We start from the raw sequence: 144,179 nt of genomic DNA on the forward strand, positions 1-144,179 counted from the left end.
TGCCGGATCAGGTTTTGAACTCTGGCCCTAGGCAGTGAAAATGCTGATTCTTAATCACTGGACTGCCAGGGAAATCCCATAATACTTTAAACTTTTAATCAAAGCATATACCTGTTTCTACAAAACAGTACAGAATGACTTAAAATGAAAAGCCACAAGTTTCCTGCCCTAACTTACTCTACTTCCATTATAGTCCCCCATCAAGAGTCTCTTTAAATGTTTTAAACTGTTCCCGGTTGTTCTTTTTCTGATGATTACCACCATACTGTTAAACAATATGTTTCTATATCTATCATGGGAAATGCAGATATGAGTTACCTATACCACTTCCCATACCTTTCCCCATTTGTTTTTACATTGCCTTTTAAATTCTAAATTTTCACATATATTTCTTGATACAAGCACCTCAGATAATATTCTTTGTTTTCACACTTTAGCTCTCCTCCTGTCTTTTACTACCCAAAGAGAATTCTTTGTATTTTGCATTTCTCTTGCCAAAATGGATGACATTACCTTCTGCTTTTTTGTTGTTTACAAACCTTTTATAAGTTAAATATAAAATTCAAAATCAATAAAGTTTTTAAATCGTTGTGACAGTGTAAACATTAATTGTACAACCATAAGGATATTTCATCTTATTTTTATCTTGGAAGTTCTATTGTCTTTTTTTCTTCAATTATCTACTGCCTCCAAAATTTTTGCTGTATCTAAGATGGTATATCTTTAGAATCTACTCTGTCTAAAACCTCCCTCCCTAAGCCTCTCCTTTTCTACTCCAATCTTGACAAAATTCTCTCCAAGTTTTCTGCACAATTGCCAGGCTAAGGCTAAGCAATTCTTTCATTACTTTGTGGGCTGTAGCCAATGTTTTCCACATAGGATGTCAAGTCATTCTTTTTGTATCACTCCTTCTTTTTGCTCAAAGTAACCTCCTCATTTTACCCCTCATTTTGCTCAAGTAGCCTCCTAACCTCCTAAGAATGCAGGAGACAATTTTTCTGAGTCCTTTCCTGTCTGAAACTGTTTATTATTAATGTATCAAATATGAGTTTGCATTTATTCATTGTTCTCAACATGGAGTAGATACTTTCATGGCCTTCTCATACTGTTCATGGGGTTCTCAAGGCAAGAATACTGAAGTAGTTTGTCATTCCCTTCTCCAGTGGACCACATTTTGTCAGAACTCTCCACCATGACCCATCCATCTTGGGTGGCTCTACACAGCCTGGCTCACAGTTTCAGTGAGTTAGACAAGGCTGTGGTCCATGTAATTAGACTGAGACATTGCTTTGCCAACAAAGGTCTAGTCAAGGCTATGGTTTTTCCAGTAGTTGTGTGTGGATGTGAGAATTGGACTATAAAGAAAGCTGAGAGCCAAAGAACTGATGCTTTTGAACTGTGGTGTTGGAGAAGACTCTTTAGAGTCCCTTGGACTGCAAGGAGATCCAACCAGTCCATTCTAAAGGAAACCAGTCCTGAATATTCATTGGAAGGACTGATGTTGAAGCTGAGACTCCAATACTTTGGCCACCTGATGGGAAGAGCTGACTCATTGGAAAAGATCCTGATGCTGGGAAAGATTGAAGGCAGGTGGAGAAGGGGACAACAGAGGATGAGATGGCTGGATGGCATCATCGACTCAATGGACACGAGTTTGGGTCAACTGTGGGAGCTGGTGATGGACAGGGAGGCCTGGAGTGCTGCGTTCATGGGGTCACAAAGAGTCGAACACGACTGAGCGACTGAACTGAACTGACTCATGCCTTCAATTCTAGCTCCTGTCTTTTGTCTTTTTTCCTTTGTTTCTGAAATTCCTATCTTGGGGGAGTTGGTTTTTGAGATTAATTCTTTCTTCCTTGCATGTCCATTGTATTTTCCTACTTGCTTTACTTTCCTTTAAATTCACTTAATCTTGGGACTTCCCTGGTGGTCCAATGGTTAAGACTGCAAGCTTTCACTGCAGAGGTCATGGGTTTGATCCTGGTCAGGGAACTAAGATCCTATATACTGTGCAGCCAAAAAAGAAAAAAAAAAAAATTCACTAATTATAATTTTCAACCAATTGATTTTTTTAGTCTGAAAATCACATTTTTAAATAATGAGAGCGTTCAGTTGATGCATAATTTCTTTTTCATAGCATCCTATTCTCTCTTATAGCATCTTGTTCTTATTTTATGGATTTTTATGTTTTCTAATCTTTCTGTGGTATGAATTAGAATGTAAGTTTTTGTGGCTGTTCTTCCAAGTTACCTGTTTCCTTCATAACATTGCCATTTCCCTGCCCGTTTCCCTTTTTTTAAATGACTGGTTCTCTTGGCTTTTTTCACTCATATTGCTGGCTTTTCTCAAGCAATTAGAGATACTTGTTTCTGTTTATAAGTAGGAAACACTAAAATGGCTCACTGGTAGCTCTCTGAACACTTGTAGGATCCTGTTCACTAAGAGTTCAATAAGTGAAATGTGATTGGAAAGCTGCTACTCTGTGGAAACAGTCACACCTGCCACAATTGACAGGCCTTGTTCTGGGGTGTCACTGCCTTGGTCTGAGGTGTCACAAGCTTCCCTAGAGCCATTCTGGCAATTGCTCTTGAGAATGTTCTTCATCGTACGGCCTGAAAAATGGGATAATTTCCTGTACTCTGTGCCCTGGGAATGGGGGCTTTGATTGTATCCTATGTAATCAGTCAGATGCCTGTTTTTAGTTATACATCTTACTCGCACCCTCCCTCACACCTGCAGGTTCTGAGTTCTGAGCCTGTCAGGGTTCCGCAGGGCAGACTGGCCCATCTTTGGCTGCATCAATTCGGCATATATTCTAGGTAATGGAGGTTTCCTCCCTGGTGCCTCAGGCCACTCCTGCATCTGTTTTTCAACTTCTAGAACATTTCAAAATCTCTCTTTTGCAGTTAAAACTCTTAAGTTCTTTACTTTATACCTTTAAAGATGGTTTTCTATAATCTACTAATGGTTTAGGAAGGTCAGACTGCCATATTGAGTTGGATGTTTATGTTTAAACATTTTGAAGCCTTTTCATATTGTTTATACTTCTTACTACACCTGATTTATTGCTTTTTATTGGCAGATTCCAATTAATCATGAACCTGAGTCTAATTTACAGTATAAATTGGAAAGAAAGTTCTAAGAAACAAGCTTTGATGATTTAAATGGCCAAATGTAACTCTTTTTCAAATTTATGCTTTGTAATACAAAATGGATATGAATATTTATTTCTAGGGGGTCCTATGTCAAGAGCCTAGAAAAGATAATGTTGGATTTATTGAAATCTATTTATACCACACATATTTTCAAAAGCTACTTAAAGAAGCTAAAAATCCTACTTGTAGCAAAAGCATATACACCAACAACTGGCATACCATTACTAGACAGATGTAAATTTGCTTAGCAACACAAAATATTACAATTCTTCCTCCAAAGTATCTAGGACCTTGACAATGACCACAGCGTTTTACTTGATAATGCAAATGATACACATTCTTTGGCCCTCATTCATTTGTTCACTTTATAGACGAGCTCCGTAGAGGCTATGGTCACATCTGGTTTTCGCCACTGCTTCTCCTGTGCCTAGCACAGCTCTTGCACACTGTGGTCAGTTGATAAACATGCATCAAGTAAATGCTGAATGAACTATGTGTCCAGACTATGTGTCCAGAGGTTCTAAAACTGACAGGTTTGGGAAATTAGATGTATTAAGATGTATTAGGAGTAAAAGTCTGCAGTGTGTGATAAATATCATAGGGGTCACCTGAGCAAGTGCAATAATAGGCATTCAAAGGAAGGAAAGATTGCTCTAAGCCAGGATGATTGCAATATCAAGCAGAAAATGAGGGATGAGATTTTGATAGGAGAAAGAAGAAAGGAAGAGCTTTACATGGAATAAAGGGTTTAAGTCAAAATAATAATCGAGCTTATAAAATGTTTGTACTCATTCAATATATTTAACTTAAAAAACAAAACCCTGACTTACAGACTTCAGAAGTAATAGTTTCATAAAGAAGCACTGAATTCAGGCAGATCAGATTTTCCTCCTTAGATCAAAGTTACTGACTAGACATTTATACATAATCATTTTGGTATATAAAACCACATTCTCGAGGCAAGGGGAAAGAGCTTCACACCACATCTGTTTGGCTTTGGAGCTGAATTAAAATATACTGCTAATTCAATATTCAAATGTCCCTTACTTAGGCTTTTTTGTCTGCTTTTTGGAAATAAGAATATCTCTAAGTATTCATTATTTTACTAAGTTTTGGCAGTTTCAATTTACAACTCTTAAATTTTCTGAATAAAAACAGAATGCCAGGATGTTTTAATATTTGTTTACAAATATCTGGGTGCTTGCATTTTAATCAAATAAAACACAAACAGGGATCAGGCAGAGCTAAATGAAACTGGATGAAAATCCGCAGTAAAGCACTGCCAGCAACAAACTGGCATTCAGAGCGGGTGGGTACACACACCTGCCATGGTATGTAGTATCTGCTGCCCCCACTGCAGTAGAGTTGAGAGTTGTCATCAATTCAATTTTTCTGATAAGAGAAAGTTGCATGTCAAAAAGACAGGGATACACATGGCTGTTTGGGGGAAAAAAAATGTAAAGAAGGAGAGAAGAGGAGGAAATAAGAAAACAAATAATAGAATGGTAACAAGAGTCAAGCATTCTAAGTTCTTTACATGTATAAATTCATTTAAGGAAAGGAGGCAAGCAGGAGGAGGCAGAAAATAAACTTATTTTCCTAGAAAGCAAACTTATTTTCCTAGTTATAAGCTATATTCTAACATGTTAAATCCTTTTCTGAAAGAGCTACCTCATGCTCTTAAATAGAATGAAGGATCAAGAGCATGATGGTAAAAAGCAGACTGGTGAGAGAAGAGTTGAAAATGTGGACTCTACCCTTAGCTTTGGTTAAGAATCACCTGTGTGAAGTTACCACGTGGACAAAGGTTTTTTCAGACACTTAGTGTTGCCAAATAGTTGCATACTAAAGACCTATTTAAAGGCCACCCTCCCCCGACTCCACTGTTGAATTGGGTACGCTTTTAAACTGACTTCTCTGCATTTAGCTTTGTTCTGATGTAAGATTATGCTCTTACTGAACTAGTTGAATTCTACAACTCTAGTTCTAAAGAAATTAAATGTTGTGCCGTTTATAGCCATCACATGAAGAAAATGTACTAGGCAGGACATCTCAGCTGCCTAAACCCATGTTAAAGGGCAGAATTATCCGTGTGCTTTACTGGAACCCCACACTACAAGTCAATATCCAAACCACTTGGTCATTTTAAATTTCAAAGATGATGCCTTATCTTTCCTACGTTCACATAAACAGGGCTTACTGACACTCTAAACATGCAAATTAAAGTCCAGAAAAATAATGCAAGTTAATGGCAAAGCAGAAAAATATGGTTCAAAGCTGCTATTACAAAGTTACCAACTCTCTCAAAAGTATTAGCTGTTTAAACATGAGTCTCTATGTGTCTCAAAGGACTAAAAGGTTATCTTCTCGTTTTTCAGTGTCTCAGCCACCTTGTCCACTCTTATCCCACTTGTTTTTCCACTCCTCATACACCTACACTCATTCAGACACCAGTATCCCAGTAGTTTTTTACACCACCATTTTATAATTCTGGCAAAGCCAAACAACAGAAGGCTGGTTTGCAGCATTGCCAAAAGGACACCCATGTGTGAGCGCTTCTTTTGTGGTGTGCAAGTCTCCAGAACAGAAGCTGTTAGCAATACACTATCTCTGGGCGGAACACTCAGAACCCCTGCGTGTAAAGGAGCTACACCTGGGAAGATTATGAGTGCATTTGGAGGCTGTGCATAGGACTAAAAGCTCTGCCGAATCGTTCCACTGCAGCTGTAGTCAGTAACAAATTGAAGCACTTTATAAAATTTGTCGCTCTTCAATAATTTTGAATCGCTTTAAAGTGCTCATGCTCCAAAACCATAAAGTCTTTCTTAACCATTGCAAACTTATAAAAGGCACATCATCAAAATGACAGTAATCAACTCCTTCAATTTTAGGTGTGAAACTGTTCTGTGTTTTTTTCTCCTTGTTTTTGTTGTTCACCAAGTTGGGGGGAAAAAAAGAGGTCATAAGGACACGATGTAAAAAATTCTCAGTTTTTCAAGAGCATCAAGTAATCAAAATTCTAAGATATTCTCAGATTAAGAAAGACTTGATTTTTAGGTAAGATTCCCCTAAAGGGAGAGAGAGAGTGTGTGGGTGTGTGTGTTTCGTCTGTCCAAGAACCTAAATGAACAGAAAGAGGCCATTCACAGGTACAAAGAAGACCGTTGATGCAAGTTTTGGGGCATGATCCTGCAATAACATGCTCTGTGTTAGAGAAAGTAAGAGGTAAGATAGCTAAGGAAATGGGTTATGTACTTTACAGGGTATGAGTTTCTTTTTGAGGTAAAATTAATTCCCTATGGCTTAAACCACTAACTGAAGAGCATTAAAAGTGTCATGTCAACACAATTTTCTAGTTTACTTTTGTCTTTATATTCTGGAATGGATCCCATTCAGATTACATCCTTCAAGAATTACATCAGCCCCAGTTCAAAGTTGTTCACCTCCAAACCATATAAATCCACACATTACTTTCTAAGTGAGGGCATTCACCAGACTAGTGTAATACTGTCTTCCATGTCCTGGGACGGCTGGAAATTATCTTAGTTCCCTGACCAGGGATTGAACTGGTACCCTCTGTGATCAGACCGTGGAATCTTGAGCACTGGACTGCCAGGGAAGTCCCCATCACTAATTTTCTAAATCACACCAAGTGTTCATATGGAACTTACTCTCGAGTCTAATATGATTTTTTTTCAAACATAACATGTGTTAAACCTTATTTTTCCTTCCTCTGCTTATGCAGTTGGTGGAACTAGAATTTTTTTCCCATCTAAACAAGAGCTCAAATTCATAAGGGCAAGACACAAGCAAGCTTTTACTCTTTTGAATCCCAATGTGCAATGGACTAAATATGTCCCCCAATTTATGCAGAAATCCTAACCACCAATGTGATAGGAAGTGGGAACTTTGGGAGGTGGTAATTAGGTCCTGAGAGTGGAACCCTCATGAACGGGATTAATGCCCTTATAAAAAAGATCCCCATGAGCTCTCTCGTCCCTTTTCCCGCAAGCCAGTGATAGGACACAGCTCTAGATGGCTGTTTGAAATTCTGTGGGAGGGCCCTCATCAGAACCCGACCACGTAGGTATCTGATCTCAAGCTACCAACCTCCAGAACCATAAGAAATAAATCAGTTGTTTATACATTGCCACCCACTCTGTGGCATTCTGTATAGCAGCCCAAACGAACTAAGACACAGCAGGAAAGATGGCTAGCTGAAGGGCCTAGCTTCTTTCTACTGCAGGTTGGCTACCGTTTACACCAGTGGTGAGGAAGGGGGATGAACCTGTTCCAGCCTGTGGAGCCTGAGAAAAACATGACCCTTCCGTGTCCAGTCAGAGATGGAGTACGGCCTTTAGCACCTCAGTAGGTATGACAGACTTGGGCCACCCAGGAAAGAACTTTCTCTACGGATAAGTCTGTTAAGTGTAGCTCTGGCTCTTAACCAGAATTTGACTTGCCCAAACCCAAGTACTCTACCACTGCTCTGAAAACTATATAGCTAACAAGCCAATTGCTATTGCTAAGTCACTTCAGTCGTGTCCGACTCTGTGCGACCCCACAGACGGCAGCTCAACAGGCTTCCCCATCCCTGGGATTCTCCAGGCAAGAACACGAGTGGGTTGCCATTTCCTTCTCCAGTGCATGAAAGTGAAAAGTGAAAGTGAAGTCGCTCAGTCATGTTCGACCTTCAGTGACCCCATGGACTGCAGCCTTCCAGGCTCCTCCATCCATGGGATTTTCCAGGCAAGAGTACTGGAGTGGGGCGCCATTGCCTTCTCTGAACAAGCCAATAATACACATTTTATATATGGTGTCGTGCTGTGGGCTACTCAGGTGGTGCTAATGTTAAAGACATGAAAGTCACTCAGTCGTATCCGACTCTTTGAGAACCCACCTCCAATGCAGGAGACATAAGAGACACAAGTTCGAAACGTGGGTTGGGAAGATCCCCTGGAGGAGGGCATGACCACCAACTCCATTATTCTTGCCTGGAGAATCCCATGGACAGAGGAGCCTGGCAGACTACAGTCCATGGGGTTGCAAAGAGTCGGACATGACTGACTTAGGAGCAGCTGTGCTATGCTCAGTCCTGTCTCATTCTCTGAGTCCATGGACTGTAGCCTAGCAGGCTCCTCTGTCCACGGGATTCTCCAGGCAAGAATACTGGAGTGGGTGGCCATGCCCTCCTCCAGGGGATCTTCCTGACTTGGGGACTGAACCCATGTCTCTTGCATCTCCTGCATTAGCAGGTGGATTCTTTACCACTGCAACACCTGGGAAGCCCCCTATATATGGTATTGCGGCCTTAATTTAAACATTGATAACCCAGGTGCTTCAGGCAGCTTTGTGTTTATGGCTTGGTATACTTCTTAAGAGACATTTCGATAACAGAAGAAAACCTCTTTTCAAAGCAGCATTTAGATTTGGGCCTCTGAAGCCCCCTCCAAAAATCAACAGGGGACATTTACCAACCCAAAAGCATGTAATTTTTCTTGATCAAAAAAGAACATTCATTTGGCAAGGCTAACACACTCAATGTAAACCGACTGATGTAGTGGAACTGTTCCACGTTGAGTTTCCATGTAAGTTAGTTGAGCTCTTTCAAATCCTGAAAAAGAAAGAATATAGCAGAAAACAGCTATTACACAAGTTGCAAAGAGCTCCAGGGGTTCTCAAATGTGGGAAGGGTGCCTTCCTAGGAGGAAGCTGGAAATGTGTAGGAGTTCTTTGTTTTTGCTCTTTAATTACCCCAAGTTTTTTAGCAGGGGACCTTCAGTGGCAATAGTGAGTAGGGAGTCAGGGATACCAAATGTCTTGCAGTGTGTGGGACAGTCCTACAGTAAAGCATTTCCTGCCAAAAATACTGAACTAAACACACGCGACAACTTAGGATAAAATAAATCAAGCAAGGACTCTATTATATTCTTCTTCCAATGAAGCAGAACTCTCCCTATCACATATCCGGAGAAATGCAGATTTGTCTGGAAAGAGATAAAACACATCAAGAGACTGGAGAAACTTGAGATAAAAGTTAATAACATCTTACGTTAGTTTTTAATTCAGACATTTAAAAAGTAACCTTTGATCCCTTCCTCTTCTCAAATGAAGGCACCAGGTGGGCAGAGCAAGGTAGGCATCCATGCTGGTAAGAGGGGGAGCCCTGCCATTGTCAGTATATATTGATATATATTGATGGATATGAAAATAAATGACTCCATATTGTGTATGTATGTATGATTTCAAGTGTTAATGTCCTTATACTCCTATATTCATAGCTCTATCCCTTGTCCACTGAGAGCTTGGGAACGATGACAATCCAAAAGCTAATGGTTTCCAAATACCATTCTCCACTAAAAGAAACCAGGAAGATCCCATATGCCGGGGGACAACCAAGCCCACGAGCCACAACTGTTGAGCGTGTGCTCTAGAGGCTGGGGGTCACAACTACTGAAGCCCAAGCCTTCGAGCGGGGTCTCCGCAACAAGAGAAGCCACTGCCCTGAGAAGCCCATGCGGCAACACCCAGCACAGGCGGGAAAAAACTAACTTTTTTTTTAAAGGTTTGTTATAAACCAGGCTATTTGCAAAGTCCTAGGGAGATGCCAATGGCACCCCACTCCAGTACTCTTGCCTGGAAAATCCCATGGATGGAGGAGCCTGGTAGGCTGCAGTCCACGGGGTCGGGAAGTGTCAGACACGACTGAGCGACTTCACTTGCACTTCTCACTTTCATGTATTGGAGAAGGAAATGGCAACCCACTCCAGAGTTCTTGCCTGGAGAATCCTAGGGACAGGGGAGCCGAGTAGGCTGCCATCTACAGAGTCGGACACAACTGAAGTGACTTAGCAGCAGCAGTAGGGATGCAGTAATAGGAAAAAAATCTGTTTCCTGCCATTTAATGTTTCTAGGCTGGCAGGGAAAATAAGAGTTGAACAAGTAATTATAAGTGCAAGAGAGGAAGCTGTTCAGCTGCAGAGGTTGAAGGAAGGTCCCCCAAGAAGGTGATCTTTATGCTAAGGATATAATGATGAGCAGGATTAGCCAGATGATGGGTGAATGACTGTGTGTGTGTGCTGTGGGGCATGGAGATTTTTGGACTTTGCTGATATGATAAAGCTGTGTAAAAATCACCAGACATGCAGCAAACCTGATTTTTTATGATATCTACCACTAATATCACAGGACTTTAAAGTGTAGATACCAATAGTTTAAGCTTTTCAATAAATGATTAAAATGAATTTGAGATATTATTATTGTTTAACAATAATGTAAGTAAAGTGAAGAAGTGAAGTGGCTCAGTCTTGTCTGACACTGCGACCCCATGGACTGTAGCCCACCAGGCTCTTCTGTCCATGGGATTTTCCAGGCAAGAATACTGGAGTGGGTTGCCATTTCCTTCTCCAGGGAATCTTTCCAACCCAGGGATCGAACCAGGGTCTCCAACACTGCAGACAGTCTCCTTACCATCTGAGCCACCAGGGATTTAACACATGTGTAAAGAGTAAATTAAATTTTAAAAGAAAAGTGTTATGACATCTTGATCTTACATAGCTCCTGCTGTCAAAGGAATTCAACATATTTTCAAGAATTAGTCAAATTTTAAGCATTATTGTTAGGGAGTGGTTTATGTCTACTATTTTGCACTTGGGAACACTGAGGCAAATGACTTGCTCAATTTTCACATCATTTTTCAGTTGCAGGGCCAAGACTGTCCTTAATTTTTAACCTCCCACTCCAATGCTTTTTAAAATTACTCGTGTTGAAAATATATCAGCCATGTTATCACGGCAGGAAAAAGAGGAAATTATTTTCTACTCTTTTCATCATAGAACTAAATATATTTACAAATTAAGAGCAGTATTAAATACTCAGTACAAATATAGAATTACTTTAATCAATGTCCACTTGATTTCCCCCCCACTGTAAGCCTCACTCTCTTCTGTTCCAGTTCTTTTTGATGACTATTCTAGAGAATTTCAGACTTTTCCCTTTGCAACTCATTCTCAAACAGAAATGAGCTCCTACTTCAAGGATTCTTAACCTATTTGTAGTCACAGATCGGAGAATTTGATAAAAAGTTACAAACTACTTTCTCCTCAAAATGTTCACACCCAGAAACATTGGCATGAAATTTTAAGGAGTTTGCTGAGCACTCTCCCTTCTCAAGGTCATTCATGTACCTCACACTATGAAGCCCTGATCTCCTAGGTGTCAATCACCGATAATTTCATCTTTATTTTCCTAACAACCCTGCATGGAAGGTATTGTTTTCTTCATAAAACAGATGAGGAAACTGGGCCATGTGAACTGGTACTGCTGGGACAGGAATCAATGTGTCTTTCTTTCCCTAGGTCCTTTCACCTACATATTCTTACCTCCAAAGAGGCTTCAAAGCTCACTCAACTAAATCTAAAGGCTTACATTCAGCCTCCATCCATCCAATCAGTGTCAACATGCCAAGTCATTTAACCATTTTCTCACTCATCTGAGAAAAATCAAGTTGAGGAAAGCTGCCAGGCCTCGCGGGGGCTACAGAATTATTATTCTAAGTTATCCTTGCGCTCTGTGGTCTCCTGCAGCAGCTTCCTAAAAACTAGTCCAACTTCTAGGTTTCTGGGAAACTATTTTTAAAAGTTCCTCAGTGAGGAATGGTTCCTTTGTCCACAGTTCCCGTTCATAACTACCACACTGATGATACCTAGGGCAGTGGTCGGGCTTGGCTTTCTCAGCACTCAGCCTCCTCCTCCTGCCCTGTTAACCCCCTGGGTAACAAAGCGCCCTCTTCTCTAGAACCATTCCTGCACCCTTCATCCTCTCTCAGTACTAAACAAAGAAGGAACTATATGGCAGTCAGGAAGAATTTTGGAGTAACTGGCTACACATAACTGAAAGTCAATCAGGTGAAAACATTACTTCAACCAGGCATTTCCTTTTTAAAGATTTGTATGTCTAAATGTGGAATAAAAATTTTTGCCTTGTATGTCTATGCTTTAGCAGGCAGATGGACAAATGATTGTTGTTTGATTGGTTGACTACTGGAGCAGAAGAGTGAATGGTTTGCAGTCCCATAGATAAATTTAACATGGGCAGATTCAAGTTTTGTGGATTCTGAAGCATAAACAATTTCAGGGACTCTCTTTAAGAAACATATAAAACTATGTATAGAAAATTAGGTTAAAAAGTGAAGTAATTGAGAATGAAAAATCACATCAAATCACTATTACAAGCTTGAAAATAATACAAATGCCCCCAAATCCAGAAAAATCATATTTCCATCAGATGACATACCTCTGGCTGACATCTCATCCTGGATGAGTCAGCACAGTAGGAATTAGGAATATTCTAGAAGCCAGACCTAGAGATGGCCAGCAATAGCTGTGCATGGGAACAGACAGAAAGCCACGTAAACACCCCCCACTAAAGCTGAAGGGTGTGTATCTATAATTCTGCTTCCCCTTAACTGGATGTCCCAGCCACTCCAACACCATTCAACCTCAGGTACAGTACAACCAAGGGAAGTCTGAGTCTGAGCCAGCTATCTTAAACAACTGCACATTTTGCAGAGAATGTTAACATTAAAGAGATACAGGAAAACAAGCTGCTACAACTCTTTTGTCTAGTAGCAAATAATTGTTTTTATCTCAGACTATCGCATGATTTTTGCCTTGGCAATGAATGCAGAAAGAGGCTCTGCTGTTTGATTGCCCCTCTCTTCTGTTCAGGGCTCTGCCTAGAGCCCACCTCTAGGCTCCACTAGCTTTGTCTCTGGACAAATGTATGCCCTGTACATTTAGTGTTTTTTGCTCTGTTTCCTTAGCAACTACAAAGAGATTTATTGACTGTTTTTCATGGAAATAAAATTTAAAAATCTAAATTTATATGGGACCACAATAGACTCCTTTTCGTTCTTTTTGCCATGCCACAGCACATGGGAATTTTAGTTCCCTGACCAAGGATGGAACTCTCATCCCCTGCAGTAGAAGCTGGGAGCCTTAGCCACTGCACTGCCAGTCCCCAAAAGACCCCTTTTCTGAGAAGAAAAAAAAATTATAAAATAAAGCTGGAGGTATCATAGTCATTGATTTCAAATTATATTACCAAGTTATAGTACTAAAAACTGGTTTCCCTGGTGGCTCAGCAGTAAAGAATCCATCTGCATGGCAGGAGACTTGGAGACACAGTTTCAATCCTGGATCAGGAAAATCCCAAGGAAATGGCAACCCACTCCAGTAATCTTGCCCAGAAAATCCTATGGACAGAGGAGCCTGGAAGGCTGTAGTCCATGGGGTTGCAAAGAGTTGGACACAACTGAGCGACTCAACAACAACAGTACTCAATACAGAATGGTACTGGCAGGAGGATGGACACACACATGAACAGAACAGACTCAAGAGCCCAGACATAAACCCACACATACAGTCCATTAATTTAGGACAAAGGAACAAAGAAGATACAATGGAGAAAGGATACCCTCTTCATACATGGTTAGGGGAAAACTGGACAGCTGCCTGCAAAAGAATGAAACTACACCACTGCTTATATCATACACAGAAATTAATGCAAAATAGTCTGAGACCTGAAAGCATAAAATTATTAGAAGAAAACATAGGTAGTACTCTCACTGACATTGGCCTCAGGCAAGGGAAACAAAAGCAAAAATAAATAGGACTCTATCAGATTAAAAAGGTTCTGCACAGCAAAGGAAACCATGAACAAAGTGAAAAACAACCTCCTGATGAGAAGATACTTGTGAATCACATATCTAATAAGAGCTTACTATCCAAAATATATAAAGAACTGATATAACTCAACAACAAAAAAGCCAAACAATCTGATTAAAAGATGGGCAGAGGATCTGAAGAGACATTTTTCCAGAGAAGATACACAGATGCCCAAACACATACATGAAAAGATGTTCAATATCATCAGAGAAATGAAAATCAAAACCACAATGAGATACCACCTCATGTCTTTTAGAATGACTATTATCAAAAAGGCAAGAAATAACAAGCGTTGGAGAGGATGTGGAGAAAAGGAAACCAACACATACTGTTGGTGAGAAGGTAAACTGGTGTAGCCATTATGGAAAACAATATGGAGAGTCCTCAAAAAATTAAGAACAGAACCACCATATGATCCAGGTATTCCATTTCTGGCTTTTTACACAGAGATACAAAAACATTAATTTGAAAGATATATGCATGCTTATGTTCAACACAGTATTATTTACAACAGCCAAGATATAGAACAGCATAAGTGCCCAATGAAGGGTGAATAAAAGAGAGGTGGTATTTAAGTATGCAATGGGACACTACTCAGCAATTAGAAAAGATGAAAACTTGCCATTTGTGACTTGAAGGTATTATTTTATGCTACCTATAACAGGTCAGACAGATTAAGACAAACATTATGAATTCATTCATATGTGGACTAACACCAAAATCAAAAAACCAAATAAAACACACACACAGATACAGAGAACAAAGTAGTGATTACCAATGAGGAAGGGGTGTTGGGGGAGGGTGAAATGCTTACAGGGGGTCCACTGTATGGTGCCAGATGGAAACTGAACTTCCAGGGGTGAGCATGCTGCACTAAATAAGTACAGAAGTTGAAATAAAATGTCATCACACACGAAACTTACATAATAGTATAAACCAACTTTACCTCAATTGAAAAATAAAACAAAATAAACAAAACTGATAAATTATATAAAAAAGTAAGTTTCAGGAGAGGGATTCTGAGATATATCATCTACTTTTCCCCCCTTCATCTTATAAGCACTCCTGCTCAAAGCAGGAATTAATTCAGATTCCCAGACTTCTCTAAGAGTGGTTTAAATAGTATTGCATATTGCTATCCCTATCTCTGATTCTAGAATATATCTTTTCCTTTCAATATTATGCCAACTACTAAGTTCAGCCTTGATTGCTCTTAACATTAAGAGAATTGATAACTCTTAAGATTTTGATTTGCTTAACATTCAGCAATTTAGCCACACAAACTCTTTCAAGGCAGATTTTTGTCCTTCATGAAGTTTTCCCTAAAAATCAAACTTACACCAATCCTTAACAAAGCACTTACCATCCTGTATGGCAATCATGTCTTCCAACTAGATTAGGAGCCACTTCAAGGCAAAGACTAGACTGTACTGTTCATTTAAATGCACATCACACATTCCAGTGGAAAACAGTAACCACTAAATGTTTGCTGTGTAAACTAATACACAACTGAATGAAAGACACACATCACAAAAAACATGCACTCAGTTTATAGAGGCGTGACTATTAATGAGAACACTTGAAACCCTGCCTTGTTTAACTTGCTATTGACACATAAGGAGGTTTAAATTATTTTCAGATAAACTCAAAAGATTAGTCAGTGGAACTTTCAATTCATGTAATCTAGGAGGAAAAAAAAAAGAAAAAAAAAAAAAAAAAAACCAGCTCATTCCACCCTAAAACCCAGACTAAAAACCCACAATTAATGCTTCTGGGGTTTCATTATGGGGAGATTTCTACCACTCACCTTCTGAATCCATTGCCTCCAGATGCTGTACTCTCCAGAGTCTTCATTTCCTACCTCACTGAGAGGGAGTTGATAATGCTCTTTTCTTGGATTCTGAACTTTGGAAGATTCTGGTATTTCCTTTTACTGCTAGAGAAGAGCTGAGACTGTGGGAACTCGGCTTTTATTTGGTTCTTCTGCTTTTAAATATCTCCTTTGCTCAAGAGTGCTAGAAAATGTCAGAAACCTATCTAGACTCTTACAAGTATGTAGAGATAGATGTAAGAGAACCACCATAAAATGAGAGTATTTTGGCTCTATCCAGGAGGAGGAGCAAACTTCTGGAACAGTTTTCAGGAAATGAATTGGTGAAGTTTATGACTCTCAGACTTGGGGACTAATAAACTTTTTATTGTGGTAGTATAGTAAGTAGACCAAATCCACTATCAGCATCATTTCACAGCAAAAGATATTTTAACATCACAAACTCAAGAAACAATCTTAAAATGAATAAAAGTTCTTTAAATTTTACCAATTCTGCTTCATAAAAAACATACTGTATCGTCAGTTACATTCTGAAACCCAACTGGGAGCTCTGATCTTACTCACTTGGCATTTCTGGAGTTTAATATTAATGTTATTTTTAAACAAACATTTAAATTTTAGAGCAATTTTAGATTACAGAAAAATTTCAAAGATGATACAGAGAGCTCTATATACACTAACCCCAGTTGCTCCTATTATTACCATCTTACATTAGTGTAATACACAGAGAGCTCTGTATACACTAACCACAGTTGCTCCTATTATTACGATCTTACATTAGTATGGGACATTTATCACAACTAATGAACCAATACTGTACACTGTGATTACCTAGTAAAGTCTAGCCTTTGTTCAGATTCTATTAGTTTTTACCAATTGCCATTTTTCTTTTCCAGGATCCCAGCTAGGATACCACATTTCATTTGTTATGTCTCTTTAGTTTTTGCTTGGTTCTAAGTTTCTCTAGATTTCCCTGGTTTTGGTATTCTTGACAGTTCTGAGACATACTAGCTAGGTATTTTGTAGAACTCTCACTTGGGATTTCTATGATGTTCTTCTCAGGATTAGACTAGTGTTCGACATTTTAGAGAGGAAGACCACAACGGTGAGGAAGCAGCTAGAAATTGTAGAAGAGTATCAGAGTATCAGAGAGGAGAGCTGCAAAGAGAGTGAGCTCTAGAGACTGGCAGAGTTTTCTCATCTTCATCTGAGTTCTGATCCATAGATGTTTCTGAGGAAATCACGCAATGCTGGCAGCATAATCAGCAGAAAGGAACAGGCAGAAAAATCCTTAGGACTCAGAGAGAGGTAGGAGTAGTTCCTGTTTCCATCAGACCAAAGTGAAAAAGCTTTGTAACATGTGGGGCATTGGTAGAGTACTCAACAGAGTACTTCCTCAGTAACGGGTAAAAATTATCACTAACTTAAAGGGTGCTCTCATTTTAAAAGTAAGTCTCAAAAGAATCAAACTATCTCGTAGGTTTCCAAGATTTTGGCTACATTCCAGAACAAAGCTCAGAAATATTTAAAGGAATATAAAAATATCCAGCACCCAACAAGACAAAATTCATTGTCTGGCTTCCAGTCCAAGATTTTCAGGATGCAAATAAGCAAGAATATATGAACCCCAATGACAAGAAAAACCAATCAATAGACACAAGTTCCAGAGTGACACAGAAGATAACATTAGTAGACATAGACACTAAATCAGCTGTTATAAATATATTTTATATGTTCAAGAAAGTAAATATGAACATGTTAAAGAGAGACATGGAGAAAATAAAGATCCAAATTGAATCTCTAGAGATTAAAAAAAAAAAATCTGAACCTGAGATAAAAAATACACTGGGTGAGTTAAATACCAGATTAGACACTGCAGGGGAAAAAAAAATAAAAGTGAACTTCAAGACATAGCAATAAAAACTATCCAAAATGGAACAGAGAGGGAAAAACAAAACTAGAAAAAAAAAATGAACAGGGTATCAATGAGCTGTGGGACAAATTCAATTTTTTAAAATAACAGATAAAAAATTTTTGTTTTGCAAGCCAGTTGAGTAAGTACAAAAATGATACTTCCAAATTCTCAAATGAAGTGACAAGATCAGAGCCGTCTTCCATTAAAATGCTAAAACAGAAATCTCCTACTTCTGCCAAGAACTTTAATATTCTCAAGCAGAAACAATACTTTAAAAGGCAAAGGAAACTATTATAAAATTTACTGCATATGTTTGACCATGTAACTGAAAAGCCTTTTGTGGCTGACCCAGGTAACTTGTAAAGATCTACCATACTTTTCTTTCAACACTTTTTTCTGCAGAAAGAGCTATCAAAAAAATTATTGTAAAATCCAACAATGCAATGCAACTGCATTTCTACTTCTTTCCTCAGGATGGGAAAATTAAGTCAGTTTTTAACTTGGCCTGAGATAAAAACCTAGTGATCTAAGAACTCAGTGCAATAAATGTGAGAAACTATAACAAGGGATGATATTAAAATTTCTACAGATTAAGTACTTTTTCATGTGCTTTTTGTTTAAATGTGAAGTTATCTATATTTCTTGCCCATTCTTTTTTTTAGTAGTTCTTCATTTATCTTGAACATGAGTCCTTTGTCTAACGTTTTGCAAATATTTTACCAAACTATGACATGCCTATTTTCTTAACACATTTTTTATTGAGCAGAAACTTAATCTCTATGAAATTTTACCATTAAACTTTCTGGTTAAAACAGTGTCCTAAGAAACCTCTACTTCTAAAATGATCAAATATTCTATTTCCTTTAAAAACTTTATGATTATATCTTTTACAGTGAAAACTACGGTCCCTCTTAATTTTTGTGTGTAGTATGACATATGGGTTCATTTTAAAAATGAATAAACTGTTTTATTCACTATTTTAATGTGGATACCCAGTTACTCTAGTGACAACAGTTAAAGTTGCATTGTTGCTCTTCGAAAATTTTACTATTAAATTAAAAATTGTTATTAAATTTTTTAAATAAATTTTTTATTACTAGACTTCAGTTCTTTCTTTGATGGGATACTCAGTTTCAACAGACTATTAAGTTGACAGGTTATCAACTTTAGACATCAGTCACTTACCCAAAACAAGTACACAGACCATGGACTAGAATGACAGAAATTTAAATATGTGGGGAAAAACTGCATTTCATGTTTTAAGTAATTGTTAAAAATAGAAAAGAAACAAGTATACACATATAAACAAACACAATTACAGTAATTCCTAATCTTATCATTGCCACTTATTTAAAGTAAGCCAACTAACATAGCTTCATTTGTTCTGCCTTTTGGAATTTCTATTAAGTACAAATTGTTTCACTGTAGAATTTCAGAAAGAGAATACATTTCAAATAAACCAAATAGATGTTAAAGCCAGGTTTTGTATAGAGTACTATTTTAAAAAACATATCTCCCTCACATTTAATTCTTTAGCAATAGGTACTTAATATACTCAAACTGCGCTCTCTATTTAAATTGTTGATACTATTAATCCAAATTCATCATCAGCTATGTTACCTTTGTGTAACAGTATCTGACACTATGAACTATGGGTAAAATCTGTCATGTGCACATCATATTGTCTACCAAACAGACACATCTTCAACTCTTTAGAAACCCTTTGAGTCTTTTAAAAAGTTCTACTGAAATAAAATGTTTAAATGTCCAAATTAAGTTAAAAAGTATTTGACAGAAAAAGTAGACTCAGATTATACTTATTGCATATTTTAGTTCATTAGCAAACAAGAGGCATTTGATTAAATGGTTATAATCCTTCCTGTACTATGCACCAATTGAAAAGGGGAATACACAATATTGTTCATTTCTTAAAATACTTCTTGAGTGACCTCACCCTTAGAAAAATCCAAGTAATCAGGATGTTTTGTTGACCAATGAACCACAGCAATATAAGAAAAACACTATGATGGTGCTCATTTCCTTCAAGGCATTATTTAGAAATTTCCTTCTCAGTGAGGCTTTCCCTCAAGACTCTAAAGTTTTAACCCCAACCCTCCAACTTCATATTCTCCTTTCCCTGATGCCCTACCCACTGCCCTCCACCAAACTCCTGCTCAGTAGCTCAGTGAGCTATCACTCACTGTCTAACCTATCCCACATGTGATTCATATTCTTCTTTGTTTATAATCTCCTAGAGGGCAGAATTTTGATGTGCTATTTACCGATGTATGTAGGGCAATTTCTGGAATACTACCCACTCAAGCTTTTCACTGTGTGGATCACAATAAACTGTGGAAAATTCTGAAAGAGATGGGAATACCAGACCACTTGACCTGCCTCTTGAGAAATCTGTATGCAGGTCAGGAAGCAACAGTTAGAACTGGACATGGAACAACAGACTGGTTCCAAATAGGAAAAGGAGTACATCAAGGCTGTATATTGTCACCCTGCTTATTCAACTTATATGCAGAGTACATCATGAGAAATGCTGGGCTGGAGGAAGCACAAGCTGGAATCAAGATTGCCAGGAGAAGTATCAATAACCTCAGATATGCAGATGACACCACCCTTATGGCACAAAGTGAAGAGGAACTAAAGAGCCTCTTGATGAAAGTGAAAGAGGAGAGTGAAAAAGTTGGCTTAAAGCTCAACATTCAGAAAACTAAGATCATGGCATCTGGTCCCATCACTTCATGCCAAATAGATGGGGAAACAGTGGCTGACTTTATTTTTTGGGGCTTCAAAATCACTGCAGATGGTGACTGCAGCCATGAAATTAAAAGACGCTTACTCCTTGAAGGAAAGTTATGACCAACCTAGACAGCGTAAAAAGCAGAGACATTACTTTGTCAACGAAGGTCCGTCTAGTCAAGGCTATGGTTTTTCCTGCGGTCATGTATGGATGTGAGAGTTGGACTATAAAGAAAGCTGAGCGCCAAAGAATTGATGCTTTTGAACTGTGGTGTTGGAGAAAACTCTTGAGAGTCCCTTGGACTGCAAGGAGATCCTACTAGTCCATCCTAAAGGAAATCAGTCCTGGGTGTTCACTGGACGGACTACTGTTGAAGCTGAAACTCCAATACTTTGGCCACCTGATGCAAAGAGCTGACTCACTGGAAAAGACCCTGATGTTGGGAAAGATTGAAGGCAGGAGGAGAAGGGGATGACAGAGGATGAGATGGTTAGATGGTATCACCGACTCAATGGACATGAGTCTGGGTAGACTCCAGGAGTTGGTGATGGACAAGGAGGCCTGGTGTGCTGCAGTTCATGGGGTCGCAAAGAGTTGGACACGACTGAGCAACTGAACTGAACTGAATTCATATTAATTGAACAAAGAATTAAATGAGTACAAACCAAAATACTCCTGGAGAAAATATTCTCTGTAAAGTCATTCTCAACTAACAATAAATGAATGTCTTCTAACTAATATGATATGTAACCATTCCTGAAGCCAAAAGTAGTTATTCATTTTTCTCATGCTAACATAAACAGAAGTTAATATCAGATTTGGAAATACATAGTTATATATTTAATGTAAACTATTTACTTTATTTAACATATGATTAACCTGAGGTTCTCCCTGGTGGCTCAGACAATAAAGAATCTGTCTGCAATGCAGGAGACCCGAGTTTTATCCCCTGGAGAAGGACATGGCAATCCACTCCAGAATTCTTGCCTGGAGGATTCCATCGACTGAGAAGCCTGGCAGGCTACAGTCCACAGGGTTGTAAAAAGTAGGACAAGACTGAGACTAACACACACACACACACATACACACACACACACCCCTGAGGTCAACAGTGATGACAATTCAGTTTTATTTAATTAGTATGGATTGAATGTCTAGTAAGTGTAAAAAAAAAAAAAAAAAAAAAAACTAATTGCAGGTAGAAATGGGATGCAAAGAAATGCTTCCTGATTCTAAGATCAACATTCTTGCTACAAAATCATGCTACTTCATTTAATAAAATGGGTAGCTTTCTGCCAAATGGGAGAAAGGGGAGGAATAACTACATACAAGGAGTTTTAAAAGAAATAAAACACAGAACAACAGAACAGAAAAAATGCCAACTCTCTGAATCATTAAAGATTTAAAAAAAAAAGAAGGGAAAGGTTGACATCAGCTCTTTGATCATCCTTAATGCTTAATGTCCATGTTGGAGTTTTCATGGCATATAATCAGCTCAGCTATAAACTCAAGAGTACAGACATAATGAGACAAATGGGAATTAGATGATGAGAATGTAGGACTATTTGAGACACTGGGTTCAAGCTCTAGGACAGTGTGTTTAAATCTGATTCTTTAAGCCACCTAAAGCTCTATGAAGACACAGGATGATCGACATTCAAAAATCACTTAGTTTTATTTTGCTGAATAGCCATATACGATGATAGACCATTTTCAATTATAAGATAGCTCAGAAAGTGTGTATGAATTCAGAGAATGTTGAGACCCCAAGCTTTGCAATACTGAGAATTTAATCTTTCACTTGAAAGAATAAAATCTACCCAGTTAAGTTCCCATTACAGACTTTATAATGAATTCTACTTATTGCTTCCTGGACCTATCAATTCCACTAATAGATGAATATCTCTTCTGAATCATAACTTAAGAAGAAATGTCACTATTTTACCAATGATATTTATATCAGAAACAATAAGACAGTGAGTCCACACTGCAAGGATGCATTGGCCATTTATGCGTAACAACTGAAATTCTGGGGAAAAACCAAAGATTATCAAAATAAATACAATATTAAGATAGAACTATATGCTTTTCATGGAGAAGGCGATGACACCCCAATCCAGTACTCTTGCCTGGAAAATCCCATGGACGGAGGAGCCTGGTCAGCTGCGGTCCATGGGGTCGCTAAGAGTCCGACACGACTGAGCGATTTCACTTTCCCTTTTCACTTTCATTCATTGGAGAAGGAAATGGCAACCCACTCCAGTGTTCTTGCTTGGAGAATCCCAGGGATGGGGGAGCCTGGTGGTTGCTGTCTATGGGGTTGCAGAAAGTCGGACTCGATTGAAGTGACTTAGCAGCAGCAGAATATGCTTTTCATTTTGGACAAATCAATGGGAGTAGAACAGAGCTCTAATTTTTTTTTTTTTTTTCAGAGCTCTAATTTTTACAGTGCAATGGCCAGGGGATGGGGGCAGTAACCAACAAATTGTCAAGTAATATTCTACAGACCATAGGAAGCAAGATTTTATGGGTTCCCAGTTAATCTGGCAAAAATATAAAATAAAAATAACTGATTTCTGAAGCATTTATACTGATTAGAGTCTAATGTAAAAAATAGTTCTATTGACCTAATTTGAGATATTCAAAAATATTACTTGCAGTCACTTTGCAACATATACATATATCAAAAAAACCACTGTTACACTACAACTTTATATGAATTATATCTCGACTTCAAAATATTACTTGGTTTACATAAAGTACAAACCCTTTTGCATTTAATATAATCCTTGATACAAAGACATGTTTAAATTAACCAGTTAGTAGTTACAATCATCTTTCTCTCAAAATTTGCTTTAAAAGGCTAAAAAAATTAAGGCCACCACTTCAATTAACCAGTGGCTTCTATAAATTCATAGTATACTTAGGGAGAATTCAAGTTTAAAAAGAGTGAAATCAATAGTATTTCAGAAATACATGCCAGTCCATCTAATAATGAATTCTATTCCTTTCCTCCATGTAACTCCACTATACAATCTTTGAAAATCAAAATAACTTTAATTGTAACTTTCATAATATAACTTTTAAAATTAGAATGGTTATAAACAACAGGAGAGATTTTTTCCAAGTCCAACATGTGAGAACTTTCATATACAAAATGAATGTCATACTTCACTGTAATCTTGTTATAAGATACTTATTTCAGTAATGCTGATATCTCAAGATATATTTGGCATGCTTCTTTTGGAAACACACATGAACTATCATTAGGCTATATTCACAATTCTTCAAAGACCTTTATCCAACTTAAGCACTTATTTTATTACTTAGTCTTATTCAAAATATCAGCTATTTTCAAAATATTTAATCTACACCAAAAGATAGGAATTTGCTATACTGAGATTATTCAAATGAATATGAACCACAAGCCTTGAAAACAATGCCAAAAGAAGGAAGAGCCTCAAAACTGCTTTCAACAGTGACAATCGCACTGAAACATAATACATAGCCTCACAAGACAGTTAAACGCAAGAATATTTACCAATAAATTCTATTCATTTGAGGGGGGCCGGAATCTGTTTATCTCTTATATTCATTCCCCGTGTAAAAAAGCATTCAAAAAAATTTACTTTTCCCCCCCATTTTTTGAATTTCTCAAATTACTTCAATTTCTGTCCTATAAAGGAAAAACAGTGCAAATGAAATCTCTACAAAATTACAACAAGTCCTATATAACATAGGCTTAAATGATACCAGATTTTTCTAGAGTGGGAAAGGTTCTAATTTTTTTTTTAATGATAGAAAAAGAACTTGAGTTGGGGAGCAATCACCTAAGTATTTATAAAATCGGAAGTACTCTCACACGTGTGTGTGCTAAGTTGCTTCAGTTGTGTCTGACTCTTTGCGACCCTACGGACGTTCTCCAGGCAAGACCATTTCCTTCTCTAGACTCTTACACATAGGCAATGCAAATAAACTGCTTACTCGGATGAATTTTCAAAATGTATTTTAATCTCATTCAAGGAAGAAAGAAAATTTCTAGATACAAACGCATCTCATTCAATCACATTTTAACATACATTCAGCAACTTAAAATATTATAAGAATCCAATATTTTCATCTTTTATAATCTCAATATATTATATATTTAATATATAATATATATATGTACAATACATACAGGTAGTCAGCAGGATTACAAAGTAATTTTTTAAAAGTCTGATCAACATTGATAAATACTTTTAGACTATTACAAGGAACTATACTTAGGATCATAGAATAAAATAAAATATGGGAGGTCCAAACCTAATGGCAAGACCTCAAACGTTCATGTAGCCAATCATGTAAAAGATCTCTCAAGTTGGATAGAATGCATTTTAAAGCAATACTCTCACTACTCTCAAGCAGCAGTACTTGTAAATATTAAGCATGTACATCTCCATTTAATTTAAAATTTCTATGCAGCTTTCTTTACTGTAATATACAGTAGCTATTTCTTCCTTTCTGTTGGATTTTGTCATTGTTGCTGTTTGAAGAGTGGTATATTACCAACAGAAGTGACTTTAACTCCCTTCCCTCCCCTAAAGCATGGCTCAGTTTGAAGACTGTTCTATAGGCAGCTACTATGAATATCAACAGTACCTTAATACCATTAACAGAACCAATCAATAACTGGAGTCATATGAGAAGTTCCAAAGACTGATGGAGGTTTCTGTAAACCAAGGTCATTGGAAGTATTACACCTGCAGATAGCCCTCTCACATCCCTTAATGCAAGGAGTTAAAATTTCAATACCATAGTATAGCAGTTAACAACCTATTCTATAATTTAAAATATTAATACCATTAATCCACCCTGAGAATACAGAGGAAGTATTTAAAACAAGATATTCTGATATGGTTTCTTTCCTTTGTATTTGCTTTCTTCTGGTTTTCGTTGGCCCTTCAAGGGTACGATATTTGAATTCAAAGTGTGACTTTGATATCCGTTTTTGTTAACTGAGATTCATGCCACAGTGAGATACTGGTGATAGAAAAGCCCAAAAAGGCTTGTAGAAAAGAGACAAGCAGCAATCCACCAGGTCAGAAAAGACAGAAGTCCTCGAAAAAGCAGAGGAGTGAAAATGTTTTTTAAGCTGCTCAGTGCCACTGTTATTTGGGTAACAGTTACCTTCACCTTCCCATCAGCAGATGGTAATTCAGAGTAAACAGAATTGGAGGGTAGACTATTATCCACTGGCAAGGCAGACACAGATTCTGGATAAATCCCCCAGGAGTGATTACCTAGAAAATTAAAGATGCAAATAAAATTTGAAGAGTAAGTAACTCCAAAGCTTCTTATTAAAAAAAAAATTCCTTAACTTATATTTCAAATTAAGAATAAGAAGTGGCACAACAAATTATTTTATGTTGAAAATAAAGTATTGAAAATAAAGTAAAATAATAAGCTTTCTACATATTTAGGGAAAATTCACTTAACTTGACCAGACTATAATCTAACCTTCTCAGTAGAACTACACATAAAAGCCAAAAACTAATTTACTTTCAATTAACTGCATTAAAATCTGGTAAAATAACAAAAACATTCTCTTCCCTATATAACCCATGAATCAACTACCTCTACTGGAGTGACAGAATAGATTCTGTAACTTCTTAGAATCTTTTCTACCTCTAGAATATCAGAGTAATTTCTTTCTCAGAAACTATCTGTGATCCCAATGTGAGAGACTATTAATAGCTCCAGAAGTGTTTTCGTCATATACTTTCCTATGTTGATAGGATATGAGTCACATAATTCACCACTGAGCTACTCTTTTATGTTCCATAGATTCCTGAAAGATTATTTACATCTATCATCAGCTCTATAGTATCTGTAAGTCCACCCAACAATGCTTTTAATTCTTTTGGGCTTCTAAAACCCCTACATTGGCAGACTGCCAGATCTAAGCAAAGAAATAATCAACTCGGGTAATAGATAATTCTTGAGTAACACCACAGAGGGGCTTGATTGCTTAGTGAACAGACTTAATAGAAGAACTTTGTTCTGCCACCAAGAAATCTTTATTCTATCCACGTTAAATTATCTGAAGTAGAACCCACCAAAAGATCCTACAATTCATAAATTTAAAAGTACCTCATAATAATTTAAACGCTATGCACTAACACAATCTTAAAATACAAAATATTAAGATTAAAAAGTGTTCACTCAAGTTACTCAGAATTAAACTTTAGCAAACAATTCTTTTAACATTATAAAACCATATGGGTCTGAGTTTTCAAAATCAAGAAGATAAATCAATGAATCAACTTCTAGAGCTTAAAGGCTCCCATGTTTCCTCATAAAACTTCTAAAGAGAGAATCAATTTTAAGAGGCATATTTCTTTGTAGGTAACAGAAAACACTATTAATTACAGGTAGAAAGTAGAGCAGTGAGCGTCCCAGCTGCCAGGATATGCTTACCTAGAGTTTTCAAAAGCAGGGTTGTGTGAAGCAGCATGACCAGAGGAGCCACATACTGCAGCGCAATGACACAAAGGTAATAAAAGACTCGAGCGACCTGAAACAACATGTTAGGTTCTAACACAGCTGACATGTTATGAGTGAGTTAAACTTTTGTATCAAACTGAATCATCAAACTGAATTGCTTAAAAGATAAATAATCCTTCCATGGGAAGAAAGCTAACTGGAAATAAATTTGTACTTCATTATAAATGCCCCCAGACTGACTTCAGAAAGGCTAAGTTTGAAGGTTCTTTAAGATGTGAAAAAAACATTAAATCCCTTAAAAATAGTTAAGTGATTAATACAAATTGGAGAAACAAAATCACTGAAATTCAAACGGCATATATTCACTTATTTCAAATATAAAACAAAATGCTAAAATTTCTGAAGACACCTAAAATATCAAAGTAAATAACAATAAGAGTCATATATGAACATAAACCCCTCATAAATAAAAATATTAATCCCTATTTACATTAGACTGAAGTAAAATTCAAAGTATGAAAATACATGAAAGGTAAAACATAAAAAGTTATTTGAATCTTGATAGAGTCAAGATGGAATTCCAGAGTAAAAAACAAGAGGATCTGACACCATGTTTCTTTAGAAAGACTTGATCAGGTTGTGGGCCTAGTCCATTACAACAGTGGATGGATTCCTAGCACCTTCCTCTTCTGGGCTCTCCATTAAGTAAACTTATGTTTACTTATGTTCCATGTTCAAGTACTTGGATTAATGTTAAAAGGAATACATTTAGTCACTAAAACTAGTATTTCCTATTCTTTAAGTCACAAAAGCTATACAATATACTGTGATGTCTTTCAGATCAGTTAGGGGAGTCCCATTTAGCAAACGTAGATAAACCACAGCTTTGTAACCCAAACTGTATGATACTTAAAGTACTTAAGGCAGGAAGGGGCACTGAGACCCTTTCCTCACCTAACACTATAATCAGATCAAGGTCTCTGACATCTGTCAGTTTAAGATTATTCTATCTGTTCATAATAAGAATATCATGGAATGAAAGTACTACTGAAGGAAATCAAGCACTTTTATTTTTGTGCATGTGGTGTTCGTTGCTTCAGTCGTGTCTGATCCTTTGCAACCCCATAACTGCAGCCTGCCAGGCTCCTCTGTCCATGGGATTCTCCAGGCAAGAACACTGGAGTGGGTTGCCATGCCCTCCTCCAGGGGATCTTCCCAACCCAGGTTCAAACCTGGGTCTCCTGCATTGGCAGGTGGGTTCTTTACTGCTAGTGCCATCAGTATTTGCTAATTTTCATTTTGACTACAGTGTAAAACTTACCATTTTCTGAAGCTCAACTGTGCTTATTCGGCCTGCTTCTTTCTTCATTTGATCCACACATTTCTGGGCTAAGTTTAAGTAAGCTTGCAGGTGACTACGCATCATGGCCAACCGCAAAGCACAGAGCACGATTATTAACCAGAGTCGCAGAGTATCGAACGTAGCTTCTGTCATTCTACAGATCAAAAAGTTGATATGGTGCTCTCAAAGACCAACAAATGCTAGCATGCTAGTTATATGTGTTAATGTTCATTGGATAAGATATTTAATACAAGTAAATTTAGACTTAGTTACAACTGGAGACATGAAAAGTGTCCCATTCTATCACAGACTTACAGGATACTTTCACTTGCATAACAAATAAATGCATCATGGAACAAAGAAGTACCAGATAAGTCTAAAAGAAAAAAGTAGAGCAATACTTGGGATTCCCTTCTCTATCTATCCTCCAGCATGGGGGTAGGAGAATGACTCTAAGCAAAAAGGGAAGTTGGGAGTTCTTAAACTGGAGACTACAAGAAAGAAGGAAGGAAACCCCAGGAGCTTGCCCGTGAACTATCAAGTTAACAACCCATCTGTTTCTGGCTACAGTTTTGTTTGATCACATAAACACCTGAGTAGGATCTTTCACTCTGCTGAATTTCTGACTGGGATCAAGAATTCTGATATAATACACTAAAATCAGATGTTCTTTAAAGGACTTTAGAAAGAAGAGGTAAATTCTGATGTCCTTAAGGGGTTTAACATTTTAAAAAGACCATGGTTTCTGCTTTGATAAAAGATAACATTGTAATTTGAAGATAATGCTTACACCCGTGCCTGACTCTTCAAATTTCTAGTACACATCAGGTAGTTAAACATATGACTGTTGAAATGTGTCTAGTGATCTGCCAGACAGGATGTGGAACTTACAAGGGTCTCCCCCAAATTCTTAAAGACTAAGAGGGTAGACTGGACGGCTATAAAGAAGAATGAGCGGGAAAAGATATAAAACCAACACTTTGCTCCAAAATAGGCTCTGGTATCATCCCTGTCTTCCATCCAGTGTAAGCACCTACGAAAGGGACTAACACTACAATACAGAAAAAGCTGCCTGTGGAAATACAGTTGAAGAACAGTACAGGAAACAGAAAAGGCAGAGAAGATGGGAAAGGATACAGTCTTGGTTGAACTACTTATGAAACAGAGGTGATGGAGGGATGGAACAAAGGCTTTATTATGCATGCTTTTTTGGGGTTTCCTTTTTACAAGGCCATGAGAAATGCACATTGGTTAGGAAGCATAAAGGCCAACTTTTATCAATACATTTACATTATAATGAACGGTAAGATTAAAGCATCAGTCATGTGAGAATAAGAGTATACAAAGATTTAGGACCGTCCACAGCCTTGAACCTTCCGGGGCTTACAGACAATACTGTGCTCCCTGGTGTGATGCAACCAGGCGGCTTGGCTGGTAGACAGCTAGTATATACACTTTGAGGATGACAGGTAATACAAAGGAAGGGAATGGTACGAGGCAGTGAATCAAAAAATATCTGCCCTGTTTACGAGGAGTTCAGGATTTAGGTAACAGTCCCACTAATAGTTATCTGATTAGTACCTCTAGTTCAGATTGCTTACTTAACTTCATAAGGATTTGGTCAGTTGATACGATAGGGTATCTCAGGAAAGAGTCTGACCTGGGGCAAAATATGCAGGTAAAGAAAAGGCAGAAGAAATTTCTCCAAATTCTTGAAGCCATTCTAGGTACCACTGTACATGTTCTCTTTTGGTTTTCTTAAGAGGTTATAAGCACGCATGGACTCTGCCTGCATTTCATTTCTTGATGCCCAAGCAGAACACATGGATGGATGAGTTTAAATACATTTCTGGGTTGAAACTACATTCTAACCATTTTTGCTTGTCACTACAAATAAAAGCCTTTCACCAACCATTTACTCCATGTGACAGACGAAGGACCTGTGTTAATGGGCAGCCATTCTTTCTCAATCTACCACATGGGCTTTGGATTTTAAACAAAAATTAAAAACCACTGCTGTCTAATCGCTTAATGTAATGATCTAACAAATAAAAAAGGAATAAAATGGAGCACAGATAAGACTATAATTTTGTTTCCTTCATTTACCAAGCAAGAATACTGGAGTGGGTTGCCATTCCTTTCCCCAAGGGATTTTCGTGACCCAGGGATCAAACCTGGGTCACCCACATTGCACTGCAGGCAGATTCTCTACCTTAGTCTAGAACCCTACAATCCTTAGGATTAACTTTTAAATTCTCAGAGCAAACCTGTCAAGCTGAAATTACCATTAAAGCTTACTTATGTGGGGAAAAAATGTAATGACTTCAAAGTATACTTTCTTAGTTCAATAAGGTTAAGTGTTAAAAAAAAACAAATCATGGTCATCACTGATTCTACACTTATTCCAATACAAATCTGTACCAGGATCTATAAGAAATACATAATGTAAAATGCATACTGTGGAATCAATGACTAGTCAAGTTTTTCTATTTTAATTTTGATAAGGCAAAGCAGTGGAAGGAACATTTATTAAGCACTTACTTCTAGCCAGTTGCATTACATGTGTTCATTTAATTCCAATGATAACCTTGCGAGGTAGATACTATTATCTTCATTTCCCAGACAGGGAAACAGAGGCTCAGTGAAGTTAAATAATCTCCCTCAAGTGACAGCTTTAGTGAGGATCAGAACTGGGGTTTGAACCAGCTCTGCCTGTATCTTTTTATTACTCTAATATAGTTCCATTAGGCTAATGAGCTAACATATCAAGTACAGTTACTAATGCCTTTTAACAAACTGTTTGTTTCCTTCTTCTTCTTCTGTTAAAGTACAGTTGTTTAATTGGGGAATAGGACTTACTATTAGATAATAATGTTAAAGCTTTATTTTTAATTTTGATAGGTATGACAATACTGTCATGTAGGAAAATATCTTTATTTTTTAGAGAGGCATACTGAAGTTCTTAAGGGTAAAAATGTTATGCTTCTGATTTACTTGAAAAGATACTTTATCAAAAAATAAAACAAAAAACTGAATATGGAAAATATTAATAACTCTTAAGGGGCTGAATAGATGAACTTTCATTTATAAAATTTGTCCTAATTTTCACAATTAAGAAAAATAACAGAAATGTACAAAGTGTCTTAAAAACAAGTGCTATCAAAAAAAAAAGAAAAATCTCAGATATCAACTGGATATCAAGTGAAAAAGCAGAAAAACTTACAACTGTACAAGATAATAATATTGTTTTAAAAATACAAACTTAATATTATAATTAAAAACATGAACATAGTAAAAAACATTTTAGAGAAGTTTTGATTACATAATAAAACAAAAATTAGCCCCCAAATACCCATACTTACAAAGGGACACTTTCTTTACCCAATGGTGGGTTCATAATGTAGTCTTTGGTGATAGGTTTTACCCAGAGCAGAACCATAAACAGAGGTGCCAAGAAGTTGATATGAAGTAATGTTCTGAAAGTATGTAAGAAATAAACATAAAAACCCAGAAGCAAAATACACTAATCAACTACAGAAACTTGGGACTTAAAAAATGAAGGTAGGAACTTTATTTTCAGTATTCTATATTAAGGTATTGTTGCCACCATTATTTTATATTAATCATTATCACTCAACACTAATTTGAGCCCTTATAAAAACAACTCATTATTTTAATGTTTCAGATGAGAATGTTTAGATTGAGGAAAGTTAAATGATTTGCACATGGTAATATTACAGGTGAGAAAGAGATTAAGCACTAAAATCTAAATCTGTTCACTCCCACTCTAGGGTTCTTTAACAATCTCCTACTGTACCCCTGATTTAATACACCGGAACTTGAACAATTCTCTAAACAATCAATGAATCCAATGGATTTTCAGGACAGGAGTCATCTTTTGATATTTTTCAGTCCAGCAGACACAAAGTGGCTTCTGATTACTTACAAATAAGAGACCTATTACGAGGTCCAAAATACCAGATGGGACATGGCAGGTGGAAGCCACTGCATTTGTAATGATCATGTATAATGTTTTAATTAATTGTTAAAATCCTAAATGATTCACATTTTTATTTCTTCTTGAAGAATTATGAACGTTATCTGAAATGAATTTCCCTATCCTATACAAACCAGGAGAAATTCACATTACTCCTACAAGGCAATATACCCAATACAGCAAAAGGTTTCAGGTGTGAGATGTAACGTCATTGTTAACTCTTGCCCCAAATCTGTACCCTACAGAGACAGGTGACTGATAAAGACTGTCCTTGTTTCAGAAAGACGTTCTTCAGACTATTTTATTACCATGTACTGTTTTCATTACAAACCATGCGAGGAAAAGAGACTAAACTGGAGGGTTTAAAATACACACACACACACACACTTTAAAATACCACTGCAGTGTAAGTGATAGTGATTTCTGTGAGTAAACGGCTGGCTCAGGAAACCATGAAGACCTACCTGACTGGGCAGAGGTGGAACTCTGGTTCTAAGCTCTGGCCCTAAAGCAAGTACTATTGCCTGGCCACGGGGGTGAGGAGAATGCAGCTCTTTGCGCCAGTCTGCTGCTCTCACTACAAAACTAGCTTGCCACACCCTGGATCCGGGCAGAGTGCTACAACACAATGTGTGTGTGTGTGTGAGGGGGCCGTTTGTAATACATGGAAAATAAAACTCCAGATTCCCAAAGGGAAAAATCGTAAGAAGCTACATTTTTCTGAGAAGGAAAAGAAAATGTGCCCCCCACCCCCCCAACCCTCAGTGTCTCCAATCCCAAACTACCACTAAATGCTTTAAATGTTTTTATAAAGTGATTCTTTCATCCCACAGCCTGGGTAAACCATCGGGTGCGGGGGAAGAAAGCAGCAGTATTAGGTATGCAGTGTTGCTAGGGAACACTCTAGTATCAAGGAGCAGCCCACAGCGGTTTCAGTAGCTGGTGAAGGGCTCCCCTCCACCCACCCTTTCAGCTTATTTAAATCATAACACTGGGGTTAGTGGACTGAAGTGTGTGTGTGTAGAGAGGAGGGGGAGAACCAGGTTTTGTTTTAAAAGAAGCCATTAGAGAGACGGATGGTGGGAGAAAAGCAGGATGTAGCCAAGAGCATGCTGAGTAAAAGGAGCGGAAAAGAGAGGAATGAAGGAGTGTGTACTAGGAGGTGAGAATAAGTAAACACACACAAAGCATATGCAGGAAAAAAGGGAGTAGAGGAAAAACACAAAAACATTTTCAAAATTAAAATAAAGGAAAATGACAGAGGTAGGAGAGAGAAGAACGTGAAAAGACAGAGAATTAGCATCATTAAATGTAGGTTTTTAAAGAGCAGAAATGTTAGGAAATATGACTATTAAGAGAAACTTAATAGTCATTAATACATATATATACATATATACATATAATACATATAAATACATATATCAAAATGGAATATTCTCAACTTGGGCTTCTACTGCAAAACAAAAAGAGGACTTGGAAATTTGGATCTGGATATGAAATGATGAAGATAAAAATCTGTTCCTCTGCCTAGGTGTCTACACCAAGAAAAGAATCTCTGACAATCACAAAGAATATAGTAAGTGGGCTCCGACTTATACATAGAGATTCAAATACAATTTCTCTATTTGAAAACTAAAATAGTAAACTGTAATTTAACACTATACAGTATTAGTAATCCCAAAGTAAAATAAGCTTACAAATAGGTCAGTAATATAAGGAAAACAAACATTTCTTATGTACACAGATTTAATTTCAAAACATTTTAAAATAAAATGCTTTAAATACAAAATTAAGTTAAATCAAATCATTTATATGAAATTTAAATAAGTACTTTTAGCTTGAAAATTCTAATTGAAAGAAATTCCCATAAATCCTCACATCAGTGGTAGAGATTACAATATCATAAACATTGAACTCTGAGTTCAAAAGAACACAAATATTGATATTTCCATTTTAACAGGAAGAAAAGAAATTTAATAATTAGTGTTTTTTCTTACACAGGACTTAAAGTTTAGAAAAGAATGGAAGAAATTTGCTTATAGTAGAAAGAGGAAGCAGTGTGACATCAAATGGTTATTAATTTTCAATACAATAATTTATGATTTCATTACAATAATATACCTTCATTAAGATGGAAAACATATATTTATCTGCATGTGCTTATGTACATTTTCCGCTTACTGTGTAATTTTTTCTGTTGCCAAATTCAGGGCATCCAGATGCATTTGAGCCAGCCGTAATCCAGGAAATGTCAAAAAAGCCCCAATGAATGAACAGAAAATAGCCAGGAAAAATTTGAAAGTAAGTTTTGAAACAGGACCCCTAAAATTAAAATTTTTTAAAAAGCTGGTAAGTTTTTGAAGTGAACCTTCTAGAAGTTTCTTTTCTTCTAATTAATTACTTTATAAATCACAATAATACAAATAATACAAAGTAAACTCCCACAGAAAGACAGTTCTTATTCTACCACTATAAGGGATTTTAGTGAATTATGAACTTAATCAGACATCTCTTAAGCAACAGTTTTAACAATCTTACCTACATATTCAACAAAAAAATAACATGTGACTCATGAATTTCGTTTACTGTCTGATGGAAGAGGAATTAAGTTAAATAAGAGCAAATTCAAATCCAAATTCTATAAAAGATACTAAGTTTATACAAATGTAAAAAATATGAGTAAGGATATTGCTAAAAGAGACAGTCCTACTTAAAAAAGAACTCTTTTCACTGATTAAAAACAAAGAACTACTTACAGTAAGTGCTATTTTACTAAAAATGGAAAAATTTAACTTGAATAATACTTAATTAAAAAAAAACTTACTGAGATTCTAAACCTTGCTTTTCAAGAAACTGCATCGCACTGTCTGAAAAATTTGTAAACCCTGTAGGGGGAAGAAAATTTACTCTTATCATAGGAGTAAAATACAGAATCTTTCTTTGGAAATAAAATGCTAGAGTATCTTAAATTCTGAAGTGACAAGCTTAGCTCTTTCATGTGCTAATTAGTATGTCATAATGCAATAAAATTTAGTTATTAGGAGAAATAGCCTTTGAAAACATCCCTTTGATATATATATACATTCCATATAATTTACATTATAATCTGCATCTTTATCTATGTGAGTAAACATTAACATTAGAAACACTTATTTAAGTTTAAGGAAAAAATAAGGACGGGAGAGCATTTTTGGAAAAAGCGAGAAAAAACTTAGCTAAAAAAAAAATCTTAAGAATAATAAAGGTTAATTATTTAGAACATTTCAGAATATAAACCTAATTTTAAGAACTTATATAATTATTACCTGTTTCAAGTCCGAATTCCAGATAGTTTTCTGTTACAATCAAGACAGCCATTGCTTTCACAAAGAAAAAAAATCCAAAGGTAACACAGACTGATCTTTCACCACCATCTTCTACTTTAAAATAGTGTGTAGTTAATGAAAATAGAACTTTGCTGCAAAAGGAAAAGTTCAGGAAAAACAACAAATAACTTTGTGGAAGTTAAACACAACCATCTTTACAGGACCTGAACTCCACTAAAATTTGACTACAACATTCATTTTGATTCTACAATTTTTCTCTACAAGGTGTCTTTTGGAAGGAAGTGAAAAGCTAATGAAAATCTGAATAGTCTTTCAGAAAATAGGACATAAAAACAAAGCAAATCTAAGCGACGTTTGTAACATTTTAAAATAAAACACGCACATATACATACTACACTGTAATTAAGAAAATAATGTATTTCCAGTTTCTCTAACTCAAATTCATTAGGAGGTTATTACAATAATTTTATGAAATAGGGTCTTGGTGACATGAAAAGCATCTTGGGGAACTTATTTTTATTGGGCGTGATTGTCAAGTAGTTTGAATTTAGAACACACATCACAGGAATCATCTGTAAATCATCCACTAATTTAAACTTTGAGAATTACAAAAATTTTTGTAACAGTCATTGGTAAGCTTCGGTACAAAAACTGAGCATCTGGGATCACCATTTCACACTACGATGAAACAAAAAACAGGTTTCTGTTGAGTACTCAAAATCAACCAAAGACTCAACATGCTCACCTATTTTAAAATATTTAAATTTTATATGAAAATACTACATTATTTTATCTGATCAGATCAGATCAGATCAGTCGCTCAGTCGTGTCCGACTCTTTGCAACCCCATGAATCGCAGCACGCCAGGCCTCCCTGTCCATCACCAACTCCCAGAGTTCACTCAGACTCACGTCCATCGAGTCAGTGATGCCATCCAGCTGACCCCCTCTTAAGAATTAATCAAATCAAGATCAATCAGTGGATGATCCATAGCTAGAATCCAGATTTCTGTTATATCAAATTGTTCTCCTGGAAAGCATAAACCCACCCAACAAAATAAGTTGTTTGCCAAAAAATCTAGAAAAGCAACTTTTACGTAAATTATATGTCAAGCATGGAAAATAATAATAGCTGTCATTTAGTACTTGCCAAATGCTAAGCATCAGCAATTATTTCATTTCATCCCTACATTAGCCAACTATTATCACTACTTTTCCAGATTTAAAAAAAACTGTGGCATAGGCAGGTTCAGACTTCTCAGGTGGTGCCAGTGGTAAGGAACCCGCCCGCCAATACAGGAGACATAAGAGACAAGGGTTTGATCCCTGGGTCGGGAAGATTCCCTGGAAGAGGGCGTGGGAATCCACGCTAGCATTCATTTTTATTTTTTAACACCAAAAACATTTTGTATTGGGGTATAGCAGTTAACCCCAATTAATTATAGCATTATCACAAATAAACAATGTTGTGATAGTTTAGGGTGAACAGTGAAGGGATTCAGCCACACACATACATGTATCCATTCACCCTCCCATCCAGGCTGGCATGTAACACTGAGCAGAGTTCCATGAGCTACACAAGAGGTTTTTGCTGGTTATCCATTTTAAATAGAGCAGTGTGTGTTACCTTTCCAAAGTCCTTAACTATGTCCTCCCCCCAGCAACCATGAGTTTGTTTTCTAAGTCCATGAGTCTCTTTCTGTTTTGTAAGTAAGTTCATTTATATAATTTCTTTTTAGATTCCACATATAAAGGATGTCATATGATATTTCTCCTTCTCCATCTTACATCACTCAGTATGACACTCTCTAGGTCCATGCATGTTGCTGCAAATGGTCTTATTTCATTCTTTTTAAGGGCTGAGTAATATTCCATTGTGTGTGTGTGTGTGTGTGTGTGTGTGTGTGTGTGTGTGTACACACACCACATCTTCTTGAGAACTACAACAAAAAAATCTCAAAATCTGTATGGAGACAAAGAAGACCCTGAATAGTCAAAGCAATCTTGAAAAGGAAAACAGAGCTGGAGCAATCAGACTCCCTGACTTCAGACTATACCACAAAGCTACAATCATCAAAACAGTATGGTACTGGCACAAAAATAGAAATACGGGGTCAGTGGAACAGACAGAACACCCAGAAATAAGCCCATGCACCAAAACCACCAACTAATCTATGACAAAGGAGGCAAGACTATACAAATATGGAAAGACAGTCTCTTCAATAAATGGTGCTGGGAAAACTGGACAGCAACATGTAAAAGAATGAAATAAAAACATTCCTTAACTGCATACACAAAAATAAGCTCAAAATGGATTAAAGACCTAAACGTTAGTTGGGCACTATAAAACTACTAGAGGAAAACATAGGCAGAACACTCTCAGACATAAATCACAGCAAAATCTTTTTAAATCCATCTTCCAGAATAATGAAAATAAAAGCAAAAATAAATAGGACCTACTTAAAACTGAAAAGCTTTTGCACAGCAAAGGAAACAATAAACAAAACAAAAAGACAACACACAGATTGGGGGAAAATATTTGCAAATGATGTGACTGATAAGGGATTAGCTGCGTGATCTTGGGCAAGTGCGTGCATGCATGCATGCAAAGTCACATCAGTCAGGTCCGACTCTTTGTGATCCCATGGACTGTGCATGCATGCACACACTTGACCAAGATCATAAAGCTAGATTAGAGGCAGCTGGGATTTAAATCTAAGTTGTCTGGATCCAGAGTACATTAAGCTAACAATTTTGTATACTGTGTCTACGGAAATGCTTAAAGCACCTAGGATACAAGATAGTTTAGCAGTAACACATGAAATCATTTTAAAATAGAGCTGCCTTGGCAGCAGTAAATGGTTTGTTCAAACATTCTCATAGTCAGAAGAATTCTTATTCAGGAACAGATAAGCAAGGATAAGGACCCTTGTCCTTCCACTTTAAAAGGAAGCTGTCCTTTGATTCTATTCAAAATATGCTAATATAGTTACTATGCATTCTCTATTAGGATCCTACCTACGATACTGGATATAAATGTAAATAGAGTCCCAGCTGCTACAGCTATAGGCATCTACCCTAAGTAAGCCAACTTGAAGGTAATAAAGACAGGTGATTTTTTTGATCTTCCAAATGCAAGTTGAAATAAATCTCTGCTAGAATGTAAACTTCCTATCAATAATTCTTGTCTCTTGTTCACTGCTCAGATGGAGCACCAAAAAGTGACTGGCACAGAGTAGGTACTTCAGTTCAGTTCAGTTGCTCAGTCGTGTCTGACTCTTTGTGAACCCATGGACTGCAGCACGCCAGGCCTCCCTGTCCATCACCAACTCCCAGAGTTTATTCAAACTCATGTCCATTGAGTCAGTGATGCCATACAACCATCTCATCCTCTGTCATCCCATTCTCCTCCCGCCTTCAATCTTTCCCAGCATCAGGGTCTTTTCAAATGAGTCAAATGACTCAAATGAGTCTTCGCATGAGGTGGCCAAAGTACTGGAGTTTCAGCTTTAGCATCATTCCTTCCAAAGAAATCCCAGGGTTGATCTCCTTCAGAATGGACTGCTTGGATCTCTTTGCAGTCCAAGGGACTCTCAAGAGTCTTCTCCAACACCACAGTTCAAAAGCATCAATTCTTTGGTGCTCAGCTTTCTTCACAGTCCAACTCTCACATCCATACATGACCACTGGAAAAACCATAGCCTCGACTAGACACACCTCTGTTGGCAAAGTAATGTCTCTGCTTTTTAATAGTCCGTCTAGGTTGGCTATAACTTTTCTTCCAAGAAGTAAGTATCTTTTAATTTCATGGCTGCAGTCACCATCTGCAGTGATTTTGGAGCCCCCCAAAATAAAGTAGGTACCTAAACAATAACAAATTTTGCCATAATGTTTTACATGGTAATCCAGGTAAGCTGAAACAGTATTAATTCTATGCTTTAATAGACCTTTAAATAGACCTTTAATAGACCTTTAAATTGGAGATATCCAGGGTTCAAACACTTGACCATTATACATATATATAACCTGAGTTATGGTGAACATAAGAATATGTATTAGCCCCTCTATAATAACTACCATTATTACAGCTCTTAGAGGGCTTCCCTGATGGCTTACACAGTAAAGAATCCACCTGCAATGCAGGAGACCTGGGTTCAATCCCTGGGGTGGGAAGATCCCCTGGAGGAGGGGATGGTAACCCACTCCAATATTCTTGCTTGGAGAATCCCATGGATAGAGGCACCTGGCGGGCTACAGTCCACAAGGTCACAGAGTCAGACACGACTGAGCAACTAAGCACACAGCACAGGGAACACTTATTTCATCCAAGGATGGACATGATAAAGGACAGAAAAGGTAAGGAGCTAATGGAAGCAGAAGAGATCAAGAAGAGGTGGCAATAATACAAAGAACTGTACTAAAAAGGTCTTAATAACCCGGATAACCACCATGTGGCCACTCATCTAGGACATTCTGGAGTGTGAAGTCAAAGTGGGCCTTAGGAAGCATTACTACGAAAAAAGCTAGTGGAGGTGACAGAATTCCAACTGAGCTATTCAAAATCCTAAAAGATGATAATGTTAACATGCTGCGCTCAGAATGTCAGCATATTTGGAAAACTGAGCAGTGGCCACAGGACTGGGAAAGGTCAGTTTTCATCCCAGTCCCAAAGAAGGGCAATGTCAAAGAATCTTCAAACTACCACACAATTGTGCTCATTACGCATGCTAGCAAGCCAGTCCGAACACTTAATGGCAGATGGAGAAAAAGTGAAAACAGTGACAGATTTTATTTTCTTGGGCTCCAAAATTACTGCAGATTGTGACTGCAGTCACGAAGCAGAGATATCACTTTGCCTACAAAGGTCAGTACAGTGAAACTTATGGTTCTTCTAATAGTCATATGCAGATGTGAGAGTTGGCTGAATGTGAAAGAATTGATGCTTTTGAATTGTGGTACTGTAGAAGACTCGAGAGTTCCTAGCACTGCAAAAAGATCAAAACCTGTCAATCCCAAAGGAAATCCACCCTGAATATTCACTGGAAGGACTGGTGCTGAAGCTGAAGCTCCACTACTCTGGCCACCTGATGCGAAGAGCTGACTCACTGGAAAAGACCCTGTGCTGGGAAAAATTGAGGACAAGAGAAGGGGGTGAAAGAAGATGAGACAGTTGGATGGCATCACTGACTCAATGGACATGAGTTTGAGCAAACACTGGGAGAAAGTGAAGGACAGAAGAGTCTCGTGTGCTATATAGTCCATGGGTCGCCAAGAGTCAGACACGAGTTAGAGATTGAACAATAACAACAATCAAGAGCAGTAACTCTCTGGGATAATATACTCAAAGTGAAAAACAAGAAAGAAGACGTTTTACTCTAAGATCTGTTTTCATCCATGGTAATAACAAAAATATGAATTATTTACCACTCGGGGTTATAAATTTAAAGGATGTTCTAAATTAAAAGGCTTGGGCTTGGTATTCTTAAAGCTTATTTAGAAGACAGCTCCCCCTTTTAAATGTCAAAAAAAAAAAAAAATGAAGTACAAGAATAGCTCATTTTTCTATTCCTGGGGCAATCAGCCCTTCAGAAGTGTGTGATGGGAAGTATCACTAATAACCACCCTAGTCACTTTTCCGGCAGTATTATCCCCTCTCTCAACTTTCACTGTTCACACCTTGGTTAATTCCACTCTAGCTAATCTTCCTTTCACATGAACCTGTTACTTTTTCTCAAATACCATGATTCAAGATAAACACTTGCTCATATTTATTTTCCTAACTACTTATTAGCAAAAGCATTATTTTCTTTGAAAAATAATGTGGCCGTATGTGCTAGTTACAGATCAAATGAACTTTCATGGGCTAATCTGGGAGGAAATGCCTTTTAGCATTATTTTGCTTAAAAGATTATTTTATTTCCAAGCATTTCAGAATACAATCTACATGCAAGTTGGAGGTACCATCTAAAAACTGCTGTCTTAGCAATTTACCTGAACTCGTTTTTGGCCATACCACATGGCATGTGGAACTTTCTGGACCAGAGATTGAACTTGCGCCCTCTGCAGTGGAAGTGCAGAGTCTATGCCACTGGGCAACCAAGAAGTCCTTATTTCAACTTTTTAATATATTTCCTTACAGGCTATTATAAAGATATTAGTTATAGTGCTACATTCTATGAAATACCTGATTTCCTTTCCAGACAAGAGAAAACCAAGCATGAAAAGCTAGATGACAAGCTCTGCACTTTTTGATTAAAAAGATCTCAACTTTGTAATAACAAATACATGTTTTAGGACATATATAATCAGAAATACATATACTGTAGAGCTCCAGCATACACCTTCTGAAGACATTTACCAGGCACATTACTTTCATTCTAAATGTCTTATGTTCACCATAACTCAGGTTATATATATGTATAATGGTCAAGTATTTGAGCCAATTACTTCTTTAAAGTAAAAATTAAAACTAATAAACAAGCAAATGCCACTGGTTTACATTAGTTCCCTAACCAAATACTCAGCACCCTGACACAGTCTTGCTCAATTTAACTCTGCAGGACTCTTGGTTATAAACCAATAAACAGATATCTCAAACTGTACTGAAGAGCTTAAACCTCATAATAACAGATGTCAGTTTTTCTATGATACTGAACATTAGGAGAAAAGGGAAGCCAAATTATTTTCTAATAAGGGAAATAAATTTACAAGTCTTATATATCTGCAAAACTAACAATCTTTGCAAATTACAGTAAGAACTTAAAGAGTGATATTTACACTCTAGTTCTTACTTTGTAATGTAGAATTCTGTGGTACTTCCATGTGCTATTCCTTCAAAATGCTTTCTTAAATCATCTAACATTATTCTCTAAGTTTTCCCTAAACATAGTTGTCAATCCACTTCCTATTTTGGCTAACAGCTACTAAATCATTTATAAGCACTAAGAGTATACTGCATCACTGTAGAAGTTGGCATGATTTTGTTACATTAAGCCTAAGCAAGGTTGTCAAATTGATAGGATGTTAATTTCAATTAAAATGATTAATGGGTATTTAACAAAGCACATTTAGTTTCCATGTCATTTAAAGATTAAGTGAACTTTTAAAACTTCTCTATAACTTAATCATTGCATACACATCCTATTACTATTTTTTCTCCTTTTCAATTAGAATATCATTCATTTCAGAGTTCTTGCAGTTATGCTCTTAAATGAAAGACATTGATAGTCTACAGTTGCTTAAACTGGAAAGACTCTAGAGGGGAAAAAAAAATTAGGAAGATTAGGTATCCAGGAAGAAAATGACAGTAAACGCCAGCTAGAGGAAATAAAGGCAGGGCCTGCCTCACCCTCAGTGCAAACCCATCCCATTAACCTGGGTGAAGATATATTGTATGTAATGAAAGGTGCTTCTGAGAGGAGTTAGCTGCCAGTGCAGACAGAAAAAAAGGTTACAAGGCATAACTCTAAGCCCTCTTGCATAATCTAAGCTCTTGGAATAGTTTCCTACTCCAAATTTTCTAATTAACTAAAGTAATAAACACTGCAGTTTAAATTTACATTATGATTGATTTTTTTTGGTAATTCAATTAATAAAGAAAAACTACAAAGTTAAGACTTCCCTGGTTAATATTCTGAACTCCTTAGAGGAGAGAACAGCATTATAAGAGTCCATACACAATTATTTTTAAAATTATGTAATTTTAAAGCACAACTTAATTTTACTTATGATTAAGAAGTGATATAAATCACTTCAGTAAGAGCTGAAGCCAGGTTAAGTGTAAAAAATATGAATGCAAATGACAAAGGGAAAATATCTGATTTTTGAACAGAGGACTACTGGCTCTATTCCTCATGCAAACTGTAGCTTTTCTTATAACGAAGTAAAGTACCAAGTTTTCTAAGACAGCAAGATAAGAACAATTTCACAAGTCTTTAACTTCATCTAACTTTTAACATGCAAGATGGAGTTTTATGAAACATGAAACACGGTTTAAAAGTGGTGACACGGGACTTCCCTGGTGGTCCAGGGGTTAAGGATCTACCTTGCAATGCCTGGTTGGGGAAGCAAGATCCCACGTGCCAAGAGCAGAGCCTGCCTGCCGCAACTACTGAGCCTAAACATTCTGGAGCCACACTGCATGAAGGATCCTGCGTCAAGAAACTAAGATCCTGTGTGCTGCAACTAAGACCTGACCCAGTCAAATAACTAATTGTAAAAAAAGTGGTAAAGACATCCTAGAAAACAGGTGCTCAAACTTTTCTCTCCAGGATATTCTGAATCCCATGCTCCTTATCTATCTCTTTGCCACAACTTAAAAATAACACAAACAAAGCTAGTGGTTCATTTTATTAGTACCAAACACTATGGGTCCATCTCTTCACTGGCAATCTGAAGAAGGGCTTACATATTAGGAGATAATAAGGAAAAAGGAGCAATATTTAAAAACACAACATAAAAACTCCAAACACCACAAAAGAAATGTTTCTGAGACTTAGCTATGATTTCTCTCATTGCCTGGGGGACCCCAAGTCTAGGTTGGAAAAACACTGCTTCATTTTTACTGAAAATGGATACAAGAGTCTATAGAGAAGACAATTTCAAACTCCTTCACTTACACTAAAAAGCAAAATAACATCTTCAGCCAGAAATGGTATCAAATGACCAAAAGGAAATTTCTCAAAGATTACACCTACTGCCAAATTTTGATACCACAGAATCATTAAATAACTTACAAGGTATATCAACACTAAAGGAAGAAAAAACAAAATTAGATGCAATCAAATTCAGGTGGGAAGTATAATCATATATCATTAATATGTTAATGTAACACTATACCACAAAGACCTAAAATGTTATAATGCCTACACCCAGAATTCATACTAGAAAAATCTTCAAACCAATTACTTATTGAACGCCATACTGGAACAAAACCTTTCCATAACCCATAATGTAAACACTCAAACAAATATTCTGATGTAAAATACCACGCTCTGGCTAGGGCCAAAGGTTCAAGCTTTCATTCAATAGTTCACAAGCCTCCACTTAAATCAGAACAGTATATTTACAATCTCTTAAGTGTAAAGCCTTTGACTGTGTGATCACAATAAATTGCAGAAAGTTCTTAGAGATGGGAGTATCAGTCCAAATTACCTGTTTCCTAAGAAACCTGTCAAAAAGCAACACTTAGAACTGGACATAGAACAGGAGACTGGTTCAAAATTGGGAAAGTAGTATGACAAGGCTGTGTATGGCCATTTTGCTTATTCAACTTATATGCAGAGTACATCATGCAAAATCCCAGGCTGGAAGAAGCACAACCCGGAATCAGATTGCCGAGAAATATCAATAATATCAGATATGCAGATGATACCACTCTAACGGCAGAAAGTGAAGAGGAACTAAGCTGCTGCTGCTGCTGCTAAGTCGCTTCAGTCGTGTCCAACTCTGTGCGACCCCATAGACAGCAGCCCACCAGGCTCCTCCGTCCCTGGGATTCTCCAGGCAAGAACACTGGAGTGGGTTGCCATTTTCTTCTCCAATGCAGGAAAGTGAAAAGTGAAAGTGAAGTCGCTCAGTGGTGTCCAACTCGTTGTGACCCCATGGACTGCAGCCTAACAGGCTCCTGCGCCCATGGGATTTTCCAGGCAAGAGTATTGGAGTGGGGTGCCATTGCCTTCTCTGGAAGAGGAACTAAAAAGCCTCTTAATTAACCCCTCAGTTCTACCTGAATAGAACACCTCCTTTAAATGCTAGCTTATTTTGCTTTATAAGATCTTCATTTCTGAAATAAACAGAGTGTTCAGTTCAGTTCAGTCGCTCAGTCATGTCCAGCTCTTTGCGACCCCATGAATCGCAGCACACCAGGCCTGTCCATCACCAACTCCTGGAGTTCACCCAAACCCACGTCCATTGAGTCTGTGATGCCATCCAACCATCTCATTCTCTGTCATCCCCTTCACCTCCTGCCCTCAATCTTTCCCAGCATCAGGGTCTTTTCAAATGAGTCAGCTCTTCGCATCAGGTGGCCAAAGTACTGGAGTTTCAGCTTCAACATCAGTCCTTCCAATGAATATTCAGGACTGATTTCCCTTAGGATGGACTGGTTGGATCTCTTTGCAGTCCAAGGGACTCTCAAGAGTCTCCTCCAACACCACAGTTCAAAAGCAGCAATTCTTCAGCGCTCAGCTTTCTTCACAGTCCAACTCTCACATCCATACATGACCACTGGAAAAACCACAGCCTTGACTAGACGGACCTTTGTTGACAAAGTAATGGCTCTGCTTCTGAATATGCTGTCTAGGTTGGTCATAACTTTCCTTCCAAGGTGTAAGTATCTTTTAATTTCATGGCTGCAGTCACCATCTGCAGTGATTTTGGAGCCCAGAAAAATAAAGTCAGCCACTGTTTCCACATCTATTTGTCATGAAGAAAAACATCTATTTCTGCTTTATTGACTATGCCAAAGCCTTTGACTGTGCAGATCACAATAAACTGTGGAAAATTCTGAAAGAGATGGGAATACCAGACCTGCCTCTTGAGAAACCTATATGCAGGTCAGGAAGCAACAGTTAGAACTGGACATGGAACAACAGACTGGTTCCAAATAGGAAAAGGAGAACGTCAAGGCTGTATATCGTCACCCTGATTATTTAACTTCTATGCAGAGTACACCATGAGAAATGCTGGGCTGGAAGAAGCACAAGCTGGAATCAAGATTGCTGGGAGAAATATCAATAACCTCAGATATGCAGATGACACCACCCTGATGGCAGAAAGTGAAGAGAAACTAAAAAGCCTCCTGATGAAAGTGAAAGAGGAGAGTGAAAAAGTTGGCTTAGAGCTCAACATTCAGAAAACTAAGATCATGGCATCCGGTCCCAGTCAGCTCAGATCAGTCGCTCACTCGTGTCCGACTCATTGCAACCCCATGAATCGCAGCATGCCAGGCCTCCCTGTCCATCACCAACTCCCAGAGTTCACTCAAACTCACGTCCATCGAGTCGGTGATGCTACCCAGCCATCTCATCCTCTATTGTCCCCTTCTTCTCCTGCCTCCAATCCCTCCCAGCATCAGAGTCTTTTCTAACGAGTCAACTCTTCGCATGAGGTGGCCAAAGTACTGGAGTTTCAGCTTTAGCATCATTCCTTCCAAAGAAATCCCAGGGCTGATCTCCTTCAGAATGGACTGGTTGGATCTCCCTGCAGTCCAAGCGACTCTCAAGAGTCTTCTCCAACGCCACAGCTCAAAAGCAGCAATTCTTCAGCACTCAGCCTTCTTCACAGTCCAACTCTCACATCCATACATGACTACTGGAAAAATCATAGTCTTGACTAGATGGACCTTTGTTGGCAAAGTAATGTCTCTGCTTTTGAATACGCTATCTAGGTTGGTCATAACTTTCCTTCCAAGGAGTAAGCGTCTTTGAACTTCATGGCTGCAATCACCATCTGCAGTGATTTTGGAGCCCAGGAAAATAAAGCCTGACACTGTTTCCACTGTTTCCCCATCTATTTGCCATGAAGTGATGGGACCAGATGCCATGATCTTAGTTTTCTGAATGTTGAGCTTTAAGCCAACTTTTTCACTCTCCACTTTCACTTTCATCAAGAGGCTTTTTAGTTCCTCTTCACTTTCTGCCATAAGGGTGGTGTCATCTGCATATCTGAGGTTATTGATATTTCTCCCAGCAATCTTGATTCCAGCTTGTGCTTCTTCCAGCCCAGCGTTTCTCATGATGTACTCTGCATAGAAGTTAAATAAGCAGAGTGACAGTATACAGCCTTGATGCACTCCTTTTCCTATTTGGAACCAGTCTGTTGTTCCATGTCCAGTTAGGGATGGAATATATTTTTGCTATCATGTGCTTGACATTTTTAAAGTTCTAATTTAATGTCAACACTTTTCATACTGTAATTAGGCCATAATTTATAGTTGCCAATACAAAAATAAGAACAGAATAAGGACAGGTCGGCAGATTTACTTAGTAGGAAGTATTTTAAATATACTTATCTTTGAGCTGGAGATAAGAGCTTTCAAATAGCGAACAGGCTTAATTTTTTGTTTTAAAAATGGCAAATTTCTCTCATCTAGGATAACAGCTTTAATAACATAGATGTGTTAAAGTACTACCATGTTTTAACTTAATTTACACCTTCAAGACCCAATTCTCGGATTAAGAAAATGTATTCTACACCCTAACCTCATATTGTTATTCAACAATATGTTTAGATGCTCTTTTGAGAAGGAAAGAAATACAAAGAAATCATATTCTGATATGAAATGTTGCTAGTTTTTTTGCCAATACACAAATCTATTGCACAGTATCCTAAGGAATAAACAGAGAGGTTTTCACAGATGTTTCTCAAAAGTTCTTCACAAAATGTATGATTACCTTTTCACAAAATGTATGACTACCTTTTAAAAACAGATCACATTTCCACTGTAAACAAGTTGCATGTAAACGGAAAGTTTTCCTAATCTGTGAAAGATTATATTCTTGGGGAACACTAACAATAACCTAATGTTTTTTCCTATTCAAATGATGAAAGTTATCACATCTAGTTTTCCATAAGAAAAGGCAAACAAAATACTCAAAAATCACATCATACTTTGCATTCTTGCTGCAGAGAAATCTAGAAACTCTAAGGTTCTGCTATAGAATAGATACTAAAAACTAAATTAAATAAAGTAATAATCCTTAAGAGCTACCAAATAAAATCCTCTTATAATAATCTGATCCTATCTTCAAATGTTTAAAAAAACCAACAAAATTTGATAAATTTTTAACTAAAACATTTTTTCATATTTTCTTTATTTTAGTTAAAGAGAAAAGAAACAAACCTAAAATTCTCTCAGATAAATAAAAGCCAAAAACTATTATGCAACTTTAAACCCATCCTATAAAATAGTTTACAGCCAGCCTCAACTTAATCAGACTGTGGAAAAATGATGACCAGATTTTTGAAAGCATAAAGATATTGGCTTTATTAAAAAAAAAATAAAAGCAAACAACAAAAACCTATTAACTAATCTTCTGATTAAAATAAAGCAAAACAATGAAAGTTAGCCTTATATTTTTAGATTCATAAGAAAAATTACCATTTCTTAGCTGAAAGAAAAAAAGTCATACTTGACTATAAATTAATAAACAAAAAAACAGTCCTACTTGTCACTTAAGTTCCCTATATAATGCTAGGTTTCTGACCTGAAAGGTGAATAATTTGACAGTATTAATGTCATAGAAGATCTCCAAAAGTTTGTTAAAGAATCAGGTTTTGACATACTATGGATTTTCCAAATTTTCAAGACAAAACAAGTACCTTGGCTCAGATTCAACAGCCCTGAGTCTGTTCCTTTTTCACTGGGAAACATGATATCTTACACAGTTCACTGCAGGGTTTAGCATTTCATTTTTCCTATTAACCTAAAGCAGAACATTTTTGTAAAGAATAATTTAGAATCGTTTAAGGAATTTAGAAGCTGCGACCAAGTCATGCTACTTTGCTATAGTTGTCTATTTCCTATAGCAAACAAGTACAGCATTTAATTTGTAGACCTTTACAAATCTACATACAGAACTGGATATTTAACACGGAAAACCTAAGAATTTACTTCAATTTAAACCATTCACAACTTTTTGATTTGTATAAAATCTGCATGTGTGGCAACCAAGGCAAATTAAATTTTAAAACATAGTCTTAAAAATATATGTCATGGGGTTTTGTACCTTAAACCATCCACACTGTGAAATACAAGCACTGTGGAAATGTGACTAACGATCCAGGTCTTTAACCAAATATAATAGGACGACTGAGCAGCTTTTCCATTCTTTGTAGAACAGCTTTCTTCTCACTTAAATTCAAGTAATTGACTCAGTATTACTCTGCAATACAGCTTATTCATAAGAAAAGGTTAAAAAAAAATCCATCAATTGTACAATATTTTAATTTTTAAAAGTTTTATTTCTACCAAAGGATCTCTGAATTCTGCAAGCACCATGTTTACCTTTATACTTTTATTCTTAAATGAAAATATATGCTTCGTATTATGAAATCAGTGGACACTTCTCCAGCAACTAAAACTTCATGGGTCATCACACAGGAAAGACAATCACTACACCTACTCCATCCTCATTGTAAGGCTTTCTTTACCCCTTACCTTCTACACAACATAAACCTGGCATAAATGGAAGCAGAACATGCAGACTTGGACAAAGTGTGGTTAGAATTACAAACTGGCAAGAGAGTAGAGCTGAGAATTAATATGGGTTTTGGAGTAAGACTGGAAGTAGGTGTGATAGCTTAGATGCGTGTACATCTCAGCTGAAGAAGGAAGCAGAGCTGATGACAAGAGATGAACCAGTTTTAAGTTCCAGGGTTCAAGATTTGAGTGTCACATGTTTTAAAAAAATCATTCTATTGTTTTTCAAAACTTTCAAGATTCTGTAAATACTGTAATTGTTGTTCAACACAAGAATGTCAAATAAAAACTGATGAGAAGGAAAAGGAACACAAAAGTAAGACAGTTTTCTTCCTCACTTTGAAGTGAACCAATTATTTAAGTTATATGTGTCTAATTTGCGGACCATTTTAACAAAGGCTATTTCATCAGTAACAACTGCAGAGAATTTCTGAATCGACTGATGTATGTGTGACTCTGGAATTAAGTGGAGCCATTGTCCTATGTAATCAATGGAGACATGTGTTTGACTAATAAGTAGGCACATACAATAAGAAAATAAAGAGAAGCCAGACAGAGGTCACTGCAGCTAGACTGTTCATAGGGTGTGAAAGGCATACCAGATATGTTATAACTAAGATAAAAGGCTATTAACAGACTCTTCTTTGGAGTTAATCTGGATATCAGGCATTTAATTCTGGTTTCCTGCATGCCATTGAAGGTAGCAGGTCATTTTCTCACATGCTACACGTTCGAAAGAAAATCATGTACCCAAGCATATACACAATTCTACTTTCCTTCTTCTTCCCTACCCGCTTTGAGGAGGGTCAAAGTTGGCAGAAAATAGCTTGGATTATAAAGCCCTTCACCACTTTCTGTCCTCCCTGGGATGGAGAGACGGCCAGCGACCAGATCCCTGCAGGGATGCTATTGTGTGGTGCCTTCTGCAAGTGCACTACTTCACACTGAGGAGAGCCAGTTCAGTGCTGAAGACTGCTTAGGACCTTTGCTCTCACATTATCGGGCATTACTGAGTGAAATGAAAGGTAAAAAATGTATTCACATAAACAATACTTTGAATAGCTATTAAGAAGTACATTTTTCTAATTTCTCTGGTAAGTAGACATTAAAGGCTGTATCACATTAAATAAAACTGGGTATCAAGATACGCATTTTACCATAAATTTGTCATAGCTACAAAACAAAGAGAATGAAACAAAACCAAGAATATATCATAATAAACAATATTTCAGAGAATATAAAAACTCACAGTACGAAAAAAGTAATGACATATTCAGCTAGTGCTAATTATCAAGTTATAATAGTTTTAGTACGTTTAATATGACGATGTCTAAGGATGCTGTTCATTCTGACTAAATGATTTTTCACTTATTTAATACTATAGAGCTAAATATTTAATCTGTTCTTCAATAAGTATACCACTGAATATCTGGGGGTCTTATTCAACTAACACACATGATCAGTATTTATACCCAGTACAATATAAATCTTGTGAAGATGTCAACTCTTAAGGCTTTGTTCTGGCTATTCTACTCTAAATTATACCTAAATCAACCCGAAAGAGTCAACAGAAGGATAGCACAGTGGTGCTAAATATCAAATCGCATCATTTATTTCAAATGGTATCCCCTAACAAGTTTAAAAGACAGTTCAGTGGTCACTGGCTGAAATAAAAAATGGAAAACATCTATTAATTCTCTTACTCCCCAACTCTGACTAAATAAACCACACAAGGAAGAAAGCAGAACTCCCCAAAACAAAGACTAGGAAAAGAAATGACAGTAGAAAAAAATTACAACAAATTTTGGAAGGCATTAAGTAAATGGACAAGTAGTAATTAATTTAGGCTTCAATTTTCTCTGTGTGAGATCTACAAGGCAAGGAACCCAGTGAGAAGAAAGCCAATTCATTTATAAACCATGGTACAAAAGTCAGGAACTAGAGACAGCAGGGACCTCTAAAGGTAGGCTTGCAAAACGTAGGAAAACAAGATGGTTGGTTGAATGACTGTATTAGTATAATTAGACTTTCTAGATCTTCTGTTTTGCCAACTTACAGAGATTAAGGTGATGGCTTTCCCCCAGTTCTGGCAGAACCCAGAAGAATTAAATTTTAAAGATATTAAACCAGAAAAGACTGGGCTTGGGGGTATTAGGTAAAACTTCAGGTGACAACGAAGAGCTGAGAACAGGGGCAGGGGGAGGACCCAGACATGTATTTAAATCAATGCCTGCACACTGAAAATGTTGAGTCTCTGAGCCTTCCCCAATCAGCTCTCATAACACTAGATGTCAGGCTTAGATCCCACATATGGGACATGGCCAGATCTTCACTCAATTAGCCACTAAAAAGCCTACCAATCAACAAGCTCCAGCCATCTGCAAGAAACTTCCAATTTTTAACCCCTCCTTCCAAATATAAACGGATACTCAAAGACCATAAGACATTCCAGAACAATCTTGAACATGACAGTGATTAAAACAAAAAGGGAGGAAGAGGGAGACTCAGAAAATAAATAATGCAAGGTGCAAATTTAAGCATAAAAGCTATTAATGTTCTTAAAAAGATATTACACAACCATGACACACAACTGCTATGAAAATGGAGCTTTCAAAGAAGTCTTAATTTTTTTAAAAAAGTTGATATAAAAATTTAACAAAAGGGTTAAAAGAGAAAAGTAAGAGAAAAATCAAGAAAACTGTATAAAATAAATGGAAAGGGAGAGATAAAAGTTAAAGAATCATTCAAAGAAATCCAACATCTCACTAACTAGAGTTTCTTTTTTACACTGTAGGGAGTCCTGGTCAGGGAACTAAGACCCTGCATGCCATGCGGCATGGCCAAAAAAAAAAAAACCCCACATAGAGAAAACAAAATAGTGGTTATGAAAGGGGAGAAGGGAGAGGGAGAAAATTAGAGGTATGGGATTAGGAGATACAAGCAAACTACTATGAATAAAATAGATATGCAACAAGGATATAGCTGTTAACCAAACGCGGTTCAAGCCCACTCAGGGATGTGTTTCATCCTTTGGGTTTCTTTGGTGGCTCAGAGAGTAAAGAATCTGCTTGCAATGCAAGAGACCTGAGTTCAATCCGTGGGTTGGGAAGATCCACTGGAGAGGGGAATGGCAATCCACTCCAGTATTCTTGCCTGGAGAATTCCATCAACACAGGAGCCTCATGGGCTACAGTCCATGGAGTCGCCAACAGTCAGACAAGACCGAGTGACTAACACTAATCTAACTAACCTAAGGATATATCACATGGCACAGGGAATCATAGCCAGTACCTTATAACAACTTTTAATGGAGTATAATCTGTAAAAATACCAAATCACTATGCTATAAATATGAAACTAGTACTGCATATCAGCTATACTTCAGTTTAAAAAAAAGAAGAGATGTATCTGAACTACTAAGGTTTAGAATTCTACAGAGAGTTTAGCTTCTATACAATAAAAATAGAAAACTGTTTGAGGAGGGTAATAAGAGGTCCAATCACACAAAATATTCTTAGACACTAACTTCAACAATCCCAGAGTCAAGAAATGACCATATTTTCCCTCTATTTTGTTCATTTGACTTCCTAATTTCTTCTTCTATATGAATCTGCCAAGCACAAGCAACAACTTTCCCAAGCACCACTATCAGAATGGTAACTTCTCTGTGTGTGTGTGTGTGTGTGAGTGTGCACATAGGTTCATGCATTTAAAATAATTATTGGGCAAAATTTCAAACTCCAAATAGAGTATATTTTATGATTTCTCAAAAAAAAATTATCTCCATATTTAGAAAGAAAAGAAGGAAAGGGAAGGAGGACAAAGGTGCAATAATATCTAAAATCTAAAAAACACCATTATCATGTATTATTTAAACATGAGTAAGGAATGGCATCCGGTCCCATCACTTCATGGGAAATAGATGGGGAAACAGTGGAAACAGTGTCAGGCTTTATTTTCCTGGGCTCCAAAATCACTGCAGATGGTGACTGCAGCCATGAAATTAAGACGCTTACTCCTTGGAAGGAAAGTTATGACCAACCTAGATAGCATATTCAAAAGCAGAGACATTACTTTGCCAACAAAGGTTCGTCTAGTCAAGGCTATGGTTTTTCCTGTGGTCATGTATGGATGTGAGAGTTGGACTGTGAAGAAGGCTGAGCGCCGAAGAATTAATGCTTTTGAACTGTGGTGTTGGAGAAGACTCTTGAGAGTCCCTTGGACTGCAAGGAGATCCAACCAGTCCATTCTGAAGGAGATCAGCCCTGGGATTTCTCTGGAAGGAATGATGCTAAAGCTGAAACTCCAGTACTCTGGCCGCCTCATGCGAAGGGTTGACTCATTGGAAAAGACTCTGATGCTGGGAGGGATTAGGGGCAGGAGGAGAAGGGGACAACAGAGGATGAGATGGCTGGATGGCATCATTGACTCAATGGATGTGAGCATGAGTGAACTCCGAGAGTTGGTGATGGACAGGGAGGCCTGGCGTGCTGTGATTCATGGGGTCGCGAAGAGTCGGACATGACTGAGCGACTGAACTGAACTGAAGGAAAGCTGCAGAGGGAAGGCGCCAAGATGGCGGAGGAGTAGGATGGGGAAAACACTTTCTCCCCCACAAATTCATCAAAAGAGCATTTAAACGTCGAGTAAATTCCACAAAACAACTTCTGAATGCCGGCAGAGGACATCAGGCACCCAGAAAAGCAACCCAACTCCTCGAAAGGAGGTAGGAAAAAATATTAAAGACAATAAAAGAGACAAAAGAGGGAGGGACGGAGTTCCGTCCCTGGAAGGGAGTCTTAAAAAGAGAGAGGTTTCCAAACACCAGGAAACCTTCTCACTGCCGAATCCGTGCCGAGCTTTGGAAGCACAGAGGACGACATAACAGGGAGAAGAAATAAATAAACAATTAAAACTCGCAGATTGCGAGCCCTACGGTAACTCCTCCAGCGGAGAAGCAGCGCAGACGCCTGCATCCGCCATTAGCAAGCGGGGGCTGGGCAGGGAGGCGCGGCGCGGGCTGCATCGCTGAGAGTAAGAATCTGGCCTGAATACCCTGAGCACTATCTGAGCGAAATAATTTGGGCTAGCAAACCAGACTGTGGGATATCTACCATGCGAAAAGCCAGCCCTAACCTAAGACACCGCCAGCCCGCGCACGGAACAAAGGACTAAACAGAGGTAGCCGGCTGCAAACCTTCCCCCTCCGGTGACAGGCAGCCAGAGCCGGAAGGGGGCAATCGCAGCCCCAGAGAGACATTATCTATAAAACTGGCTTCTTTGCTAACTAAAACTTATTGGGGGTCTGGACGGTCAACATCTGCCTGAGAAGGTGCACCGGTTTTACACCCAGATAACCAAGTGGCGGGGAGGCGATAAGTCGCAGCATTGGCGCTCGCCAAACACCTCATCACCTGAGCTGCTCGGACCTGGGAAGAGCACAAAACGCAGCCCCAACTGAGTCTGCGCCTCTGAGGACTACCTGAGTGCTTGAACCTGAGCGGCTTGGACCTGGGAGGTGCATGCAACCCAGGGCCAGCCTCGGATTGTTCCCGGCGGAACAACCTAGAGCCTGAGCAGTGTGGGCAGGGAGGCTACACGCGCCGTGAGCAGGGGCAGACCCAGTGTGGCTGAGGCACTGCGAGCGCACGCCAGTGTCATTTGTTTGCAGCATCCCTCCCTCCCTCCCCATAGCGCGACTGAACAAAGAGAAGAAATACAGCTCCACCCACCAGAACACCGACACAAACTTCCCTAACCAGGAAACCTTGACAAGCCACCTCTACATACCTACACACAGCGAGGAAACGCCACAATAGAGAGAACTCCACAAACTGCCAGAATACAGAAAGGACTCCCAAACTCAGCAATTTAAACAAGATGAAGAGACAGAGGAATACCCAGCAGATAAAGGAACAGGATAAATGCCCACCAAACCAAACAAAAGAGGAAGAGATAGGGAATCTACCTGATAAAGAATTCCAAATAATGATAGTGAAATTGATCCAAAATCTTGAAATTAAAATGGAATCACAGATAAATAGCCTGGAGACAAGGATTGAGAAGATGCAAGAAAGGTTTAACAAGGACCTAGAAGAAATAAAAAAGAGTCAATATATAATGAATAATGCAATAAATGAAATTAAAAACACTCTGGAGGCAACAAATAGTAGAATAAGAGAGGCAGAAGATAGGATTAGTGAATTTGAAGATAGAATGGTAGAAATAAATGAATCAGAGAGGATAAAAGAAAAACGAATTAAAAGAAATGAGGACAATCTCAGAGACCTCCAGGACAATATTAAACGCTACAACATTCAAATCATAGGGGTTCCAGAAGAAGAAGACAAAAAGAAAGACCATGAGAAAATACTTGAGGAGATAATAGTTGAAAACTTCCCTAAAATGGGGAAGGAAATAATCACCCAAGTCCAAGAAACCCAGAGAGTCCCAAACAGGATAAACCCAAGGAGAAACACCCCAAGACACATATTAATCAAATTAACAAAGATCAAACACAAAGAACAATATTAAAAGCAGCAAGGGAAAAACAACAAATAACACACAAGGGAATTCCCATAAGGATAACAGCTGATCTTTCAATAGAAACTCTTCAAGCCAGGAGGGAATGGCAAGACATACTTAAAATGATGAAAGAAAATAACCTACAGCCCAGATTATTGTACCCAGCAAGGATCTCATTCAAGTATGAAGGAGAAATCAAAAGCTTTTCAGACAAGCAAAAGCTGAGAGAATTCTGCACCACCAAACCAGCTCTTCAACAAATACTAAAGGATATTCTCTAGACAGGAAACACAAAAATGGTGTATAAACTCGAACCCAAAACAATAAAGTAAATGGCAACGGGATCATACTTATTAGTAATTACCTTAAACGTAAATGGGTTGAATGCCCCAACCAAAAGACAAAGACTGGCTGAATGGATACAAAAACAAGACCCCTACATATGTTGTCTACAAGAGACCCACCTCAAAACAGGGGACACATACAGACTGAAAGTGAAGGGCTGGAAAAAGATTTTCCATGCAAATTGGGACCAAAAGAAAGCAGGAGTCACAATACTCGTATCAGATAAATTAGACTTTAAAACAAAGGCTGTGAAAAGAGACAAAGAAGGTCACTACATAATGATCAAAGGATCAATCCAAGAAGAAGATATAACAATTATAAATATATATCCACCCAACATGGGAGCACCGCAGTATGTAAGACAAATCCTAACAAGTATGAAAGGAGAAATTAACAATAACACAATAATAGTGGGAGACTTTAATACCCCACTCACACTTATGGATAGATCAACTAAACAGAAAATTAACAAGGAAAAAAAAAAAAAAAAACATGTATCTATAAAGTTCACTAAAGCAAAGCACAGTAAAATGAGGTATAGCAATAAAAGGCATTAAATTTATCAAATAAAAAAAAATAATAAAGTGCTGAAAAATTAAAAAAAAAAAATAAAATCAGTTTGTCAATATCTACAAAATTATCTTGCTGGGATTTTGATTGGAATTGAATTAAATCTGTAGATCAAGTTTGGAAGATCTGACATCATGACAGTACTGAGTCTTTCTGTTCGTGAACATGGAGTGTCTCTCAATTTATTCAGTTCTTTAATTTTGTTCTTCAGAGTTTTATAATTTCTTCATGTTGACTCATACATACATTGTTAGATTTATACCTAAGTATTTCATTTTTGGATGCTAATGTAAATGACATTGTGTTTTTAATTTCAAATTCTACTCTTTCATTGCTGGCATGTAGAAAAGCAGTTGACTTTTGTATATTAACCTTATACCCTTCTGTCTTGCCATATTTGTTTATTAGCTACAGAAGTTTTTTGTTAATCCTTTAAGATTTTCTATATAGATGATTGCATCATCAGAAAACAATGTTCTATTTCTTTTTTCTCCAAACAATTTCTTTGTTTTCTTGCGTGTGTGTTTAGAAAAAAATAAATAAATAAATAAATAAACAGCAAGAAAAAAAAAAAAAAAGGAAAGCTGCAAAGAACTACCTAAAAGAGGTGAAAGGGGCTCCCTCTGTGACATGAGTCAGACAGGAAAGGAAAGGGAGGGAACTGCTTTCTTTCCTTGTATTTCACCTTTTAAACTATCTACCTCCATTAAAAAATTTTTTTTCCAAGTATATAAAGAGGATTTCAACAAAGAAACATTCTCTAATGATCTAAAATCCTTTCTAAATCAGAGACAAGATCTAATAGTGTTAGCTGTAAAAGGAAAACAAATTCATAAATTAATATTAATGATGTTTTGAAGGATACATTGCAAAAGACAAAACAAGCAGGCACCAGACTAAGCTGATATTCATTTCTTGTGTGGGCTTCACAAAACTGTAGTAGACTTCAGTTACTAGATAGACAACTGTAGCAGCCACTGTGAAATCCACCAGCCACTGGTATTCTGGAAAGTAATGCAATGCTGAAAAATAAAGGTTTAAGAAAGAAAGTTTTACTTAAACTGAAAAACAGCTTTAGGAAGATTTATCTATAATTAACTTCAAATGTGAGATTTTATTGTTTGATGATTTGCCATGTGCAAATATGAGAATCTAAAAATGTGAGAAATAGATTGAGAATACTGCCATCCAAAACTAAACTTTAATACATTGTAAATTAAATAATAAAACTGAAATGATTACCAAAAATTATTTAAATGGTTGTTAAAAATATGATTGCAAAATGAGTTGGTATTTTTTTAAATGATTAGCTTTCACAGAAATTATAAATTATTACTTGAAAAAAAAAAGAATCTGAGCAATAATATTTTAGCTTTAGAATATAACTTGATAGAGTATTATACAGATTTACTTATATTCATTTCTATGAAACAAGAGAGTTGGACTTCATGTCACATTTTACTAACCTTACTAATGGAGGATTAATAATTTTGTGAGTTACTGCAGGCTAAAATAATAAATTAAGTAAATACACTTTTTATTCTCTAGAAGAAAAGTTCAAGAAATGCCTGTCAACTCTCCATAAAACCATACTCCTTCAACAAACTATTCCAACCTTAAGGGTTGACATTAAAATTAACACTGTCTCAAAGTGTAATTCCATTCCCTTTTCTTGGATATTCTGGTTTATTTCTGCCAGAGAATAGTCTCAAAGATCAATATCATTTTGCAAAAGACCTTCTAGAAATGTGGAAATATATCATGTACCAGAACACCATTTCCTATGTTCTCACTGGCACATAATAAAATGATCTACATTACTCCGGGAAAATTTTAGTTGTAATATGTAACACCTGAGGATATTTTAAAATCCGAATTTACAAAAAAAAAAAAAAAAAGACTTTTAAAAACAAAGTACCACTCAAAATAAGAGTTATTTAAAATATAAAAATAAACTAACCAAACTTACATCTTCATGAGGTGACAGCAAAACTTCCAGTTCCTTTCATAATTAGGTATATTCTTTATTCATGTCAATTTAACACACTTACTTTGCCTTCAAGCTATTTTAACTGCTTTAGGTTTTTTGTTGTAATAGACCTAATAACTTCTGAACATCAGTCTGAAAGATTTACCCTAAAGTACTTGAAGAAATCCTACTCTGTAGAACCCTCTCCTCCCCTGTAGTCATTCAGTTGAACTTCTTAAATAACTTTCTGGAAAGACGGCAGAGAAATGGAACAGACAAAGACCTGTTTATCTAAAGATAAAGTTATTTCAGTTTTTACTAACAAAAGTTAAAGTAAATGTTCTAATTCTCCATGCCTGCCCACATTCACACAGGCTTCCCCCAGGGAACTCATTCATAGCAAACAGACAGGTGACATTCAAATGTTCTTATGTCCTTTAAGAGATTTGTCTAACAGATAGCTAACACAAACTGAAAGACTTTTAAGATAGTTATTGGGCTATCAATAATACATACATTCAATAAAAGAACAAATTATATATATTCTTGGTTATGTATATAACTCAAGTATTACATTCTTCTTTCTGTATTCAATAATGTAATTATATACATGTATATACATATATTCTCTCAATAGAATATTGCACTAAAAACCGAGAATTCATCAATTCCAGTGATTTGTATTAGCCTCCTGAGAGCACCTAAAAGGCAGGTAGAAAACCCTCTACTTTTACCTAAACAGAGACACAGAGCATGCATTCACAAATGATTATATAAATATAAACATAAATAACATCTCTATTACTGATTAACTAGAATAATCTTGATGTTACATGATCAGTTATTTAACAAGTACGATTTGCAATTATTGCTCAAAATTGTAAAACAAAATACTGAATAAGCTGAAGGCACATTACCCCTAACTTCAATTTTTTAAGTTCATTAAGTAGCCTAATTCTCGCTAAATGTCTCTACCACATTCAGAGTTATTTAACTCCTCTATCTAACAAGTTGAAAAAAAAGTCAGTAATAGTTACATACCTCATAGAACTGTGAGGGCAACATAATACAAATAAAGCACTTGTAACAATGTCTGATAAGTAGTCAATTTAAACTATTATTAAGGTTGATTAGCTGATAATTATCCATTACACATCAGTTATTAGTAAGAACAGCAAAATTCTGTTTTAGAAATCAGGAAACGTGTATAAGTATTCTTGTCCAAGTACCCACACCTATCAGATTAACAAAACAAATGGGATAACTAATCAAAAAGTTCAAGTGCTTTTACATGTTTTAAATATTGCATGAAAAACAGTTAAAAAGAAAAAAAGGGGGATGAGGTAACCAGTCTCAATAGTCTGAATAACACTAGACAACTAACGTATATTGTTCATCACTGACACTTTGTAGGAAACCCTTTCCATACATATATATACACACATACATACAATCCTGTAAATGAAGCATCAACTTTCAAATGTAATGAAGGCACCTTGTTTCACAAAGTAATTCTTTATGAGATGTGAAGTGACTCTATTAAGATTTTTCTGTGGTGGTGTGATTTAATCCAAGAAGGACCAAATTACATAAAGATATACAGCATTACCAAAATTATGTTTAAATGTCATTTTAATTTCTTATCATATAAAACTGTAGTTCTTAAACCTAGTCAAAAAATCAGAACCATGTGGAATACTTAAAACAACACAAATTCCCAGAGTCCCAGAAACCATTGTAGATTTACTGAATCATCAAGGGTAGGTATAAGAGAATCTTTATCTTTAAAGAGCTGCTTAAGTGGTTCTGATATACAGCCAGGTCTGAAAACTAGTGTTCTAAACATATCACCTTAGATGCTTTTCTCTTATAGGATTTGAATAATTTCATATAAATTTCACTTTAAATTTAAAATCATTATAGTTATTACATAATTTTAAACACTAATATACAGGGGGAAAATTGAGTAACTTATTCAGAGATATCCAATAAAATCTTGAATAAGTAAAGTTTTCTATTTCTAATCCAATTCATCATCCTAAAACCATTTTCCTTTCTACTAAGTGTAACATAAGGTTGAATTGCTTTAAATATAGGTAGTTTAATACAAACATACAGATGCCTTTCTACAAGCAACATTATAAAACATGAAAACTGATACAGATGGCAACTTAGAATTTGAGATAGTAAAAACGGTAACCTCAGCATTTACAAAAACTGTGTAACAAACTTGCATAAGACGGCCTCTTCTGAAAAATGGGGAAAAATAAGGCTTACTATAAGTTAGGTGGATAGAAAAACAAATTCAATTCAGATGAAGTCATTTTGAGCTTCTTAGCTCTGAAAAAGATTTCAGTCTGTATAATGGACTTAATGATTAGGAAAACAAAAGAATCTAACAACAAAAGATAAATTCAAGTACTTTCACTAGCATAATATAAAACTGAGATTTACAGAACACTTTACCCAGATTTCCCTTACCTAAAGTATCCACTTCTGTAACTGACTTTGTTTCTAGATGGAGATCAATATCCTTTGGAATGGTTAGTGGCTTACTTTCAATGTGACCATTATATTTCCTATAAAAATCAGACAAGTGACACAAAAAACAGGTTACCCTCACTGTTATTCAAGTGTTTGTATCAAACTAACTACAAATGAGGTTATATATTTCACAGCGAAAAAGAGGCAGAAGTTCTCATATTTTATCAAAAAGGAGGTAAGGCACTAAAAAGTAGATTTCAAAAGGGGAACTACAAAATATGGATGTAAATTATTAAGAGAACACACAGATTACCAGAAGAGTTACCTATACTAGTGACAGAAACAAAACCTTGACTGCTAGCTTACCATCTCACCCCTTTTTCCTGCTCTCTTCTGGGATTTAAAGACAGCCCTAACATCTCGTTCCTGAGGCACACAAGTAAAAGGAAATGAAGACAAAATGCATTTCACTCTGAAATTATACACATACACACATACATACATATACACAGACCTGTAGCTATAAACAAATCAGAACTGAAAATATATATGAAGATTTATTTGCATGAGAAATTCAGAAACGTACAAGGCCAGTTCAGAGCTGCTCTTACAAAGAATCACGGGTGGAGGAAAACAAGAGAATTCTTCAGGTGCATGTGTTTTATTTCCAAATTTAATTTTTAAACACAATCAAACATAAATCAAAAGCAATAAACTAAGTTTCAGTAACAATAATTATAACACCAAGAAATGACTTTGTATTTATCCTTTAATAAGTATAAACTGAGAAAACCTCAATAAAAATTTTAATTCATGTCAATAAATCAAATAATAACTACTGCTACTAAAACAGGATAGTGCTGTTAATGTATCTTTTTGTAAATGTAAAGCATTTTCAAAATATAAAAATTATTATAAAAATAACAAAATTATTGGATACAAGGCATATAATAAAAATTCAAATGTTTATAAAATAAATACTATACTACCTAAGCTCACAAATGTTGACCATGGTAGTTGTGAGAGGCAAATGCAGAGTAGTTAAAAGGAAATGTAGAAACTAAAAATTGACCTGGATTAAAATTCTGACTCTAATAGCTATGTGAACTCGAGCAATTCATTTAACACCTCTAAGCAACACCTTCCTTACTAGCAAAATATAAATTAATAATGAATATTTAGGGTTATTGCATGGATTAAACAAGACTGCATAAAAGTGCTTTGAAATTTTTAATATTTGACAGAAATATTTTATTAAAGAATGTAACCACTGGAATACAAAGAAGGAGGATTTACACTTAATATTCCAATGACCTTCAAGGTGTATTTGTAATGATAAGTGAAAAAGAAAATCGTGGCCAAATCAGAAAAGACAAGACTTTTCAAACTTCCAATTTCAAATAATCATTAATGTTCAAAAAAACTTTTCAGTCTCTATAAATCTATTCACCCACATTAATATAATTTTTATGATATACACGAGGAATTGGTGATAATGTTGTCACCAACATTTTAAAATATATTAGAATCACAGATTCAGATCCTAAGACGTTCTCCCCAGTTAAGGAAACTAAGGCCCATTTAGAGAGGCTAACTGACATATACTTTCTATGAAGATTCAATATAAATAAGGACATAAAATTTTAAAGCTGGAAGAATCTTTCAAAATTACTGTTTGGTCCTTCTCCTTCACAGATGAGGCTGCTGGAGTCTATTCAGTGAGGTTTATTAATAGGCAATTTTCTTCATAAACTTTAAATATAATATTTAAGAGCCTGTACAGGATCTAAGAAGTTACAGTGTTCACCCCTTTTATTTTAAAAAAAAAAAGAGAGAGAAAAGAGGTAAAAAGCAACTGAATTTGCCCAATTTCTGGGTGGTAGCAAAATCTGGAAAAGAACCCAAACCAACTGGTATCTTTAAATGAGTTGCAAAGACATAGGTTTATGGGTCTCTCAACCCCCCACTAACAATTTCAAGTAAAATTATCATTTTTGTGTTTATATATTAGATTACTACATATTGGGTGCTCTTAAAGGGCAATTCAATATTATTTTAGATCATGGATTTTGATTTCAGATTTTCCAATTGTTTATAGCATAATCAGTATATGTTACTTTAACCAAAGTATCAAAATACATTACCATAAATTCTGTAAAATATTTAACACTTTACAAACTGAACAATATAACTTACCTATCTTTTCTGCTTTTCCCTTTTTGCTGCTTTCCTGCAAGAATTCTTAATTCTTCTTCCGTAGGATGTTGATACCATCTCAAACTAAGAAAAAAATTTAATTCTTTTTAAATAAAGAATTAAAACCTCCAGAATTATTCACTTACTCTACAAACATTTATTGAGTTTCCTAATTGGGAAGACACTGCAGGGAAATATCAGGTGAAAAACTCTAACCTGAACAGATCCGACTGCTTAAGCCTTAAAAGGTTTAGATTCAAATTCAACAAACACCCACCAAGCACTTACTAGATGCCAGACTCTACAATGTTGTTTGTAGGTATTTCTCTTACAACTGATACACTATGAATATATATTAAGATCCAACTGTCTTACTTTAACAATAAAGGGTGTGAACTTTGCAGGCAAGCTTGCAGGAACACATTCAAATTCTCTCTACCCATCCTTCATTTACACAGAAGGAAATGTTCAGTTCAGTTCAGTCGCTCAGTCATGTCCAACTCTTTGCGACCCCATGAATCGCAGCACCCCAGGCCTCCCTGTCCATCACCAACTCCCGGAGTCATGGAGACTCACGTCCATGGAGTCAGTGATGCCATCCAGCCATCTCATCCTCTGTCGTCCCCTTTTCCTCCTGCCCCCAATCCCTCCCAGCATCAGAGTCTTTTCCAATGAGTCAACTCTTCGCATGAGGTGGCCAAAGTACTGGAGTTTCAGCTTTAGCATCATTCCTTCCAAAGAAATCCCAGGGCTGATCTCCTTCAGAATGGACTGGTTGGATCTCCTTGCAGTCCAAGGGACTCTCAAGAGTCTTCTCCAACACCACAGTTCAAAAGCATCAATTCTTCGGTGCTCAGCCTTCTTCACAGGCCAACTCTCACATCCATACATGACCACAGGAAAAACCAAAGCCTTGACTAGACGAACCTTTGTTGGCAAAGTAATGTCTCTGCTTTTGAATATGCTATCTAGGTTGGTCATAACTTTCCTTCCAAGGAGTAAGCGTCTTTTAATTTCTTTTAATTTAATAAGGAATTGTTATTTGTCTTAAAAAGAGTCCTCTGAATGCCCCCAAAACTACAAGTAGTCTTTGCTTTTCTTTCCTTCCTTAATTTAGCTGGAGAATTTTCAAACTTGATGTAAGAATTAGAGTGAATTGCTGTATTAACAAAACCCTTTACTCTTAACCACATCTAACCCTCTTTGGTTCAGTTCAGTTCAGTTCAGTTGCTCAGTCATGTCAGACTCTTTGCAACCCCATGAATCGCAGCACGCCAGGCCTTCCTGTCCATCACCATCTCCTGGAGTTCACTCAAACTCACATCCATTGAGTCGGTGATGCCATCCAGCCATCTCCCTCCTACCCCCAATCCCTCCCAGCATCAGAGTCTTTTCCAATGAGTCAACTCTTCGCATGAGGTGGCCAAAGTACTGGAGTTTCAGCTTTAGCATCAGTCCTTCCAAAGAAATCCCAGGGCTGATCTCCTTTAGAATGGACTGGTTGGATCTCCTTGCGGTCCAAGGGACTCTCAAGAGTCTTCTCCAACACCACAGCTCAAAAGCATCAATTCTTCGGCGCTCAGCTTTCTTCACAGTCCAACTCTCGCATCCATACATGACTTTTTGGTTAGGGCTCCAAAAACATGTGATTGTATTTACCTCCACTACCCAGTCAAAATATCTAGACAAGTCATTTATTCCTTCCCAAGCACCCACCTTCTTATTCACAATTTCCTGTCTCACCTGAACTTCCTGTCAGCCACCTAAGTTTGATATTTGGGTTTTACCTTCAACATGCCCTCTCCATATATTAGCATTAATTCTGTTCTTTAACTCTTAAAAGTTCCAAACTTGCCTACTTCCTGAAAGGACCTCAGTTCAGCATATCTTCCTTTCTATCTGACTATGGCAAAACTCTTCTTTTCCCCTAGACTCTCCTAAACGCATTCTAATCCCACATTTATTTTTTTCCATAATGCAAATCCTATCAAGGCATATATGCCTGCATAAATCCTTTCCAAGACTCCTCACAGAATAAACAAGTGAGTAAGACAGCAAAGCAAAGATACCAACCAATATCCTGTTGTGAAAAAGAAACAAGACACTTCATATTGAAAGATCTTCCAATTTTTCAACCACAAAAATCTAGATTTTTAAAGTGAAATACCTCAATTTTAAAAAAATGCTACTGCTGATTTTCTGTTTTAAAAATATTGCTGAACTGGTAATGTGAGTAATGACCAAATATTTAGTGATATAAAGAAACTGTTAAAAATTTTTTAGCTGTGATAATGGGATTACAGTAACTTTTTAAAAGTTCATATATTTTAGAGATATACACTGAAATATCTATGAATGAAATAATAATATTTGCTACAAAATAATGTTGGGGGAAGAGAGGAAGGGAGTACAGATGAAACAAACTGGCCACCAGCTATTGTAATGACTACACGGGAGCTCATTATATTTGTTATATATTCATGGTATCATTCTGTCTGTTCTTTGTATATGTTTAAACATTTGCATTAAAGCTAAAATACACATTACAATGCCATATATAGATTTGTGACCTCTTATTTTAATAGCCTTTCACAATCTACTGTCTACTTCATCAGACTCAAGAATTCCCTTTTGGGGGATGGGAGGATCCAGAGGGAGGGGACATAAGTACACCTATGGCTGATTAATGTTGATGTAGGCAGAAACTAACATGATATTGTAGAGCAATTATCCTCCAATTACAAAAAGAACCACCCTTTTGAACATGACCTTCTACCTAGACTAAGTGACATTTATTCCACAAATTCTTTCATCCCTTGGCATTTTTGCATATATCCTTCCCTCTGCTTGAAATACCTGTGCTGCTATTGGCAAACTTCTAATTTACTTTGATGCTTTATAAGGCGATCTCTCTGTGGTATAATAAAGAATACATCTGGTTACTGCCCTACTTATAGCTTCAGGATGGAGGTGGGTCACCAGAAATACCACCCAATTAGAACTGGAACTTCCAGCCAGCTGACCTCCAGGAATGGGAAGGGTGTTGAAGATTAAGTTTCAATCATGCGGCCAATGATTAAAATCGCGCCTATGTAATGAAACTCCATAAAATCTCTAGACACCGAAGCTCCGAGGAGCTTCCTAGCTGTTAAACATACTGAAGTACCTGGAGGGTAACATGTCCTGATTCCGCAGGGAGAGGACATGGAAACGCTGTGCTCCTTCCCAAACCTCGTCCAATGTGTAATCTTTATATTAATATAACTGTAACCACTGCACTTTCTTTGGTTCTAATTGTTATACAGAATTACTGAACCTGACGGGGTCATGGAAATGCTGGTTTTCAAAAGTATGGCTCAGGGATTCCAAGAACTTGCAGCTGGCATCCAAAGCCTGTGCATTCTTATGGAGGATTTTGCCTTTAACCAATGGAATCTGAGCTAACTCCAGGTAGCTAGTGTCAAAATTGAACTGCAGTTGGTACCAGACTGATTGGGGTAAAACGGAATATTCCTCTAGCTGATAGATCTGTGGAGTAAAGATTTTGTGACTTACTTGTTCCTGTATACTTCAAAACTAGTACAGTTACTGGCATATAGTAAGTGCTCAAAAAGGATCAATGAATGAATGCAGTTCTCCTCTTAAGGGTTTTAAAATAAAATATATATATCCCAACCCAAAATGCCCTAAACTATACTTAACATGGATAAGGAGGCACTTCCTGAAATTTCACTCAAAGTCCAGAATTTTAACTTACAGTCGATTCTCATTATTCGCGATAGTTATGCTCTATAAAGTCGCCACGAACACTGAACCATTGCTCCTAGGGGAAATACACGGTTAGGTTCCCATGAGCCTCCAAGTCACAACATCTTCAATCAATCAATACAAACCCTTGTTTTATGTGTGTTTCTGTTTAAAGATACCTTAATATATACTATTGATTCACTAATATTAAATTCATGGTCAACAGTAATAAAACTCAGGTGTGAACAAAACTTATCTAATAACTGTAATCTTAAGTATAGTATTTTCCTGGTATCTGTGAATACTAGTGAATTTTCTCCATAGGGCACATCATAACCTTCTTGAGCTTAGGAACACTAGATAGCAAGCACTGCAGCACTATACTTGGGGGCCATTTTGAATAGCAAAGTCACCAAAAAAGCAAAAATGTATAAAGATGGACTAGTTAGACCACAAAAGGACACCTGATTACATTATGAGACGTACAACAAGAAGGCTTCAGCTGGGAACCTAGGCCTCAGCTGGGAACAAGCTACTCAAATTTTGTACCACTCTGTATATATTTCTATAAATGACTTCAAAAGCACCACAAGTACAACTTTTGGGATTACAAATAAATTTTAGCAATTAGGCAAATCACAAGTACAGAATCTACAAATAATGAGGACTGAGTATATAACATTTAGGAGAACACATAAGCAATAACTCATTTATAAAGACTAAAATTAGTTGTTTATTTCTTTGAGGAAATAATTCTCAGTGAAAGAATCTTAGTACTACAGGAAAACTTAAGTTACATTTACAGTCCTACAATAATGAAATATTTTAAGACCCCTACATTTTCTAGGATCTATTTTCTTCTAAAATATTCTCAGATTTAATTGTGTGAATCCATTTTTCTAAATACCTGTAATTTTGGTATTTAAATCCATAGGCATTAATAAGATCACCTAACAGTAACATAAAACATAGTAGAAGGCTAAACAGTTAATAAGGAAGTGGGAAAACTGAGTTTATGAGAACAAGTATGTACAAATTCAGCACTGAAGTAAAAACAGGGAAATAACCCAAACCTAAGGAATGGATATGGGAGGGGCTTTGCCATTTAAAAAGGAAGGGAGGCAGAGTTGTGACTCTTTTATTTGTTTATTTGTTGTTATTATTTTTAATGGGAAACATTTTAAAAATGTGTGTGTGCATTAATAGGAATAGTCCTACAGATATAAAGCAATTAATGGCACAGAGATGGGAAATGGCCAAAGAAGCCAAGTCTGAGTGAAGGTTAGAGGGGATGGGGTACAGCCCACAAATGAAGCTATTGGGTCTTGATAGCAAGAGATATCCTCCATAGGCCAAAATTAAAATATGTAAACAGTAAAAAACAAAAAACATAAGTGGCATGAAGATGAGAGGGAGAACAAAAATAAAAAACAAAGAGAGGATGCACATGCACCTAGGGCTAGGGCTTTGACGGCATGAAGATGAGAGAGAGAGAGGTTCCTGCTTTAAGAGCTTAGAGTGAGGCTGAGGCAGGAATGTGTAAATGAAGAGAGGTCTGGGGCTGAAAAAGCTGGCTGAGAAGTACAACACACAAGACTTCCAGGCTGCATGGAGGAGCCATCGAAGGATGTGAAAACAAAGGAAAACCTATTAATAAAAGTATAGTTACACACTTTTCTTCAATAGCCACTGCTTCATAGAATTTGATTTCATATGATTCCTATCTAGCATACTTAAAGTTTTGACCTAAATTTTTGGTCTTTTCCTTTGCAAAATGACTTGGAACCTGCTTCCCATGATGCAATTTGTCGTCATTCATCAGTCGGGAAGTCGTGTCAGACTCTTTGTGATCCCATGAACTGCAGCATGCCAGGCTTCCCTGTTCCTCATCATCTCCCTGAGTTGGCTCAATATCATGTCCACTGAGTCAGTGACGCCATCCAACCATCTTGTCCTGTTGCCCCCTTCTCCTCTCTCCCTGAATCTTTTCTAGCATTAGGGTCTTTTCCTCTTCGCATCAGGTGGCCAAAGTAGTGGAGCTTCAGCTTCAACACCAGTCCTTCCAATGAATATTCAGGGTTGATTTCCTTTAGGATTGACTGGTTTGATCTCTTTGCAATCCAAGGGACTTGCAGGAGTCTTCTCCAACACCAAGGTTCAAAAGCATCAATTCTTTGGTGCTCAGCTTTCTTTATGGTACAATTCATATCCACACTGGATGTGATTACTGGAAAAACCATAGTTTTGGCTATATGGACCTTTGTTGGCAAAGTAATGTTTTTCCTTTTTAATATATTATCTAGTTTTGTCATAGTTTTTCTTCCAAGGAGCAAGTATCTTTTAATTTCATGGCTGCAGTCTCTATTGTCCGCAGTGATTTTGAAACCCAAGAAAATAAAATGTCACTGCTTCCAATATTTCCCCTTTTATGTGGCATGAGTGATGAGACCAGATGCCATGATCTTAGTTTTTCGAATGTTGACTTTTAAGGCAGCTTTTTCACTCTCCTCTTTCACTTTCATCAAGAGGCTCTTTAGTTCCTCTTCACTTTCTGCCATTAGAGAGGTATCATCTGCATATCTGAGGTTGTTGATATTTCTCTCAGGAATCTTGATTCCAGCTTGTGAGTCATACACCCCAGCATTTCATGTATCACCGACTCAACAGACATGAGTTTGAGTAAACTCCAGGAGTTGGTGATGGACAGGGTGGCCTGGTGTGCTGCAGTCCATGGGATCACAAAGAGTCAACACGACTGAGCAACTGAACTGAACTGAATTCTGCATACAACTTAAATAAGCAGGGTGACAATATACAGCCTTGATGTACTCCTTTCCCAATTTTGAACCAGTCCGTTGTTCCATGTCCAGTTTTTCGTTACTTCTTGTCCTGCATACAGATTTCTCAGGAGTCAGGTAAGGTGGCCTGGCATCCCCATCTTATTAAGAATATTCCACAGTTTGTTGTCATCCACACAGTCAAAGGAGAAGCAGATGCTTTTTTGGAATTCCCTTGCTTTTTCTACGATACGGCATATATTGCCGCTTTGATCTCTGGTTCCTTTGCCTTTTCTAAATCCAGGTTGTGCATCTGGAAGTTCTCAGTTCATGCACTGCTGAAGCCTAGCTTGAAGGATTTTGAGCATAATCTTGCTAGTATGTGAAATGAGTGCAACTGTATGGTAATTTGAACATTCTTTGGCATTGCCTTTCTTTGGGATTGGAATGAAAACAGACCTTTTCCAGTTCTGTGGCCACTGCTGAGTTTTCCAAATTTGCTGGCATATTAAGTACAACATCATCTTTCAGGATTTGGAATAGCTCAGCTGGAATTCCATCACCTCTGCTAGCTTTGTTCATAGTAACACTTCCTAAGGCCCACTTGACTTCGCACTCCAGGATGTCTGGCTCTAGGTGAGCAATCACCCCATCGTGGTTATCTGGGTCACTAAGATCTTTTTTGTATAGTTCTTCTGTGTATTCTTGCCACCTCTCAATCTCTTCTGCTTCTGTTAGGTCCTTGCCGGTTTTTGTCCTTTACTGTGCCTATCTTTGCATGAAATGTCTTCCCTTGGTATCTCCAATTTTCTTAAAGAGATCTCTAGAGTCTTCCCCATTCTATTGTTTACCTCTATTTATCTGCATTATTCACTTAAGATGGCTTTCTGATCTCTTCTTGCTATTCTCTAAAACTTGCATTAAGATGAGTGTATCTTTCCTTTTCTCCTTTGCCTTTCGCTTCTCTTTTCTTAGCTATTTGTAAGCCCTCCAGAGACAACCACTTTGCCTTCTTGCATTTCTTTTTCTTTGGGATGGTTTTGGCCACCACTTCCTGTACAATGTTATGAAACTCCGTCCATAGTTCTGCAGGCACTCTGTCTACCAGATGTAATCCCTTGAATCTATTCCTCACCTCCACTGTATAATCATAGTGTTAGTCACTCAGTCGCGTTCAATTTTTTGCGATCCCATGGACTGGAGCCCACCAGGCCCCTCTGTCCATGGGATTCTCCAGGCAAGAATACTGAAATGGGTGGCCACTTCCTTCTCCAGGGGATCTTCCTGACCCAGGGATCAAACCCATGTCTCATGCATTGCAGTCAGATTCTTTACTGTCTGAGCCACCACGGAAGCCCAGGTATAATGTAAGTGCTATGTAAATAATTGAAGAAGAATGGAAAATTCAAGTTTGTTTTCTGGAACTTCACAGAATTTTTTTTTTTTTTCAAATATTTTCCATCCTTTGGTTGAATTCATGGACATGCAGATACAAAGGGCTGAATGTACTTTCTTCTCTCCAAATATCAAATTCCTGTAAATATATAACACCATATATAGTTCCAAAGTAAATTCACAGGTTTTCTTGTTTGTTTTATTTTGCTTTAACCTGTCACGTAACATATTGCCATGAGTCTTTGGATGTGGCATCCAACTAAAAAAAGCTGCATATAGTCACTCTCTGTATGAGAGGTTAAATGTCGTAAGGCAACAACATTTCTGTGGACTATTTTTAAAACATGATAAATGGCATTATCAACATTATTCAAGATTTATTTTCACATATACATCACAGATCATCTCCATATCAACAATTTGTAAGGGGAACACTAGAAAATAAAAATATAAATCATAAGGGATTTGATTTAGGTCATACCTGAATGACCTAGTGGTTTTCCCTACTTTCTTCAATCTGAGCCTGAATTTTGCAATAATTGGCCTGATGCACTAGGCCTTTCAAATATGGGCTTAGAAGACAGATATAAAAGTTTATTAGTCTTATACGTGATATTAAGAATAATGGTTACAAAAATACAATTAAAGACAAATGCTTCATGTTAATTAAAAGAAGCATGATGTAAAATTACACATAAAATAATCACATCCATGAGGGGGAAATATGAAAAGATTAGAAGGAAATACAACAAAATTTACACAGAGACTGTCTTTAGCTGAAAGGAATACAGTTTGTTATCTCTTATTTTTTCCTTATTAATTTATTGTCTTTTTCTACATCACAAGCACGTATTATGCTAATAATAATAATTTTTTTAAAAAGTAAGTATTAATAGAATTTACAACAAAACTGAACCTTTTGCATTTAAGTTAAACTGTATCTTCTGACATTTACTTTGGCTACTTTCACTTTAATTCAGTAAACAGTGTCTCAGATAACAAAGCCAACTGTGTTAAACTCCACTAAATCACTGAAATAATTTTTCAGTAATTTTCTTACATAAACCTCTTTTATAAAATAATATCAGGCTACAAACAAATCAGGCAGTTTCAAAGACCACTAAAAAAAAAAATACTACAAAATACAGAATGCATTGACCTAGATTCATTAAAAAAAAAAAAATTAAACAGTAATGCTATTTAAAGTGAACTACTTAAAAAAATTTTAGAAGTAAAAATTTCAGAAGTTTAAAATGAAAATCATAACATGAACAAATATGGAAAAGCTGGGTACTGAGAGAAAGCTAAAAACAGCTTTAATACATAAATAATCATACAAAACTCTTTCACAAGATAGGTCATAACACAGTTTTGGTCTCTATTCTAAATCTCAAAGTAATAATTTAGACATGAAAAAAAACTTGAGAGAAAACAAACACCACCTAAAACCTAGGAAATCTTTCAGTACAAGTAACTAAAATATTGTTTATTACATATATATTAATACATTCTCTTGTTACTTATTGGAAACTTTACTAGAATATCATGACATTCTGGAACGGATTAAGACAGCTAAGGCAGGAGAGCAAGGACTCAGGCATTCCGTAAGGGTAGTAGCTGAAGGTTTGAACCTTTCCCTTAGGTCATAGGTCCCACCTACTGTGCATTTGAATAGTAGGTTTCTCTCACCAAAGGGAATTTGCAAATTCTTGGATCAGGCAACATGCGAAAAAGAACAGGCAAAAAGAATTAAAAACAAATGAACAGGGTGTTGTCACATCCTCTTTACCCAATACAGGATGAGACAAAATCAGAATAAATCCAACCATAATATATTTTGAGTCAGGGACATATGAAGGGAAGTATCAGACCAAAGTGAGAGCCTAGGGGGATGAAGGGGGAGAGAAAAATGCATAAGGTTTAAGCTGAACAATCACAGAAAGCAGGTTCAGCAAGGAAGCTATAAAGGACAAAAAGCCAAATCTTGCTCCTCATGCAAAACCCACTATTCAAATGTACAAAGAATGTAACCTACCACTTACCTCTCCATGAAAAGAGGGGCCAAGCAAACTTCAAAACAAAAAGGAACTTTAATTACAACAGAAAGTAGAGAATACTCTGGCTACGAAGCAGTGGTATGCTGGACACGATAAAGAACTAACATCTGTAGGTGATCTGAGCAATGGTTATAACAAATGATCAGAGTAAAGGTACAGAGAAACCAACTTCCCACAATCCTTCTTTCCTTTGGAGAGGAAGAGATGGGAAGGGCAACCTGAGCACTAGACGCCACATCTGAGTTCTTCAAGGTTAGTAATTTGCTCACAGGTAACAGCAAGATCTTGTTTCATAAATTCTTATTAAAGCAGGAATGCCTCAACAGTCTAATAAAAAGGCATGTAAAAAAAGGAGAATAACATTTTCTAGGAGAAAAACATTTTTCTACTATAAAAAAGTAGAAGGATGGAATACAAAATAATTATGACTTAGTAATGTGGAACACATTTAATCTCAAATGGTGAGGAGAGGTATAATTTTAACAGATGATATTTCTTAAACTCTACTTCACACTTAGCATGCTTTTGGTAATTAGAAAAATCCTGATGTGCCTTTAAATTTAGAATAAAAGATGACTATAGTCCTAGAGAAGCCAGAAGAGTAAGTAAAGAGAAACCATACACTTCCTATAATCTGAGGATATCTTCTAGAAGGCTAAGCACACTAGGAAAAAAGGTAGAAAAAAGAAAACCTGAAATAAATTACTCTGTAAACCACCAGCAGAAGTCACAGTGATTGTAGAAAAGTTTACCTCCACCAAATTCAAAATTCGGTTTAAGTACATTCCAGGACAAGGGTCTGGAGTTTGATGAATAACCATACATCAAATAATTACTAGACGATGAGTCAGATTTCCAGGGTAAGAGGCTGGATCTGTTTCACTTTTCAGTACGTGAACATGAGTAAAGCTACAATTTCTCATCTAAAAATGGAGACAATATTACCTACAACATAAGGACTAGGCACTCACCAATCCTGCTTTTACTTCCCAAGCACAAGGAAAAGTATATTTCCCAGCCTGCCATGCACTTTTGGTCTGAACCAGTCACAGGGCTCCAGACTATACAATGTGGGCAGAAATGATGTATCTACTTCTAAGCCTGGACCCTAGAATCTCCTGAAAAAACCAGAGCCCATTCTCTCTTTACTTGCCAACTGGCACAGTTCAGTTCAGTTCAGTTGCTCAGTCGTGTCCGACTCTTTGTGACCCCATGGACTGCAGCATGCCAGGCCTCCCTGTCCATCACCAACTCCTGGAGTTTACTCAAACTCATGTCCATTGAGTCAGTGACGCCATCCAGCCATCTCATGCTCTGTCGTCCCCTTCTCCTCTCGCCTTCAATCTTTCCCATCAGGGTCTTTTCAACTGGCACAGCATCTAACAAAAAGGACTCCAAAGTAGCAGAAGGAACAGAGGAGCCACAAACAGAAGCAGGAGCCTAGAATCCCTAAGTAACACTTGAATCATCATTTTGTGAAGGAGCTACACAGAGAGTTGCCCTACCCCTCTCAGGTACCCTAATTTGACCTTGATTCCTGTCCTGTCTGTGACTGACAAACTTTTATTAAGTTCAGACACTGAGATTTCGGAGGTCATAAAATACCCCAATACATGTCTTCTTCCAAGTTCAGAGTGTACAGATGCAAATGGGGTAACAGAAATAAAAATTCTACCAATACAAAGTTTCTTTAACGTTGTAAAGGTAATATTAACGGAAATGAACCAGGCTAAAGATTATGTACTTAATAAAAAAACACCTAGATATCTACAATATTAATTACAAAATAAAAATGTTATTCAACCAAGAGTCAGAAAACTAGTCAATTTTTTAATATAAAAAAATCAACAGGCTAATATATAAGCAAAAACTGCGAATTTCTTCAAGATGCTGACTTCAGGAAATTAGCAGGCTTACTTGTTAAGTCAACATAATAGAAACAGGTGCCACTTCACACCTTCCATTCTAAAAGAGACAGAAGTTGATGAGAGATATGGACAGAAGCTAATTAACGTGATAAAAAGAGAAGCCATAACTTTTAAGAAAAACATGAATACTTACAATCTGAATATATGATAAAATATTAAGTCAACAGATACCAAAACTAAAGTTTCTTCTGTCATACTTGTGATTAAACTATCGTGGTATCTACACCATCTATTCACTTAAATCTCTTCACTACAGCCACTCCCAAACCATCCTACACTATCTGTAATTTTGAAAGTTCTCTCATAAGCTTCTCCCTTTAAATTTCTTCAAGCATTTTACAAACGACAAAGAACGCCCTCAGATCTTCTTCCCTTTCTCTTTCTTCAACTCAGCAACAACACATGGTTTAAAATATAAACTGTCATTTCTCATCAATATTTTTACATGAGCAATTTAGAAGATATTTTAGATTTTCTTAATATTAAAAAGGTGTCATTTCATGTCACAAAAGGTTTGTAAAACAGTAATTATTTCAAAATGATAAAATCAACATTCTTATTCAACAGAATTAGGCAACAACAGTCAGAATATAGCTTCATGACTTAAAAATTTTAAAGAAAAATATCAATAGATGATCTTAAGAATAAAGAGCAAAACAAACAAAGAGGAAATCAAAGTAGCAGAAAAGAATCGCTAGAAAATCCTGATTGGTATTCCTTGGAACCTGATTTGGAATTAGGGACAGCATTAACACTAAAGTTAATCTATTTACAAAAGCAAATCAAGATCACAAAATTTATCAACTTCATGTTTATTTTTGAAGGTTGAGCTCCTCTTCAAATTAGCAATATGTATACTTACATGACAGATAAATTGTCAAAAGAGAAGCAATTTTAAATATAATATATTGTTTCAAAATTAACAAAGAGAATCAGTTTTCAATCTCTGGAAGTCTTAGTTTTATAGAAACAAATGGGCTGCAGATTACCTATTAGAAAATAGAAACTCCCTAAAAAGGGATAAGACTGCCAAGATCTTTAAAGCCAAAAAGGATAGGAAGGCTCCCTGGAGACTCACTGGAAACAAAACCAGAAATGTGCAATTCTCAATAGAAAATAAGCTACCTTAATATGTATTTTATCTAGTTTATTAATTCAGATTCTATTTATTTAGAATTAATGGTATTTGCCCAGCAGATATTCACCCTTTCATGATCTACAAAAAAGGGTTGTTGCTAAGCAAAACAAGTAAGCAAGACTACACAGAGTATAAACCTACATGGTTAAAAACCAGTCACTGATGATTTACTTTTTTCACTTATAAATATCTTTGATGAAGTTTTAACTTTGCTAAAACTTTAGTCATTATTTACTTTGCTAATAAAAAATATATATTTTTAAACCACTGTTCTCTCACGCTCTCCATACACATGTGTGTGTGCACATATCAGTGTTCAAAAAACCTTTTTGGACAATCTAAATAGTATTTTCCTATATTTAAACACTGATACAGAACAAGCATAAAGCACAAAGAATATACTTAAAACTGAAAAATAAATTAAGCTTTGTGGATAGAATGGCTTATTATTGGTCTTGCAGTATATGAAATCATTAGGAAGATAATAGCTGTCCATTGCTTTCTAACTTAAAGTGAAGGGAAAGTCGCTCAGTCATGTCTGACTTTTTGCGACCCCATGGACTATGCAGTCCATGGAGTTCTCCAGGCCAGAATACTGGAGTGGGTAGCCTTTCCCTTCTCCAGGGTTCTAACTTAAAAGGTCTAAACAATAGAAAACTGATACACAAATCAATAATAAAATCTATTTATTAGAGACAAATAACTGTAGTAAAAAAACTATAGTCATGGTACCAAACCTGTAATCTGCCTTTCATAATTACACAAGATTGTGACATGTATTTCTGTATGCAGGGTTTTACTGCTTTTGCCTCCTGATATCTGTATTTAACTTCTGGACTGTTTATTTTATTCTTTAACTTTCAGCAAGGTAACTTAGTTCTTCTCCATCAGGGGCCAGTAGTAGTAGTAAGCTTATAGTGCACTAAACAAAATTAAAAGCCTACAAAACAACTTCACCCCCTCTTTGCTAAATTAAAGTTTAAAATTATTTATTAACAGTAAAACAAAGAACTCCTAACTCTCATAATACTCTCAACTAAGTCACCAGTAATAGGGCAGGTGCTTTGAGTCATTTTTTCCAACAATGGTGAAAATTTAAGCACTTCAATTTATAGTCACTTCCTCTTATTGACCAACTTTTTTTAAAAAAGGTAACTAGAAAAGTCATGTGCTAATTCCAGTGGCCATGTTCAAAAAGGGATAGAGAAAGAAGAGACTAAATTCATGACAATGATCATCCTATTATCTTTGTACTCAACAAACTACTACTATCTCAAGTAAGAGAAATAAGGAAGCTGGATTTTTCTTGTAATTTTCCTTTTTCATGTTTTTAGAAAACTGGAATTAGCACTTAACTTCTAGGAGGTTAATCAGCCTGGTAAACAGAGAAGAAAGTACTAGTCAGAATCAGCCTGTCCTTGCCTTACCTGCCATTACAGAGTAGCCACCGAGCAAGAGAATAGTGAGGTAGAATCTTCTGCATGGCACTAGCCATCACCATGGTAACAACCAGCTGTATACCTATCACACCCTGTGTAAAGAAACAAACAGATGAGTTTAACAATGAATGAATTTAGATTTAAGGACACCACTGAAAAGCTTTCTATACATTTCGAAAATTATACTTTGTAAGAAAAATGGGTTTACTATCAAAACACCTATTATTCTGCCATATGGGATCTCACCTCATAATCCTCTACAAGTTATCCAAGGGTCACATCCATATTAACAAAAGTTAAATTAGGGAACATACACATTCAAAATCTATTTCCAAGAAATCTTCTCCATTACCTGAGTGTACCAAAATGAAGCGGAAAATAGTGATTTTTTTCCCCCATCCTTTTCCAGATTTACTCTATTCAACACACTTACAACACCAGCTTGGCTAGCTCTAAAAGCAGTATGCCTGTTTTTTAATTCTAGGGTGGCAATGAACAACTCAAGAGCATTAACTACACTAAATGTGATGGTGGAAAGTCACTAGAAAAAAAAATTTAATTCATCTTATCATCACAAACTTTCAATGGGTGGGTTTTAACAAGGTCCAAACATGCCCAGTTTGTTCTCATCAATCCCTCTCTTGTTCTCTGCAATACCTAATTCAAACCTTCTCCCATCTCCCCACACCTCCAACCTCCCTCAAACTTCTTCCTTCTTAAAAAAAAAAAAAATTCAATCCTAGCAAAGTGATTCAGTTTCACACACATACATATACATGTACTTTCCACACATATTCTTTTCCATTACAGGTTATTACAAGATATTGAATACAGTTCCCTCTGCTATACCGTAGGACCTTGTTTTTACCTATTTTACATATAGCAATTTGCATCTGCTAATCCCAAGCTCCTAATTTATCCACTCCCTCCGAACTTCTCTCGATTCAGTAGAGGACAGGTTCCAGTTCACAGAGAACAAAACAACAGCATCAAATGAGAACTCTCATTTGACACCAACAAGCTCACAATCACTGGTATCTGCACCTGTCTTCTTATACACCCTCTAGAAATATAACAACAGAGTATCTTCGGTGTAAAGCAAATCCCTCGGTGCTTCAGAGCCCATCCTCTCACGGATTTTCAGGAACCTCAACCACTGAACAGCTCCTGTTGCTGTTCGGTTGCTAAATCATGATCAACTCTTTGCCACCCCACGGACTGCAGCACACAAGGCTCCTCTCTCCTTCACTATCTCCCGGAGTTTGTTCAGACTCATGTCCATAGAGTCAGTGATGCTATCTAACCATCTCATTCTCTGCCGCCCCCTTCTCCTTTTGTCTTCAATCCTTCCCAGCATCAGGGTCCTTTCCAATGAGTTGGCTCTTCGCATCAGATCTCTTCTCTATTTAAATCCTTCCTATTAGTATTTTAATACCTTTCACCTTCCTAAAAAAATAACAATAATTTCCCCTTATTCTTTATTTTCTCTTCTATAAAATGAAGCTAATAATTCAACCAACCTACTAATCAAGCTGTGGTTAATAATTGTGCCTGTTTCAGAGAATGCAGCCAATACTTGTTATTGTCCTAATTATCATTCCTATTAAGGGATAAGTTTGTTTTTTTTTTTTAATTTCAAGAAAAGAAGGCTTTTCAAAAAATAACCATTACTTCTATAAGAAATAAATTGAGAAAACAAAATAAATGGAATCATACCAAAAAAAATAACATTAATCTCCTAAGTGATAAAAGAACACTAAAAATTTTGAAAAAATTAGATTTCAGTGATTTTAACAAACTGTTCCATCAACCGTCCATCACTGTAACAAATGGACTATCATGATGCGGATGCTGAAAGTGTGGGAGGTCGTGCACGTGCCAGGACAGGAGATATGGAACTCTCTACTCTGATCCATCTTGCTGCAAACCTAAAAGTGCTCTAAAAACATGAGGTTTTAAGAAAAATCAAATCAAATGTATTCATAGAGAAACAGTGTAAGTAATGTCAAAATAACTGGAAAAGACATTTGTAACTCATATCATAAAGGGATAATTTATTGTTGCTTAGACTCTTTCGCAACTCCCTGGACTGTAGTGCACCAGGATCCTCTGTCCATGGGATTTCCCAGGCCAGAATATCAGAGTGGGTTGCCATTTCCTCCCCAGGGGACTTTCCCGACCCAGAGATCAAACTAGTGTGTCCTGCAGTGGCAGGCGGATTCTTTACCACTGAGCTACTTGGGAAGCCCAAAGGTATTATTTACTTGTTAGGTATTATATAGAGTTCTTACAAGTCAATTACTAAAGGAACAAATGCCTTCTTTCGTATGTACACAGAGTTCTTTAAAAAAGGGAGCAAAATGGCTCTTAAACAGGACTGTTTTTAAAATGCCTTTGAAACCTGCCTCAATTCTGGTTTCAATGTGGATATTTTAATGCCTTAAATTCTACCAATTGGGTTAAGGTTCAGACCATTTTTATATTCTCCTAATATCAAAGGTTACATTTTTGTCTTTTTTTCTTTCATATTTCCTATCACTTGCTTTTACTATCTTATTTTCTATATAGTTTGTGATAGAAGTTCTGCAATCTCCATACAGTGAATGCCATTACAAAGAACGCTTTCAGGCAGAACAAGGCCAAGAAATATATTAGCAAGTGTGTCAGAAGGTTAGTCTATTTGAGATTACAGACGTAAAAGCAAAAGATAATTTTTTTAGTCGGAATCAGGGAAAGTTTTGTGGACAAAGTGAACCTCCATCTAGCCTTGAAAGAAATCTGATAGTATCAGAGAATCTTCAAGGTCATCTAGTACAATCTCTCACAAACATATGTAACAATTTATTAGAGTGTAAGCTCCTTAATGGAGAAGGCAATGGCAATCCACTCCAGTACTCTTGCCTGGAGAATCCCAGGGACGGCGGAGCCTGGTGGGCTGCCATCTGTGGGGTCGCACAGAGTCAGACACGACTGAAGCAACTTAGCAGCAGCAGCAGCAAGCTCCTTAATAGCAGAAACCGTATCTTAGTCATATCTAATAAATGTTACAGGTATTAAATGGCATTTCAGAAAGACTGATCTGCAAGATATGTGTGTGTGTGTGTGTGTGTGTGTATATATATGATGGACTGTGATGAACTGGGGAAAAAAGTCATCTTATCAAATTCTCTCCTCTTATTCCAAATCACTGAGCATAATAAAATACTGCTGATAAAACCAGGACTAAAGAATGTAAACCATGTGAAGACCAAAACAAATAAAAATCAGCAAACCGGATTGACTAGCATAATAGCAACTAGGCTTCTGCAATGATCCACACCAAAAAAGGTAATGATTTAAATTACAATGGTATCTCTGGTTGTAAGAAGAAAAATGTATGCTAAAGATATTGTTGAAGAATTCACAGGATGATGGTATACTGAAGCAAATGAGGAACTAAAGAGATCAACCTCATGAAAGGCAAACATCATTCTCAATGTTGTAGCTAATGTTTGACTAAAAAACATTAAAAAATGTAACTTTACTCTATTCACTTATCTTACTATGCCATTTCCATCTTTTTAAAATAAAGTTGAAAGTACTTTCTCAAAACCTCATCTGTTTACTGTGAAATATATAAGTTTTCTTCCAACTTTCTAACAGAAGTCAATAAACCCTTCCAAGAATGAATCAGCTGTTGCTGCTGCTACTGCTGCTAAGTCGCTTCAGTCGTGTCCGACTCTGTGCGACCCCAATAGACAGAAGCCCACCAGGCTCCCCCGTCCCTGGGATTCTCCAGGCAAGAACACTGGAGTGGGTTGCCATTTCCTTCTCCAGTGCATGAAAGTGAAAAGTGAAAGTGAAGTTGCTCAGTCGTATCCGACTCTTAGCGACCCCATGGACTGCAGCCTACCAGGCTCCTCCACCCATGGGATCTTCCAGGCAAGAGTACTGGAGTGGGGTGCCACTGGGTAACTGTATATGTGGATTAAAAGAAAATGTTGTTTTTTCCCAATAGAAGAATCCACCTAATTTTTTTGAGAAATAATTTTTAAATTATGTGGGGAATATGTCCCCAAAGTTAATCCTTTTCATATTTATTTGGAAAAGAGTCCTTGGAATACATTTTCAAAATGACAACCATTTTACAGAATTATATATTATCAACTTAATATGTTGTTAGTACTAAACTTAGATCAACTTTTGAGACATTGCTATACAACTGACAATCACAGTGTACATGTCAGGGATCAACATATTAAAATACATTCAACTCATTAATTGAGACACAATTATGTGAAATTGAAAAACAAATTCTAATAACCTGCCTTCACTGACCAGCTTAAGTGCCCATGTATATCTAAGTTTGTACAAAACAGAATTTTTGAAATGTTTAGTGTAAAAACCAAATTCCCTGAATATCTTTCATTATTTTTAGTTAAAAGCTAATGCTTAAGTAAATTTAACCATAAACAAACATAAACTTCACACAAAAAAACTACTAAACTGAGTAGATACGCACCGATACAATAAAGTCCATCATGGCTGAAGTTTCAAGCGCACGACCTTATGGGTCATTGGCCAAGTGGCCTTAATGGTTTTATTAGGGCCTCAAAACAATAACTTGACCAAAGAGATGGCTTCTGTCCAGATTGGTTGCCCTAGGCTCCAATTCTCTTGATAACTGGAACTGGGAAAAGTCATTTATGAAATAGCTCGTAAGCTCCCAAGAAGGGTGAAACATTGGGGCAACTTAGGTTTCAACCTTTCCACATCTATTAACCTGAGGCCATGAAGAGCAAGAAAAAGTTATTTGCCTTTAGTTTATAGAAGAATGATCATTTCAATTTTTGTTAGTAATCATTTCTGGGTAGGTTAAAAAAATTCTTACCAAGGAAAATTAGCCAATTCTCTGAGAAATAAAATATATCAAATACCAGTATTTTATCTTGCTTGACAATACTGACAATAAAACCCCCAACCTAAAGAAAAACATATTGTAATTTTAAAATTCAAACTTGGAACAATATTATGTCAACCTCAGTGGAGTTGATATTTTGTTTCATTTCACTAAACTTGCTCTCCTGTTGACAAACAGACTGAAAGCAAAGTATACACTGTTTACAATCAGAAGGCATATCAGCAACATACTTGAACTCAAACCACCCCAAATGGTTTTAATTATCACTCACCCTCCAATAAATGAGACAGGGAAAAAAAAAAAAAAAAAGAGGCTATTACCCAATGACCTTCCCATTTTTGGTTTTTTAACTTTTTACATATTTTAGTGATAGCTAGACATATTGAGACAGACTTCTTAGAGACACCCAAATAATTTATACTACAAAAGAAGGTGTGAACTTCATTATTTCAATCTAGATTTACATAAAACTTAGAATTCACACATTGAGCATTTAAGCAAACCATCTCCCAACAATTTACAAATGAGGTTATCAGGGTCCAAATAGCAAACCCCATAGAACTACCCAGTCACAAACTTATCTAGAACCCAGATTCCTAATCCAACCTAATGTTTTTTCCTCTGTTTCAGGGCATTCAATGAACATTTACTGGGCAATAAACTACATGCACTGAACCACTTGCACACAATAGGGAGAAACAGCACAGTCCCTGTCACCAGTGAGAAGTAAGGCCAACAGGAGAGTAAATAGCTGTTGGTCAGTTGCTCAGTCGTGTCTGACTCTGCAATTCCGTGGACTGCAGCACGCCAAGCTTCTCTATCCTTCACTATCTCCTGGAGTTTGCTCAAACTCTTAATACAAAGTGATGAGAGCACAGGCAGAGGATTCTACCAGAATGCAGCGTGCATACTAAGGGACAAGAGCTGTGAAAGGGTGTCATGGAAAGTAAAGGCTAAGTTAAGACTCCGTGGACTCAGCTTGGTGAACCACCAGTGCTATCTGCTTCACACAGGATGACAAGTAGGCCAAAACCAGATACTGAAGGGCAAAACCTACAGACTTAAGTTCAACCTGAAAACAATAAAGAAACCCATGAAAAGTCATATGACCACATCAGAACCTAAGAAAAGTCACTCTGGATTCCTTGTAAACACTAGATGAGGGCTAGGCCAGTGGCACTAAGACAGCTGCTCAGGTATGAAAGAAGGGCCTGCACTAAAGGCAGCAACCACTATTCATCATGTAACAAGTGAGTTAGGGTCTCAATCCAACAATGTTAAAAATCTATAAATTCAAATTACATCACTACAGAAATTATTTATATCTATAAACAGGAAAAGCAAACAAAACTTTAACAAATACAGGCTGTCTGCCTAATCCAATATCTTGCTGGCTAGTATTAGAAACTTGCCAGAGGACTTTTCTGTCCCTCTGACAGAAAAGTATCTCAAATACTCAGAGCAATGACATTTAGAATAATTCTAAGGAACACAGCATGGCTGAATGAATGAAGGACACTACTACAAAGCAAACCGTCTTGACAGAACTTAAAACCCAAGATTATCATATTCAGTTCAGTTCAGTTCAGTTGCTCAGTTGTGTCCGACTCTGCGACCCCATGAATCACAGCACGCCAGGCCTCCCTGTCCATCACCAACTCCCGGAGTTCACCTTAAGTCACATCCATCGAGTTGGTGATGCCATCCAGCCATCTCATCCTCTGTCGTCCCCTTCTCCTGCCCCCAATCCCTCCCAGCATCAGAGTCTTTTCCAATGAGTCAACCCTTTGCCTGAGGTGGCCAAAGTACTGGAGTTTCAGCTTTAGCATCATTCCTTCCAAAGAAATCCCAGGGCTGATCTCCTTCAGAATGGACTGGTTGGATCTCCTTGCAGTCCAAGGGACTCTCAAGAGTCTTCTCCAACACCACAGTTCAAAAGCATCCATTCTTCAGCGCTCAGCTTTCTTCACAGTCCAATTCTCACATCCATACATGACCAGAGGAAAAACCATAGCCTTGACTAGATGGACCTTTGTTGGCAAAGTAATGTCTCTGCTTTTCAATATGCTATCTAGGTTGGTCATAACTTTCCTTCCAAGGAGAAAGCGTCTTTTAATTTCATGGCTGCAATCACCATCTGCAGCGATTTTTGGAGCCCCAAAAAATAAAGTGTGACACTGTTTCCACATCTATTTCCCATGAAGTGATGGGACCGGATGCCATGATCTTCGTTTTCTGAATATTGAGCTTTAAGCCAACTTTTTCACTCTCCACTTTCACTTTCATCAAGAGGCTAATTTAGTTCCTCTTCACTTTCTGCCATTAAAGGTAGTGTAACAACAAATATATTAAAGACAATTTTGGAACATAAAATTGCATAGTACTATGAACAAGGGTTCAGGGTTATATAAATTCAAAAAATTGTACAGAAAAGTTTCAGAGTAGATGATTAAAATGAAACCAAGGAAGGGAATTCCAGGTTAAATGACAAATGGGAAGAGAGTAACCATGGGACCACTAAGAACTTCGTTCAACCAAAGCAGACATCAATATGTTACAAAGAACTGTGAGAAATCAGATGAAGACAGAATTTTAGATTGTTAAAAATCTTTAAAATCAAGAGGATGCATTGATCTGAGGTATTTGCAAATATTGCACTGGAAGGCTTTTAAACAATCAAGGGTAGGAGAATAAAATAATTCAAGTAACATAGGAAAATTAGACATAACAATATATTGAGCAACCCTAAGACTAATAAGGTAGAAACAGTTGAAACTAGGAAGGAAAGAACAAAATTAAAAAGTATGTTAGTAGGAAACCAATCAACTTTGAGTATGACCAAACATGAAAAAGGAAAACAACTACAGAATAAAACAGGAATGTTTCAAAGGGTATTTACAAAAATATTTTAGTTTTGGTGACTGGTAGAACCCTGGACTCACTGACAGGAAAGGTGCAGACTGAAGGAAACTCAAGGAAGTGGATTGACAAGCTTCCCATAGGCCTCCCACTGAGGCTGTGCCCTCAGCCATTCAGAACACACACAAAACATGTTTCTCTGGCACAATCGATCTACATCAGACAGACTGGCAATAATCAGGTTTGTAAGAGTTCTAACAATTAATATACAGTGAAACATAAGTTACCAAGTGGATCAGATGTTCAAGTTCACTAACTGCGCCATTCCATTACTGTCTTAATGATACAATGGAAGTCAAATAACAGGCAGGCTGCTTGGGAAGGAGTGATTGAGAGCAAAAGGCAGCACTGAGGGACACTTCACTCAGGCAGGGATAAAGTCTGACGAACACACAACAGTCGTCTAGAGCATAAGATACTCTCAACCCTAAACAGTTCTGGGTAAGTTATGTTCAATTCTGATTCTTAAAGCATGTTTTTCTAGACTTTCAAATGACAAAACTACTTTCCAATTCTACTTCTTTAGACAAAACCCTATCTAAAAATTTGTCTTTATCTTTTGACATGTGAATATGATTGATTTGGCCACAATCTAGTCTAGCTTAAGTCTTGCAAACAATCCATATTTAAGTTCAAGGTGAGAGGACAACTTCTTCCATCACATGTTGATCTTATCAAACTCTTAAAATGTTAACCACCCTTCACTGCCACCTACAAATAATATGTGATAAGTGATATGGTAGAGGTCAGTGCCCAGTATTATATGGATACATTCCAACGAAGGGGGTGAATAAATCTACATGGGAGGTAGGAAAGACTTGTAGTATCCACTGTCAGAAAGAAAAGAAATACAAGTTCAGATACATCTATCTGTACCAAAGCTAGCGGAGGTGATGGAATTCCAGCTGAGCTATTTCAAATCCTAAAACACGATGCTGTTAAAGTGTTGCACTCAATATGCCAGCAAATTTGAAAAAATTAGCAGTGGCCACAAGCCTGGAAAAGGTCAGTTTTCATTTCAATCTCAAAGAAGGGCAATGCCAAAGAATGTTCAAACGACCACACAATTGCACTCATTTCCCATGCAAGCAAAGTAATACTCAAAATCCTCTAAGCTAGACTTGAACAGTGTGGGAACTGAAAACTTCCAGATGTTCAAGCTGGATTTAGAAAAGACAGAGAAACCAGAGATCAAATTGCCAACATCTGCTGGATCATAGAAAAAGCAAAGAGAATCCCAGAAGAACATCTACTTCTGCTTCATTGACTACGTTAAAGCCTATGATTGTGTGGATCACAACCAACTGTGGAAAATTCTTCCAGAGATGGAATACAAGACTACCTTACCTGCCTCCTGAGAAGCCTGTATGCAGGTCAAGAAACAACAGTTAAAACCAGATATGGAACAACGGACAGGTTCCAAATTGGGAAAGGAGTATGTCAAGGTTGTATATTGTCACTCTGCTTATTTAACTTATATGCAGAGTACATGATGCAAAATGCCAGGCTGGATGAAGCACAAGCTGGAATCAAGATTGCCAGGAGAAAGATCAATAACCTCAGATATGCAGGTGATACCCTTATGGCAGAAAGAGAAAAGGAACTAAAGAGCCTCTTGATGAAAATGAAAGAGGAGAGCGAAAAAGTTGGCTTAAAACTCAACATTCAAAAAACAAAGATCATGGCATCCGGTCCCATCACTCCATGGTAAACAGGTAGGGAAACAATGGAAACAGTGACCGACTTTATTTTTTAGGCTCCAAAATCACTGCAGATGGTGACTGCAGCCATGAAATTAAAAGATGCTTGCTCTTGGAAGAAAAGCAATGACAAACTTAGACAGTGTATTAAAAAGTAGAGACATTACTTGCTGACAAAGGTCCGTCTAGTCAAAGCTATGGTTTTTCCAGTAGTCATGTATGGATATGAGAGTTGGATCATAAAGAAGGCTGAGCGCCGACGAACTGATGCTTTTGAACTGTGGTGCTGGAGGAGACTTTTGAGAGTTCCTTGGACTGCAAGAAGACCAAACCAGTCAATCCTATAGGAAATCAATCCTGAATATTCATTGAAAGGACTGACGCTGAAGCTGAAGTTCCAATACTCTGGCACCTAATGTGAAGAGCCAACTCATTGGAAAAGACCCTGATGCTAAGAAAGATTGAAGGCAGGAGGAGAAGGGGACAACCAAGGACGAGATGTTTGGACGGCATCACAGACTCGATGGACATGAATTTGAGCAAGCTCCGAGAGATAATGAAGGACAGGGGAAGCCTGGTGTGCTGCAGTCTGTGGGGTCTCAAAGAGCTGGACATGACTGAGTGACTAAACAACAACAACAAATTTGTACCAAGAATGTACATGGCATGAGCTGAGCTACACATGGCTAGATTGTGGTATGGGCTGCACACAATGGATTCTCCTATAAGTACTTAGAAGTCCCGGATCCTGAGCCTGGAAGCAATTAAATCTAATATATTTTGGAAGAATAAATCTGCTACTACCATGGAAAAGTAAAGACGTGAGTAAAAGTAACTGGAGGCAAAGAGCTAAATTACAAATCCACTGAAAGAGTCCAACAAACATCATGAAAGCCTAAACTAAAACAACTTCAAAAACAAGAGCAAAATTAACATTTTTAGAGGGGAAAAAAAAGGAAATAGGCATGAGATTAATAATCATCTCTGCAAGCAGGTAAAGATTACACTTAAGTGGTTACATAAGGATAAAATGCAAATAATGGGCATAATTATTCTTTGGAGAAATTAAGCAATAAGAGGAGAATCTGACAGTTACTAGAATGGCTCACATATAAATATATATATATATATATATATATGTAGTGGGGGAAATATACATGCATAAGGCAAGAGGGAAGGAACCAATATAAGGGGACTGCTAAATATTCTAATCAAGAGTTAACTGTGAATACTGTTTAAGAATCAGAAATAGATGAGACCAAAGGCCTAAGCTGAAAGTAAAACTTCATGAGACCTTGTTTTACCTAATAGAAGCACACAAAAAAGTAAAGAGATGTATTAAATTTAAAAACCAAGGTCTTTAGAGTTTACATAACTTGGGGGAGGGGGTGGAAACCAGGTCAAGAATTCCTGATGCCCTGCTTTCCACTGGATATAGTCATTTTGGAAAACTCACTATATATCATTTCAAAGTCCTTAGATCGTTCCCTAAAAACCATGATGGGATGGGGAGCTGATCTATAAAACAAAAGAAGGGAGGGAATTTTGTGAGAAATTCAAAAGTTGTGAGAATTTTGACAGAAATGTAATGGGAGAATTGAATGAATAATTGCCAAACAACTTTGTCTAAAAGATGAAGCTTTAGGTACAACATCAGAGAAATAAAAGATCTGGAGTTAAAGGTTAAATCTGCAGGATAATTAAGTAGCTGGTCAAAAGAGCCAAAGAAAATCACCAAAGTGGACAAAATTTGAGAGATCTTGAAAAATAACCACACCAAGGTCAGGATCTTGGCAATGTGACTGCGGGGAAGGTTCAGAGACTTTAAAAAGTGGCTGAAGAATCTGAATAAAGTCACCTATTGATATTTAATACAGATTTATTGATTGAATCATATGAAATCAGATACTTAACTGTTCTGACCTACAAAACAGCAATTTCATATAGTTCAAACTGTTACTACAAACAGAATTATATATACATAATATATAGGTAAAGGTAAAATGACAGAAAGGGAGTTGAAAACCACAGTTATCAACAACTGTGATTTGGACTCAACACGGGTTTTCAAATTTAAACATTTACAGAGTAAGTTCAGTTTGCAAAACATCAATGTTTTGTGCCACAAAATATCTTTTAAATTTCCTTAAAGTAAAAAAGTAGAAGCAGAAATTTTTGTCTCCCAATTCAGAATAAGATGTCTAATGTACTTTAAAACTAAGGTCAAAACCCACAAACCAATAAAATGCCTAGGTAAATATCACCCTAAATATCTTAGTGAGAACCACATAGTAGAATGCATGAATTTCACATAACTATATTCAACAACAGCAGCTCCAGACTTTCTGCTAAAGGTGATGATATAAAGCCATTTTTCAGAATTTGATTAAACTTAGAAAAAAACTTCAGATATTTCCCCAAGATATAAACTGATAAGGCAAAGTGGAAGATCAACAACAAAGAGAGGGCAAGGATAAAAATACTTTTTCACAAGAACAGAGGACACTCTAATTAAACATAATTTAGAAAACATCTTAATGTATTAGAGTTGAAATTAATAGTTGTTTATCTTAAAAGATCATTTTCCAGTTATAGTAGGTTGAATAAATTATGCAATATTTCATATAAAGTAATGCCATATAGTCATTAAAATGTTGATGAAAAATGAAGTATTTTTAAAGATGTTAACAACTTTATCTCTAGCCAAAGAAGGCATAAATGTTTTATTATAATACTGATAAGTAACAAACAAAAGGTTCAATAGAAGAAGACATCCCTAAATTCTGCTAACTCTTCCATAACCGTAAGAATATTTTCTGACAATATAAACAATATCCCTACAATCTATATTCAAAAGAGCTATTAGTCAAAACTAATAAATTTACATTTGACATTTACAAATCATCTTGCTTATTCAAACTAATTATTTCTCATTCCTCACATTCATTTCCTCCATAAAACCTTCCTTGCTACAAAAAAACATACACGTAATTCCAAAACAGCCTTTATCGTGCTCAGCTGTCCCCTTCTAACAGTCTCTCCCCTTCTAGAACTACATTTATCTCATTTTCACTTCTTCAGCCCCAAACTCCAATCCTAGGAAAGAAAGTAGAATATTTACTTTTTAGATGAAATAAGAGGATAAAGCATAATTTGCCCACAGTTCTTCACTACATTCATATGTTCCTATACGTGCCAAATACTGAACTTTATTTTCAATAAAGAAGAAAATTATTTAAGATTGAAAGATATCATGTTTTCTGCATACCTCAGAGTAAGATTTGTAGCAAGTTTTACAAGATAATCCTCTCAATTTAATGCAATATGTGTTGCAAATACTTCCTTTCAAACTTTTGTAAATACACTAATAAAGCTTTATTAAACAAATTTAAAATAAAAATTTCAGCTTATCTCTAAGTTTTAAGCAGAAAAAAGTCAAGAAAACTTAAAACATCTTTAATGTTAACTGTTAGAAAATGGTTTCATTGTGAATATTTTAATATGTTGAGTAATAAAACATCACAATCAAGATAGTTCTGTCACTAAGTGGTGATAGCACAGCAACAAGACAAACCTTCTCTGGGACTCATTCCTTATCTACAAAAAGACAAGTTGGCAAATGATCTGCAAAATACTGAAAGAGCTTACTGATGATGACTTCAATTAAATAAACAACAGATTGTTTGCAGTTACATACTTACCATTACTAAGTCACCATCAAACCCTGTGATAGGCAGTCATTCCCAATGGGAAAGAATAACTATTCTTTCCTCATTAAGAATTAAATGAGCTACTATTTGTAAGAGCGCTGAAAGGAAATCAGAGCTCCATCCAAGTTAATGTAAAGAAGTACACCTAGCCCACTGCCCAACATTCTTATCTCAACAAGTGGTTTGCAGTATTTCTCTTATGAGACTTGTGAATGTCAAAAGTTCAGTCTCTCTCTCTTTTTTTAAATTTATCTCAGCTATGCGGTCAATTCTCTTTTATTAAATGTTTTCTTTATGACCTGAAAACATTTTTAGGAACTATGATGATCTTAACAACTTCTGATGGGAATGACTGAGAAACTATCAAAATCAAAAATAAGTGTTAGTTCAAATAAAAAAATAGTTTTAAAGAACAAATATCACAGTTAAACTTACTACATATACTACAACAAATTTTAACCAAAGCTTTCTTTTCTGTCCCTCCTGACTGAAAATTTATTTCTTTGACATTTAATTCTAATTGCAGCTATTCTAGATTCCTTTCAACTTCCTTTCTGTCTTAAAAATTGGATTAGGGAAAGATTAGTATATTCAACATGAAACAACTGACCTATCCAAACAACGAAACTGTCTGGGAATAAATGATACAGTGAGGCTTCACTGTCTTAATGTTAATTAAGAAAATAGGGAACAGAGCAGGAAGGCAGCAGGCACGAACTTAAATGGAAGTAAAATTCTACTAATGAATTAGCTATTAATAAAAGCAAAACTTTTGAGGAAAAAAAGGCATGGCTTCTCTTTTAAACAAGCCTGTAACCAGAAGCAAATGATTGTAATCATGGAACACTTACATACATATGCCCATAAACCATAAAGAACTAGAACTGTTTTCTAGTCAGTCATTTATACTAACCATAAAAATAGCCAAAATCTTCCGAAATGAGAAAAATACTTAAAAATACTTAACAAACACTCAAGTTAATGAAGTTCTGGTTGAGCAGAATCCTCACTATGACTTTTCCTTTTAGGAAAAGAAAGCAGGAAACTCCAGCACTGCTTTTTCTAAGCAGATCACCGCATGAAGGCAAACAGAGGCAATCAACAGGTCAAAGATAACAACAATCAGCAAACCACTGTGTAAAGGGCAGACATTAAAAACTATACATAAAAATAAGCAATTCAAGACTGCTATTTCAAAGGGTTGTATTACTTATCAAAAAGATTAAAAGTATTAAGGTTATTTAAAAAGGAAAAACAGCCATAGCCTTTGAAGTGCCTTATCTGTGACATTAACTGATGGCAGTCTATAATCATATATTTATACTATGGAGCTTATTGAACTTTCTTCTTCATAAGTAATTTCTATTGTTGGAGAAAAGTCTCCCAAGGCCCCTAAGTATTTCCATGTCATCCCTTCACAATCCAAACCTCCTTACTCCCAAGAACTTATTGCAAAGATTGATCACTATCACCAAGGACTTCCATTTTTTCCCCTAAAGAATCTTTGTAATAAATAGCTAGCTAGCTAACTAGTTTATGGTTAGTCCGGAGTTACATGGGGAGGTGACTTCTGCAAATTCTACTAGCAATAAAAACGTTTACTAGAGTGTGCTGAACGTCTGGGAAGGAAGGCAAGATACTCTACAAGACTACGTTCTCCTCTGCAACTCCAGGGGGAAACCCAGTTCTAGGTGTAAGCAGCAGGTAATCCAAGTGAAAAGAAAAGGAGCAAGCCAGTCCTGAGAGCCCTCAGGAAAAGTGGGCTGTGACACACGAGATACACCTGGAACACTGCAGGCTTACACTGAAGAAATCCCAATTCACCAAAGGTCCTTATCCCCAGTTCTCTAATTGTTCCTCACTTTATCAGTGTTACTGGAAGTTCATCCCCAGGCCTAAGGGAAATTCATGCTCTAGTGTGAAGGAGTGCCAGTTAAGGTAAAAGGAATATGAAGGAATCCTCATTGTGACTTACTACAGCAGAGTCAGATGTATTTAGCATCTGAGTTAGAAATGCCAATCATTACAGCTTTCATGACAGTAATAATTAATTTCTCTAATACCATGAGATGTGATACTGGATAGTAAATAGGTTAGAAGGATTTTCTAGAAATATAATTACTAATTATAGTATTACTTCTAGAGGAGAATGTTTTTGAAATTCAATCCTTTCATTAAGCTAAAATTTATCAAAGGTAAACAGTAAGATTGGCACAACAGTACAGTGGTCAAATAGCCTGATTTAGAAGTCAAATTTCACCACCGCTGGATATACAATTTTGGGTGAGCTACTCTAATCTCACTGTGCCTCCATTTCTGTATCTGTAAAACAGAGGTTAAAAAAAAAAAAGTACGTAAAATATAGAGATTAAAAAAAATAGTAGGAGCCCAAGAGTGATTACTTCATAAGTGTTTAGTTAAGTAGAGCAGATACATATTAACTCTAAATAAATGTAGCTACTACTGCTATTAAGGAAAAGTACTTAAAATTCACTTTCTTATCCACCCAACATACTTCTGCTGCTGCTAAGTCCCTTTAGTCGTGTCCGATTCTGTGCGACCCCAATAGACAGAAGCCCACCAGGCTCCCCCGTTCCTGGGATTCTCCAGGCAAGAACACTGGAGTGGGTTGCCATTTCCTTCTCCAATGCATAAAAGTGAAAAGTGAAAGTGAAGTCGCTCAGTCCTGTCCGACTCTTAGCAACCCCATGGACTTCGGCCCACCAGGGTCCTCCATCCATGGGATTTTCCAGGAAAGAGTACTGGAGTGGGGTGCCATTGCCTTCTTCAAACATACTTCTACTTACACTTAAAGACCAAGACTAATCAATCCTTTGTTAAATCCTTCTTAAACTCCATACAAATTGAATATTCCCTCCTTGATCCCCTCAATGTACATTCAACTAAAAGTACATCAATAATATTCACAAATCCACATATTGAGAGTCACAGACCTTGAAACAAACTATAGAGGTCATTTAGTTCTGGTTCAAGTAGACTTTCAATGCCATACACTTATTGTACTCTTCCCAAAGTCACTTTTAAAGATATGAATGTTTGAGCAGTTGGTTTTAACACAACTTTTAAAAAATAAATAAAACACTATAATCAGCTATCAAGACTCTGAACTTCAATACTGAAGTATCAAAAGCTGAAATTATTTCAGGTTTTTCTAAATCTTTTGTTTATGGTCAAAACACAAAATATATTTAATCTAACAACAGAATTACTGTCTATTTAATGTAAGTAAAAGATACTCTGTAAGCTCAGAATACTTATGAGTGAACAAGTTGTATTCTCTCAAGATCTGTAATAACGTAAAAGACTAAAAGTATGTGGCATAAAAAACGCAATCTATTAAGTAAAATGTAGTATCACCTACTAACGTAAGATTTTTAAAAACACATTTCTATCATTTTTCTGTTCACTATATGGAAAGGTAATCATACATGACTTTACTGAAAGATTCACACTATAGTTAAAGACACTATGAACTTTGTACCTAATACTACAATACTTCTTTGGTGCAATCATAAACAGATTTTCAAAGACAGCAGGTATATTGAACTCAAAGGTGTCCCAGTGCCACCTTCTCACTGTGCTTTCCCTGCAGGCCCTATCTAAAATCACCACCCCGATCATTCCCTTAACTCTGTTCTATCTTTTCTTATTGTATTTACCATGACTAACAAACATTATATCTCAACTGATTATCATCAGACTCTCAATATAACCTAAGATCCATAAAGATAAGAAAGTCTCTGTTTTATAAAGTTATGTCTCTGTTGCCAGGAACAGCATGTGACATACAGATACTGCTGAACAGACAATGAAGGAATGATTAAACAAATACTTTTGAGGTAAGAGCATGAATTTTAAGTGTTTGGTGAAACAAAAGGGACAATCATTTCAGTTAAAACCAAGAGAATGTTCATTTTACCGGGACTTTAGAAATTTTCTTTTCCTGTAACTCAAGAGTAGGTAGTATACAAAGAGTAGCAGCGAAATTTACAAATCAGGTTTATTTCTTCAAAGTTCCTCTAGCTATAGTTTTTCCAGTAGTCATGCACGGATGTGAGAGTTGGACCACAAAGAAGGCTGAGCACTGAAGAATTGATGCTTTTGAACTGTAGTGCTGGAGAAGACTTTTGAGAGTTCCTTGGACTGCAAGATCAAACCAGTCAATCTTAAAGGAAATCAGTCCTGAATAATCATTGGAAGGACTGATGCTGAAACTGAAACTCCAATACTTTGGCCACCTGAAGCGAAGACCTAACTCATTAGAAGAGACCCTGATGCTGGGAAAGATTGAAGGCAGGAGGAGAAGGGGACGACAGTGGACGAGATGGTTGGATGGCATCACTGACTTGAAGGATATGAGTTTGAGCAAGCTTGGGAGAGGACGAAAGACAGGAAAGCCTGGTGTGCTGCAGTCCATGGGGTTGCAAAGAGTCAGACATGACTGAGTGAGTAAACAAGAACAGGGCAAGTTCGTGTTCAAAAATCATAACAGGAAAATAATAAATTCTCTCTTAAAAAATGAACACTTTAGAATATGTTCTGAGTTTCTAAAATCAACTATATTTGCTTTAAGTTTTTATCCCAGAGCAAACAAATTATCTAAAGAGTGGACAGAGACCAAAGCATAAATCAGTCTCAAGAATCAACCTTCAACCAACTAAATGCTAATCAAGAGAACAGTATCTACTATTATTTGAACTAAGCCTCTTTTGGAAAGGAGTGAAGTGGAGGAAAAGTCGGAGAATTGAGAAGAGACCCAAATCTCTGCCACCATGTGGCAAACTGATGAAACCTGACCAGAAACCACCCTTCAAATTGCACATTCTGAGCCATAAAACATTTAACAAATGTAAAAGGATAGAAATCATACAATGTCTGCTCCAATAAGAGAAAATAACTAGAAAATCTCAAAACACACAGAGCCCCAACAACACATTTCTAGGTAACACATGAATCAAAGAAGAAATCAAGAGAAAATATATGAACTAAATGAAAATGAAAACACAACTTATCAAATTTTATGGGATGCAGCAAAAGCTGTGCTTAAAGGGAAATTTATAGCACTGAATACATGTATTAGAAGGGATTTTAAATCACTTAAGGCATCACCTTATGAAGCAAGAAAAAGGGCAAATTAGATCCAAAGTACGCAAAAGAAAAGAAATAGTATGAATTATCTTCAATGGAACTGAAAAGAAGAAATCAACAGAGAAAAATCAATGAAACCAAAAGTTGGTTCTTTGAAAAGATCTATAAAATCAGTAAATTTCTAGCCCTATCAAGTAAGGAAAAAACAGAGGACATAAATTATTAATATCAGAAATGACAAGGGGGATATCACTATAGATCCACAGACATTTAAAAGGATAATAAAGAAGCACTATGAACAAGTTTATGCTCACAAATTTTATAACCTAGATGAAATGAACCAATTTCTGAAAGATACAATTTGTCCAAACTTATACAAGAAACAGACAATGTGAACAGGCCTATATCTACTAAGAAACTAAATCAATAATAACCTTCCTAAACAAAAAGCATCAGGCCCAGTAGGGTACACTGCTGCTTTTATCAAACATTTAAGGAAGAAATTATACCAAGTCTCTACGATCTCTTTCATCAGAGGATAGAAGCAGAGAGAACACTTCCTAACTCATTCTAAGAGCAGTACCCCAATACCAAAATCAAGCAAAGGATTACAAGGAAAAACAAAAAGCTACAGACCAATATCTCTCATGAACATAGATGCAAAAACCCTAAACAAAAGACCAAGAAATCAAAATCCACAATGTATGAGAAGAATTATACACTGCAACAAAGTGGAATTTATTCCAAGTATTTGAGGCTAGTTCAACAATCCAAAATCCATTAAAGCAATCTAACACATCAACAAACCACACGTATGATTATCACTCAGCACAAAAACCTCAATATCCCTATCAAAGTTTCTAATGGCTGCATTAGAGTTCCTTCAAAGTGCTTTCAGGACCACAAGTTTGAGACTTAATTGTAAAACTCATTAAAAATTAAATTATGAGACTCCACTCCCTCAATAAGGCAGCCCAGATAAGCATTTATATCAAGCATCACAGGTGAATCCTATGTGAACTTAAATTGAGAGTTAGTGTCCTAATTATTAAGAATTAGTGTCCTTGCTCCTTGGAAGGAAAGTTATGACCAACCTAGACAGCATATTAAAAAGCAGAGACATTACTTTGCCAACAAAGGTCTGTCTAGTCAAGGCTATGGTTTTTCTGGTAGTCATGTATGGATATGAGAGTTGGACTATAAAGAAAGCTGAGCACAAAAGAATTGACGCTTTTGAACTGTAGTGTTGGAGAAGACTCTTGAGAGTCCCTTGGACAGCAAGGAGATTCAACCAGTCCGTCCTAAAGGAGAATAGTCCTGGCTGTTCATTGGAAGGACTGATGTTGAAGCTGAAACTCCAATACTTTGGTCACCTGATGTGAAGAGCTGACTCACTGGAAAAGACCCTGATGCTGGGAAAGATTGAGGGCAGGAGGAGACGACGACAGAGGATGAGATGGTTGGATGGCATCACTGACTCAATGGACATGAGTTTGGGTAAACTCTGGGAGTTGGTGATAGATAGGGAGAAGGCCGGAGAAGGTAATGGCACCCCACTCCAGTGTTCTTGCCTGGAGAATCCCATGGACGGTGGACGGAGGAGCCTGGTGGGCTGCAGTCCATGGGGTCGCTAAGAGTCAGACACGTCTGAGCGACTTCACTTTCACTTCTCACTTTCATGCACTGGAGAAGGAAATGGCAACCCACTCCAGTGTTCTTCTTGCCTGGAGAATCCCAGGGACGGGGGAGCCTGGTGGGCTGCCATCTATGGCATCGAACAGAGTCGGACACGACTGAAGCGACTTAGCAGCAGCAGCAGCAGCAAGGAGGCCTGGAGTGCTATGGTTCATGGAGTCACAAAGAGTCAGACACGACTGAGTAACTGAACTGAACTGAGTGTCCTAATTTAACTTTTCAAAACTCAGTTGAAGCCACCTATTATGTGTGTTCATCCCCCCATCAGAATTTCTTTCCCCTGTGTTAATCATGTATTTGTAACTTTTAAAACATTATCTCTTCCCAACAGCCTTCTCCATTTCCCAAAAAGAAAACTCTCATTAACTCCAATTAAGGCAGAGATTCACAACTTTTTTTTTTAACAACCAACATACTGAGCAGAGTCCCAGCAGTAAAGTTACAACAGGATGCTACATAGATAAAATAAGCCATGAGGATTCCTACAATTCTAGGAGTTTGAGCTACTTTTCCCCCACAATCAACCTAAATGGTGTAAAAATCTATTTAATTAAAGTTGGTCTGTAATATTCAAAAAGTATAGTAAAAACATAGCTTCATTCCTTTAGTAAATTTTCTATGGACTCTTCACCATTATGCAAACCAAGAACTTCCAGATACCCAAGCTGGGTTTAGAAAAGGAAGAGGAACCAGAGATCAAATTCCAACATTCACTGGATCACAGAGAAAGCTAGAGAATTTCAGAAAAACATCTACCTATGTTCTATCGACCACGCCAAAGCCATTGACTGTGTGGATCATAAAGAACTGTGGAAAGCTCTTAAAGAGATGGGAATACCAGACCATCTTACCTGTCTCCTGAGAAACCTGTATGCGGGTCAAGAAGCAAGTCAGAACGCTATATAGAACAACTGACTGGTTCAAGACTGATAAAGGAGTACGATGGGGCTGTCTGCTGTCAGCTGCTTGGTTAATCTATACGCTGATGGCACCCCACTCCAGTACTCTTGCCTGGAAAATCCCATGGACAGAGGAGCCTGGTGGGCTGCAGTCCATGGGGTCGCTAAGAGTCGGACGCGACTGAGCGACTTCACTTTCACTTTTCACTTTCATGCATTGGAGAAGGAAATGGCAACCCACTCCATTACTCTTGCCTGGAGAATCCCAGGGACAGGGGAGCCTGGTGAGCTGCCGTCTATGGGACTGCACAGAGTCGGACATGACTGAATCGACTTAGCAGCAGCAGCAGAACACATCATGATTAGTGAGTTACAAGCTGGAATTAAGATAGGCAGGAGAAACATCAACAACCTCAGATATATGGATGATACCACCCTAATGGCAGAAAGTGAACAGCAACTAAAGAGCCTCTTGATGAGGGTGAAGGAGAGTGAAAGAGCCAGCTTAAAACTAAACATTAAAAAAACTAAGATCATGGCATCTGGCCCCATTACTTCATGGCAAATAAAAGGGGAAAAGGTGGAAGCAATGACAGATTACAGGACTTCTCTGTAGCTCAGACAGTAAAGAATCTGCCCAGAATGCAGCAGACCGGGGTTCAATCTCTGGGTCGGGAAGATCCTCTGGAGAAGGGAATGGCAACCCACTTTAGTACTCTTGCCTGGAGAATCTCTTAGACAGAGGACCCTGGCAGGCCAGTCTATGGGGTTGCAAAGAGTTGGACATGGCTGAGCGACTAACACTACTTACTACTACACTACACACTACTCCTAGTGACAGATTTACTCTTCTTGGGCTCTAAAATCACTGCGGATGCTAACTTCGGCCATGCAGTCGGAAGATGTTTGCTTCTTGGCAAGAAAGCTGCAACAGGCCTACTCGCCTAGACAGTGTGTTGAAAAGCAGAGGCATTACTCTGCCAACAAAGGTCCATACAGCCAAGGCTATGGTCTCCTAACAGTCACGTTCAGTTGTGAGAGCTGGACTGTAAAGAAAGGGGAACACTGAAGAACTGATGCCTTCAAACTATGGTGTTGGAAAAAGGCTCCTGAGAGTCCCTTGGACAGAAAGGAGATCAAATCAGTCAATCTTAAGAGAGATCAACCTTGAATACTCATTGGAAGAACTGATGCTGAAGTTGAAACTCCAGTATTTTGGTCATTTGATGTGAATAGCTGACTGGAAAAGGCCCTGATGCTAAGACTGAGGGCAAGAGAAGAGGCTATCAGAGGATGAGACAGCTGGATGGCATCACCGATGCAATCAACATGAACTTGGGCAAACTTTGAGAGATGGTGAAGGACAGAGAGACCTAGTATGCTGCAGTCCATGGGGGTCACAAAGAGTTGGACATATGAGGCGACTGAACAACAATTCATTTTCACAACATAAAAAAAAAATTACGAGTCAATACTCAGTATTTTTGATCTGGATCATGAGTTTATATTGATTAAAACAAAAAAATCAAGATGTAAAATAAAAAAGGCTCTGCTTTCCATTCTGTGATTTGGCCAAACATACTGACAAAAGATTCTAAGTATTACCTACTTGATATGTTAAAAAATGAAAAAGTGCCAAACTACTGCTACTTTAGGTAAATCACTGCCTCTTTCTAAACCTCAGATTTTTCCCTCTGTAAAACTGGGGGTTGGGGAGAGAGAGGAAGGTGGTTAGGCTAGTCATTATCTTTGGGTCATTCTAGTCCTTCTGTTCCTTATCTTTGTCTAATTTCACTGTACAAAGGGAAGAAAAAAGAAAAAAACTCTTAATAATTACAAATTATACTATTCACTGAGGTTTAAAGAATACACACCCACTACTGCCTCAAGAGTCAAGAGGTTGGCTGATATAATTAGGAACCACATTATTTTGAAGTTCCTTTGTTTCACAATCCATTACATTACTGTAAGTCATTCAAAAGTGAATTATCATACACAACTGAACAGTGTCAACATTTGACCCTGAAAAAAAATACGGCAAACTCCAAATTCCAAGGCAGAATGTCCTCCAGATGAGGATTTGAAGTAACGTGACAATTTTGAACCCGACCCCTGTGATACTGAAAAACAACAAAGGTTAAGAAATCCTTCCACCGCCACCTTTCTGGTAACAGCTTACTGCAAAGAACCAACAGTCTCCATAAGACTTAGGGAAGCAAGATGCAGGAATTGGCTGCCTGTGTGCTCTGTGGCATTTGAGTCTTTGCGGTTCCACGGACTAGAGCCCACAGGGCTCCTCTATACATGTGATTTTCCAGGCAATACTGGAGTGGGTTGCCATTTCCTCCTCCAGGGGATCTTCCTGACCTAGGGATCCAACCTGCATTCCCTGCACTGCCAAGAAGATTCTTTTACCACTGAGCCACTTGGGAAGCCCTGTAACAAGGCCAGACATAGCACCTGCAAATTACCATTCTTTGCTTTAAAAATGACTAGCTGAACCGCTTGTCCCCATAGAGCAACTGGAGCAAAATATTACCCAAACTCTGAAACAGGATACACCTCCAACAGTTTTTCCTCAGAAGTCTGGTCTAGGGGGTAAAACTTTCTCTGATATATAGTCCAATCATACTACCCTTTCATCTCACTTCCCCACACTCAGTTCTTTCTAGCCTTGTTTCCTCCTCCTCATAAAAGAAAACCCCTTTTGCCTAATATTTGAGGCTCTTACAGATCTTATGGTCAGGGTACTCTCCCTACTCCAACAGTTCCCTCGCCCACGCCCCTGCAACATTCCTTTCCAATCAAGACCCTCCTTATTCAGTCCAGACCTTTTTTTATCTTTGAGACCTTTTCCAATTTCCCAAGGGCCAAGTCTGAAAGATAAACTGACTTGGCCGTTTCTTTAGTGACACGTGTTGATCCTTTATAAGAAGGGGAGGTATTGGGTCCACCCGGAAAGGCCAGGAGGATTTCTGAGATCTGAAGTTCTTGGCCACTGCCCTACAGCTGAGAGGAGGGAGGAGGTGATCAACCGGGCAAGGTCAACTCTGGGACCACCTGACCCCACGGCCGTCCACAGTGAACGGGGCCATGAATATTCTGACCACCTATTTCGAACTCCTGGACAGATCCAGCGGCTGGGCTGGGCTGACGTCGCTTCCTCGGGGGCCCCAGCGCCCCGGGGAAGGTGGTAAGGTCCTGCCCTACCGCTCATCTCATTGCTCCCGCCCGCTCCATCCTCAGCTGGCCACCCGGCCGGCTTCCCTGCACAGGACCTCCTGGCCCCGTCTTCCCCCGCACTGCTCTCACTCTAGCCCTCACAGGAGGACTCACCATGGCGCCAAGGAAAGATCGTGGACCCGACGCCCAGGAGTACACCGGGGTCGTCCTGGCCCTCCCCTCCCAACCCTGCAGCCGGGAGCCACTCGACACCGCGAGGGAGAGAATCTTCCGGCTCGGCCGGAAGTTCTGCTCGGCGGGACAGGAAGTCCCTCCCCTCTGCCGAACGCCGGCGACCCCACGCCACGCAGATGTGAGGCGACGCAGGACGTCCTCTATTGCCACTTCCGTGGGTGCTAGGTTAGAGGCCGGGGGCGGTGCTGACCTTGAGAGCACGGGGTTGGGGGAGGCGCAGGCGCAGCGCAGGTAGGTGGGTGGGCGGTGCGCTTTTGCGGCGCCTGCGAGGATCCGGAGGTAGATTGGGTGGTGTGGGCCCTACTAGGTGATGGAGATACAGGTTCGTGGACACGGGGAGAGTCGACTCCAGACCCACCGGATTTCGCTCGGAAGAAAACCCCGGTTAAGCCGCGCTCTTGCTGAGACGACGTGGAAAGTGCCTTAGCTCAGCCACGCCCTTTCTTTCTCTTTCTACCTTCTCATTTTTCTGGCCGTCCCTTCTGGGAGACTCCGAATCCTTACAGACCCGTCTCTGCGTCGGCTCTGCTCTCTGCTTTGTGGGTCCTCCATCTCTATCCTTCCTCAGGGCAGTGGAATTTGATCGTGAGACGTTTCTGCACTGTTCATACCAGCCGAAGTCAGAACTACATCTACCAAGAGCAGAGAAGCTGGCAAGAGAATTCTGCCTATTTAATATATTCCAATATGGACGATTTCCTTTTAGATTAAAAAATATCCATCACCAAACTTTCGAATTCCATGTAATATTGTGTTCCCCCCTCCCCCAAAGACAACTTCCATATACCTTCAAAGTGTTGTGTTGTTAAGTGTACCTGTCAACTCTCTCCTTTTGTTTGGTTAGTGACAGACTTACAGAGGAGTACTGTTAACCCAGAAATTCATCTCACCACTTAGGGGTCCTTGCTTAAGTCCTGACTGTATCTGCAGTTTCATCTATGGGATGTCTTTTTGCCTTAGGGTCTAGTTTTGTTGGAAAAGCTGGAATTGGAACAGGAATCTAGGAGGCTTCAGAAGAACTCAAAGTTGGGTTGGCAAGGGTAGTTAGAGACGTTAAGTTTCACCCTCTTACCAAAGTCCCTGAAGAACATGATACCCAACCTAAACATGGTCGAAAGATCCTGGGAATCTTGAGAGTTCTGAGCCATCTGAAAGAAACATGCACAGGGCAGTTGCTTTATATTAGTTTTCACTTTAAATTTTATTTATTGGGGAATGTATAGTGTGACAAGATACAGAAATCCTAAGTACTAACATTGGAAACAGGTGGAGGTGGCTGGGAAATATTTTGTGAAACAGGTCCTATTGAGGACGAATCCAGAACTTCTCGGAGGGTTCCTCTTCTGCTGTTTGGGACAAGGTTGTAAACAGACAAGCCCCTGGGGATCTGCAGATGGTAACTGTGGGAGAGAGGAATTGGAGTCTGTCGACTGGGGTGTCTGTGGAAAGCAGCTGCTATCCTTAGGGAGGGAAAGGTGGAGAAGGGAAATGGCTATAAGTCTATCACTGACAACACATCCCATGAAGTCTTACTCTCATTTCTGACGCTGTGAGTTTTACTGTGCTAGACCTGGCAGCCTCGTTGAGGTTCACAAAGCATCACCTATGTGGCAATAAGACTGAAATTATTAGGGTGGAATTTATTGCTGCCAGAATAAAACCAGGAAAGAAAATCACAGTCATTATTCATTATCTGCTAATCATTTTTAATAGATCATGTGACTCTATGTTCCTTATTTGGTGTAGAGCAAGTTGATAAATAACTCTTAGTTAATATCCTTGAATGTTCCTAATTCTCTTAGTGTGAAAAATCTGTTACAAGCAGTGTTTTTTTTTATAAGATTAAAAGGCATGCATGTTTTAAGGTTGCAACAGTTATAATGTTGCGTAAGGTTGCAAGCCTTGGAGAAGAGGAATTTACCTACTTCCGTTACTTAAAATAGATGAGTCTTTGACAGAGGAACAAAAAAGGGAAGGATGAAAGAGGAACAAAGATGTGGATGATGGAGATTAAGAAGAAATTTGGTCATTTCTGGCAAGGAAGTTAGGAGTCCAATCTTTGATAAAAAATCAAAGTTGCTCACTATTCAGGCTTTGTGATGAGTTGTCCTGAGTAAGGACTGTTCTCCGATATTTAAGAACACCAACAAATAGTTATCTCCTCCAACACCTCCACCTGTCTGGAACATTTCCAAACATTAAGACCTATCCTTTTTTCAAAGTCCAGCTCCATACTCTTTGCAAAATGTTTTCCAGATTAGCTCCTGTAAGAAATTTCTGCTGCTTTTTCTTTAATAAATGTAATGACTTATGCTTATGCAGTCAGTGCCTTTGTAATCTCCACACCTCCCTGCAACGTATACTGTTTTCCTAATTAGAGATAAAGGCCTGGGACCGTTTTGTGTTGCCCACCCTCTTCCCCTTGAGAAATACCATTTAAATGAATGTTGTAGACCAAAATCACTTCAGTTAAACTGCGCTTAAAATGATTTATGAACAAAAATGTTAGTTGTAGGAATACTAATCATGATTTTTAAAAAGTAGGAACAATCTGTAACAATTAGAGATTGGTCAGTTCTGTCATATGCACTTAGTGGTGTATTATCTAGCTATTTTTTAAAAGCCATTAAGCTAGTCTTTCTAATGGAAAATGTGACCGGTGTGATTGCTTTGATGTGAAAAACTGAGTATAAAACAAAGAGTAAAAAAGGAAGTAACCAAAATATATAAATCATCATTACTGGAATAACCACTCTAAAACAACTGTAAGAAGGTAATTTTTTTTTAATTCAAGTTTTTACTTAGGAGTGGATGAAAGGGGCCTCTCCCCCTTCCCCCATAAAAAACTTATGTTTTATAACATTCACCTATATTACTCTCAGCTTTCTAATGTGGGAAAAACATACAAACAAACATGTTCTTCAGAAGTGTATTGCAACTTTTTAGTAGTTCAGTAGCCTTCCTTTGAAGCTTTTATTTACTTGTTTTTATAGTTATATCTAAGACTATACTACATGTCTGACTTACTGGTGGAAAAACTCCTACAAATTTTACACATTACATAGCGAGTACTTTCAGGGGTCACTACCATACATAAATGGGATCTTGATATCATTTGGTACTTTTGGGATCAGGAAAGTCTTTAAACAGCCAGGGGCTTCCCTGGTGGCTCAGATGGTGAAGAATCCGCCTGCAATGCAGGAGACTGAGGTTCGATTCCTGGGTCAGGAAGATTCCCTGGAGAAGTAAATGGCAACCCACTCCAGTACTCTTGCCTGGAGAATTCCATGGACAGAGGAGCCTGACAGGCTCTGGTTCATGGGGTCGCAGACAGTCGGACACGACTGAGTGACTAACACTTTCACTCTTTGAACAGCCACCACCAAGACCAATAAAACTGTAAGAAAGGTTTAAAACCTAAACTGATTTTATTCATTCTTTAAATATTTATTGAGTATCTACTGTGTCCCAGTCACTGTTCTAGACTTGGGGAAACTGTGGTAAATACAGCAGACATGTTCCCTACTACATTTTAGTGATAATAGACCATAAATAAACTATAAGATTGTGCTGCTGCTGCTAAGTCACTTCAGTCGTGTCCGACTCTGTGGGACCCCATAGACGGCAGCCCACGAGGCTCCCCCGTCCCTGGGATTCTCCAGGCAAGAACACTGGAGTGGGTTACCATTTCCTTCTCCAATGCACAAAAGTAAAAGTGAAGTCGCTCAGTCGTGTCTGACTCTTAGCGACCCCATGGACGGCAGCCCACCAGGCTCCTCCATCCATGGGATTTTCCCGGCAAGAGTACTGGAGTGGGTGCCATTGCCTTCTCCAATAAGATCGTGCTAGGTAGGGAGTTAAAATGGGTGAATAATTTAGAATAGGTGACTAAAGAAAACCTCTAAAAGACTGTTATTTAAACTTCTATTTGACAGGAGAATCCAGCTTTGCAGAAATTGGGGAAACAAATGCTTGCAGAGGGGACAAAAATGCAAAACCCAGAGGCATGAACTATCTTGGAATATCTTAGGGATCAAAAAAAGGCCTGCCTGGTTGAAGCACAGTGACTACAAGAAGAGTAAGTTTGCAGGTAGGAAAGAGCAAAGTTAAAAGCAATTGAAAGCAACCATAATTTAGATTTTATTCTAAGTGTTTTTACATTTTTACTTGCGTTATATGCACAAATTTATTTTTTAAATCTAATTTGATAATATTTTTGTAATTAAAGGGTTTAGTTGACTTATATGCAATACTATTAATATACATGGAATTAAATGTATCATTATTTGCTATTTGTCCCATCTCTCTTTTATTGAGTTTCTCCTTTTTTTGCCTTCTTTTAGATTATCTTTTGTTATTCCATTTCTTCCACACCATAAGCTTATGTATTATTTAGTAATTTATATGACACATCTTCCTAGACAATGTAAGGACTCAAGAACACATCATTTACTGCCTCACTGCATGTTATATACATTGTGTCTACTTAATATATATTTCCTTAAGGCATTATATGATTAATATGTGTTTATATTTACTCAAATATTTACTTTGTTGTACTTTATGACTCCTTGAGTTTCTAAGCTTCTATCTGGCATCTTATTTCTTCTTCCTGAAGAACAAGTTTTAGTATCTCCTTTGTACATGGGCTGGAGATAAATTCCGTTTTTGTATCCTGAAACTTATTTATTTCACCTCATTTTCAAATAACATTTTTGCTGAATTAGCAGCTACTGTATTTTATCATTTCAAAGATATATTCCATTGCTTTTGGCTTCCAAAAAATTTTTTTGAGAAATAATGTTGGTTTTATTTTTGCCCCTTTAATCTTTTTCCCTTTGGCTGTTTATAAGATGTCCATCTTAAAATTGAAGCAGTTTTATTACAATGTAACTAAACGTTTTTGTCGGAGAAGGCGATGGCACCCCACTCCAGTACTCTTGCCTGGAAAATCCCATGGGTGGAGGAGCCTGGTGGGCTGCATTCCATGGGGTCATGAAGAGTCGGACACGACTGAGCGACTTCACTTTCACTTTTCACTTTCATGCAGGAGAAGGAAATGGCAACCCGCTCCAGTGTTCTTGCCTGGAGAATCCCAGGGATGGGGGAGCCTGGTGGGCTGCTGTCTATGAGGTCCCACAGAGTCGGACACAACTGAAGTGACTTAGCAGCAAATGTTTTTGTATTTTTTTTTAATAGAATTTGTTTTCTTTTTGAGTTTGTAGTGCTTTTTGAAACTGGGGTCTCATGTCTTTCCTGCTTTGGAAAGTTCTCAGCTCTCATCGGTTATTGTTTCTGCCCTACTTCTTTGCCCTCTCCTCTCCTGGTACTCCACTTAAATGTATAATATATTCGATCATTTCAGTTTATCCCTTATGTTCCACTTATTTGTCGCTGTGGTTCATTTTAGATAATTCTTACCTGTCATTTCATTCTTCTCTAATAGTCTCTAAACTATTAAACTTAATTTATTGAAACATTGACTTCAGTTATTATGTTTTTGGTTGTTATCAGTTCAAGCATTTCTCTTTGGTTCTGTTTTATAGTTTTCCTGTTAGCTATCCAGTAATCTATCTCATTCTGGTCTTTTATTTTCTCAAACATATTAAGCATAACTACTTTAAAACTCACGTTGAGTGGCATTGGGATCTGCTGTTACCAGAAACTTCTTATTTCTTCATTGTGTGTGTTATCATATTATCTTATTTACTTTTATGTATTTTTGTTTATTTTATATCTTTTTGTTTATAAAGTTTTGTTAATTTATGTTATTTTTGTTTAAATGCCAGAACTAGTGAAGGAAACTATACTTTGAGGTTTAGGATGTTGATAGGAAGGATTTATGTCTCCTGGCAGAGGTTCTGGCCACTAGTAATCCAGAATCACCCTAGTGTGGTTAGACGATTGGAAGGTCTGCTTCTAGTTCAAACTTTTGCCTCAGTATAGACGTTTGAGATCGCAACTTGAAGCCTGTAGAGTTAACCAGGGCAGTCTCTGAAATCCAGTCTTTGTGTAACTCACTGAGTTAATCAGAAGCTCTGTTCAGCTTCTCAACCATCTTCTCAAGAATCAGCAGGTACCCCAGATAAGCTATTATAAATGCTGGGTTCAACAACTCTGGGATTTTCTTTCTCTGGATTTTCTACTACCTCATTAGCTCTCTCTGATGCCTTCAGATATGTGTTTTATATTTTGTCCAGCTTTTTGAGTTCTCAGAAGAAGGACCACAGGTATACCTTGAAGATATTGTGGGTTCGGTTCCAGGTCGCAATAAAGCAAATACCACAATAAAATGAGTCACATTATTTGTTTCTCAGTGGCTTAAAATTTATGTTTACACTATACTGTATTAAGTGTGAAATAGCATTATGTCTTAAAAAATAATCTACAGTCCTTAGATTATTTATATTTAGTCATAATATTAATAAGCATTATTAATATTTAAAGGAATATTACTATCCCTTTAAAAATACTCTATTGCCAAAAAATGCTAATCTTCATCTGAGTCTTCAGTGAGTTGTAATCATTTGGCTGGTGGAGGGTTTGAAATATTTTGAGAATTCTCAAATTTGACACACAGACATGAAGTGAGCAAATGCTTTTGGAATAATGGTACCAAGAGACTTGCTCAATGCAACATTGACACAAACCTTCCATTTGTAAAAAAAAAAAAAAAAAAAACATAGTATCTGTAAAGCACAACAAAGAATCAGTGGAAAAGAATCTGCCTGCCAATGCAAGAGACATAGAAAGTATGGCTTCAGTCTATGGGTCAGGAAGATCCCTTGGAGGAGGAAATGGCAACCCACTCCCTTATTCTTGCCTGGATAATCCCATGGACAGAGGAGCCTGACAGGCTACAGTCCATGGGGTCCCAAAGTGTCAAACACGACTGAGCACGTGCACACACTTAACACTATACAGAAAAAATCGGTTCCAGGTGAGTTAAAAGATTTAAATGTGAAAAGAAAACCTATTAAACCTTTAGAAGACAAGATGGTGAGATATCTGTATGCCCTTGTGGTGTGTGTGTATGTGCTCAGTCGCTAAGTCGTGTCTGACTCCATGGACTGCAGCCTGCCACGCTCCTCTGTCCATGGAATTTCCCAGGCAAGAATTTTGGATGGCTTGCCATTTTCTTCTTCAAGGGATCTTCCCAACCCAGAGATCAAACCATCTCCTGCATTGGCATGTGGGTTCTTTACCACTGAGCCACCAGGAAAGCACCATGCCCTTCAGTCGCTGAGTCGTGTCCAACTCTTTGTGACCCCATGGACTGCAGCACACCAGGCTTCCCTGTCCATCGCTAACTCCCAGAGTTTACTCAAACTCATGTCCTTTGAGTATGTGATGGCATCGAACCATCTCATCCTCTGTCGTCCCCTTCTCCTCACACCTTGAATCTTTCCCAGCATCAGTGTCTTTTCCAATGAGTCAGTTCTTCTCATCAGGTGGCCAAAGTATTGGAGTTTCAGCTTCAGCATCAGTCCTTCCAATGAATTCAGGACTGATTTTCTTTAGGATTGACTGGTTTGATATTGCAGTCCAAGGGACTCTCAAGAGTCTTCTCTAACCCCACAGTTCAAAAGCCGTGCCTTTATACTAGGTAAATGCAAAATCTATTTTAAAAAATTACATTCAGATACAGTACTTTGCCAACAAAGGTCCGTTTAGTCAAGGCTATGGTTTTTCCAGTGGTCATGTATGGATGTGAGAGTTGGACTGTGAAGAAAGCTGAGCGCCAAAGAATTGATGCTTTTGAACTGTGGTGTTGGAGAAGACTCTTGAGAGTCCCTTGGACTGCAAGGAGATCCAACCAGTCCATTCTAAAGGAGATCAGTCCTGGGTGTTCTTTGGAAGGACTGATGCTAAAGCTGAAACTCCAGTACTTTGGCTACCTCACGCGAATAGTTGACTCATTGGAAAAGACTCTGATGCTGGGAGGGATTGGGGGCAGGAGGAAAAGGGGATGACAGAGGATGAGATGGCTGGATGGCATCACCGACTCAATGGACGTGAGTTTGAGTGAAATCCGGGAGATGGTGATGGACAGGGAGGCCTGGCGTGCTGCGATTCATGGGGTCGCAAAGAGTCGGACACAACAGAGCAACTGAACTGAACTGAACATTTTTAAAACTCTGTTCAGAAGACCTCATAAGCCCTTGGAGTAGTAGTTAATTTCAGTTAGGTATAGGAAATGTACACAATGAGCCTGAAACATTTTGTTGTTCTATTTAGGAAGGAAACTGTCATAGTCTACCAGGATCACATCAAATGATTCAGGAGCCAACTGAAAAGCATTCCTCTGGCCAGAGATGGAATGAATGAGTATCAATAAGGACACGCAGGTTTATAGGAATCCTGAAATCCCCTCGAGTGCACACTGGAACATACCAAATGCAGTGGATTGGAATATCTGTAATTATCTAATGTCCTCAAATTCATGAGTTCTTAATAATAAAACCAACAAAAAGCATCTAATTGGTCAACATTGAAGGATGTTATAGAATCATTCATTATTTTGAAAACAAATTTTTAAAAAGTCAATTATTTGTCCTATCTTTCCTATATGAACTCTACCACAGGTAAGCAAATAGTAAATGAGGGGAAGTTTTTCTACATAAATATATTAATAAGTGAAGAATGAATGATAAAATTATAACATTTTAAGATTCCTAATGAATAAACAGGTTTATTCATTGTATCAATATATCAACAGCTACTAACGTGACAAATAAAGAAACTATAACCCTCTTAATGGAAAAACACACCATCACCTATTAAGAATTTTTGCCCAAAAAAATCAAACCTGATCATTAGGAAATACAGAGAATGTTAAACACAGTGAATGTGCAATCAGAAAAATTTCATCTATAGAAGTCATGGGACAAACTAACTTCAACAAATATGTTGCCAGAGGGAGAGAAGATGGAAAAAAAATGTAGATTAAAAGAGACACACCCTAAAAGACATATGAAGCAATGTGTGAACTTGTGTTAGTTAACTATTGCTGTGTACCAAGTTACCCCAAGATTTAACAGCTTAAAACTGAAAAGATGTATCACAGAGTCTGAGGATTAGGAAGCCAGGAGTGGTTTAGCTGGGTCTCATGACCCAGGGTCTCATGAGTTTGCAGTCAAGCTGTTAACTGGGCTGCAGTCTTCTGAAGACTGTTCATAGAGGATTCACCTCCAAGATGGTTCATTCACAAGGCTACCTGAGTGTTCTTATAATATGGCACCTGGCCGTCCCCAAAGCAAGTAATCCAAGAGAGAGTGATCCAAGACAAGCTAAAAATCACTCAGAATGGTGTACCATTCTTGTCAGATGATCCCTGAAACAGTGTGGGAGGAAATTATGCAACAGCATGCCTACCTAGAAGCTGTCTACCAAATTTGACCTCCAAAGAGTCACATTCTTCCAGTATGCCAAATACACTCAACCTCCACCAGAGCTCCCCCAAACTTTCATCCTATGACAGCATTAACTCAAAGTCTAGAAAGGTAAAGTCTAGGTGTGGATGAGGATTTTCAGGTACACTTCATTAAACACTGATCTTTAGAGTTCCTTTTGATCTGAAAGTGAAAGTGTTAGTTCCTTAGTCATATCCAACTCTTTGCAACCCCATGGACTAGCCCGCCAAGGCTCCTCTATCCATGGGATTCTCCAGGCAAGAATACTGGAGTAGACTGCCTTCTCCAGGGGATCTTCCTGACCCAGGGATCGAACCCAAGTCTCCTGCATTACAGGCAGATTCTTTACCATCTGAGCCATCAGGGAATAAGACACACAGTATCTGCCTCCACAACTTAACATAAAATAGGGTGACCACTACAGATGTGTGTTTAAAAGGAGGGAAGTTAGGTGCAGAAGTTAGGTCCACAGATTCACAGAAATTCTGAAATCCACCGGGGAACAGGTTGGCAATTTCCTGATTAAGATTCAAAATGTCAGAGTAAATCTTCAGGGCTCTTAACTACTTTCTGGTCCTCAGATCCACCCACTGAATTATCCTCGGTTTTCCATATTTACAGCTATATACTTGTGTGCCTGTAGAAGCTTGTATGTCCGAAAGTCTCTTAATTTGGTGCTCTATCCTTTCCAGTTCAGGCTGGCAAACAGCCTACTAATATAGTTCTCTTTTAAAAGTCTCTTTTAAAACATTATATTCTGCTGATATAATCCCTTTATAAACATTGTGGATCTTCTGTGAATTTTATTTGAATTCTCGCCATTAGACAAAACAATGCCCGTAAATATCTTCCATATAAACCCTTCTCTACTTTGGGCTTTTGATGCACCACACCCTTAAAATTCTTAGAAGCCCTGTAATTTGAGAGATTTTGTCAGGCACACTCTTTATGTTGAATAAAACACTGAAGCCCCACACTAGATCTTTCTGAGCTCTTAAAGGGCTTTAAAACTACATCCCCAACTTCATATTTTCCTGTTAGTGCTTTGCATTTGTTCTTGTTCTGAGCCATTTACTAATTTTAACATCATTTGTCACCTACAGAGACTGGGAATCTTCAAATCCCCAAAGTTCTGGCTCCTTTTTGTTTAACGGTCTTCCTTTAACTTATCTCTCCCCTCTCACATTTTACTAAAAGCAACAATGAAAAACCAAGTAACATCTTAAACACTACTCTGGCTGGAAATTGCCTTAACCAAGTCACCCTGTTCATTAGGCATATTTTCTATTTTGCACATAACCACAGATGACAAATCTGCTAAACCTTCTGCCACTTTGCTCTAATTTCCAATAAGATTTTTTTAATTTGTTAAGACCTCATCTGCAGCCTCCTCAAAGTTATTATGCACTTATAAATAATTTCTTCAAACCTCTTCAAACTTTCACTAATGCTTTCCAAGTCCCTCCACCTTTTGCCCACTGTACTTTAAATCCACTCCCTTTTTTTTTCATCTCCACCAATGGCATGCAGGATCATATTTCTCCAACCAGGGATCAAACCTATGTCCCTTGCAGTGGAAGCGCAGAGTCTTAACCATCGAACCATAGAAGTCCCAGTCACTATTATATCTTAGGTTTTTGTTATGTCAGAACTTCACTTTCAGGTACCCAAATCTTTGTTAGTTTTGTATCACTTTATAGCCAAACTATCCACAAAACATAACTTTTAAAGCAAAAAACATTTCTGTCTCATACAGTGTCTGAGGGTCAGAAATCCAGGAGTGGCTTAGCTGAGTGGTTCTGGCTCACTGTCTCTTATGATGTAACAGTCCAGCTATCAGCTGGGGCAACAATCATTTAATGGCTTAAATAATGCTAGATGTCCACAATGGCTTATTCTCATTGGTAGGATGCTTCAGTTCTTTATTAGTTATTTGGCAAAATGCCTCAGTTTCTCACCATATACCTCTCCACAGAACAGCCTGGCTCCCCATTAAGCAAGAAATCCAAAAGAAAGAGACAGAAGCCACCATGCCTTCTACATTGAAGGAATCATTGGGTACCATTTTCGAAGCCTGCTACCACAGGACTTTATCTGGATCATGATTCAAACAAAGTTTAAAACACACACACACACACACACACACACTTAAGATAACTGGAAATTTGGAGGCTTAGTGAATACTAGATGATACTAGGGAAGTATTGTAAATTTTTTGTGTTATAGTAGTTTTTAAAGATCCCTATTTTTTAGAGATGTATATGGAAATATTTAGAGATGTAACAGTATAATATTTGGGATATACTTTAAAATGTTAGAGAGAAAGTGAGTAGTAGTATAAATGAAGCTGAATTGGTTATCAGTTGATAACTATTGATGTAGGGTGGTAGATAAATCAGAGATGATTGTTCTACATACTTTTATACTATTATATATGCTTAAAGTTTTCCACAATAAAAAAACATTTTAAGACATCCTAAGTAGAGTAGAAGACAAGACATAGGCTTTGTTATCTTTATAACCCATATTACTAGGAAAGGAATTAATACTCAAATTGTGTAAAGAATTATTACAATGTAAATTTTAAAAAAATAGATAATGCTCTTAACTACCACACTATAAACATAACTCATAAAGGAGGAAACCTGAAGACATGCTCAGCCACATGCTCATTATTATTTCACACCCACCACATAAAAATTTTAAAGTCTGACAATATTAACGGAACACTTATACATTACTGGTTGGAGAACAAATTGGTATATCCATTTGGAAAACAATTTGGCATTATCCAGTAAACATTAAAAAAACAAGTGTTTTTTATGACTCAGGAGAAATGTGTATCAGGGTATATGAGCAAGAAAATTCCTAACAGTATTATAACAGTAAAAAATGGAAACAACCCAACTGTCTATCAGTAGTAGAGTGGTTAAATATATTACATATACAGTAGACTACAACAGTGAGGAAAATGTATCACAAATCCATGGACATGGATGACTGTCTAACAGTGTTGAATAAAAAAGCAACTCACAAAAGAATAGTACAGTAGGCTTTCACTTCTATAAATGAAAGAATCAATAAAAGTAAATAATATTTTGAGTACTAGCATAAGAAGTAAATCTATAAAGCAACAGAATGATAACCACAAAATCAAGGTAGTGATCGTCTCTTGCTACAGAAAGAAAGGAATGGACTAAGGCAGGGGAATACAAGGAATATAAAAGTAGTGTGATTATACATGCTGATTTACTCATAACAGACCTGTTTGCCTATTTTCCTGGTGTAATAACTAATAGCCCTCTTTCACTCTCAAAAGTGTCCTAGTTTGGAAAATAAAATATATGTTCATCATTTTTAAAATATCTTTTTTCCCTTTAACCTAGATGGAGGGTATTGTATAATTCTTCCTTATAGTATAAGTTCAGTTCAGTTCAGTTCAGTCGCTCAGTCGTGTCCGACTCTTTGTGACCCCATGAACCGCAGCACTCCAGGCCTCCCTGTCCATCACTAACTCTGGGAGTTCACCCAAAACCATGTCGATTGAGTTGGTGATGCCATCCAGCCATCTCATCCTCTGTTGTCCCCTTCTCCTCCTTCCCTCAATCTTTCCCAGCATCAGGGTCTTTTCCAATGAGTCAGCTCTTGGCATGAGGTGGCCAAAGTATTGGAGTTTCAGCTTCAACATCAGTCCTTCCAATGAACACCCAGGACTGATCTCCTTTAGAATGCACTGGTTGGATCTCCTTGCAGTCCAAGGGACTCTCAAGAGTCTTCTCCAACACCACAGTTCAAAAGCATCAATTCTTTGGTACTCAGCTTTCTTTATAGTCCAACTCTCACATCCATACATGACTACCAGAAAAACCATAGCCTTGACTAGATGGACCTTTGTTGGCAAAGTAATGTCTCTGCTTTTGAATATGCTATCTAGGTTGGTCATAACTTTCCTTCCAAGGAGTAAGCGTCTTTTAATTTCATGGCTGCAGTCACCATCTGCAGTGATTTTGGAGCCCAGAAAAATAAAGTCTGACACTGTTTCCACTGTTTCCCCATCTATTTCCCATGAAGTGATGGGACCAGAAGCCATGATCTTCGTTTTCTGAATGTTGAGCTTTAAGCCAACTTTTTCACTCTCCTCTTTCACTTTCATCAAGAGGCTCTTTAGTTCTTCATCACTTTCTGCCATAAGGGTGTGTCATCTGCATATCTGAGGTTATTGATATTTCTCCCAGCAATCTTGATTCCAGCTTGTGCTACTTCCAGTCCTGCGTTTCTCATGATGTACTCTGCATATAAGTTAAATAAGCAGTGTGGCAATATACAGCCTTGACGTACCCCCTTTTCCTATTTGGAACCAGTCTGTTGTTCCATGTCCAGTTCTAACTGTTGCTTCCTGACCTGCGTATAGGTTTCTCAAGAGGCAGGTCAGGTGGTCTGGTATTCCCATCTCTTTCAGAATTTTCCACAGTTTACTGTGATCCATACAGTCAAAGGCTTTGGCATAGTCAATAAAGCAGAAATAGACGTTTTTCTGGAACTCTCTTGCTTTCTCGATGATCCAATGGATATTGGCAATTTGATCTCTGGTTCCTCTGCCTTTTCTAAAACCACCTTGAACATCTGGAAGTTCACGGTTCACATATTGCTGAAGGCTGGCTTGGAGAATTTTGAGCATTACTTTACTAGCATTTGAGATGAGTGCAATTGTGCAGAAGTTTGAGCAATCTTTGGCATTGCCTTTCTTTGGGATTGGAGTGAAAACTGACCTTTTCCAGTCCTGTGGCCACTGCTGAGTTTTCCAAATTTGCTGGCATATTGAGTGCAGCTCTTTCATGGCATCATCTTCCAGGATTTGAAGTAGCTCAACTGGAATTCCATCACCTCCACTAGCTTTGTTCGTAGTGATGCTTTCTAAGGCCCACTTGACTTCACATTCCAGGATGTCTGGCTCTAGGAGAATGATCACACCATTGTGATTATCTGGGTCATGAAGATCTTTTTTGTACAGTTCTTCTGTGTATTCTTGCCACCTCTTCTTAATATCTTCTGCTTCTGTTAGGTCCATACCATTTCTGTCCTTTATTGAGCCCATCTTTGCATGAAGTGTTCCCTTGGTATCTCTAATTATCTTGAAGATCTCTGTAGTCTTTCCCACTCTATTGTTTTCCTCTGTTTCTTTGCACTGATCCTGAGGAAGCCTTTCTTATCTCTCCTTGCTATTCTTTGGAACTCTGCATTCAAATGGGTATATCTTTCCTTTTCTCCTTTGCTTTTTGCTTCTCTTCTTTTCACAGCTATTTGTAAGGCCTCCTCAGACAGCTATTTTGCTTTTTTTGATTTCTTTTTCTTGGGGATGGTCTTGATTCCTGTCTCCTGTACAATGTCATGAATCTCCATCCATAGTTCATCAGGCACTCTGTCTGTCAGATCTAGTCCCTTAAATCTTTCTCACTTCCACTGTATAGTCATAAGGGATTTGATTTAGGTCATACCTGAATGGTGTAGTGGTTTTCTCCACTTTCTTCAATTTCAGTCTGAATTTGGCAATAAGGAGTTCATGATCTGAGCCACAGTCAGCTCCCAGTTTGTTTTTGCTGACTGTATAGAGCTTCTCTGTCGCAGCTGCTATGCTTCTGCCCAATCATATAAAATATAGTAATCAAGTTATTCAACAAAAATGTCCTGTACATGTGCTTCTTTATTAACACATTGAAAAACAAAATCTAGCAGAGGGTCAAATAATACCCAATTTTAAAGTACTGAATGTTAATTACTTCTTGAGATGTTTACAGCTATAGTAATGCAATGGGGAAATATTTGTGATTTTTATTGGTAAAAAAAATCATTGTTACTTCTGATAACACTGGTTTGTTGCCTATGTTCACAATTGAAAGAAATGCTAAATTTCACTTAGAGGTGTGCAAAAATTAAGTTATAATATTTTTGTCATCAAAATTCACAGAACTCTGTTTAAGACCTCAATTCATAGACTTCCTGACATCTGTTTTACTTCAGAGAGGTCATATTCCTTAGCCTCTCACTTTCTGGTTTGGGATTACACTCAAAATGAGATACAAGAACTAGTTTACTAGAAATAAAATAATATTTCTCTATGTGATGAACTTGAATGGGGAATATGTTAGAATGACTAGGTATACACACAGACAATGGGAATCTCAGAACTGCTTTAGAGTGTTTTATTTAAGAGGTTCAACAGTGATTCCAAACATGTACTGCCACGTGCAGTTATTCATAAATAATTCATTATTGGTACCACCATACCCTACAGTATACTATTTGTCAATACCTGCAGCAATGCAACAATCCAAAAGAAAATTCAAATAGCTGGATACCTGAAAGTTTCATTGCCTAAAAGCAAAACATCTGACAACTTTTTGATTTGCCTTTCTCATGATTTGATGTCCCAGCAGAACAACTGGGGAGCCTAATTCTGACCAACAAGGAAGAATTGTTTGGCTAATTGGAAGAGACAGAAACCTTGGGAGTGAACAACCACATACCAAGGATAATTATAAGAAGGTAACATGGGCCTTAAAATATAGTGTCAAGAAACCTGAAGCTCCCCAATGAAGTGAGACTTGCAAAACAAAACAAAAAAAAAAATTGCTAAGAGAAGGCAAAGAAGGGGCTTTTTAAAATTCTATTCAAAGGCAGAAGATCAAGAAAGGGAAAGCCCACTTACAGCTTCTGTTGTAAGGTTAGAGCTGAGAGAGAAAGCAGACTTCCTAAATATTGTTTTCTTCATTCTCTACAAAGGAAACTTGAGAAGCAGGTTGACATAGTAGAAAAAACTCTGTGTATTTGTGAGGTCAGGCAAACTTGGATATAATTTTCTGTTTCAATACTCAGTTATATTAACCTGGGTCTCCTTGTCCCCATCTGTAAAATGGAGAAAAGTATTTCTTTCTCATAGGATTGTTCTGAGTAATGGAAGTAATGCATTCAAAACACTGAGCCAGGCTCCTAGTAGTGACTCAAGTAAATAGGAACTTACTAATATTACTCAAAAGAGTAGTATACATAGTGACAGGAAACAGTACTCTTCCCAAACAGAAGGAATCGTAAGAAAGTACCTAACAGTGCCAATTTAGAATCCATCATCTAATATGAAGTGCTTGTACTGCAGATTTGGGGGATGGAAGGGCGAGGGGTACAAATAAGACCTGAGAATTTTTCCCATCTTTGAGGAATTATGGAAAACAGAATATTGCTAGAATGACATGGGCAAATGTCTGCTTTAAGGGTGACACGTGGAAATCTAAAACCTGGAATTTGGGGGGCTGTTTCTTCCCGTTAGTGTAATATTCATTTGCCCAGGGAAGGGGGAATTAAAAAAAAAAAAAAGCTGAAACAAAGGAGTAGATTGAATTTTCCAAAGAACAGCACAATGTGAAGGCACAGTCTTCAAAGCTAAGGTGATGAAGAAAGAACAGATTTCTTGAATTTCCTCAAAACTTCCAGAGGTAAAACTTAAGAAGAAAAAAATTGTATCCTTAAGCAAGATGTAGTGGGTTGAATGCTGCTGCTGCTGCTAAGTCACTTTAATCGTGTCCGACTCTGTGCGACCCCATAGACGGCAGCCCACCAGGCTCCCCTGTCCCTGGGATTCTCCAGGCAATAACACTGGAGTGGGTTGCCATTTCCTTCTCCAATGCATGAAAGTGAAAGTGAAGTCCCTCAGTCGTGTCCGACTCTTCGAGACCCCATGGATTGCAGCCTACCAGGCTCCTCCGTCCATGGGATTTCCCAGGCAAGAGTACTGGAGTGGGGTGCCATTGCCTTCTCCAGTGGGTTGAATAGTAGCACCCAAAAAGATAATGCCCATGTCTCAAGCCCTGGAACGGTGTGAATGTTACCTTATTTAGAAAAAGGGTCTTTGCAGATGTAATTAAGTTAAGGATCTGGAGATGAAGAGATCAGTCACCCTGGACTGTCTGATCGGCTGTAACTTCAATGACAAGCATCTTTATGTGACAGACTGAAGAGGAGACACAGGGAAGAGGCGGCCATGTGACAGCGAGGCTGAGATGGGAGTAACACAGCCACAAGTGAAAAAGTGCTGGCGCCTCCCAGGCACTGGGAGGGGCAAAAAGCAGATTCTCTTCTAAGTCCTCCAAAAGTGCATCCCTGCTGACACTTTAGTTTCAGATTTCTGGCCTCAGAACGGTAAGAGAATACGTTTCTATGGTTTTAAGCCATCAGTGTGTGGTAATCTGGTACAGCAACCCTATGAAGTTAATACAAAGAGTTTAAAGGGAATCTCAATATTAGTCTTCCCTGGATTGGAGGGAATAGGGGGTTGTGAAATGGATGCTGGAGGGTGAAGGTCTAACGGACTCCTTGGAGGAAATACATGAGGCAGGATGGAGTTAGCAAATCACAGATCCCACAGTCTGCTTTGACAGTGTGTGTCAGAGTTTGGAAGAGACCTGACAGGGTTACCATGCTTGAATAGACCAGAAAACCATGTGGCAGAATATTCTAATATTCAAAGAGTATTTCATGTCCTCAGACAGTTTGTTGGACTGACAAATGCTTCCCACTCTCTTGATCTGTTGCAGGAATTACAGCTGTCTGTATGCCAATACTTTTCATAATCATGTACAAACTATTCATAGGAAAAGGTACTTTTCAATAGTCGCTGGCAGTCTCAAACCCTCAGAAATAGAGAAAAGATCATGGACAACTAAAGGAGTTCCAGGGATATAGAATGGAAATCCACTTCATTTGGAAACCCTGCCTTCAATCTTGACCTGATTGGGATTTTATTCATTCAGTTGAGAGTCTCTAACACCTCTAACCCTCCACCAGGAGTACTCTGATCTTAGGCAAGAATCTAAAAGGAATTAACAGGATGCTCCAGGAGCATCTATAAGAGAAAAAAGTGAAAGTGAAAGTCGCTGAGTCAGACTTGTCCAACTCTTTGCGATCTATGCGATCTTTTGGATCTATGCAGTCCATGGGATTGCAAAGGCCAGAATACTGAAGTGGATAGCCTTTCCCTTCTCCAGGGGATCTTCCCAACCCAGGAACTGAACCCAGGTCTCCCTCATTGCAGGTGGATTCTTTACTAGCTGAACCACAGGGGAAGCCCAAGAATAGAATACTGGAGTGGGTAGCCTATCCCTTCTCCAGTGGATCTTCCCGACCCAGGAATCAAACTGGGGTCGCCTACATCATAGGTGGATTCTTTACCAACTGAGCTATCAGGGAAGCCCATAAGAGAAAGCCACAGTCAATCAAATACAGTATGGGTTTATCAACCAGACTTTCTCTAATTTTATTTTCTTCCTGACAGGGTTTCTAGACCCGTGCACCAATAAAATGCAGTACACAATATTTATCTGTACCCAACAAACATTATTGACATTTTTCATCATAAACTCACAAGTAAATTGGGGAGGAAGCAGGGCTACAAGATAGCGCCTTCAGATAGTGGCTAATACCCAAAGGGCACTGACTCCTGGAGGCACTCAGCCTCTCAGAGGTTTTCAGTATAGAACTACTGTCCCTTTATGGCTCAACACTGTATTTCACTGACTTGAGAAAACCCATACTTATCAAATTTTTATCCGATTCAAAGTTGGGAAGGGTAGGGGATTTAACAAACTTTAGAACAGCTTGATGTTGACTCTGGGCTAAATTCTAGATAGTCATAATTAGAATTTTAAAAATTGGGGGAATCTGTAACCATACAGACCCAGCAAACTAACAGAAAAATTTTAAGTTAATTTACTCATTTAGATATCATAAAATTAGGAAACATCTGGGACTTCTAGTGTGTGAAGTGGCTAAGACTCAATGGCTAAGCTGTCCAGTAGCTAAGACTCAGTGCTCCCATACAGAGGGCCCAGGTTCGATCCCTGGCCAAGGAACCAGATCCCACATGCCACAACTGAGAGTTCACATGCTACAACTGAAAGATCCCGCATGGCTGCAACTAAAGATCCTGCATGCCACAGCTAAGATCCAGTGCAGCCAAGTAAATACATTTAGGGAATGTCTATTCTCTGTATATGTCTCCGTCAGGCTTTAGAAAGCTGATTAGGGTATTGCCCTCGGATTACACTAGTTTGAAATCTGGTAGGCGAAACAGACTTGTAAAGAGATAAGATATATTACAATATAAATGTGCATTGTAAGGCCTGATATTTAGGAAAAAAAGTTTTTAAGTTAACTACATTTAATTGTTTGGGATAGACTGGCATTAGCACCTGTAAAACACATCTAATAGTTTAATACGATGGACGAAACAGTATTTTTTAAGTATCAATGGGCTGATACTCATTCTACCTCATACAAGTTTATCTTCTAAAAATTAGCGATGACTTAAATACCCTAAGGAGGAAATACAAATAGCCAATAGAAATGTGTGCATGCATGCTGAGTCGCTTCCGTCGTGCGTGACTTTTTGTGAACCAATGGACTGTGGCCCACCAGGCTTCTCTGTCCATGGGATTCTCCAGGCAAGAATACTGGAGTGGGTTGCCATTTCCTACTGCTAGAGATTTTCCCAACCCAATTATCAAACCTGCATGTCTTATGTTTCCTGCATTGGCAGGCAGGTTCTTTATCACTAGGATATGTTTACCACTAGGAAGTCAATAGAGATATAAAAACATTAAAAAATTCATTCTCAATTAAAAGCAAATCAGGACAACAAATTTGAAAAAATCAATAAATGATAGCATTCCATGCTTGTAAATGTGTGGTGAAATGGACACATAAACTGCTGGTGTACATTTATAAACATTTTAAGTATATAAAATGGCAACTCTGTGGAAAGTTATAGTAAGACAAGTCATACTATGTAATGCAGCTATTTTCTTCTAGGAGTCTACTTTAAGAAATAATATGAAATATATACATAAAATATACATAAGGAAGCCCACAATAATATTAATAAAAAATTAAGATAAAAAATTTTAATGTATAGTCTTAAAATGGAATGTCATAATTAGAATCATGTGTCTTATGAGAATATAATATTGATATTATGTTGTTTTATATAATATCAATATTACATTATATTCAACTAGGAGGCTAGGGATCATGACTTTTCATTGCAAACCTTCTTGTGTGCTAAGTCGCTTCAGTCATGTCCAACTCTTTGTGACCCTATGGACTGTAGCCCACCAGGCTCCTCTGTCCATGGGATTCTCCAGGCAAGAACGCTGGAGTACATTGTCGTGCCCTCCTCCAGGGGATCTTCCAGACCCAGGGATTGAATCTGCATCTTTTATGTTTCCTGCACTGGCAAATGAGTTCTTTACCACTAGCACCACCTGAGAAGCCCATAAACCTCCTTAAATTTTTGAATTTTGTGCCCTATGAATGTAACACATCCAAAAAAGAAACCGTTTAAAAATAAAAATATTTAGCCTAAAATTTTAAAACTACACTTACAAATATTTCTAATGATGGAAGGAAATACACTAAGTGAAAAGCAAGAAAAATTTATTAAGTCCTGTAGCGAATTCATATAATTGGAAAATGCCTATATAATTCTGGCTGTGTGACTAGAAACGTTTTGTTCAGTATTTTTCACCCTAGGAGATCTAGGACCAGTTTCCACACAAGCAAGGTTGGTAAACAAGCTCATCTAAGAAGGACTGGAGGAAAATGTGAATGTTTGGCCTGGAGTTTATGTGTGAGAGCATGATGGCTGTCTTCAAGTACCTGAAGTACTGTCATAAGGAAAAGGGTCCATACTTCCTTAGGAATGTCTCAGAGGATGAAACTAGACCCACTGACAAGAGCTATAGTGAGCCATTTCGGGTCAATGTCAAAAAGGAACAAACTTCTTTATTTGTTTATAGGCCATTTCAGCTCAATGTCAAGAAACACTTACTAACGGAATGGGGCAAAAAATGAGTGAATTTCCAGTCACTTGCAGGATTCAAGCATACATTGTCACCTACTTGACTGGACATTATGGAAGAGATTCAAGTATCAGAAGTGTGGCTTTTGGTAAAATTCCAACTGTGTGAGAAGTCATTTAACCTTTCTGGGACAGTTCTCTGTAAAATGGAGAAGTTTGACTAAATTATCTCCATGTTCCTTTTGAGTTTTAAATTGTTTTGATTCTGCATTGGGGTAATTACATTTGACTGATTTTTCCAGATTTACTTTATATCAGCCTCTTATCACTTGAAATACATCACACTTTCCTATGAGAATTAGTTTAGATGTTTAAAAAAAATTACAAAAATGCAAAACTTTCTGTAAGACATTATTGTAGTTCAACATCATTGGCCAGTAGGAAAATGCATATTAACACCACAAGGAACTAATGCTACATACCTATTAGAATGGCTAAAATAAAAAATACTGATTATACCAAGTGCTGACAAGACATGGACTAACTATGTCTCTCATACTTTGCTGAGGGAAATGTAAAATGGGACAGCCACTCTAGAAACAGTTGGCAGTTTTTTTACAAAGTTAAATATATACTTATCATAAAACCCAGTAATCCAATTACTGGATATTACTCTAGAGAAATGAAAACTTACATTCACTCAAAAATCTGTACATAAATGTTCAAATCAGTCTTATTTGTTACAGCTAAAAACTGGAAACCACCCAATACTCTGCAATGGGTGAATTAATAAACTATGGTACATCCATATCATGGAACACTATTCAGCTATAAAAAGAACAAATTTGGTACATGCAACAATTTTCAGGGATCTCAAGGCCATTGTGCTGATGAGAAATCAGTCTCAAAAAGTTACATATGGTATGACCCCATTTATATAACATTCTCAAGATGGCAAAAGTGCAGTGATGGAGAACAAGTAAGTGGTGCCAGGATTTAGGGTTGGGGGAGGGTATGACTATAAAGGGGTAGCATGAGGAAGTTACTTTGGGGAAGCAGAATAATTTTAAGAATTTCATATCCTAATTGTGGTGATCACTATGCTAATCTATTACACATGATAAAATTTGATACAACTATACACTGAAAAGAGAATTATGTTTATCTTCACAGTTCTAGAAAGCAAGAAAATTTGTTTCATTTTCCACTTTTTGTTTAAACTGATTTTTTATGTTTAGCTTTGGACTGTCTCATAACCAATAATATGAAATGGTTTTCATGTGAAATTTTTTTTTTTATTGACTCGTGCCATAGAAATAACCACTCCAGTACTCTTGCCTGGAAAATCCCATGGACAGAGGAGGCTCGTGGGCTGCAGTCCATGGGGTCGCGAAGAGTCAGACATGACTGAGCAACTTCACTTTCACTTTTCACCTTCCTGCATTGGAGAAGGAAATGGCAACCCACTCCAGTGTTCTTGCCTGGAGAATCCCAGGGATGGGGGAGCCTGGTGGGCTGCCGTCTATGGGGTCGCACAGAGTTGGACACGAATGAAGCAACTTAGCAGCATAGAAATAAAGGTGTGAGGTGTATTTCTGTTCAGTTCAGTCGCTCAGTCTGTCTGACTTTTTGACCCCATGGTATTAAGTAAATTAATTATTTATTTTCTTAATAGTACTTTTATTCTTTTTATTTGAAAGAATAAATGGTCGAACATGAAAGTAAATTCAAGTAAAGCTCACTTTTATTTATATTTCATTCTTATTTTAAAATTTTACTATCTCGTTTTTAAGGAAGCCTCTGAAAAAATATTTTTACATAAATTTTCACAGCTCACTCAAATGTGATCTGTATTTAAACTATTTATCTTATGATTTGAGAGACCGTTTACACCTTGCTGGGTTCTACTTTAGCTGCTAATTCTGTTAATACTGAACTAAATTTACTTCCAATCAAATTGTACACAGAATTCCAATCAAATAAACACAGAAACTTAAAATTAATTCCTCTCCTAGGATAAGATCTACACAGAGAGTTTGTCCCAAGAGTGAATTTCTTGTGGATGTCTGTCAAACAGAATGAAGTAAGTCAGAAAAAGAAAAATATATATCGTATATTAATGCACATATGTGGGAAAATGGTACAAATGAATCTCCTTGCAGGGCGGGTATAGAGACCAGATGTAGAGAATGGACTTGTGGGCACAGTGGGGAAGGGGAGGGTGGGCCAAACTGGGAGAGGAGCATCGACATATATACACGACCAGGGGGAAAAGAGAGCTAGTGGGGAGCTGATGTCTATCCCAGGGAACTCAGCTCGGTGCTTTGTGATGACCTGGAGGGGTGGAATGGGGGAGTGAGTGACAGGGAGACTCACGAGGGAGAGGATATACGTACACAAATAGATTCACTTCGTTGTACAGAAGAAACTAACACAACATTGAGGAGCAACTATACTCCAATTAAAAAAAAATGAACAAAAAGTATAAACAAAATTTTTTAAAGGACCTAAAAATTATGTATGCTGTGACAGCATGTACATGTATAATTATTTGTTTACATACAAATACGTTTTAATATAACATAAAAACAATAAAAAAGACTAAATGTCTCTTATACAATGATCCTTATGGATACTAAAATGTTAGTCTCTCTCACATAGTGTAAGTGTGTTCTTGTGGCTAAAATTACCAGTGTTCAATATTTTCAATTTTTTTTCTGGATATGTAAGAGTTTATATTTCTTAGTTCTGCAAGTGAGGCGGAACTGTGTGACTAGTTCTATCAATGAACAGTGGCCAGAGGTGGTACGTTACTTCTAGACCAAAACATTTACAAGTCAGCACATGATTCACCATGCTGTCATTCCTGGCACAAAGAACCCTGAGGCATCATTAAGAAGGAGTTACCAGAGAAAGGAAGCAGTCTGGAATGTTGAGCCACTGCATAAAGCACTGCCCTAGAGAAACTCCTGGACTCTTAGCAGATTTGCCCAAGTAAGAAACTTTTATGTGAAATGCCTCTGAGATTCTGGCATAGTTTACTACTGTAGCATTCCCTAGCCTAAACTAAAAAGTTGAATCTGTATACTAGCTTTGCCTATATCAAAGGTTGTCATGGCCTTTTCTGTTTTCCATACGTCGGATAATAGTTATAAGTTACAGCTTTTCTAATAATATTTAATATAATTAGGCTTTTAATTAAAAACTTATTCTATTAGTCTCTACCACCAACTTAATGGCTCAGATGGTAAAGAATCTGCCTGCAATGTGGAAGACTTGGGTTCGATCTCTGGCTTGGGAAGATCCGCTGGAGAAGGGAATGGCAACTCACTTCAGTATTCTTGCCTGGAGAATTTCATGGACAGAGGAGCCTGGTGGGCTACAGTTCATGGTGTTGCATGGCATCAGACACGATTGAGTGACTAACACTACCAACCTAAGATCACAAATTTCAAATCTAAATGAACAATGTTTTAAATTATACATACCTACTCAGCTGGTGAAGAATCCGCCTGCAATGCAGGAGACCCGTTAGATTCTTGGGTCGGGAAGTTCCCCTGGAGAAGGGATAGGCTACCCATCAAGTATTCTTGTGCTTCCCTGGTGGCTCAGACGGTAAAGAATCTGCCTGCAATGCAGGAGACCTGGGTTCAATCCCTGGGTTGGGAAGATCCCCTGGAGGAGGGCATGGCAACCCACTCCAGTATTCTAGCCTAGAGAATCCCCATGGACAGTAGAGCCTGGTGGGCTACAGTCCATGGGGTCACAAAGAGTCAGACACGACCAAGCTACTAAGCTCAGCACATATCTCAAACTTACACCTTGGGCTAAAGATTATCAACCAATAAAAAAGGATACATTTGCTTATGCAGTATTTTAATTCATTAAATAACCATCAATGCTTTTAGTCATGTTCCCTGGGAAGCAGGCCCTGAGACAGATTTGCATGCAGGAAGATTTATCAGGAGGTTCTCTTGGCAATAACACTTCTGGTGATATGCAGAATTGGATAGAGGGGGAAGCTGGGCTGTGAAAGGTTATAATAATTCCTAAACGAAAGCTATGGGTGGCTTTGAAGCTAGGGTGACCCTCAGCAGTGTTCCAAGTTGAGGCAAGCATGCTGGGCCCTGGTATACCCTCCAATGATCAGACACTGGATAAAAGACTGCCCCCAGGAAGTGCGTGTGACCTTGGGTAAGACAGTTTCTCGATAGAGCTGACATCTTGAGAGCGATGAGCCACAGCATTCCCAGCAGCTAGACAGACAAGTCCTTCAGTCCTGAAGAGTAATATGGTGTCAGGGGAATCTACCCCAGCGTACAGTATACCTCATAATCATGAAGAGGCATTTATCTATCTGACGTTGTTAGACGATCACCACCACCGTCATCATTGTCCAATTACTAAGTTTTACTACATGCCCAGGCACATGTCTTAAGGACTTTGAAACTGTTAACTTACATAATTCCCCAAATAACCCTGTAATAACTCCTGTAATTCCCCAGATAACCCTACAATATAATCTTAAATGCCTTTTGTCTTCAAAATTAAAAATCAATATAGGTGCTTTATGCAACATACTCTAATCTCAGAAATGCATCACTAATGACCAGTCATTTCCATTTTAAGTTACTGTATCCAGTATGAGCAGTATCATTCAGGAACTGTCATGGGCCAGGATAGTTACTCTTTTCATGGGCTATACCATCTAAATCCCGGATGGTATCATGATGTTTGTAATTTACTTTAAAGTAATTGAGCGCGGATAATGTGACACTATGTGTGAATATATATGTGTGTTGATTTAGGCTATGTCATAAGCGCTATTGCTTGCCATAATTAGGAATTCACACTCCCAGGTATGGTCAGCTGATATTTACCCACAAAGCCACACTCCAGAGGAAGCTACTGCAAGTGCTTTCGTCATACTTACCTTGACCAACACCAGAATTTTGCTAATTAGCATAGTGAAATATTAACAGTTTTCACTGGTGAAATTAGTGTTGTTCAAGGTATATGGTTTGGCTCATGTATTTTAGACATTCCACCTTTGCTGAATGGAGTATAACAATCTAGCAAGCACCATAATCTGTATCTCTAGGAAAGGTACCAACCTGTATCTAGCTATTGATTCATTGGATTCTGGTTGTCTGCATCCTGCCTCCAAATATTACTGCATCTACCTTAAGAGAACTTTTCATGCATGTTGTAGTCATATGTGATACATGCATGCTCAGTTGTGTCTGACTCTTTGTGACCCCGTGGACTGTAGCCCACCTCCTCTGTCCGTAGGACTTTCCCAGTAAGAATACTGGAGTGGGTTGCCGTTTGCTTTTCCAGGGGATCTTCCTGATCCAGGGATAGAACCCACGTCTCCTGCATCTCCTGCAGGAGATGATAGGAAGATTCTTTATTGCTGAGCCACTGGGGAAGCCCTCATTTGTGGTAGACAGTCTTCAAATTGATCCTTAATGCCCTTAATATTAGTGATTGTTAGTATTTATCCCTTTGTATAGTTCTCTCCACCCTCACACTGAAGAGAGATGACCTGTGTGATTAAGATATTCTGGAAAGGAAGATAGTGCCTTCCAAGGCTAAGTCTTAAAAGATATTGCAGACTCTGCCTTTTTCTCTCTTGGATTATCTATTCTTGAGGAAGACAGGCACCATGCTGTGAAACTTACAGAGCCACCCACATGGGGAGGAGCTTGGTCCTCTGCTGGTGGTCAACACTATCTTGCCAGCTGTAGGGTGAGCCATTGTGGAAGCAGATCCTTCAGGTCTAGTCAAGCCTTCAGCTAACAAGGGCCCCAGCCAGCATCTGGACTCATGAGAGACCCCAAAACAAAACTACCCAGCCAACTTGATTTATCCCTGATCTACAGAAACTATGAGTTAATAAATATTTATTGTTACTTTAGGTCAGGAAGTTTTGGGGTAATGTGTTATGCAGTGATACAGTACATCATACTACTGATACATAAAAGGACATAAGAGAAAGGTGGAACCTAACTGAATTTATAGAAGAGACTGGATGAACTATTGTACCTAAGCCTCCTTGCTAATAACTATTTATTTTAAAAGGTCTGTTTATACGATAGAATTTGGTCAAATACTTGCTTTCACTGTAACTGAGTAGCAGAGCTATATGTCAGAGTAACCACCCTCTTCACTTACATCAAAAATTGGTGACTACTTCTAACTGTCAAAAAGAAAGAAATAATGTACGTGACCAAATTGACTTAGATAATTTTTCAAGACAGGCCTATTGATTTTTCTGTCTACTACAGCTTGGCTCTTTCCATTTCTCTTTATCACCACAAAGTCCTCTTCTATCCCATTATCAATATTAGCGTTGCTGCTGCTAAGTCGCTTCAGTCGTGTCCCTCTGTGCGACCCCATAGACGGCAGCCCACCAGGCTCCCCCGTCCCTGGGATTCTCCAGGCAAGAACACTGGAGTGGGTTGCCATTTCCTTCTCCAATGCATGAAAGGGAAAAGTGAAAGTGAAGTCACTCAGTCGTGTCCGACTCTTAGCAACCCCATGGACTGCAGCCTACCAGGCTCCTCAATCCATGGGATTTTCCAGGCAAGAGTACTGGAGTGGGGTGCCATCGCCTTCTCCAATATTAGCGTTAGAGTGGCCCTTTTAAAACACACATCTATTCAAGTAATTCCACCACCACCTCTTCCTTTATTTAAAATCTTTTAGGACTCAGAAAAGATCATAGGGCAGAGATACAGCCTAACATAGCCCTACCGAACTCCTGGCCGATCCGGTCCTATTGACTGAGTGTTGCCTTGAACTCTTCTCACTCTCGCTCTCTTTGATTGCCCATCACTGGGCTGCCTTCAATTATTCTTTTCCTGTTCCCACTCACAGCAGGGGATTTGCCTGTGGTGTTTCCTCTACCTTGAAATCTCTTCCTTTTCCTCTTTGTCTAGTTCACGTCTACCTATCCTTCGTATCTGGTGCGGAAGTCAAAACTCCGCCACCTCCCTGATTCGCTCGGCCTCACCCATTGCCTCCTTTGCGTACCTGTCACACTGCAGTTTTACATTGGTTTGTTAACTAGTTGACTGATGTTTGGCTTACTGCTGTACATTCTGTAAGAGCACACACCATATCTACTTTAACTCATTTATGTATGCCTTGGAGCCCAAGAACACACTGCATATTTGGTAGATATTTGATTAAAAAACCGAGTAACTGACTCATTGAATGAACTCAGGTGGGTGTAAATATTGCTCCAGAGCCAGAGCGCCTAGGCTCAGATTCTGGCAGTTCCTGACTGTGTGAGGTTAAAATTACATCGCCTCGCTGTCCTCTCTAAACTGGGAATAATAATTACCATGAAGGGTATCGCAAGGAATAAATGAGCACTGTACAGCAAGTGCAATCTTTATTACTGTTGTTATTAACATGCTTAGTCATTTTCTCATGCTAGTTCCTTTAGGCCATGGCTACTACTTCCTTGGATAAATTCATTCTTTTTTTATAGATAACAAATCCCAAGTGTCTGTGTAAAAACAAGATATATCAAACACAGAAAGTGAGGGCAGAGTCTCTAAACCTTTTTGATTGTCCTGTTTTGACTGAGGTATAAGGACACTCATATTAATCCTCATATCACGGTGCTTCTTTGGTAGTATACTATTTATACGAAAAGACAAAGCAGGGTTTGGATTATGAGAATTTCAAAGAGTTCTATAGCTATCTTTTACTAGGGCATAGTTAACGCACCAAAAAAAAGTTGAGCCTACCATCTCTTTGAGTTTTTTGCATTGATTACCTCCTTGTACTTCAAATAAGGGCAAGATATTAACATAATATGTATAATAATACTACCAATCTCTTTGGATTATAAACCTTCCATACTTTGAAGCACTGACTTTAAAATGTTAAAGCTGCAGGTTTATAACTTTTCAACACCGTATGTTATAAGCAATTGAAATGGTGTCCACTTACTTGACAATGGAAATATTGACACTCAGTGCAAAGGCAGCAATGGTTGGATCTTGTTTAGCAAATACTGCTTACAGAAGTTGTGAATGTTTGCATTTTATTATATTCAGGGTCCCCACCTACAGATAGGTCTTTGTAAGCGGTCATTCATTTGGAGACTAGGTCATAAACTGAAGGGTTGTTTTAGGTAAGTGTTGCAAATGATGTGTTCTGTTCTTTGTTTACTAACAACCATGAAAAACAACACTTGTTCTTTCCAGAGAAATTGAGATCACCCAGTCCTTGCAACTTAGGTCATTTTAGCTTGGGAGGGAAAAGAAAAGAATTCTTTTCAACTCCTTGCCAGTTCCTCCTGGCTTTTTGAGAAGGCGATACCTCTGAAAGAAAATAGATCAAAGTTACATGGGACTAAGGGTGGATCAGATAGCTATACTTTGTAGTCTGTTGAAAACAGAGCTAGCTTTACTGGAAAAGAGATTATTATGTGTTAGAGTTATAAGGAGCAGAGGAAATGTTAGAGTGGTTACTAGCCTAAAAAACCAACCTCCATTTCTCTGCCACCTTGTCAGAACTTAAAATTCCACCATTAGAAATTCATTTGTTTGCATTTTAAACAGTAATTCCTTCAGGCAGTTAACTGTGGAAAAAAAGTTAATTCCCTATCAATTCTTTTTCCTGAAAGTGAATTTTGCAAGCACCGAGAGAGGTAACACTAGTTCCTAAAAGCTCTGATTTGACTGTAGGATGGTATGGAGAGAAAAGGTTGGAAGAGCACATTTTTTCATTTGTTACTCTGAGCATCTACAATAGAAGAAAGAAAATACATCACAGTATGATGTAATACAATGAAAATGACACAGACAACATAGGAGAGTCCTGTCATGCCTAGCATGTGATGACAACTCCACTTTCTTAAATATCCTGGTCTTTACCACATGTAAAATAGATAGCCAACGGGAATTTGCTGTATGGCTCAGGAAACTCAAACAGGGGCTCTATATCAACCTGGAGGGGTGGGGTGGAGAGGGAGATGGGAGGGAGGTTCAAAAGGGAGGGGATATATGTATACCTATGGCTGATTCGTGTTGAGTTTTGACAGAAAACAACAAAATTCTGTAAAGCAATTATCCTTCAATTAAAAAATAAATAAATTTTTAAAATACCCAGATCTTTAGCTTTTTTTTGACCATAATCATGCTAAATTCATCCCTCACTTATAGAGTGATTAGTATATACAGAGCACCTTGAGGGTAGTATAAGAATTTTAAGTTTTCTTAAAGAAGTTTTCCTAAGTTTTCTTTAAGAAGCTCTCCACGTGTCCTCTCTCCGGTAATTCATCACCAGTGCATAAACTGTTTACCTGTTAAGCTGTGTATGTTAGATTGAGACCCTGTTCACTAATAAGTGAGGAAATACAGGTACCTTTGTCTTATAACAAGGAACCAAGTAATATACAAAAAGTAAAGGTAAGACGAATAGATAAGGAAGGAGGCTGGTACACATTTATACATTAACTATTATTATGTGCTTGATATTTGCCAGTTGAACTAGAAAGGAAAAACTACGTGGGAGAAAATCTGTCTCCTTGTGATGAGCAAAGAGTTTGTGGCAGGATCATTGGAAAAGACTCTTATGCTGGGAGGGATTGGGGGCAGGAGGAGAAGGGGACGACAGAGGATGAGACGGGTGGATGGCATCACTGACTCAATGGACGTGAGTCTGAGTGAACTCCGGGAGTTGGTGATGGACAGGGAGGCCTGGCGTGCTGCGATTCATGGGGTCTCAAAGAGTTGGACACGACTGAGCGACTGAACTGAACTGAACTGAAACGTTTGCTGGTGGGTGTAGGAAAGATGGAAATGGTAGCAAAGGAGTTGTCCTAATTTATACCAGCACTGGACAAGAAGTAGTACTATCCGTTTTCAAAAATTTTAGGGTGTAGTGGTATCTGATTATGGTTTTAATCTACATTTCCCCCATAAATAATGATACAGAATCATTGTCATATGCTTATTGATCATTTATATATCTAGATTTATGAAATGTATATTCAAATCTTTTGCCTGTTTTCAAAAAACTGAGTAGTTTTTCTCTCTCTTATTGATATATAGTGGTGCCTTATATATCTTGGGTGTACAATCTTTGTCAATAGTTGTTTCATATTTTTATTTTCTTATTCTGTGTATTATTTTCTAATTCTCTTAAAAATATCTTTTGATAAATGAAAGTTATTCATTTAATTAAGTCTATTTTATCAGTCTCTTTTTTTCACGGTTTGTTCTTTTGTATTTAAGAAAACATTGCCTATCTTAAATTCATGAAGATAGTTCCCCATGTTTTCTTCTAGAAGTTTCATTGCTTTACCCTTCACTTTAGATCTTTAGTCCATTTTGAGTTAATATAGTGTATAATGAGAAGAAGGGGTCAGGGTTAAAATTTTTACATATTCAATTGATCCAGAACCATTTATTGAAAAGATTATCCTTTCCTCCACTGATCGCACGTTTGTCATAAATCACACAATTCTTAATGTGTGATGATTTAACCTAAATATTCTATTAAATATATTATTTGAGTAAACAATACATTCAATTGATAAGAAAATCAAAACAAATTAATGAAGAAACTAAATTCAAAGGGGTACAAAAATGCAAATGCTGAAGAGCAGAAGACAATGTACCTTCTATCCTGTTCTTCCATACTCTTTCTCTAGAAGCAATGACAAGTGTCAGTGCTCAGATATGCAAACAATAGTGCGTGACTTTCTAGGGTACTAAATAGAGAAACCCCTTATCCCAAAGTCTACCTCCCTGATTCTAATGAAATGGCATCTCTAGGTGATTCTGATATTGTTTCTAGGTAGTTCTGATACAAGTTTGTTCTAACATAATTTAAAATTCTATTTCCCTTTACTCTTAAAAAGCATATGATTAGATTTTTTAAAGCCCAATTAGACAAACACTTTATTATAGGGGTTCAACGTACTTATAGTTATTGTGATTGTGTTTATTCCTGCCATTTTATTTATAGTACTTTTTTTTCTTTTTTGCCTTTTGTGGAATTAATGAAGCTTGCTTTTTTCTTATTTTAGTAGTTTAGATAGCATACATCTTACTTTTTATTCTGCTCCTAGATATTTTTATTTTAACCTTTATTTAACATATATTTGGTCTTAAAGTGTAGAATTAAGCAGCATCTGTATCCTGCCCTTGATCCTGCCCTTCTCTCACACTTCCTCTTACAACTCAAATAGGGAAAGATCCAGGGTTTTTTGTAGAGCCAGAAGCTTATACAATCTGGGGATGCTCTTTAAAATAATTTTAAATTCTAAATTTAACAATTGAGTCAGAAAGTGAATGTGTATTTAGAATGAGAAAAGATTTAGAATGTAAATTTTTGGATTTTACAAATTTACAAAAGCATGGGCTTCTCTGGTGGCTTAGTGGTTAAAGAATCCATCTGCAATGAAGGAGGCACAGGAGATACAGTTTTGATCCCTGCATTGGGAAGATCCCTTGGAGAAGGAAAAGCAACCCACTCCAGTATTCTGGCCTGAAAAATCCTTTGGACAGAGGAGCCTGGCAGGATACAGTCCAAAGGGTCACAAAGAGTCAGACACGACTGGGCAATTAAGTATGCATAAGCACAAATCTTTAAAGGATGATAGTTTCAAAAACATAACAGAATCCAGAAAATAACATAATATTTCTATTAACTGCCTAGGGTAGTTCTATAGTGCTTCCCCCCTACATTTTCTCTTCAGTTCAGTTCAGTTCAGTTCAATTCAGTTGCTCAGTCGTGTCCAACTCTTTGCAACCCCATGAATCATAGCATGCCAGGCTTCCCTGTCCAACACCAGCTCCTGGAGTTCACTCAGACTCACGTCCATCGAGTCAGTGGTGCCATCCAGCCATCTCATCCTCTGTCGTTCCCTTCTCCTCCTGCCCCCAATCCCTCCCAGCATCAGAGTCTTTTCCAATGAGTCAACTCTTCACATGAGGCGGCCAAAGTACTGGAGTTTCAGCTTTAGTGCCATTCCTTCCAAAGAGCACCCAGGACTGATCTCCTTTAGAATGGACTGGTTGGACCTCCTTGCAGTCCAAGGGACTCTCAAGAGTCTTCACCAACACTACAGATCAAAAGCATTAGAAGTTCAGAAGAATTTCTGCGCTCAGCTTTCTTCACAGTCCAACTCTCACATCCATACATGACTGGAAAAACCATAGCCTTGACTAGATGGACCTTTGTTGGCAAAGTAGTGTCTCTGCTTTTCAATATGTTATCTAGGTTGGTCATAACTTTCCTTCCAAGGAGTAAGCGTCTTTTAATTTCATGACTGCAGTCACCATCTGCAGTGATTTTGGAGCCCAGAAAAATAAAGTCTGACACTGTTTCCACTGTTTCCCCATCTATTTCCCATGAAGTGGTGGGACCAGATGCCATGATCTTCGTTTTCTGAATGTTGAGCTTTAAGCCAACTTTTTCACTCTCCTCTTTCACTTTCATCAAGAGGCCTTTTAGTTCCTCTTCACTTTTTTGCCATAAGGGTGGTGTCATCTGCATATTTGAGGTTATTGATATTTCTCCCGGCAATCTTGATTCCAGCTTGTGTTTCTTCCAGTCCAGCGTTTCTCATGATGTACTCTGCATATAAGTTAAATATCTAACTGTTGCTTCCTGAACTGCATACAGGTTTCTCAAGAGGCAGGTCAAGTGCTCTGGTATTCCCATCTTTCAGAATCTTCCACAGTTTATTGTGATCCACACAGTCAAAGGCTTTGGCATTTCTGATTATTGGAAAGTTAAACAACAAATTGTCTTCTAGCTGTGTATACTTTATGCTTGGTCCCTCTGTCCCCCCAGCTATCTACAGAACTTCTGGGTACTGTGTGATATACTTACATCACAATCCATGCCTCAGTTCTGTAGCTTCACCAGGTGAGTCAGCACAGTTGGAAGCAGGGTCCCTTAGACCTTTTCTACATTGAAGGCACTACGGAGAAAAGTTAACTATTCACAAATTGACCATGACCCACCCTAATATATTCCCATAAATTTAAATTAAATTATTTTCTCAGTCCAGTTCCCAAAATATCCATAGATATGCAATACCATCTGTTTTAAGAAGTATAGCAGAGAGGAATTCAGAGAAGAAACAAGAAGTGATCAAATGATTATTTTAGCAAATAAATATATTTCAATATTTTCAACTAATTTACATTTTAAAGACTTGTTTTAAAAAAGGATAGGCATATAAATCATATGATCATCTCAATAGATGCAGAAAAACTTTTGATGAAGTCCAACATCGATATATGATAAAAATTCTCAACAAAGTGCATACAGAGGGAGCATACTTCAACATGATAAAGTTTATATTAATATGTGATAAACCTACAACTAACATCATACTCAACAGTGAAAAGCTGAAAGTATTTCCTTTAAGATCAGGAAGAAGACAAGCATATCCATTCTCATCATATTATCCAGTATAATATTGGAAGTCCTAGTCACAGCAATCAGACATGAAACGAAAGGAATCCAAATAGAAGAGGAAGTAAAACGGTCATTGCTTGAAGATGACAAGATGTTATATGTGGAAAATCCTAAAGACAACACCAAAAAACTATTAGAACTGATAAATGAATTCAGTAAAGTTGCAGGATATGAAATTCATATACAAAAAACCTGTTGCATGTCTATACAATAATGATGAATTAGAAAGAGAGATTAAGAAAACAATCCAATTTACAACTGCGTCAAAAAGAACAAAATACCGAGGCTAAATCTAACCAAGGATGTAAAAGACATGTACTTGGAAACTGTAAGACATTGATGAAAGAAACTGAAAATGACACAAACAAATGGAAATATGTATCATAGATTAGAAGAATTAATATTGTTAAAATGAACATACTCCCCAGCAATCTACAGACTCAATACAATCTCTATCAAAATACCAAAGGTGTGTTTCACAGAACTAGAACAAGTAATTCTAAAATCTGTATGGAAACACACAAAAGACCTGAATAGCCAAACAATCTTGAGAAAGGAGAAGAAAGTTACAGATATCATCCTTCCTAATTTCAAGCTATACTGGAAGGCTACAGTAACCAAAGCAGTATAGTACTAGCATAAAAACAAACACAGAGATCAACTGAATAAATTAGAGAGCCTAGAAAAAAAAACCCATGCTTTTATAGTCAGTTAATCTATGACAAAGGAGGCACAAATATACAACAGGAAAAGACAGCTCTTTAATAAATGGTGTTGGGAAAACTGGACAGCTGCACGCAGAAGAATCAGACAAGACCAATTTCTCACACCATATACAAAAATAAACTCAACTGGATTAAAGGCTTAAATGTAAGACTTGAAACCATAAAAATTCTAGAAGAAAACATCAGCAGAGTGCTCTTTGACATCACGTTTCGGAATATTTCTTTCTCAAGAGAAATATAAGCAAATATAGACAAATGGAACTACATCAAACTAAAAGGCTTTTACACAGGGAAAGAAACTATCAAAACAAAAAGGCAGCCTATTGAATGGGAGAAGATGTTTGCAAGCAATACGTCTGATAAGGAGTTAATATCCAAAATGTACAAAGAGCTCATGTGGCTCAACATCAAAATCCAAACAACCCAATTCAAAAATGGGCAAAGGACCTGAGTAGACATTTTTTCCAAAGAAAACATGCAGATGGACTACAGTTCAGTTCAGTTCAGTCACTCAGTTGTGTCATACTCTTTGCGACCCCATGGACTGCAGCATGCCAGGCTTCCTTGTCTATTAGAAACTCCCAGAGCTTACTCAAATTCATGTCCACTGAGTTGGTGATGCCATCCAACCATCTCATCCTCTGTTGTCCTTTTTTCCTCCCGCCTTCAATCTTTCCCAGCGACCGGGTGTTTTCAAATGAGTCTGTTCTTCACATCAGGTGGCCAAAGTATTGGAGTTTCAGCTTCAACATCAGTCCTTCCAATGACTATTCAGGACTAATTTCCTTTAGGACTGGTTGGATCTCCTTGCAGTCCAAGGGACTCTCAAAAGTCTTCTTCAACACCATAGTTCAAAAGCATCAATTCTTTGGCGGTCAGCTTTCTTTATAGTCCAACTCTTACATCCATACATGACTACTGGAAAAACCATAGCCTTGACTAGACGGACCTTTGTTGGCTGTATAGAGCTTCTCCATCTTTGGCTGCAAAGAATATGATCAATCTGATTTCAGTATTGACCATCTGGTGATGTCCATATGTAGAGTCTTCTCTTGTGTTGTTGGAAGAGGGTGTTTGCTATGACCAGTGCAGTCTCTTGGCAAAACTCTATTAGCCTTTGCCCTGCTTCATTTTGTACTCCAAAACCAAATTTGCCTGTTATTTCAGGTATCTCTTGACTTCCTAGTTTTGCATTCCAGTCCCCTATTATGAAAAGGACATCTTTTTTGGGTGTTAGTTCTAGAAGGTCTTGTAGATCTTTATAGAATCATTCCACTTCAACTTCTTCAGCATTACTGGTCAAGGCATAGACTTGGATTACTATGATATTGAATGGTTTGCCTTGGAAATGAACAGAGATCATTCTGTCATTTTTGAGATTGCATCCAAGTACTGCATTTTGGACTCTTCTGTTGACTCTGATGGCTACTCCATTTCTTCTAAGGGATTCTTGCCCACAGCAGTAGATATAAAGGTCATCTGAATTAAATTCGTCCATTCCAGTACATTTTAGTTCACTGATTTCTAAAATGTCGATGTTCACTCTTGCCATCTCCTGTTAGACCACTTCCAATTTGCCTTGATTCATGGACCTAACATTCCAGGTTCCTATGCAGTATTGCTCTTACAGCATAGGACTTTACTTCCATCACCAGTCACGTCCACAACTGGGTGTTGTTTTTGTTTTGGCTCCGTCTCTTCATTCTTTTTGGAGTTATTTCTCCACTGATCTCCAGTAGCATATTGGGCACCTACTGCCCTGGGGAGTTCATCTTTCAGTGTCATACCTTTTTGCCTTTTCATACAGTTCATGGGGTTCTCAAGGCAAGAATAATGAAGTGGTTTGCCATTCCCTTCTGTGGTCCACGTTTTGTCAGAACTCTCCACCATGACCCATCCATCTTGGGTGGCCCTACACAGCATAGGTTCATTGGCCTATGAGCCTATGAAACCTATTTCATTGAGTTAGACAAGGCTGTGGTCCATGTGATCAGTTTGGTTAGTTTTCTGTGATTGTGGTTTTCAGTCTGTCTGCCTTCTGGATGGAGAAGGATAAGAGACTTATGGAAGCTTCCTGATGGGAGAGACTGACTGAGAGGGAAATTGGGTCTTGTTCTGATGGGCGGGGCCATGCTCAGTAAATCTTTAATCCAATTTTCTGTTGATGGGCAGGGCTGTGTTCCCTCCCTCTTATTTGACTTGAGGCCAAACTATGTTGGAAGTAATGAAAATAATGGCAACCTCCTTCAAAAGGGCCCACGCATGCACTGCTGTACTCAATGCCCCCAATCCTGCAGCAGGCCACCACCAAACCATGCTTCCACCAGAGACTCCTGGACATTCACAGGCAAGTCTGGGTCAATCTCTTGTGGGGTCACTGCTCCTTTCTTCTGGGTCCTGGTGCACACAAGATTTTGTTTGTGCCCTCCAAGAGTCTGTTTCTCTAGTCCTGTATAAGTTCTGGCAGCTCTATGGTGGGGTTAATGATGACCTCCTCCAAGAGGGCTTATGCCATACCCAGGTCTGCTTCACCCAGAGCCCCTACCCCGGAGCAGTCCACTGCTGACCCGTACCACCACAGGAGACACTAAAACACAGCTCTGTCTTAGTCTCTGTGCAGTCTCTGGGTCCTGGTGCACACAAGGTTTGGTTAGGATTAGGGTTATAGCATCTCTGGCATGTAAGGGGTTTGATTCTAAACTTGATTTTGCCCTTCCTACCATCTTGCTTGGGCTTATCCTTTGCTCTTGGACATGGGGTATCTCTTCAAAATCGCTCTAGTGCTGCACAGGCACCACTCCAGTGCCTGGCACTACAGACACATGAAAAGATGCTCAACATCCTAATTATCAGGGAACTGCAAATCAAAACAACAATGAATTATCACATCATACTTGTGAGAATGACTGTCATCAAAAAGACATCAAATATAAATGTTGACAAGGATGTGGGTAAAAGGAAACCCTCACATGTGGAATGTATATTGGTAAAACCACTATAGAATATATTACGGAGATTCCTCAAAAAATTAAAAATAGAACTACCATCGTGCTCAACATGCTCATTTGTGTCTGACTCTTTGCAACCCAATGGACTGTAGCCCACCAGGCTCCTCTGTCCATGGGATTTATACAATCTAGCAATTCCAATTATAGGTATTTTTTTGAAAACAGACAAAAACAAAAAAACAAAAAACATTAGTTAGAAAATATACATGCACCCCAATGTTCTTTGCAGCATTATTTACAAGAGCCAAGATATTGTAGGAACCTAAGTGCCCATCACTAGATGAATGGATGAAGAAAATGTGGTACATTTATATAATGGAATATTAGTCAGCTATATAAAAAATGAAATCTTGCCATTTACAACAACATGGATGGAGAGAGAGCATTAAACATTAAGCCATGCAGCTAATGCTCCTTATACCTTTTCCTGCTCTCTACCTGTAAATTGAAAAAGATCCTGCTATGGTTTGAATGTTTGAAATTCTAGACTTGAGAGATTATGGCATCAGGAGATGGGGCTTTGGGGAGGTCGCTTAGGTTATGAGGGTGGAATCCTCATGAAAAGGATTAATCTTTTCATAAAAAAGACCCCACAGGTCTGCTTACCCTCTTCTGTGAGAATGCACAGAGACATCATCAGCTATAGGCTAAAAAAGGCCTTCACCAGAACGTGACCATCCTGGCACCTTGATCTTGGATTTCCCAGCCCCCAGAAGTGTGAGAAATAAATTCGTGTTGTTTACAAGTTTCCCATCTGTGATATTTTATTGTAGCAGCTCAAATAGACCAAGATAGATGTTTTCTTTATTTTAGGCTTGAATGTTTAATGCTTTCTCAGTTTAGAATTACATTGACCTACTTCAAAAATGGCTACCATTTATTTTATTTTTTAGGAAGTGTTCCCTCCTGCTACATTTCCTAAAAGAGTTTGCATCTGACAAGGACTGTTTCTTTAAATGTTTGATAGGATTCACCAATTAAATCATCTGTGCCTAGAGCTTTCTCTGCTAGGAGGTTTTTTATTACAAAAATTCAATTTCTTCAGGTAAAGAGTTATTCAGATTTTCTGTTTCATTTTTTGTCAGTAGAATAAGTTATATTTTTTAAAGAATTTGTCTGTCATATAAATTGATGAATTTATTGGTATAAAGATACTCATAATATTTCCTTATTATCCATTTAATTCTTTAAGATCTACACTGAATGTTGTTGTTTAGTTGCCAAGTCTAACTCTTTGCAACCCCATGGACTGTAGCATGCCAGTCTCTTCTGTCTTCCACTATCTCCCTGAGTTTGCTCAAATTCATATCCATTGAGTCAATGATGCTGTCTAACCTTCTTATCCTCTGCCACTCCCTTCTCCTTTTGCCTTCAATCTTTCCCAACATGAGGGTCTTTTCCAATGAGTCAGCTCTTTGCAGCAGGTGGCCAAAGTATTGGAGCTTTAGCTTCAGCATCAGTCCCTCCAATGAATATTCAGGGTTGATTTCCTTCAGGATTGACTTATTTGATCTCCTTGCAGTCCAAGGAACTCTCAAGAGGCTTCTCCAGTACCAAAATTCAAAAGCATCAGTTCTTCGGCGCTCAGCCTTCTTTATGGTCGACATCTCATATCCATACATGACTACTGGAAAAACCATAGTTTTGACTATACAGACCTTTGTTGGCAAAGTGATGTTTCTGCTTTTTAATGCACTGTCCCTTCCCTGGTAGCTCAAATGGTAAAGAATCTGCCTACCATGCAGGAGATCAGAGTTCAGTCCCTGGGTTGGGAAGATCCCCCAGAGAAGGGAATGGCAACCCATTCAAGTATTCTTGCCTGGAGAATTACAAGGACAGAGGAGTCTTGCAGACTACACTCTATGGGGTTGTAAAGAGTTGGACACCACTGAGCCACTAACACACACACAATACGCTGTCTAGGTTTGTCAGAGCTTTTCTTTCCAGGAGCAAGCGTCTTTTAATTTCATGTCTGCAGTCCTGTCTGCAGTGATTTTAGAGCCCAAGTTAATAAAATCTGTCACTGCTTCCACTATTTCCTCCATCTATTTGCCATGAAGTGATGAGACCAGATGCCATGATCTTAATTTTTCAAATGTTGAGTTTCAAGCCAGCTTTTTCTCTCTCATCTTTCACCCTCATCAAAAGGCTCTTTAGTTCCTCTTAACTTTCTGTCATTAGAGTGGTATCATCTGCATATCTGAGGTTGTTGATGTTTCTCCCAGCAATCTTGATTCCAGCTTGTGATATATCCAGCCTGGCATTTCACATGATGTACTCGGCATAGGAGTTAAATAAGCAGGGTGTCAATATACAGTCTTGTTGTACTCTTTTCACAATTTTGAACTAGTCAGCCACATTTTGAACCACATGTGTGGTTTTAACTGTTCCTTCTTGACCTGCATACAGATTTCTCAGGAAACAGGTAAGGTGATCTGGTACTCCCATTTCTGGAAGAATTTTCCAGTTTGTTGTGATCCACACAATCAAAGGTTTTAGGATAGTCAATGAAGCAGTTTTTCTGGAACTCCCTTGCTTTCTCCATGATCCAGTGAATATTGGCAATTTGACTCTGGTTCCTCTGCCTCTTCAAAACCCAGCTTGTACACCTTTTTTATTCTTCACACTGATAACTTCTGTTCTCTCTCTTTCTCTTTGTTTTTGTCAGTCTAGCTAGGAATTTATCACTTTTGTTAAGCTTTCCAAAGAGCTGTGTTTGGGGCTTTGTTAATTTTTTCTGTTGTTTCCTATTTCATTGTTTCCTATTCTTATTTTTATTATTTCTCTTTCCCACTTATTCTGAGTTTACTTTGCTTTTCATTGTCTAACTTTTTAAACTGGAAACTTAGTTACTGTTTTTATAATTTCTTTTCTAACATATGCATTTAGAACTGTAACTTTTTCTTAAAGCACTCTTTTAGCTGCATCTCATACACTTTGATATGTTGTATATTCATTATCATTCAGCTTGAAACAGTTTGTTTTTTATTTAATTATTTTTGGCGGCCTTGGTCGTCTTTATTGTGTGCAGGTTTTCTCTAGTTGTGGCAGGCGGGGGCTGATCTCTAGTTGTGG

General features: G+C 37.7%; 1 protein-coding gene across 4 annotated transcripts; it reads right to left on the bottom strand.

Annotated features, from left to right (window-relative positions):
- Window positions 1-24,369: 24,369 nt before the first annotated feature.
- Window positions 24,370-102,704, bottom strand: TMEM161B (transmembrane protein 161B). 4 transcript variants are annotated; one of them, XM_019965408.2, is made up of 12 exons: window positions 102,572-102,704; window positions 78,292-78,395; window positions 63,823-63,906; window positions 61,624-61,721; window positions 58,039-58,195; window positions 35,511-35,662; window positions 35,030-35,090; window positions 34,387-34,527; window positions 31,571-31,684; window positions 28,188-28,362; window positions 26,840-26,936; window positions 24,370-25,662 (listed from the first exon to the last, which is right to left on the bottom strand). In XM_019965408.2, the coding sequence occupies exons 1-12, from the start codon at window positions 102,572-102,574 to the stop codon at window positions 25,385-25,387; spliced, it is 1,464 nt and encodes a 487-aa protein (XP_019820967.1). In that variant the 5' UTR covers window positions 102,575-102,704; the 3' UTR covers window positions 24,370-25,384. The 4 variants fall into 4 exon arrangements, with proteins under 4 accessions (XP_019820967.1, XP_070650121.1, XP_070650120.1 ...); XM_070794020.1 differs by lacking the exons at window positions 61,624-61,721; window positions 102,572-102,704 and adding an exon at window positions 67,580-67,645 and having other exon boundaries at window positions 35,511-35,624; XM_070794019.1 differs by lacking the exons at window positions 61,624-61,721; window positions 102,572-102,704 and adding an exon at window positions 67,580-67,645.
- Window positions 102,705-144,179: the final 41,475 nt, after the last annotated feature.

Source organism: Bos indicus, chromosome 7, assembly GCF_029378745.1.
Source record: "Bos indicus isolate NIAB-ARS_2022 breed Sahiwal x Tharparkar chromosome 7, NIAB-ARS_B.indTharparkar_mat_pri_1.0, whole genome shotgun sequence".
Taxonomy (NCBI): domain Eukaryota; kingdom Metazoa; phylum Chordata; class Mammalia; order Artiodactyla; family Bovidae; genus Bos; species Bos indicus.

Coding starts and splice junctions, on each gene's coding strand:
- TMEM161B (XM_019965408.2), bottom strand. Junction 26,937..28,187: donor CAGTTGAGCTTCAGAAAATG/GTAAGTTTTACA, acceptor ATGTTGTTTCAG/GTCGCTCGAGTCTTTTATTA. Junction 25,663..26,839: donor CCTGCTTTTGAAAACTCTAG/GTAAGCATATCC, acceptor TTAATTTTCTAG/GTAATCACTCCTGGGGGATT.